This window comes from Denticeps clupeoides, chromosome 7 (genome assembly GCF_900700375.1).
Source record: "Denticeps clupeoides chromosome 7, fDenClu1.1, whole genome shotgun sequence".
NCBI classification, from domain to species: Eukaryota; Metazoa; Chordata; class Actinopteri; order Clupeiformes; family Denticipitidae; genus Denticeps; species Denticeps clupeoides.
This window is the reverse complement of record NC_041713.1, coordinates 5,856,635-5,974,707: the sequence shown is the minus strand read 5'-3', so window position 1 is coordinate 5,974,707 and position 118,073 is coordinate 5,856,635. Positions and strand designations below refer to the sequence as shown.

At 44.3% G+C, this 118,073-nt stretch overlaps 5 protein-coding genes across 11 annotated transcripts; 3 read left to right on the top strand and 2 right to left on the bottom strand.

Annotated features, from left to right (window-relative positions):
- Window positions 1-3,387: 3,387 nt before the first annotated feature.
- cnn1b (calponin 1, basic, smooth muscle, b) lies at window positions 3,388-10,512 on the top strand. Its single transcript, XM_028987650.1, has 7 exons — window positions 3,388-3,544; window positions 6,418-6,539; window positions 6,688-6,754; window positions 7,471-7,608; window positions 8,212-8,328; window positions 8,411-8,557; window positions 9,440-10,512. The coding sequence occupies exons 1-7, from the start codon at window positions 3,485-3,487 to the stop codon at window positions 9,671-9,673; spliced, it is 885 nt and encodes a 294-aa protein (XP_028843483.1). The 5' UTR covers window positions 3,388-3,484; the 3' UTR covers window positions 9,674-10,512.
- A 1,150-nt stretch (window positions 10,513-11,662) lies between these two features.
- On the bottom strand, window positions 11,663-13,168 carry elof1 (elongation factor 1). The gene is made up of 4 exons (XM_028987651.1): window positions 13,104-13,168; window positions 12,472-12,589; window positions 12,157-12,227; window positions 11,663-12,036 (listed from the first exon to the last, which is right to left on the bottom strand). Exons 2-4 carry the CDS (start codon window positions 12,585-12,587, stop codon window positions 11,972-11,974), a joined length of 252 nt encoding a protein of 83 aa, XP_028843484.1. The 5' UTR covers window positions 12,588-12,589; window positions 13,104-13,168; the 3' UTR covers window positions 11,663-11,971.
- Window positions 13,169-15,017: 1,849 nt separating this feature from the next.
- On the bottom strand, window positions 15,018-30,687 carry dnaaf5 (dynein axonemal assembly factor 5). Of its 2 annotated transcripts, XM_028985021.1 has the most exons (13): window positions 29,110-30,687; window positions 28,029-28,213; window positions 27,831-27,955; window positions 27,379-27,497; window positions 26,164-26,396; window positions 24,971-25,201; window positions 21,509-21,652; window positions 20,686-20,854; window positions 19,383-19,530; window positions 16,893-17,043; window positions 16,148-16,304; window positions 15,862-16,053; window positions 15,018-15,390 (listed from the first exon to the last, which is right to left on the bottom strand). In XM_028985021.1, exons 1-13 carry the CDS (start codon window positions 29,636-29,638, stop codon window positions 15,263-15,265), a joined length of 2,511 nt encoding a protein of 836 aa, XP_028840854.1. In that variant the 5' UTR covers window positions 29,639-30,687; the 3' UTR covers window positions 15,018-15,262. The 2 variants fall into 2 exon arrangements, with proteins under 2 accessions (XP_028840854.1, XP_028840855.1); XM_028985022.1 differs by lacking the exons at window positions 15,018-15,390; window positions 16,893-17,043 and having other exon boundaries at window positions 15,870-16,053.
- Window positions 30,564-66,262, top strand: prkar1b (protein kinase, cAMP-dependent, regulatory, type I, beta). Of its 3 annotated transcripts, XM_028985024.1 has the most exons (12): window positions 30,613-30,632; window positions 30,713-30,826; window positions 31,137-31,328; window positions 35,837-36,007; window positions 36,671-36,762; window positions 50,885-50,946; window positions 52,161-52,207; window positions 54,227-54,385; window positions 57,863-57,923; window positions 58,889-59,010; window positions 63,985-64,066; window positions 64,143-66,262. In XM_028985024.1, the coding sequence occupies exons 3-12, from the start codon at window positions 31,149-31,151 to the stop codon at window positions 64,313-64,315; spliced, it is 1,149 nt and encodes a 382-aa protein (XP_028840857.1). In that variant the 5' UTR covers window positions 30,613-30,632; window positions 30,713-30,826; window positions 31,137-31,148; the 3' UTR covers window positions 64,316-66,262. The 3 variants fall into 3 exon arrangements, with proteins under 3 accessions (XP_028840856.1, XP_028840857.1, XP_028840858.1); XM_028985023.1 differs by lacking the exon at window positions 30,713-30,826 and having other exon boundaries at window positions 30,564-30,632; XM_028985025.1 differs by lacking the exons at window positions 30,613-30,632; window positions 30,713-30,826; window positions 31,137-31,328 and adding an exon at window positions 32,884-33,130.
- Window positions 66,263-75,355: 9,093 nt separating this feature from the next.
- On the top strand, window positions 75,356-88,529 carry pdgfab (platelet-derived growth factor alpha polypeptide b). 4 transcript variants are annotated; one of them, XM_028987780.1, is made up of 7 exons: window positions 75,356-75,873; window positions 76,407-76,503; window positions 77,122-77,169; window positions 79,807-79,923; window positions 81,936-82,123; window positions 86,713-86,836; window positions 88,365-88,529. In XM_028987780.1, exons 1-7 carry the CDS (start codon window positions 75,808-75,810, stop codon window positions 88,376-88,378), a joined length of 654 nt encoding a protein of 217 aa, XP_028843613.1. In that variant the 5' UTR covers window positions 75,356-75,807; the 3' UTR covers window positions 88,379-88,529. The 4 variants fall into 4 exon arrangements, with proteins under 4 accessions (XP_028843613.1, XP_028843612.1, XP_028843615.1 ...); XM_028987779.1 differs by having other exon boundaries at window positions 79,801-79,923; XM_028987782.1 differs by lacking the exon at window positions 77,122-77,169.
- Window positions 88,530-118,073: the final 29,544 nt, after the last annotated feature.

The window sequence follows — 118,073 nt, the reverse complement described above, 5'->3', positions numbered from 1 at the left end:
GAGCGTGACTTCTACAAGGCTTCTGATGTCATGGGCAACCTTCAGGCCATTTAGAGAATTTGAACTTGAGGACGTTCCTAAAGCTTGAGCTCCATCCACGCTCATCTGGGCAGGCCCTGTGGTGCACGCCACCTGTGAAATGGACTGTACAGTAGTACGGCCTGCATTCTTCTGCTCCAAGGCCACATCCGCGTCGAGCCAGCAGCTCCGGCTGATGCCAGCTTAGGCTCTCTGATCCCATAGACTCAGTGGGCTGAGAGGGAGAGACCCTAGGGTGTTTAATGGGTCAAGAATGAGCGTTCGAGCCACTGTTTGGGCTTTGATTGAATCCAGCTCTCTTCTAGTGCTCCCTGGCTGAGGGGCTGGTTCAGACCAGTGTGCTATTACCAAACATGGTCACACAGTGTAAGAGAGCCTCAATGAAATCTCCCCTACACACACGTGGTCTTTTTTTTTTCTTTTTGCTGTGAATCTGTGAGGTCTGCATGGTGTTCCTAGTTTATATCAGTATGTCTTCTGTTTATTTTACTCTGTTCAATCCTTCAGATCTGCAGTCCAGTGCTGGGCATTAAAAAGTTGTAATTTATTAAACTCTGGTATGTCATGTCAACTGCTTTGCGAAGAATGACTAAGAAATAGGCACTGGACATTGTTCTTTAATACAAAGAGAGAAATAGTAGCTTTTGCTTTTCATAAGTGTGTGTGTGTGTGTGTTTCAGGTTACACACATGGCAACATTTTTAGTAGTACTGTACACACACACGCAGACAGCATAACAAGCTAAATCATAATGCTCTAAAGCCAGCCTCCTGAATTCTTCTCAGCTTTCGAGGTTGAGAAAGCCTTCTACCATAAATAGCCAAACGAACCGGACCAGGCTGTGGGGAAAAGAGGAGTGTGAAGAAGGGTGGGGGTCTGGGGAAATGGCCCTCTGTGATGCTGTCACAGGAGTCCTCCTTCACAGGAGACCTTCGCTGACTCTTTACTCTTTAGTCCCAGTCCTGTGATCTCAGACCTTCTCACTTAAACCACAATGTTATTGTTATAACAAATATATGTTAGCTAATGCTGTATTGTACACAGTGGAGTTTTTGGTAATTTGGTTAATTAAACTACAGTTTCCAAAAGCTTCAATATTACATCAAATGGGAAGAAGGATCATCTGAATACACTCACAATTTTTTTTAGAAACCGACTCTACGATGACGTACATTTTCAGACATATATTTCTTATATGTGGATCAATATGTTAAAAGGATGAATCCTAACTCTCAGTTGCAAATTTTGCGTTTATAAAAGGATGCACCACAAGATTTAGAGTTTTAGACTGTGAACTAGCAAGGTGGGTGTAGTCTGTCTATATATATATATATGTGTGTGTGTGTGTGTGTGTGTGTGTGTGTATTTATATATATATGGATGAAAGGCAGTAAATGTTGTACATGCTGCTAATCGTGCATTTCTCTATGGGTCGTTCCAGACATTGTTCAGAACAACAGCGAACCTTGATTGTGGAATGTAGTCCAGTCATCCTGGGCTGGAATACCTGTTTACAGGTGCCAGATGTTGGCTGACTTCATGCAATACAGATGTACAGCCGTTCTCAGAAAGTGGTTATACAACTAAATATTACTTCAGTCATTCAAAGGAAAGCAAATTATAAGGATTTTGAGCTTCATTCACTAAACACACTGCTTATTTAGCTTGTATCATATTAAAATTAAGTTAATAGAACCCCTGTCCAGCTGTACACCCCTGGAATCATTTCAACCTCTCCCTCCATCAGTGACGTCCAAGCCCTACATTTTCTGAACAATATCGCACAAAGATATTTCCCATCCTCCCTTTTATATTCATAAACAAATTCAACTCACATGGTTTTACATTTAAAAACTCACAACTGCGCAAGGCCTTACAACTGAGTTTTCAGCCAACTTCAACTATTCTCCGCGCTTCCACCATGCCCAAATAAAGTGTCCGAATTCCTCGGGCGTTCTGTGTCTGCGCTCATTTTGTTTACAGCAAGGCCGCTTTGTCGCTGCGCTGCGCAAAACTCAGTGCCGCAGTCATGCAGTTTAGCGGGCTGTTCTGGGCTTTTCTCTAGTGACGCAGCAAGGCAAGCTTGGCAAGATGATGTCCACAATCCATTTCTGCTGACTGTTATTTGAAGCAATGGGAGAAATTGATGTGATCATGTCAATGCAATTTATTGCAACTTCATGGAAAAATATGATATTATTGAATTTTCTGGATAAGATCAGTACTGAAGTTAAGAACTGCATTCCACCTACTGAAATGGCAGCCATCTACAGGCCTTTTTGAAAATAAAATATAGTAGTATAAAATAACTATATTACAATGGGACTGGAGCAGGGCTAGAGAAAACAGATAAGATGAAAACAGTCACACTTAGTGGACCTCTGGAGTCCCCTTTACATAATATTTCCATTCATATTTCACTCACTAATTACACGCTCAGTCACCAGAAACACTGGTATTCACACATTTGTGGGTTGGCAGGGTTCAGCGGCCACACTGGGCAAAAGTTGGTTCCGATACCAGATATTGAAATCAGACATTACACATTGATAGCAACTAATTGCAACTAAATTGGTCTTTAGCAACTAATTGGTCTAATTGGTCGATTTGTTCCCCTGTGAATTTCAGAGCTTATGTAGAAACTTCTAATATTGGCAAATGCCCAGTCCTTCCTGCTCACCAACATGTGTGTCCCTGATCAGGACAATCATTGACTCCAGGGCCCGACACAGCCCCCTGGCCCCGCATTCTCTTCCTTTGTCGTCTGTGTGTGTGTGTGTGTGTGTGTGTGTGTGTTTATGTCTGAATGTAGAATAAAAGAGGAAAACCAGATCCCTTTTCCCAGAAGTTTGTGACTGATGTCAAACAGGTCACCTGACCTTGATTTATCCATTCAAACCATCTCACTCTGTACGTTTAAGGCTGGAAACCACTCAGTCTGAATCAGACAGAAATGCATGGCAAATTTCATTCATGTCTGACATCTATCATCTGATTTAATGTATGAGAATGATACGATATTAATAATTTTTTCTGATTTTTTGAAACAACTTTGTTACAGTTACATTTTGTGCTGAAGCAAATGGTACATTTGTTTATTAAAAGTATTAATAGTATTATGAACAATGTTGACATTATATTTTTATAGTAAATATTGTAATAACATCGTATTAATAATGTTAAACACATTATTTTTATAATGCAGTCAGATGATTTTTAAAACGTGAAAGGCATCCTCAAATGGGCTTCAAAGGTGGAAAAAGTGACAGCGACGGAGCCTAATGCCACTCCGCTGACATCACCGCGAGGAAGGGGCGCGGCCGTGATTGGACGGCGGTCCCGGCCAACCGCTGCGCCGCGCCGACACGGGCTTAAAACGGACCGAGAGAAGCGGCGGCGCGCAGCATCAGCACCAGGCACGACGCTCGACGGGTCACGCATCACCATGACAACCCACTTCAGGAGCGGCCCGGCGTTCGGACTTTCTGCTGAGGTCAAAAGCAAGGTAAGGTGACCACGCACTGACCCGCACTGACGCCTGATGGGTGTTTATCTCAGACTGGCATCAAGCGACACCTAAATATATACAGGGAAGTGCTCGCCTAGAAAGTGTGGACACTGTGTGACAGCCTCTGATCGTTCGAAATGTATTCTGTTCCATCATCCCTTTTTTTGTACTAGCTTGGCAGTGATCCTTCTTTAAACCATGCACATAGTATCAGTATGTATGTATGTATGTATGAAGTACTAGCCGTGTGCAATTTACATGGGTACATATGCTGGGTATTAAGTTTTCAAATAATTTGGGAAATGTGCTGTACTACTGTAGTGAGCTGATAATAATAAGCTGATAGAAGTGAGGTCTGTATGTTAATAGTGCACCATTTATTTCACTAAATGTAAATCACAGTGCAGTACTTGCACTGTTTTATAAATGTCCCGTGTGGCGTTGAAAAAAACGCGTAACAACCCATGTGGAAGCAGTCAGGTGTCAAGATTCAGGATTTATTCGTCACGTGCATAGTTATACAGTGCAACAACATGCAGTGTCATCAGTCACACTGAGCCTCCTTCTGCATCCATGTTCTCTGCTGTTCCTCCTTCATTTTGCTTATTTATGATGATGCTGGTGTTCTCTCGGCACAGTGTAATGCACGGACGCTGGATATCTGGGAGCTTTCATGAGACTGCTGATCTTGTCGAGTGCATTGTGTGTGGAGGTGGTGACCTGGGCCAATAGCTTCCACACACCCAGAGATTCCCCATATAAGGAATAGTCGGTCTGTCAAGGAACCTTGAGAAGGGCCCTACTGTAAACTGTTAAGAATTTGGACGGGCGTAACCGAGCAGTGAGCAGTGGCTTTCATTCACCGACATTTTTACAAGCATTAAGCCTCGTTCCGGTTGGCTACAGTGTGGAGGATATGCAATCAGGTTTTAAATATGTTCAGCATATCCAAATGATCCACCTCATTCATGGACTCACAGGACTAAGGAATCATAGACTAATATGTAGATGAACCTGGTTTATCACTACAATTACAATTCATTTTTGTTACTTTAATGTGACATGAGACTCTTGACTGTTGTAGAATCCCTAATAATTGTAACAACTGATGTTTAAACATAAGTCAACATTTTTGTACAAGAGAACAGTAACATTTCGCATTGTTGTCTCGTCAGTATGTAAGAGTTACACTTGTGCTAAATAACAAATAACTACTTGATGATAAAAAATATTTAGTAAATATTCTAGTAAATAGTTACGTACACTCAAGTCTAGAGTTGCTACCAAAATCCTTAACTTAAACGCAGTGACAACAAAAAAAAGAAAATTATTTAAAACTTTTCTAGCTTTAACAGTTCATGAAACAGTTGTTGTTGAAGTGCAGAAAGGTGAAAAATTCCACTAGTGCAAATTCATGTTCATGTCTGGTGACCCCACAAAAAAAAAAAAAGCAACAAGACGCTATATTTCTGCAAGCAAATGCAGTTACTGTTTTAGGACGTATACAAACAGGCTACGTTTGAAATTCCTTCAGACTTTTTTTTGCAGATTGCGCTAGTGGTCATTTTTTCCTTTGCAGCTTGAACGACGCCTTTTTTTAATTACGTTTTATTGTATGAATACTTGTTTTAGAAAACGCGCCTCTTACGTGGCGATTTGAGTCTGCTTTAGCACGTAGTATCTGTAACCCCCCCCCTTTGGCCACAGCTTTATTTCTGCAAGCTCCGCAGACGGGTGACCGGTGGTCCTGGATTCCTCCTTTAGCTCCTGTTCACAAGCAGGAGACCTCAAGCGTTTCAACGGGACTAGTCTCGTTGTTGGTTGTCCCTCCTTCTCTTTCTGCCGTCATCTGTTCGGGGTGTTTTGTGGGTGTTTTACGGGTGTCTCTGGTTCCGGCTGATTTTGTTTTTTTTTTGTGGCTGTTCTTGGGGAAGTCTTGACGGTGGATTAACTGCAGCGTTTCAAACCGTGGCTAATTGTCAAACCGGTCAATCCCTGCTACCCTAGACCCCTAGACTCAAGACTAAATTATAATTTGTAACTGCGATCGATTAATCTTCCAATTGTTTCATTGGCCAATTTCAAATAGAAAAATTATGTTAAAGTTCATTGTCCTGCAAAGCTGTGAAGATCACATGGTGATATTTTCAATGGACATTTTCTTTATTTTATATGTACAATTTACTGCGAACGAGAACAGAGTTCTTTTCATCTATTATTAGTTGAAAAACAGTCAGGTAGTGAAGGCTTAGGGATCATCGTGATTCTGCAGAGCAACATTCCGAACACATTCCTGCTGTTCCACTGGGGGATCTCGTGAAAATAAAGATATATTTGCAGTGAATCGAAAATGAAATTCTTTGGCAGGACACAGTTCATGTCTTTCTTGGCGTGGGGAGAGACTTTGCGACTGTGACCGGGCGGCTGTAAAAGGACAGATTTCTGAGGTTTTCTGGGGGAGCAGGGTCCGGGATTTTCTCCCTAGTTTGGTGTGCCGGACTGGGAGCCGAGCATGGCCTGTGATTCCTTCTGAAGTACCTGTTTTTGTTGGCTCCCCACCACCATCACCTCTGGATGCTGGACGCTGAGTGGAGTGGGGGGTGCAAGGGGGTGCAAGGGAATGCGAGACACGGTCTGATCCCACATCAGAAAAAAGTTTCAGGTGCCGAGCCAGGGAGAGAACAATGATAACAGCACAATATGTGATGCCCCCGAGAATCTTTGACTTTCAAATAAATAACTAAACAAATAAATGGCTGAATTTAATAAGGAAACAAGAAACTATGATGATATTTGGAGTACATCGTTCTACTTGTTTGCTGAATCAGTGGAAAAATTTCTGTTTGATGTGTTTCAACTTTGACCCCCAGCTTGCCCAGAAATATGACCCCCAGAAGGAGGAGGAGCTTAGGCTCTGGATCAAGGAGGTGACCGGCCGCACGCTACCCGACAACTTCATGGAAGGCCTGAAGGACGGGGTCGTCCTCTGCGAGTGAGAACTGTTCGTCGAGAAAACACACCACAGCCTCATATGCGCCCATTATATTTATTGACATGGAACAAAACTTCACCTCCTTATATTCCTCTGTAAGCTAGCAGTCACATTCGAATCTAAATTCTGAACTCTGCTTTGTGTTCAGACTCATCAACAACTTGCAGCCTGGCGCCGTGAAAAAGATCAACAACCCCACCCAGAACTGGCACAAGGTGAGCCAGCCAAGTCCAGGTTATGTTTCAGCCTGGTGTTATTGTGTGGCTGTGTGAGACCTGGAGTGGAGGATAGTGTTTGCTCATGCCATGATGTCACCATGTCCAATGACTTCCGCCATGCACAAGGGGTGTTACGATCGAGAAAGCAAGAGGACGGAACCTTGTGTGACGTATTGACAGGACATTTGTATGCTTATTTCTGTGTCATATTACTCCGGTATATATACTTGATGTGACATTATTTGACACCACCCAACGTGTGGGCAGTGCTGGCCTAGCGGGTAAGGAAGTGGACCCTTAATCACATGTGACAACTAATCACTTCCACTTTCTTCTAATATAGAAACCAGGGCCCACTTGTTTAAACTCTGAATTGCTTTCTGACCAAATGCACAAGTGGCATGCTGTTAAAGTATGGCACGTTTGCGTTCCATTTAAATATAGAATTTTATATTTCCAATAGCCGAGTGTGTTACCCACTAGGCTACTACCACCCAAGAAATATGCATAGAGCTAGAGATGTTTTATTAATGTTTTTTTACTTCGTTTACCGCTTTGTGTGCTAATATTTTTTAAGCCATGGATGAAATTGGAATTATGACTTAATTGCCCTTAATATGTGTTATATTATAACATATATTATGCTGAATATGGCATCATTCCGGAATGTTTCAGGTTTGATTTCTTTATTTGACTGATTGCTTTATTTGCAGCTGGAAAACATTGGCCACTTTGTCCGTGCCATTACGGAATACGGGCTAAAGCCACACGACATCTTTGAGGCCAACGATCTTTTTGAGAATGTCAACCACACTCAAGTCCAGAGCACACTCATCACCCTCGCTGGCATGGTGAGATGTGTGAAGTGTGTTAAATTGACCTTAATATGTTTTAAATACATAGTTTCTATTTATGTGTTGGATAATATGAAACATTAAATATCGTAGCGGAGGTTTACTTCTCATATGTGCCAGACCAGTGCAAATTATTGTTCGTTTTGACCCTTAAATGTCGGATAAGGGGGCGGATAGGACACATTTCGTTGTGTGCACATGTGCTGTGCTGTAGTATTAATACTTACTTTACTTAGCAGACGCTTTTATCCAAAACGACTTACAAGAGGAAGACACCAGCAATTCTCATTCGGTTTCTATAGATTTTGAGTTTTCAAAACTAAGAGCCCTGATAAGGCCTAACTTGTCAGAAAAAGAACATGCTAGGGGATTGTTAAGTGCTAGACGAAAAAATATATATTTTTTTTGTGCAGTGTGTGTGTGCATGTGCGTGTGTTAGTGTTAGACTCGTCTGAAATACTTTTTGAACAAGTGGGTTTTCGACTGGTTCTTAAAGGTAGTAATAGTCTACCACCTTAGCCAGGGACAACAAAGGAGAATAATGATAGTTACTTCGCTTTCTTTTAATGGGGCCGTCTGATCTTTCCGTATTCTGTCCAGGCCAAGTCTAAAGGCTTCCACTGCAAATTTGACATTGGGGTGAAATACGCTGCAAAACAGCAGCGCAGATTTGCTCCCGAGAAACTGAAGGAGGGACGCAATGTCATTGGCCTGCAGGTGAGGAAACAAAAAGAACTATTCAGTGTTCATGTTTGACACATATAATAATATGCGTGCATTTTCAATGATTTGTGAACAGATGGGCACCAACAAATTTGCTAGCCAGAAGGGCATGACCTCGTACGGTACACGGCGCCACCTCTATGACCCCAAGACTGGCATGGAGAACCCTCTTGACCAATCTACCATCAGTCTACAGATGGGAACTAATAAAGGAGCTAACCAGGTACACGGTCTAGGTGGTTCTTCCATTCTGAAACTAGGAATACTTTGAAAACTGAGAATTAAAGGCCATATTTGAAGAACGCGCAGTAGTTTCATCTCCAAGAAGGTAGGTCGCAACCTACCTATCAATATGTATATCTATTACTAATGGCAACTGATTTGGCCTCCTGTTTATTGTGCTTTATTGAACAGATTTGGAAGACCAATAGAAACTCTAAGCCTTTTATACCAAGTTACTCAGCTATTTGCATATCGCTAGTCTGTTCTGAAAAAAAAAAAAATCTAATTTTACAAGAATGGCACATCTGTTCCCCACATGCATCTTTTTTTTAACGTCCCACCTTAGTAGCTTTTACTATTGTGTATACTGAAAGATATAACACAAAAACATACATAATGCATAACCGATAGCAGACATATGAAGTTAAAAATAATCCAAACGATATTACATTCATTCTATTATATTCGCTATATTTCTGTACTGATCACATCATAATTACTATGTACATAGTTGTACTTTCACAATTAATGGAGAACTTATCTGCGAAGTTATGGGGCAGCGATGGACTAGCAGGATGCGGTCTTGAATACCGAACTGCCAAGGTGCCACTGAGGTCCCCTTGAGCATGCACCGTCCCCACAAACTGATTCCCGGGAGCCTTTCAAGGCTGCTCACTGCTTACAAGATGATCAGTTAAATGCAAAGAACAAATTTCATTGTGTGCAACATGTGCTGTACTTCCTGTGCATCACAATTTTCATGTTGTGTTGGCTGATTTTGCGACTAATTGAGGCTTAGATGAAAAGACACTGAATATAATTAACTGTTGTAGCTTATGGATGGACCGGTTTAATGCAAATTCATTTCATCCTTTTCACTCAGTCTGGCATGACAGCCCCAGGCACCAAGAGGCAGATCTTTGACAAGAAGCTGGACATGGAGCTGTGTGACACTTCTGTCGTGTCACTGCAAATGGGCACCAACAAAGTGGCCTCACAGAAAGGCATGACAGTTTACGGGCTTCCCCGCCAGGTCTACGACAGCAAGTACTGCTCCAACCCAGACGACTACCTGAACAATGGCCAGGAGATCGATGGCTACCAGTATCCTGACTAGAACCCCCCCCCCCCAGACCAACTGAACTGACTAACAGCACTTATTCCCTCAAAATTAATACATATTTTACCCATTGGGAGTTATTTTTTTTCCTCTTCCATTATAATTACATTCAAATGTCCCAGTGGCATTGTGGGTTTTTAGAAATTCTAAAATATATTTGCCTTTTATATTTATAGGGTATTTATCTTTTTAACTTAAAATATTCCCATACCCTGAAGGTTGTGTATGAATGTTGGGGGATTTTTTATCGTTTGATGTAATTGATGTTTACACTGAATTCTTCTCACCTCATTGGACACCTAAGGAGACGTCTGCGTATGTCGGAATACAAGGCAGGAAGCTTTTTACCACTGGGATCCTCATCTAATGACTGCGCCTATATAAAGAGGGCCATGGAATCTGACCTCTCAGCTCTCGGATGGATTACACATTAAACGAATCCACTTATTTTTCTCTCCATTCCCAATAAGGCACTTCACCTCCTGATCTGAAAAGTAAATAAAAAGACACAATCCAAAACTGTAATTTAACGCAGCTCATGGATTCACACCAGCACTGGCCTCAGATCGCATGGTTTCCAGCACAGTTGTCCAGATTTCCAGTCTACACTTTGCAACACTCAGACATGTGGCACAGATGAAGCATATTTAATGTGTGTTTCTGTACATTCCACATTTTTGGCACAAGCCTCGTAAAAGAGAGATGGAGTCTCTCAAATATCTGCCGCAAGAATGAAAGCCAAACAAAAGAAAAGTTGAGAATCAAAAGGCACAGATGCAATAGTGTAATTTTGTCATGTAATTTGCACTGATTTAATAAAAAGTGCCATCCATTTATGTATTTTTTTTTCTTTAGAGCTTCTGAACAGATCCATAGGATTAAGTTAAGCTCTGACTGATCTGCATTTTGAGAAAAGAAAAATGAAAAATTGAAAAACACCGAATGCTAACATGCTAGTCAGTCTCATTCCTTGGTCAACGAGCTACTATTTATCAAGGAACTGTGGATCAAAATGTTTTGGTTGATCTGGGAAGGTCATGTTGCATTGCTAACATGAAATTTGTCTCTTCATTAATTGTGAATGTCAGAACTGTACTGAAGCATCCTTGAGGTTGTGCGCATTTGTAGAATAAATCAAATAAAACGCAATAACCATGACTGTGAAGTGTAAAAATGCTGACATTCACCGCTGTTTTTCACTGCGACCACACAGCCATCTAGTGTTCAGATGATGGAAAACATCTGTCCAAGAGTTTACTCGCTAGGTAGGGGGGTGCCAGAGGTTATCCCAGGGTCAACGGCGAAGGGCAGAGACTCGCCCTGGGAGTCAGGTACAAAAAAAGCATTCCTTTAGAAAATGTCTAATAATTATTACCATACCATATTTATTTATAAAGCACTTTAACACCTCAAAGGAGCTGAGCAAAGTGCTGTACATTAAAATTTGAAATTACAGGATCAGGACAGACATGGACATAAAGTTCATTAAAAAAAACAAAACAATCAAATTAAACAATAGAGAACATGCAGCAATTTGAATTAAACAAGGGGTCGAATAAAACAGAAAACCTTTAAGACAACATAGCAAAGGATTTAAGAAAGGACTGCATAAGAAACCACATAAAACACTGCATAGGAACACCGTATAAGAACCACGTCAGGCTGGGTTAAAAGCCAGGGTGAAAAGAGAGTTTTTAAACGAGACGTAAATACAGCGATTGACGCCGCCTGCCCTACGCTGATTGGTAGGTCATTACCATAGACAAGGGGCGGCCACTGCAAATGCGTCACCTCTGAGCTTGTGACTTAGGAACAGATAGTAGAATGGGGTGGAGTGTAAGAACGGAGTAGGTCTGACAAATAGGCTGGAGCTGAGCCATTCAGTGATTTAAAAGGAAATACAATCACACGACTACGACAGCTTAGTTATGTAATAAATAAATAAAAAAATTTAAAGTGATGCTAAAAATGACACAATGCCCACCCTTACCCAACGAATGGTTTAATGAAATACAAATCTATTGAAATTTAAGCTGGAGCTGCTTACATGATTTGCTTGGGCAAATTAAAAATTCTGCACAAAAGAAAATGTGATTCACATGTAAGAAATATTATAATAACAACATCATAATGACACATGCGATTAACAACAACTTACACAAATCAATGTAATAAGAGAGAAGGCTACGATTCCATCGTGAAAGCCCGAACATAAAAACTGATAATTTTGGTCACGGCAACAAAATTCAGGTGGTTCACAGGAATGTCTTGAGACATTTGGTCTGTCAGAAAAGGCTACTGATTGGCGGCTTCACAAGCATCTATCCAATCGCTGTACACGTCCACAGGTTCGGAAAGATCTGGAGCAGGCGAGTGAAGGGGCAGAACTCGGTTTTATCCAGACTGACGCCTGTGACCTCTGCTACATCTCAAATTTTTAGCTACAGTACACGGCTGACGATGCAAGTCGTAAAGGATACAGGTTATAGGCGTCTGGAACTCCTCCAGGCACACGGTGCACGAAATTATTCCCGTATTCCGACTCCGTTCCCTGCAAGGCAGACACGGGTCAGGAAAGGTGGCAGGCAGTGTACGTACATTTACATTTTACATTTACGGCATTTATCAGACGCCCTTATCCAGAGCGACTTACAATCAGTAGTTACAGGGACAGTCCCCCACCCTGGAGACGCTCAGGGTTAAGTGTCTTGCTCAGGGACACAATGGTAGTAAGCAGGATTTGAACCTGAGTCTTCTGGTTCACAGGCGAGTGTTTTACCCACTAGGCTACTCACATCTTGACGTCACACGACTTCTCGTGGTTGCAGAAGGGGCAGGTGAACTGGGTGTCCAGGTTCCCAGTCATTTTCTTCTTAGGAGGGGGCTTGCGCTTCGATTTCCGGCGCCCCATCTCTGCCGGAATTAAGAAAGTGACCAACAATGTTCATGGCACATTGTTGTTTAGTTTCATTTCTGTCCAGAGCCACGCGTCTCGGTCACCCCGGGCAACGCGTTTACGATTTCGGGCGGGAACTCGTCCGCATGTCACTTCGTGTCACTCCCGCTTTCTTCCGTCATTAAATGTCATTTCGTCCATCCCTCGCGACAATAACAGTACAATTTTTTCTTTTTACAAAAACCAAAAACAAAAATCGTTTGCATGCTGCGTTGTTAACATATGGCGTAGAAATCTCGGTGATGTTTGGCGTGGTCGGGTTTATTATGAACTAACCAAAATTCTGAACACATTTTCATAAAAAGTCGCCCGACTCGCTGTCTCCGCGACGCTGACCGATTTAACGACGCGTCAAATAAACAACGCGACAAGACGACGCGCGTAAAACGTCGCCATCGGTGTTCTAACTAAAAAAAAAAAAAGATACGTGATTTATTATTTTTTTTCTGAAATTAAAACGCAGTCTTTTACCTCGGCTCTGTTACGGTGCGTGTTGGGTTTCCCCGGAACTTCTGCTTTTCGCCTCTTTTTTTGTGTGCGAGCTTCAAAATAAAAGTCGCGACGTCCGTCAACTTTTAACCGGAGACGCCACGCGAATATCGCAGTGACCCATTTATAAATTAGTTTTAGAAAGGTTTTCAAATTAGAAAAATTTGAATTGCAGCGATTCATAGTAAATCAGAGAACCAAGCAGCAATTACATATACATCTAAGGCATTTGGCTGACGCTCAACGTGCTTCCATGTTACCATCGATGAAGAGATCAATTCAGGTTCACTAGGACTCCCCAACTAGGAAAACAATATTTTTATTCACTCTGTTGTAGTTTCTATACACAAATCAGACAATAAGAAAGTGCTCAGTGACTGAGCTGTTCTGACCTCGAGGGGAAGTTCATTCCACTTTCAGAGATGGGGGGACCAGGCGAGCAGTACTGGAGGCTCGGAGTATACGAGGTGCAGTGTGAGGTGTAATAAGGGCTGTGAGGTAGGATGGTGCTACTCCATGTTTGGCTTTGTAGGCCAGCATCAGTATTTTGAACCTGATGCGTGCAGCTACTGGGAGCCAGTGGAGCGAACGTAGCAGAGGGGCGGTGTGGGAGAACTTGGGAAGGTTGAAGATCAGTTGTGCTCCTGCATTTTGTATTCGTTGTAGAGCAATGTGTACCAAACAATCCATCTGACAAAAAGGAATACTGACATGGCTTATATATACAGCATTTATCAGACGTCCTTGAGTCTGATAAATAGGGCAGTGGTGACCTAGAGGTTAAGGAAGTTGCCGGTTGGAATCCCGAGCAGAAAAGGTGCCACTGAGGCGCCACTGAGCAAAGCACCTTCCCCACACACTGCTCCGTGGGCACCTGTCATGGCTGCCCAATGACTCCACCATGGCCTCAATCATCCATAAGTCCATAAGTAGTAGTAGCCTAGTGGGTAACACACTCGCCAGAAGACCCAGGTTCGAATCCCACTTACTACCATTTTGTCCCTGAGCAAGACACTTAACCCTAAGTTGCTCCTGCAGGGACGGTCGCTGTAACTACTGATTGTAAGTCACTCTGAATAAGGGCGTCTAATAAATGTTGTAAATGTAAATGGAAGAAGTTCAAAATGACCAGGACTCTTCCTAGAGCTGGCCGGCCACCTAAACTGAGCGATTCGGGGAGAAGGGCCTTATTCAGGGAGGTGACCAAGAACCTGATGGTCACTCTATTAGCACTCCAGAGTTGCTCTGAGAACATTCTAGAAGGACCACCATCTCCGTTCTGAGATTGAACTCCTTGGTGTGAATGCCCAGCATCTCATTCAGAGGAAACCAGGCACCGCTCATCACCAGGCCAATACCATTCCTACAGTGACGCATGGTGGTGGCAGAATCATGCAGTGGGGAAGTTTTTCAGCTGCAGGAACAGGGAAACTTGTCAGGATTTAGGCAGAGATGTCTGCAGCGATGTACAGAGACATCCTGGATGAAAACCTGCTCCAGAGAGCTCTTGAACTCCGAATGGGAGTTCAGCAGGACAACAACCGTAAACACACAGCCATGATATCAAAGAATTGGCTTAAGAACAACTCTGTGAATGTCCTTGAGTGGCCCAGCCAGAGCCTAGACTTGAATCCAATTGAACATCCCTAGAGAAATTTTTCATCCAACCTGATGGAGCTTGAGAGCTGCTGCAAAGAGGAATGGGCCAAACTGTTGGTATCATATTCAAAAAGACTTGAGGATGTAATTGCTGCAAAAGGAATACTTATGTCCATTTTGTATTAAAACATTTACCAAAACCTCAAGTAAATTTTCTCATGTTGTCAATGTGGGATGCTGTGTGAAGAATTCTGAGGAATATAAGTAAAGCTGTAACATAACAAAATTGATACTTTCCAGATGTCAAAAAGAGATTTAATTAAGGTATGCTAAACAATATTTGCCTTAAGACAACACATGAGCTACAAAAAATGTTTTTTTTTTATATTTTTTTAATAATATAATTTATGTGGCAGCTTCCATTCATATATTACACTTGACCCACAGATCTCCAATTATGTGTATTTTTTTTCAGGCAACATTTGTTAACTGTCAAATACAGTAAAAATACAAAAGCCATTTCTTAAAAGACACATTTTGTGTTAAGAGAGGGTCTTCAGATGCTCCAGCAGGTCATCACAGTAAACGGGGCTACGGTGTTTGTTCCTCGCTGCCTCCACTTCCAGCAGTAGCAGAGATGGGTAAACTACACTTCCAGTTTTTAAAACCTCTGTAGCATTGTGTGTGTGTGTGTGTGTGTGTGTGTGTGTGTGTGTGTGTGTGTGTGTGTGTGTGTGAGAGAGAGAGAGAGAGAGAGAGAGAGAGAGAGAGAGAGAGAGAGAGAGAGAGAGAGAGAGAAAAACAATACTTATATCAATGGCACGATCTGTTCAGACCACAATCATAATGCTGAAGCGGTCCATTACATTTCATTTTCAGAAATCAGAATCAGAAAACTTTATTAAATCACAATTTAAATTGCTTTATATTATGAGTTATGTTTTTATTATACCGAATGGTCTTGAAAACTGACTTAATCTCTCAGGTAATGAAGATATTTAAAACATAAACAGTCAGAGCAGCCACTTACTGCTTATTTTCATACAGGATTCTCCATTTGTGACTAGTTGCTTTCTATAACCAAACCATGGGTTTATCTCAAACCACTAAACCATGTTCGGCCCTTCCCAGTCTAACTTACCCAGCACTGCTTCCTGCACCTTGCTATCAGGATCATCCAGGTACAGCAAGAGCTGCTGGAACAGAAATTCCAGGTGTGGCAGGAAGTTCTGGGAATCATAGTTATTTCCCAGGCCAGAAAACCAGGCGCTCAGTCCTCTAAGCGCAACCGCTCTCACTTCATCACTACTGTCATCGACACGCTTGAGAAGCTCTATTGAGGGGGTAAAAAATTAAATTACACATGAGGCTACATATATACACAAGCTTTGTTAGCACTTAGTCAGGTATATTTTCTGTGTGTGGACCTGGGTAAATTTTGTTGAGCGTATCTGGCTGAAGATTCTGAGCTGTTTGTCTGAGGAGCACTGTAAGTGACTGACAGGCAAGTAAGCGGGACATTTTGGAGTCCTCTTCAAGGGCAGGGAGAAGCTGAGGAGACAGCTGGTTCTCAAGAGAAAGCACCTGTGTCACACAAACACAAAAAAGTCCTCAGTACACACCACTCATACACAAATGCTTACAGGAGGCCCTGAGACACAAGTACTGTCTGATCATTGATTTGCCATTATCTGTACTAAACCAAATGTCTAAAGGGGACTTTTTATCCATACGCTTACATCTGGACTTTGTCCTCAAATTCTAACTAAATTGAATGAACTTGAATTCTGTGTCTGTGGTCCAACCAGTTTCTTCTGCTTTGCCTGCTGTCTTTTCCATGTGTGACCAGCAAAAGGGGGAATTGAACACTGAACACTGTTTTATTTCCACTTTGGCCTCTGCATTTAGCCTTTCGCTTAGGAGTCCAATCCCTGACCTGCTAGGCCACCACTGCCTATTCAGTAGTGAAATTAAAACTGGCAATAATTTTATTTGATCTGAGAAAAAAAGGTTGATATCTAAAGCTGTGCTACAAGTAGTGGTAGGTAGGTGGTAGGTGGTAGTAGCCTAGCGGGTAACACACTCGCATATGAACCAGAAGACCCAGGTTCAAATCCCACTTAATACCATTGTGTCCCTGAGCAAGACACTTGTGTGTTTGTGTGTGTGTACCTGCTTTGCACTCAGTGCTCCTCCAGTTAACAGCGCCAACAAACAGCTCAGAGCTGCGGTCCTGACAGCTGCAGCAGTACGGCCGGCACACCAGACCAGGTTAGGTAGAATGCAATCATGCACAAACACCTCTGCATAACCTCCGAATTGCCTGTGAATCAGACAGACAGAGAATGTGCAAACAGACATTTAAGTCAAGTCAAGTCAAGTCAGCTTTATTGTCAATTCTGCCACATGTACAGGACATGCAGAGAATTGAAATTACGTTACTCTCTGACCCATACAAGTAACATTAAATACAAAAACAGTAACAGTAACATTGAATACAAAGTATAAATACAATTAAAAAAAAAAAAAAAACACAATATACAATTTTAAAAACACCATATACAAATAAGGGCACATGGTGGAAAGTGCAAAACCAGAAGAGTGCAAAACCAATAGTGCAACAGAGGTAAGTTTAAAGTGACAAAGTGACAAGTGAGGTAGTTGGCAGACCAGAGCTGCACAGAGTGACTGGTGCATGGTCAGTTTGTGTGATTTAGAGTTCAGAAAGTTTGTGGAGCTGAAGAGGGGAGTGAGGGGAGTGGGGGCAGAGCCGGGAGGGAGTTGAGTTTCCTGACAGCCTGATGGGTGAAGCTGTCCTTCAGTCTGCTGGTCCTGGCCTGGAGACTCCGCAGTCTCCTCCCTGATGGCAGCAGGCTGAAGAAGGTTTGCATTGGGTGGGTGGGATCAGCTGCTATGCCGAGGGCTTTCTTGGTGAGGTGTGTACTGTAGATGTCTTGGAGGGAGGGGAGAGGGACATCGATGATTCTCTCAGCTGCTCTGACTATGCGTTGGAGAGTTTTTGGCAGGACGCATTGCAGGCTCCAAACCACACAGTGATGCAGCTAGACAGGATGCTCTCGATGGTTCCTCAGTAGAATGTGTACATGATGGGGGCTGGTGCTCTTGCTCTTCTAAGTTTGCGGAGGAAGTAGAGACGCTGCTGTGCTTTCTTGGCCAGTGCAGTGGTGTTTTTTGTCCAGGAGAGATCCTCAGTAATGTGCACACCCAGGAACTTGGTGCTGCTCACTCTCTCCACAGATGCACCGTTGATGGTCAGAGGAGCATGCTGAGTGTTTCCTCTCCTGAAGTCAACAACAATCTCTTTCGTCTTCTCCACATTCAGAGAGAGATTTGTTGTCTCCGCACCATGTGGCCAGGCGGCTCACCTCGCTTCTGTAGTTAGACTCATCCCTGTTATTAATGAGTCCCACCACAGTCGTGTCATCCGCAAACTTGATGAAGAGGTTGGAGCAGTGTGACGGAGTGCAGTCGTGGGTCAGCAGAGTGAAGAGAAGGGGGCTCAGCACACTTACCTGAGGAGCCCCCGTGTTAAGGACGATGGTGCTGGATACATGATTAGTGAAATATACTTTACATTTACAGCATTTATCAGACGCCTTATCCAGAGCGACTTACAATCAGTAGTTACAGGGACAGTCTCCCTGGAGCAATTTAGGGATAAGTGTCTTGCTCAGGGACACAATGGTAGTAAGTGGGATTCGAACCCGGGTCTTCTGGTTCATAGGCGAGTGTGTTACCCACTAGGCTACCACCACTTTCAATACACCTTCTATTATTGTTTAGAAACAGTTCAGTAGTTACTAGACAACCCTGCTCCAACTAATCTAATCTAAAAGAGCCTCTCCCTCCTGTACTTCAAGATGTTGTGATTACACAGATTCAGCCATGAATTCTACTGAGCCCAAATTTAGTCTGCAATAAATCAATAAATCATTATTTACTGCCAATAAATCATTGCTGCTGCTACTACACATTTACACTACAAATTTAATCCAAATGATTCATTTCACATACATGTTAGTATACAAATCAGGAAGTGCCATAAACCAGACTGCACTGTATTCTTGTGTGACACAGTCTCTCACATTCATCATCAAAAATTCATGCTTAAGACGAAGGAGTTTAATTCGACTGAATAAGTTGCCATAGATTCTTAATGAATAATACTTCCAAAAATAAAACAAAGCCTACAAGACACACTTTATCCCACAATAACTACAAAATAGAAAGAAAATGTACTAAAATTATGCCACAATGATTCCCCATAAAGATCCCTGATGCCTGAGCTGCAGCACCACAGGAAAACAGCAGAGGGTGCTGTTCAACAACACATCAACAGCGTCTCCTCTTCTTTCATACTGAACGTGACAAATGCCCTGAGGCTTATTAAATCAGACTTGGCCCAACACACCACATCCATTTAAGAAGAGATACCAAACCTGGCTATTTAACGTACCACACGGTATCACCCTGCATTGCTGTATTTGTGTTGGTGGTTATTGCACCGTGTGGAGAGGTGTGTCATCCCCTCTGAATGAAAACGGATTCATTTATCCATGCACGCCAGACCATGCAGTTCTCTGCCAGACACTCAGGATTCCCTACAATGAGTGTGTGTGTGTGTGTGTGTGTGTATTTTACCGCTGTGAATCCAGTGTGTGTTCAGCATCCATCAGCAGTTCGGACAGTGTGCTGAGGAGCTGAAGTTTCATTTTGGGGTCTCGATCGGGTTGGAGAGAATTCTGGAACACAGGCACCAGCAAGGGCAGGAATTCTCCAACCACAGGACCTACACACCACACACAAACGTACACATCACAGCCATTACGCTATTGTCTGACTTAGACAATGAAACGATTGACAAAATCAGCCATATCAAGTACATCTAAACACTCACTGATCTCCTACGTGTCCAATTCCGTTCTACCTCAAAATGCACGACTCATGTCAAAAAATCTGTTGAAGAAACTTGAATTTGGAAGTCACATGACCTTCTAAAACACACAATGCCAACAGTAGGGCCTGTTAAAAGCCCACTGAGACATATTGCTTGTGATTTTGAACTAAATAAGAGATAAATGTTGTTGTTGTTGTTGATGATGATGATGATGATTATGTGGCATCTGGAGTGACCTGAAGAGACGTGTTTTTTTTCCCCACACAGCATCACTGAATGCAAACACAGTCATTTTGCCATTGTGTTTAATCGACATTTGAAAAACGATTGCTCCGCAATGGAGAAACAACTTATGCCAGATGCCCCACGAGCTGTGCCACAGGGGGTAGAGAGAGCGGGAGAACAGGAAGAGGGTGTTTTAAGAAAGCCTTTATTGAAGACGAAAGGTTGAAAGTGGCTTGGGTGCAGTCGGGGTGAAGAGCGGGGCGTGCGGCTCTGCCTACTCCTTTTGAAGTTTGGCCCTGGGGCATTCGGGGTCTCAGCCCAGGACCGGTCAGTTTAGCAGGGAGGGGAAGGGCCTCCATTAAAAAACAACGGGGGGATGGAAGGAGGGATGGATAAAAGGGTTGAAGGGGTGCTGAGAGAGGGATTATGAAGGAATGAAGCGTTAAATGATGACTCTTAGGCAGGACGTTGGACGTTCAAATACCAGAGTGTGTTTTACTGCTTTACAAATTGTGCATACAGTATGTGTTTGTGGCTTCTTGTGTGCACATATACACTACCAGTCAAAGGCTTGGAGACACTTATTCTATGGAAGTTATGGTGAGGGTCCAGAGGGACTGTTGGACACCATCCAAATTCACCAACTTAAGTTGGTAAAGAGAAGCCAAGAGTGTGAAATGCTGCAATCACAGCAAACGCTCCCTGATTTTGGAGAGCCTCATATATGAAACATTTTGCTTTTATTCTACAAATGTAAAAAAAAATAAAGACCAAGGTTCAAAACTTCACCTAGAGATTGAGCAAGTATAGGTGTTTTCTGACCTGAGCGCAGCAGGATAACCTGCAGCTGTGTGTTCTGGATGCTGTAGCTCGTCCAGCTGGGTAGTGTGTGTGTGAGCCACTGCAGCAGGTCCGGCATGTGCAGGCGATAGAGGTCAGACACCTCACACACTCCCTGTACCGCACACAGAGCCCGCACACACTCGTCCGCCTAAGAGAGAACCAGAGAGAGCTAGCATGAAAAAAAGAGAAAGGGAGCGAGAGAGACAGAAAGGAGGAAAAAATATTGCTTCCTTGAAAATTACCCTTGGGCTACATGGTTTAAGGTTTAACTGAAAGTCCCATATCACACACACACACACACACACCCTCGCTGACTGGACGCAATGAATGCGTTTCTGGGAAATCTGTGACTCGGTCCCCAAAGTGTAGCCCTCATCCGGGAAAAAGGCAAAATCCAGTATTTACTCATTTCTCTTTCTGCTTCTGTATCTGTCTTTTCATTACACTCCCTCTCTCTGACCCTCATACACACACACACACACACACACACACAAAAACACACACTCCAGGACTGTTATTTGTCCATGGATCAGGACTCGGACAACTCTGTTTAGACTACTGGTCATTACTGCATTTTCTATCTCAGTATGTCTACTGGTAGACCTTCATATAGGCTATAATAATCACAATTCATAACAAAATATGTATTTATATATGTATGTTGATTATAGCTGACTGGTCAAGAAAATCTTAAATTCAGTCTCAAGAATTATTAGAAAATAACCTAAAAAGTATCTACATTTATAGTCAGTACATGATCAGCTTTCCTTTTTTTTTTTTTGTTGTGACGCGTCTGTCCCACCTTGTCTCTGATTGGTTGTCCGTTGGCCAGGCTCTCAACTGAGATCAGGACTTTCAGTAGCTGGAGGCTGACGGTGCCGCAGTCGTGGTGACAAACACCCACCAGCACGTCCACGCAGCTCAGCAGCTGCTGCAGATACTCCGCCTGCGGGTGGAAGGGGGTAAAAGAGAGGCTCAGCAGCCTGTTTATGGCACGACGGCCCCCGCCTGCCGCTCATGTTTAGATTGGGTCTCTGGTCTGTTATTAGATGGAGGATAGAGGTGGGGGTGTGGGGGCTCCAGGTGTTTTCACTGACCTGCTGTATGCGAGCCAACACTATGTGGAGCAGACCATGAACAAGACAACCCATATCATGTCACATCACACACACATACATACATACATATGGTGAAAATGCTCTGTTGGTCACGGGCAGGAGTCCATCAGCAAATCAGGATCATCACATTTCAGGAAGCTTAAGATTCCATGTTGAGGACATGGGAACTGAGCGCGCACACGCACACACACACACACACACACACACACACACACACAATTGAACAAAAGCCTACAAACACACAGGTGGAAGGTTTGGGATGCAGAGCTGTAAACATTAATCCATCCACTGCCAAGATGCTTAACAATAAAAAATTTATACATGTAGATTTTTGCAGTTTTAATTGAATGGTTCCACTGGTTTACTGGGTTTAACCGAGTTAATTGGTTTAATTTAGCATGAGAGAAAAAAAACATACTAATTATTTTAATTATTTTTGGATTGCATTGATTTTCAGTTGCCGGACTGAAGGTTTAGTTCAGATGGGCAAAGTTCAGGTATGCATATTATATACATATACACACACGTTGTCATCCAGTCTCACTGAAACACAAGTTTGCTTCCTCCTCTCTCCCGAACACACCGAAACATGCATTCCCTCACATGCACACATCTGCACCGCCTTTCCATGCACATTTGGGGGAAAAAAAACATTTGATGTTTTGAAGATTAGAGAGTGTATGTATGTGTGTGTGTATGAGTGGTTGCATTTGGACAGAAAGCAGTTAAGGAATTAAATTAGAAATAATGTTAAGAGTGCAAAGAAGAGTTTAAACCTCAGACTTTTAACCCCCCATTACCAAATAAACTACGACATTTACATTTACATTTATGGCATTTGGCAGACCCCCTTATGCAGAGCTACTTACAACATGAGAGATGTGTGTGTGTGTGTGTGTGTGTGTGTGTACTGATGTTATTGGGACAGCTGGTCTCTCTTGGTTACTGGTTCAGCTGCAGCACAAAACAAGGCATGCACATACGTGTGTGTTGAGAAGCATTCCACAAAGACACACGGCAACAAGATGATGAAGACAACTGCTTCATTGTTGACTGTGTTGCTATGGATGGTGGGTGTTACCGTGGTGATGGGAGGAAAAGTTGTGACAATATATATATATATATATTTTGGCGCAAGTGCTCATATGAAGGACATTATTTACTGCCTACACTTAAAAGAGTTCTCTCTCTCTCACACACACCTATTAAATCCTAGGGGGAGAGAGCACATGTCAGTATCTTTAACTTAATGGGCACACAGTTTCTGTGTAAGTGTGTGTGATTACGGAGTTGGCTGTCACACTCCAGTTACGATCATGTTGAAAACAGAACATCCTTTTAAGTTTGGGTGCATCTGATGTGGTGGCTCTGTACATTTTAGGGAATCTGTGGTTTTCTGTGTGTGTGTGTAAGAGAGAGAGAGAGAGAGAGAGAGAGAAAGAGAGAGAGACTCCAGGTGCCCCTGGTCTCATGCAGAAGTTAATGTTTTTCTTTGCGAGTGTGCTGGGATCGCATTTACAGTACTGAGCAGAAGCCAGATGGCTGTGGTCTCGCACTTGGTTGCAGGTGCATGCGCTGAGCATTTAATGTTGCCTAAATGCCTGCAGTCGGGGTTTCTGATAAATTTAGCGCTGGCCTGGGGAGGTGAAGGCTTCAGAGAAAGCCAGGACGGCAGCTCAAACCGCCATCTCCTGCACTTGCAGTGGTGTCTTGAACTTGTTGCAGAGTTTCTTGGGAAGACTCCTCAAACCTCCCATAACCAACATTCCATTACTAGCCACAAATTTAAGGTGGAGGGGCTGGGTGACCCCACATGAAAAGCAGCTTGGGTTGTATGCAGCAAAAAAAAAAGAACCGTTAACATGCCAGAACATCTTGAAAAGAGATAAAAGATCTTTTTTTTTTTTTTTATTTTAAGAACAAATGACTTGACTGCCGCCTGTAATAGACATCTTTATACTCTCTGGTCGGAAAAACCAGAGAGTTCAGTCAGTGTTTGTGCTCTGAGCGCTGATTATCTATATCTGCATGTTTGGTTTTATAGTGGATGCAGTACTAATTAAAGGCCAGGCAGACACACTTCATAATGCATAATCATACACGCCCCATGCCTGTATAGCTCTTTGAAAACAGAGTCTAGTGACAAATATGTTTCAACTGTACTTTTCAAATTATGTCTACTCTGAACTTTATTTTGCTACATATATTAAATAAATATTGAATGAAATATTGACAAAAGGCTAATAGACTTAATGAGGTTAAAACAAGCTTTGAACAATGTCTGGATTTGGTTGAACTGCTGGTGTTTCCCTCTCTGACCAGGGAGCATCAGAGGTCCATGCACAGACTTCCCACATCTCTCAGCAGCCTCCAACAACGAACAGCATTTTGGGTAAACGGAGGGGTGAGGGAGTTCTTTATAAAGCTCAGCAGCGCTGACAGGCTCCATGACTGCTCTTAAAAACAAGCCAGGGGTCGTCATGGACATGCAGAGGTCAGGGCGTGTAGGGGCTTTATTACCGTCCCGAAGAGGAAATTCCTCTTGTCCCCTCAGGGGATTATGGGTAAGAATTGAGTCTAAGGCATGGTAGCCATATTCACATATCAAAGCAGGCCAAGAATCTGGGTCATGAGTAAAGGAAGTGGGACTGGTAGTGTTTTTACACACACACACACACACACACACACACAAAGAATAACACATTCTTTTTAGCCCAAAAGGGGTTTTGCATTACTGACTGCATGTTAATGAGGAACTTTGGGACATCAAACACTCAGGCTATTATTATATTGCACATATACTACACAGTGGACAGGTGGTAAATCAGGGTGAAGGGTGGTGGCTTTCATCACATGAACTGAAGCTCTAAAGGCTTTCTCTGGTCACTGTGAGATAGCGTTGAGTACTTAAACTTAAATTAGCATACATCAGCAGCAGACAGGCAAACACAAAAACGAATAAAACTTGTCCAATGGACGAGGGGGAAATATATACTTTATACAGGGCAGACGTAACCCCCCCTCCAAAAATGGGTGGTCTCGAATCTCTCTCCCCTTTTATACACGTAAAAAAAAAAAAACAACCTCTCGGGTCACAGGTCATGAGCGAGAGAGAGAAAGTGTGCATGAAACCTGCGGTGCCTCACCTGCTGCCGCTCCTGACACACGTGTGGCAGGGCGAGCGTGTCTGCGATCGGCTGCAGGTGTGGCTGAAGCCGGTCACGAGAGCAGCCCCCCAGCACCGCTCCCAAAACCATCAGCGGGGCCCATGGTGATGAAGCAGAGTGAGTGGAAGGGTTCTCCACATGCTCCAGCAGCAGCTTGAGGAAGGCCTCCGGACTGACAAACACCCCTAGGAGCTTCGCCGACTCCAGACACTGATGGGTATGCAGACAGAAACAGACAAAGAGACAGGACCTTAAAATACTTTATTCCCACGTCGAGCAATTCACTAGATTTATCCGACCCCGGCAGCATAGAACATGGGGTCAGTAGTCACGAATACAGCTGAATCCAAACGCAGGTGTGTCCTGCTGTTTATGCCACACTCCCGAGCACAGGAATTCGGCATCAGCACAATTATCACCATCATAAGCACAATTTCCTAAACAGACGAAAGGACCAGTCCACAGATGTTCAAAGGGCTGGCTGGTCTGATGTTTATATTCAGATGAAACGTTTATTACAATGAGCGACTGAACTTGGACAAATGACATTTTGCCTCATAAGAGAGTAATCATGTTTAATAAAGGTCATTTTCCTTGACTGCTTGGAAGTTACAAAATGTAGTTAGTTACCGACATTAGCCTTACTGTTTCATCAGTATGCTCTTAATTTGTGATATACACTACCAGTCAACAGTTTGGACGCAACTACTCTGTGATGGTTATGGAGACTAAGATAGAGAAGTTTTGAAGAATCCTAAGAAAGAAACATATTTAGTATTTATTGTATCATGAGAAAGTGAAGTATGTTTGATCTGTTTTTTCCAGAGTCGTCTCTTTTTACCTTCATGAGATGCTTATTAACAGAGGGAATGATAATAAAGTGTTCAGCATAAACCTTTACAGTTGCTGTTGTCTAAATTAAGGTGGTGTTATTTCATAGTCGTGTCTATAATGTAAAAAAATGCAAGGCCCTTAAAACGAGTAAGTGCGTACATAACAAAAACCACAAAATGGCATTTTTGGTATTTGTGCAAGTTCTGTGCATTTCCTTGTTCCTTATGACAGGGTTTCATACAAAATGTGCTTCCCATCTATTTGTATAAATTTGCCAGTAGGCAGATTCGCTAAACAAAGGACACAGACATTCACACACATCCCCTCATCCCACTCACCGGAGCATGTACTTCCCTCACGGAGTCAGTGCATCCGTGGTAGAGTGTGCTGAGCAGCGGTTGGAGGTGCTGGGTGCCGTGGTCCTCAGCGTGCAGCAGCAGGACCGTCAGCAGCTGGGCCATTTTCAGTCGGGTGCCTGCCTGCCAGTCCCCCATATCCCTGCTCACCGCAGGCATCAGCCGAGAGAGGTTCCGGACCACCAGCTCCCTGCAGCCCAGCCCTGGTCTCTCCACTGCAGCGATCATGCACACAAAGGCCATATAACATTAATTTGTTTAAAATGAGTGATTTAGTCATTATCTCTCACACTGCACAGCTTCGTCCCACTTATCTGGGACCTGTGAAACTGCAAGCTGCTCCCAGATCAGCGCGAAAAGGACAATGTGAAGCTATTTGAAGGACGTGCAGTGGGCCTGCCAGAACAGGTGAAGGAGAATGGGACTCGCCCCTCAACCTGTAATGAGACAGGATGTCAGGGGTCCGGGGCATGGGAAACAGGCAGGAGAGAACAGGCCCTCAGCCAGTGAAGACGGAGCAGGAGTCCACGCTGATTTATGCATGTGCACGCAGAAACACATGTATGAAAAGATAGCTTTTCACTTTGAAATCTAATCAATCATCCCTATAATGTTCAGTGTTATGGTTTAGGATTATAGTGGGACACGTTTGTGGGCAGTTCTGTAATGTGGGATGATAGTTTTGGTGTTGGTACATCGATGGTGGGCATGCCGCATTCTCAGAAATGTCTACAGTATTTTGAAATTGCTTTGAAAGTCAAACCTAGGTTCTGTGGCCCTGTGAGTGGCTCATAATGCCACGTTTGGCATTATTAGAAACTGGTAATTAAGCCTAACTACCATCCCCAGACACTGGACCCGCAAAAAGGGCCGGTCACCCACCCACAACAAACAGGTGTGGTGCTGACTCGTGATGTTCCCGGAGCTTCACACACAGTGAAAGTCATGAAATGTTCATCAGAGATTGGGGTCTTCAGAACAGAATGGTTTGAGATCAAAAGCAAATTTTGGGAGATTGCCCATTAAACTGTATGATGTAGCGCTATTAGCCTTCATCCAATGCAAGTCCACAGTGTCTTTCCTGAACCCATAGGCCACCTCCCACCATCGTGCAAGAGATCAACACTTGCTTTTCTTATTTGTGAGGCTCCTGATCAAAGGGTGCTTCTCGGTGGGGGAGACGGGTGTGTGACTCACCTTCAGGTGGATAGAGTGGGGGGGCAGTCAGCAGGAAGTCCAGCTTGTCCTTGAGGTCGTCCTCATTCTCTTTCTCCCACTGGGCCCCCACCTGCTTCCACAGATCTGCAGCCAGGCTCCTGCCATTAGACCAACAAAAAACTCTCAGCTTCCTAACTTCCTCGTGTATACCAGCAGGTGTCCTTATTTGGCCCCAAGAACTAAGAACAAAACCTCACATTGTTCCACAAGGATACTCTTATTGTAAAAAGCGAAAGTGGAGTGATTTTCATTGTGAAACAGGGTGCTTTGCTCAGTGGCACCTTGGCGGTTTGCAACCTTTCGATTACGGGTCCGTTTCCTTACTTGCTAGGCCACCACTGGTCTTATCAGCTTGTATAGGTCTTCAGTCGCATTTTTGATTAATTTTTTTTTTTTTTTTTTTTTGGGTGGAGAGTGTCTTAGAGTCTTACCTGATCTCTGGGATCTCATCGCTGAAGCTGCTGAGCAGGAGAGGGATGAGTTTATGGAAGTAAGAGTACCTGTCCTTCAGGTGAAGAAGCCAATCTCCAACTACCACAGTCACCGCCTTTCTCACCTGGCCAGGTACAGAACAAAATATTTTAGCACGTCTTGCTCATGTCTTAATATGCTTAGTTAATTTTTCTTACCTGTGGGGAGTCATCAAAAAGTCTCTGTGCCAGGTGAGACAGCACATCATCCATGGTCCTCCCGTTCCCGTGCTGAACGACCACACCCGTGGCCTGGATGACCGCTACCCTCACACGTGAGTGCTGGTGAGTGATGGTCTGCATAAGTGGCTTCACGAGGCTCTCGGCCTGCATGTGAAAGTGTTCTAACACACACACACACACACACACAAGCACACCTTCAGCCTATTCTTGCACAACATAATGCATTTGTGTTCAAAATGGGGGGTAGTAGTAGCCTAGTGGGTAACACACTTGCCCATGAACCAGAAGACTACAGAGTCACAGGTTCAAATCCCACTTATTACCATTGTGTCCCCCTGAGCAAGACACTTAACCCTAAATTGCTCCAGGGGGGGACTGTCCCTGTAACTACTTATTGTAAGTCGCTCTGGATAAGAGCGTCTGATCAATGCCATAAATGTAAATAAGACAAATATTGCATATTATTAAAACCTACCTAATTTCCACCCATTCAAAAAGTAGGTGTGGCTTCAAAAGGACCAATCCTGGGCACCCCTCTTTAAAACATTATGGCATTTATCAGACACCCTTATCCAGAGCAACTTACAATCAGTAGTTACAAGAACAGTCCCCCTAGAGACACTCAGGGTTAAGTGTCTTGCTCAGGGACACAATGGTATTAAGCGGGGTTTGAACCTGCAACTTTGTGGTCCTCTGGTTTGTTGACGAGCGCGTTGCACACTAGGCTACTACTCCCTTTTTTGCACGGATACCACCGAGGGGTCATTAGAACTGAATGGCAAATTACAAGTCTCACTGGTGGCACTCCTTTTAAAAATGTTGCAGATCGCAAGTCAAGAAACACATTTGTCATGATGACTGATGACTCCCCACAAAGCTCCTCAAAATAAGAGCCCTGAAAAGGTGACACTTGCGGTTCCCCTGAACATTTTGGATCACCCTTGAGTGCTCTCCTTCTAGGAAGCAAACTAGTTAAAAGTCAAGCAGTAGGCCAAATACTATGTTAGTGTACAGAGGTGAGGAACAGTGGCATTAAGCTCACGGTGGATGGTCATACCTGGAACACTCTGCGCGAATTCGATCGCACATTTACAGCTTTCCCTCTTCACGTCAGGAAAAGGGTCGACCACGGTCCGCTGTAAAATCCTCACGACCTCGTCCAGGTAGGGAGCCATGCGCTTTCCACAAAGCCCCACGGTGAGCGACAGCAGCTCCGTCAGGGCCAGGCGCAGCTCCTCCGCGGGCTCCACCGCCTCCTGCGAACCGAGTCTCTGGGCCAGGCAGGGCATGAGGTCTGCCAACGAGTCCTCCGGCCGTGGGACGCGTCGAACGAAGTCTCCGATCAGCTGAACGGCTGCTTCCCGGCACGAGTCCATGGGGTCAGCCAGGCAGGGCAGCAGCGCCCGGAGCAGGGAGGAGAAGACCCGTTGCAGCGCGGCCCCGGACAGGCTCTTGTCCACCGTCTCCCTCCGGACGGCCTCGAGTGCCCGCTTCCTGCTGGCCCTGCTGCCCTCGTTCAGGCAGTTCACGTGGCGGGCCACTGCTTTCAGAACCTCGGCCACCGCGCCGTCGTCTCCCGTCGCCATTGCTGCTCTTTCCGGTTGTTACGGCAACGGAAAACAAGCCACCAAGAGCGTCCGAGCTGTTTCAGACCAGCCGAGTTTCACTTATCCGACACTTTACAATTTGCACACAATCTATGGCGAAACACGCCGTCATTTCCCGTCAGAGTAGCTTCTGTGTTTCTGTGGCACCATGGCAACCACCGCTTTACGACAACGGACGTTCAAACCGATTCGAACTTTATTTAAACGCACAAACCACCGTCCAACAATCTAGTCGGGAGTTCTGCCGTTTATTTTGTATTATTGTTGTTTTTTAAATAGCCCGCGTGTAGCACCTCGGGCTTAAACGTCTTTAATTTAACGGTTGTAGCGTTGTTGCGGCAAGCGCCTTTCTTCTTCCTGAGTTGCTATGGCGACCGAATGCGCCACGACAAACAAATCAGTTTATGGTCGAGGCACTACAGCGTCCAGTCAAACTTTATTTAAACAATGACGGCACAGTGTTTTGAAACGCCACATTTTGCGCTTCATTCTTCACAAAAAATATTTTTAAGTAAAAATATTTTTTTTCGACTCCACTTCATTCATTAAATGTGAGGTGTACATTTCTTGCTCATGTTGTGTATGTATGTTTAATCTTTGTATTCCTTTAAGCACAGACACATTTCTCTTAACCTTTTAGCTCGAGAAAGGAAATATAACCCCCCCCATCCTGTGTCATAAATTGACCTCACCTGTCGCTTTTTTCATAGCTCCTGGATGTTTCAGATTTTTTGCTGCATTGCCATTTGCATCACTGTCACCAACGTCTTCGTTAAAACCTACCCGTTTACTTCACTCGGACATAAACACATAGCTCACACTACACGTGTGTTTGCACTCAACGCATTCTACTCACGCAAAAGTCAAATAACGCCAACGCGTGAACGTGCGCGCGCGACAGCGTGCACGAGCCTTGCTGACGTCACTGGGTACCGCACCGCGCCGCCTCCCTCCGCACCTCCGGCGCATCACGGTAAGCAGCACCGGTCCCGTCCGCCTCCGTCGGCCCGTCACAGTGCGTGTATAGATTTTTTTGTATATTTATTTATGTAGAACGGGGGTGGGGGGTCTGATTTCGGTGACGCATCGCGCGTAGGACGATGGGTAAACAGGTGCGGCGGCAGCATCGTCACCTCCAGCTCGGACGCCGCAGTAATTTAATGGCAGGTTGGTGTTTAGGATTCGGACGGGATGAATGCCCGGGTCATTAAACATCCTTCTATTCTTAAAATGGCCGCGTCACTGCTTTATTCTGTGCGTGCAAGTTTATTGTTGCTTTTGTTATTATTATTGTTATTATTTTTATTACATGTAACTTTGCTGCAAGGTTACAGCGGAGCTTTTCTGTTATTTGTGATGCTGATGCTTGTTCGCCGGCGACGTCATCTCATTTGCATGCAGATGCACTGAATTGTCGCAGACAGCCCATAAATAATGGACAAATGTAGATGATGCATCCCCCCCCCCCCCACCCCAGAGAGAAGATAAGATGGCCACCCCCTCCTCCTCCTCCAATCTGGAAGAAGAGGAGAGTCTGAAGGGCTGCGAGGTCTTCGTGCAGAAGCACAACATCCAGCAGATCCTGAAAGAGTGCATTGTCAATCTGTGCATCGCCAAGCCTGAGCGTCCTATGAAATTCCTTCGGGAACACTTTGAAAAACTGGAGAAGGTTGGTGAATTAAGGGGAGGGGGTGTAAATGTGGACTTCGTGGGGCGTTCGTAGTGTGTGGTGTCGGTGAGCATGACTGTCGTGTACAAAGACACATTTTTTTGTAATCAGCTTCAGTCATTTGGGTCTTACGAGATGGCGGTGACTGACAGTCTGTCACTCAACAGTCTGACAGTCAGCCCCCCTGAAGGTCTAATGTTGAAAATAGATCAAAATATAACAATTGCACATTCTTCCTATGCTTTTTTACAGTTCGATTTTTAAATGCATGCTTTATAACATTTATAACTTAAGAAATGTGTTTAATATCATTGACTTGTTCCTTGGTTGTGTGTTTTTTATGCACTGGTCACTCTCCATACTGGCAAAATGGTTTATTTCGGTATATTGTCATATTGTTCAAATTGAAAATGACATGGAAACAGGAAAAAAAAAGCATTAAAATCTAACACTTTTTCTAGAACTTTCCCTTTGTTATTCAAGACTTTATGTACATGTTCAGTACTTTTCAGTAGGGCATCTAATTGTAAAAAAAATTGTAAGAAATTTGTATGAATTTCAAATGATTTTTCGAAATTATTGTTTATGTTTATGTGTGATGCTACACTTTATTTCATCGAATGAGGGAGCTGAAGGGATTTCTAAAGGCAGCCAGCACAACTGTGTTCTGCTGTGGTTTGAGCTTTTGGGCTCAGATGTGTTTAAAGGACAAAGGTATGGAAGCCAGACGTTGGGGAGAACGAGCTTCTGTGTTCCTTCTGAGGACGTCCTGACCCTAAGGGACAGATGCCGCCTTCCCTGCGGCCCGAGTCTGTTATCGTGTGCGGCTTTTAGATTCGGCCACGCTCCCGATCGCACTCAGGCGTTAAAGAGCCAAATGAAAGAGTGTGGCTCATCATGCGCTCCCTTGCGAACAACAGGCCCCTCTCATCCCACCGTCACGGCGGCGTCACCAGCCTGGTGCCTGTCCTGCAGCCACGGCAGGTCAGGAGGTGCCGACGCGTGATGGCGCCTTCCATTTATTCATCACAACATCACAGCCACTTCAAAGAAGGCAGAAGGCCTTATACTTTTACCATGGTTACCAATATGATGAAATTATTTCACCCTTGAAGTGGAAATGGAGGGGATTGTACCTAATTCACACGCCACCATGCGCCTGCATCCCTCCTCTGTCTTATTAGTGTTCAGTAGCTTTAGCTCCGCCGTATGGTTTAATGTAGGTTTTCTCTTACCTTACTTTACTCTTACTTTACACCATACTGAACCCTATGGCCTGTTACGGCTATAAAGTTAGGGTTAGCTGAGGTCACTCGCCACCCTGGGTGTTTATATCATGTGCAAGACCTGATTTTATGTTACGGCTGGAAAATAGGGCACCTTGTGCCGATTGATGGATTAAATAAACATAGACAAACTATCCACCTGATTTGTGGAATTTATTGGATGTCACTGGATGAAAACGATTGGGCGTTGCCGGGCCAATACCAGCACTCACTGTGAGAGGTCAAATCCTCCCACGGGTTGCGGAGCTCATCACGGCATTCACGCGAACGTCTCTATTGAAACCACTTTGTTCAGTGGAACGTTCCGGACGATTCTCGAACCTGGCGCGTTCGCAGCTGCAAGCGGCTTTGGCGTCAGCTGTTTTTTGTTGCCCGTGGGTTTGTTTGCCCCCCGTGCTCGTGGATTTGCGGCCATGGATTATGGGTGCGGACGTGGGATTATAACACGGCCATTCCATTCAGATACCAGATTATAATCTCTCCAGCCGGATGCTTCTTTTGAGTGCGGGAGGGATGGTAATGACGTTTTATCATTTGATTGCTTGCTTTTTTAGGGCTTCAGATGATTTGTGCATCTTTTTTAATGACAATTGTTTTAATCAATACTGTAAAACCTTGTCATGAATCCTGTACGGACACAGGTATTTCCTGTCTTTGAGTATTATATAAAGATATATATATATCTTTGAGTATTTTTAACATTTCTGTTATGTGGTTGCATGACTTACTAAATTTAAAAAATGATCGGAATATCATGAAGATCCACATCTCAGTTTCCCTGTCTGCGTCTCACTTTTCCTCTTTTGTCATCGCTGTGTGACGTTTGTGTTATTAATTTTTTTTTTCCAACTTCTGTTCATATCATGGAGCAGTAACCAAGGAAACAGGACAGGATGACCTCCAATTCGGTGCTGAATGTAGTCTTTCTTTTCTCCCTCTCCGTTTTGCATCTTTTTCTGTCCGCCTCCCTGAGTTTTTGTCTTTTTTTTTGTCTTTTTCCGAATCCGAAGATTGTGGGAAAAAAGAAATTAAAGTTTTATTCAATGTTTTATTACTTTCTGTCTCACACACACACTCCTCCTCCTCAGCCTGTGCCACCAAATGATCAGCCTGTGTGTGTGTGTACCTTTCCTAGGCCTGTAGGATTGACTGACAGGTTAGTTCACAGTTCAGCAGAGGCTTTGCCTTTAAGCTGTGAGTGTGTTGATGTGTGTGTGTCCGTGTGTGTGTCTGGGTGGGTGTAATTCTCTGTAAGGTTTTACAAAGTATGTAAGCTTCTGGAGCAATATGGGGCCTTTTAAACCTCAAAAGGAAATTGAGTGAAATATTTGACTCCAACACACACACACACACACACACACAGATGTTTCAGTGTCAGGTTCATCACTGGGACATTTCAAAATATGGTTACCTGGTCATCAAAGACCTGTGACTGACACTTTGTCATTTGTGTGTGTGTGTGTGTGTGTGTGTACACTTTAGATGAAGGTTAACCCCTGCAACCCCACACGGAGAGCTTTTAGCTAAGTATCAGGATCGACTGCCTCTGTCTCTGCATGTGTCTGTAGGTTCTTCTGTGTGAGTGACATGACAGCAGAAGAGTGTGTTCTTGTGTGTGAACTGGCTGACCCTACCAACACACACAGAGCTCAGCGGTGGTCCTCTCCTACAGCTGTCATCCCACTGCGAGTGATGTGCCTGGGGGTGTAGGGTGCGATCATCAGGGACACGGCCACTGGGACTGTGACATATCTGCAGTGCATCCTGGGATGCTGGAAATAGATCCATGTAAATGCTGTAGCTTCCGCAGGTCAAACCGATGGGGTCAACCTGCCTGTGTTTAATTGCAGTTTTTGATGTGCATCTGCCGGCCACTTTATTAGAGACCAGGGGTACACAGGGGAACGGCGTCCTCCAACGTCTTCCGGCATAATTTAAATACATGAATAAATTGTGGGAGCGTGCAGTAGTCTATGTGACCACCAGTGACAACATTTTGTTTAAAGATAAATCTGCGCATGGCCTTGAAGGGATAGTTGTTGACTATTTTGGGCACATTTATTTGTACAGTCATGTGACGCTGATTCTCAGTCCAGTTACTGAGTGGGGCTTTCCCAGGGTTGGGACAATATTTTCGTAGTCACCTGGGCTCTGCTGGGACAAGAGTTGGAACAGCCTTGCTGTTCCCTGTCCACTTTGTTCTAGAAAATAGCCTTCTAGCCTACTTGTGTCCCTGAGCAAGACAATTAACCCTGAGTGTCTCCAGGGGGGGACTGTCCCTGTAACTACTGATTGTTAGTCGCTCTGGATAAGGATGTCTGATAAATGCCAGAAATGTACAAATGTACTAGTGCCGTTGCATGAACATCACTGTTTAAAGTGTGAAAGAACATCTCTCCATCTCTCTATTTCTCATTTTATCCCTCCATGTGTGAATCTGTCAGAAGCCCTACCTTACTTCCTACATCACCATGACAACAGGGCATCCTCATGTCTCACTGTGAGAGCTGGGGACCAAAACCATACAATTACTCAGAACATCTATATTTTGGAAGGCCAATAAATCTGTATAACAAATTGCCTCTTTCTTTTTTCTTTAAAAGCCTCTACACAATATTGTTTTGCTGTTTTTGTTTTACTTGAAGCAAAACTGGTAGCGTTGAGTGGAAGTCTGTTGGGACTAGTATAGTATGTGTTTGTTCAGCCCAGAGACCTGTAGGAATTTATTTGGGTTTAAATATTTTCAAATGCTGCTGAGAACAGCTGTTTCTTTACTTGGCCCTTTGTATTTAAGAGTGTCCGATTGTGTGTGTGTGTATGTGTGTGTGTGTGTATCTATGAATGTGTGCTCATCAGGGTCTAAACCTGGACTGTAGTTCCAACAGCCCACAGTTTAGGTGCTGCCGGTGTCTCTGGGACATACACATGCACAGACACACACACACACACACACACACACACACATTCTCTGTTTAGTTACATGCATCGGCTCCAATATATGAAGCATCCCTCATCCTATTCCAAAAATTGCATTTTTGGTGCAATTGTAAATTGCTTTATCAAAAGTAATAGTCAAAAAAAAATAGTGCAGTTACTCAAGATTAAATTTCATACCTGAAGCTGCTTTTAAATCCACCGTCCTCTTTCTTTAATATAAACACACCTGCCGTGAGACGTCTGGCCGGTTAACATCGGGGGTTTATTTAACCTTCTCTCTTTCAGGAGGAGTGCAAGCAAGTTCTTCTCCGTCAGAAGTCCAGCTCTCAGTCGGACTCTCACGATGACGAGGTTTCCCCACCGCCCCCAAACCCTGTGGTCAAAGCCCGTCGACGCCGGGGAGGGGTGAGCGCCGAAGTCTACACCGAGGAGGATGCCGTCAGCTACGTCAGGAAGGTTAGACACACATTTTTGAATATTGTGATAAAGGTAATTCGTTCCACACCAACAACCACCATGTTTTTTTGCACTCTTTTTGATTGATTGTACGCAGAATTCTATTAATTTGAGATATTAGTCAAACCAATTTCCTCACTGTCCTTCTGTCTGGTGAACCTAATTGGATGAATATTATTGATGACGGAACTTATTGATGAGGCCCCCTGCCCATCTCACCCATCCCTTTTTCCATTTGTTTGGCTGTCAGTAATTTCACTGCATGTGTGTGTTGCTGTTCGCCCATCTGTTTGCAGCCTGAGTGGGTGGGACCAAGGAGTTTGTGTCCAAAAAAGTTGATTAGGGCTTAAAACACATAGACACACATAAACACACACAGACACAGTTCCAAATCAGTGGTGTCCTAGTGGTTAAGGAAGCGGCCCCGTAATCAGAAGGTTGCCGGTTCGAATCCCGATCTGCCAAGGTACCACTGAGGTGCCACTGAGCACCGTCCCCACACCGTCCCCGGGCGTCTGTCATGGCTGCCCACTGCTCACCAAGGGTGATGGGTTAATTGCAGAGGACAAATTTCACTGTGTGCACTGTGTGCTGTGCTGCTGTGTATCACGTGTGACAATCACTTCACTTTAAATCAGATGTACACATTTTCCTGTCCTACAGGTGATTCCGAAGGACTACAAGACGATGACCGCCCTGGCCAGGGCCATCTCAAAGAATGTGCTGTTTGCCCACCTGGACGACAACGAGCGCAGGTGAGGGTCTCACACTCACCTTTACGCACACTGCACCACAAGCTTCTCGATTTGTGTTCAGAATGGACACAGTGTTTACACTCATCTCCATGGCAGCCGAAACATGAGGCGCCATGTTACTGGCAGCGCTGTTGGTCAAGATTGGGTGGGGGCAGAGTTTTGTTAAGCGTCCACAAAGCTGCGATTAGGTACGGTCTGACCAACCTCCGTGACACACACGCCAGAGGAGCGTAGTTTTCTCCAGCTGACGAACAGCAGTCAAGTGTGACAGCAGGTCGGCGTGAGAAAAAAAAACACACACACACCCTACAACACTCATCCTACTTCACCGCTCCCCAATTAAACATCCTCAACAAGCATCCTCACACACTCTAACTTCCTACTTACAACTTCCAGCAGCTTCCTACAGTCCACATCTTTTAACGATTCTCCTCCTAGACCACAGCATTTCTCAGTCACTACCTGGCGAGGGATAAAAATCGATTCAAACTAGAGACGCATGTAAAAACCTGTTAATTAACCGATCTTCTCAGAGTAACACATCCAGACACATTTTTTCTCCACTGATGTTTTTTCCTGCCCTGAAATGACTTCTTAATGAGGTCACATGCATGTGTTGTCATTCATCACATGGACAAACACCCGTTAGATAACGTACAAAATCTAAGATAATTGCATTGCAATTAAAGTAGTTAATTGTAATAATTGGACAAGAGGGCCTAATCGAGCTAGAGCCGTAGCATGAATCAACTGTGCATGGAAACCTACTGAGTGTCAAATACATAGTTTTTATTATTTTGGGAAAATCGCAGAGGGGCTGATTGTTTAGCATCGATGTGTTAGAACCAGGCATCTGGACTGAGAATCAGCGTCACATCACTGAACAAATAAATGTGCCCACTTATGCTCTGTCGGTGCTGGATTGGGTCAAGGCCACGTTGTGATTGACATGTTTTGCCTAAATCCTAAATTCGCAAGGTGCTGTATTTATAACAATAGGCCGACAATAGGTTGTGTATGGCCGGGGCTCCTGTGATTGGTCAGTATTGACTTGCACTCCCCCCACCCACACACACACACACACGTGCGCATTTTGTTTGCATGATTGGCCAATGACTGAGAGGTGCTGAGCTGTGTGCAGGGATTGGCCAGTGCCGCGGGCCGCGCTGTGAGGGCTGCTGGCAGGGGTCCGTGAGCTGGCAGAGTGCTCCGTGTGAAGGGAACATCACGACTCATTACTCACTCAGCAGTTATGCAAGCGCAACTGCGCTGATTTCTTCTTCCATTACAGCCTTTTTATCTTTTCAGCGTTTTAATAACCGCAGGCAGGCCCTCGGTGTTCCGAATGGCCCCATGGGGCGTTCTGCCCACTCACACGGCGCCTCTGCCCATCAACATGCCTGCACAGACACACATGCGCCTCCATTAAAATGCACATGCACGCTGGTACCGACGCAGAGAAATGCAGATGTTTACAATGCAGATGCATTGTGAGCCACCACCCCTCCCTCACACCCCACTGGGAAGTGTTTTTGCTCCCACCCTCGCATTGTTAAGACAACCGTGTGGAAAGCTCCACAAGTTCTGATTATTCGGTGACAGCAGCAGTGCGTGGCCGCTTTCATTTATTCTGGCACTTTCCTGGTCCCAATGATGACAAGAAAAAGATAATTGGCCATGTCTTTTCTCACTTTTCTGCTTTGATCATTGTTCATTGTTTGTGGCCCTTGTTGTGTTGTGTTTGTCTCTAGGACACAAGACAGGGGTTAGGGGGCTCTGTCTTTTGAAGAGGTTTGGGAATTCCCACAAAGGGACTTAAAAAACGGTTTTCTATGAATGTTAAACCTGAGTACCTGCTTGTGAGGTGTGTGTGTGTGTGTGTGTGTGTGTGTGTGTATGTGTGTTCATGCACCCTGCTGACTGCTGTTGAAGGAGATCATCTCTTGCAGCTGTGTGTGTTCCACTACATGTTGAACATTTAGTGATACAGGTTTCAGAGCTTGTCAAGTGATGGAGAACAATCCACTTCTGTATGTGTAGTGTGTGTAGTTCAGGTGAGGTCAATTCAGTACACATCACAATTAGAACACATCACAATAAAAGTAAAAATCTTTGGAAGCTTTCCATTTTCTACAGTTTAAAAGGAAATTCTTTAACTTGACGGAAGGTACTAATGAGCAGCCAAAATAATAGCAGTAATGAATGAGGGTTTGTAAGGTTTCTTTGAGGCCATGGTGCCCATGGCTCACCACGTGGCACCACATCATGACGTGTGACTGTCCTAATTGCCCATAGTTGTATGAGTTTTGTGGTGGTAATTAAATCTCTTATTTAATTTTGCCCTCTCACTCCCAGTGTCATTAGTTAGCTTTTCAATAATTAAAATAACTTCACTTTAAGATGTTGCGTGCCTGTGCCTTTTTCACTAAACCAGGCATGACAGTTTCGGTTGCTGTTCATGTTAGTTGCTGTTTTGTTCTTTCTTAAGGATTAATTGTAATGAATAGATCACAAAATCAGCAGAAGCATTTAAATGCAACTTTTGCATACATACATTATTGTTTTTGCTTGACAGGACTAATTCAACTTTGACAGGACTAATTTAACTCTCCATATCTCATAAAGTGGCCAGTGAATGTATTCTAGAATTTTAATCCATTATGAAAATAACTATTAAATATTATTATTTGTGTTGGAAACATACATATTATACATAGTTTTACAGTGATGCATGGTTCAGCCAATCAGATTTCGGGATTAATTGTTTTGTAACATTAACATTGAAATTGTAACAGTTGCTTTGTGACAATCGTTTTCATTGTTTTAATGTTTATCAAACTCTGCATATTTAAAAAAAGAAAGTGAAATAATCTAGGACTTTTGGTCATGCCTTTTTGCTGTATGTTGAGAGTGTATGTGTGTGTAAGGGGAATGATGGGGTCAGACGTGGCACCAGCCTCACCCAACGCTGGCTGGATGCCCACGTGGCACCTGTTCTGAGGACAGCAGCCCATTGTCTTCTTTGTTTTCTTAGTTCTTTTTTTCCCGCATTTCCCCCTCTGTTAAATAATGTTCAGATCCTGTTCCAAGGCCAGGGGTGTCTGGTGTACAGTATATGTGTGTGTGTGTGTGTTGCTCATTTTCGCCCACACTAAATAATATAGTCAGTGGCCACTTTATTAGGTACATTTGATCATCACCACAAACAGCAGTTCACAAGTTGGCAGTTTAGTCCATAATGTGCAAAGACATGCTGAAGAGGATGAAGATATTTTACACTGTCCTTACAGACAAGCACCTCTGGTCTGTGTGTGGGCTGCTGACACTAGGTAAGTATTCTCAGTACATGAGCAGTGTGTGTTTGTGTGTGTGTGTGTGCGGGTGTAAGGAGTTCCATGCATCAAAGGCCTCCACCACTCGCTGTGGGCAGGGTGACCTCAGTGCCCTGGTGTGGGCACAGGTGGGGTTGGCACCATGCCAGAAAACTAGGTGCATGCACCTGTGTGTGTGTGCGGGCACGTTATCTCTGGTCTTGGGCCATTTGTTTCATTAATCTGCCTGTTATGAGATTGGGTCATTTTGTTTAATTGTGCAATTAAAGCTGGTGGGTTTTGATAAGAGGGCAGGTAATGGGTCGTTTTGGGGAACGGGGGCAAATGTACATGCGTGTGAGCATCTACGTGTGTATGTGTGTGCTCAGCTGTGCAGTGATTTCTAAGTTTCATTGAAACCGAGTACATTGATAAAGTGCCTGCGTGTTATCTTGGTGTGTGCTTTAGCATTAGCGAGGCCGCTATCGCGCTTCCTGCTGATGTTTCTGCTGTGATAGGCAGCAGTCCAAGCCTAGATTTGACAGGATAAGAATCCGATACACACACCTCTAGAGCTGTGGTTTCAGATGTAAAAGTTCAAATGTGAAAAGTTGCTCTGATCTCGTACTTCAAGGCGCGTAAGTCAAATTTCATCCTGTTGCAAATGTGCCGAAAGGCACCGTGCCCGTCGGCTGGGTATTTATAATACATCCTTTTTCATTTGTTAATTCTCTGGCTACTGGCCAGTTTGTGTTGGCTGCGTCAACTCTACCAAGCAGTGACCCCTGACCCATACCAAACAAAACAGGGGCACAGAAACTGATTAATGAGGTAATGCAGATGAAATAGGTTGCTCTACCTAATGAAATGACCAGTGAAGGTATACTGTAATCCTAATTGGTATAATTGCTTCGGCAATATTTGCATATTATTTTTCATGCCGGTGATGGACTGTTGAGAAACCGTTTCTCCGGGGAGAGAGAGAGAGGTGCAGATGTATGGCCACAAAATGGGAAAGATAGACTTTCAGACGGGAACGGGACGGAGTGGGGGGAGATCGGCAGCCTCGTAGGGCTGCAGATGGGTGGAGGACGCTGGGTAATTTGTCAGCACCCTTTAATACTGTGGCGTGTCTGTCCCTGCAGAGCTGAGAGAGGGCCAACCCGTCCGCTTCTTCCTTTCATCCCGTCTTTCATCTCTCCGTTCCCACTGCCACAGGCCAGCACCGGCCTCCGGTCCCACGCACACTCTCGCTGCGAAAACACACACTCCATTAGAAAAACACACACGGACGCCTGAATGATTTTTGAAACATGAATGAGGGCTGTGTTTAACATTGGTCAAAGTGTTAGGCTGTGATTCTCTGTGGGTTTGAAGGCCCAAACAGACCATTTTTAGAGCTGCTTACTGGTGATGTGCAGTTATTCTTAACATTAGAAGAACCCAAAAACCATAAAAAATGCAAAATTGCATTTCCCCCTTTTTTTGTTGTTGTAATGTTTCATTTAGTTCAGTGGCCTTATTCATAGACCCCCCAGAAATTACAGTACCTCATGACATTGTGATTACACTGACTCAGCAGTATATATGTGTGTGTGTATTTTTTGCAGGATACTGTGATGCCACAGCAGTCATGGCCTAGCCAGGTGCTGCACATCACACACACACTCAAACACACACACACACACACACACACACACACACACACAAGGGTTCTGATCACTCCCCAGCTCCCCAACTCGTTTAGATCCCTTTATATGTTCCTCTTCTCCCTCGCTCCCTTGTCCTGTATTGCCGACCTTGTGCTGCTGTTTTGTTTTTGTGTTTCAGGACATCGCGCCGGTGCTTTTGTTTTTCTGCTTATTAAAATTCTCTTTGTTGTCGAGTGATTGCACGTCCATTTCACCATGTGGCATGACAGATACGTCCACGATAAAATGAAAAAGAAAAATATTCAGTTTCAAAACACATAAGATTTATGCATTTAATTTTTTTTTATTATAAAAAACCTGTTAAGCTTTCAAATTCAACATATTCATATATTTAAAGTAAAGCAGCATAATTACAGAATCATAAAAAAGAAGCATTAACTTATAACACAGTATTTTTTTTATATTGTCAATGTTTCATAATGTATTAATAATATAATACTGTAGCATTTGATTGTTTAGAGAATTTTTTATTCTTCCACACAAGCCTACAGTCTTTCTAAAGTAGGGTCAGTGTGTGTGTGCAGGTTTTTGGGATTAGCTCTTGGTATAGACAGTAATTAAACCAGCGGTATTTAACCCTGGTCCTGCACACACACAAACCCCCGCGTTCTGAATGAAGGCATTTAAAACCGGGGGGGCAAATTACCTCTTCATCCCAGCAGATCCCTTAATTAGTAAAGTGATTAGGCTGCCATAAACTGGGTCCGCGGCGGCCCTTCGGTGGACTGTGTTGAAAGTAAAACTGTAACGTGAGACCGTTCCGCTGTGTTTCCATTTAGGGGTACGTTGACAGGGTTTGTTCTGGCCCCAAATGAGACTGGGTTGCTGGGACTGTACAGACCTCACATTGTTAGCGAGGTGAATTATGACCGCGCTGCAATGCTAAGCTGATTAGCCTAGAGCATGTTGTGTCATGGAAAGACTACTGATGTTAATTAAGCTGTAGTGTAGGGAGAGCTTTTGTTCCAATACCCACAAGTGCTCTAGTTCCAAAGAAAATGTGCCCTCTTTGATGGTGGCCGATCTCATTGTGCACAAAGCCGCTTTGGCAGCGTCCTATTTAGTGCAACATTAGAGTAATTCCAGTCAAGTTTCTGAATTGAGTTGGATGGAGTTGCTATCGGATTCTTTCGAGTCGGCGTGCGGTTTGAAAGCGCGCCTCGGCTTTGAACCCTTGGTGGAAGGAGAGGGCCTGGACGAGGCCGGTTGGATGAGGCCAAGTGTCCCCTTTGGCTTTGACTGAGCTGTGCATGGCCTTTGTTTTGCCTGATGGTCCGCATCGACTCGCCGAAGGGCATGTGCATCCGTGCATGTGCTCATGGGCATAGGTCTGAGTACGTGCGCACATACATGAGATGAGGGTCCGCCATGTATGTGTGTTTTTGTGCCGTTCACACCACTGCTCTAATCCCCCAATTAAGTGCAGCGGTAATGAGTTGATAAAAGCTGCCACTGCTGAGACCTTTGACCTCTCCTCTCCACCTTCTCACCTCTGGCCTGTGACCTTCTGACCCCTGCTGACAGCTATCTTCCACCTTGTGAGATCTGTTCAGGGCTGAACGGTGGAACGTTTATGGGCATGGGTCTCATTTGGCTGGTTTGTGTGTATAATGAAGGTTAATGATGGGATGTTGGGGGAGGGGCTATGTTACATGTATGTACATTAATTACCACTATATGCATTTCTTTCCCATTCACAAGTTACAGCATCTACTGTCTGAGTGAGTCTTGACCACTCGGCTGCTACGACATCTAAATACAAAATATTCCTAGAAACTGGAATTGGTTCTCATTCTACTTTAAGCAGCTCTAGTTTCCTCCTTGCATATCTACATGCATGTACAGTGGAAATACACTATTGGTCAAAAGTTTGTGGAGGTTGTGGACACTGTGACAGAGGCTATTCTGAAGACTGCAAACAGTATTTTTGTGGATGCGATTCTTCAGAGTTATTCATTTATCGTCAGATGTGAGGCCATATGAAACATTTGAATTTAGTTGTTTACTACACAACCTCATGTGTGTGAAATGAATGCAAAATGGACCGCAAAACAAATAAAGTTCTTAATAAAATGAATAATCTTCTGTAGATGACATTTTTGTGATATCCTGGTTCAGGAGATGATTCATTCTTACGCTGTGCCTTTGGTGTTTGCTACAAAAGGAAGAGGAAGGTGCAGATCACAGTCTCACCATCACTGTTCCTGTTGTGTCTATATATTTATGTGTGTGTGTCTTTGTGTGTATGTAAAAGAGGGAGAGAGTCAGGGTGAGAGAATGCAGTCGTTGTGTTGTTTCACCTCTAGGGGGTGCAGTTCTCTCAAAAGCATTGAGAGGGATTAATGGGGATTAAAACTCACTCGGCCAATTACAGTTGAGCAGGAAACGACCCAGTATTCATCAGTGGACATCTGGAGACCATTTCTGGGCAGAAGCACTGTTTAAAAATCAAGCCATGCTTAGAGGCAGTGTGTCTCTGGAGAGGTTCCACAACATTTAGATTTTAAAAAAAAATCTAAAATCACCCAGTTTTTGAGGATGTGTGCCTCAAGGACGATCAGGAAAGGGCTGTAGACCTTCAGTAGTAAAAAGGGGAAAGATGGGTGACTGGGAGGTCCGGTGGCTGTGGCTGGGCCAAATGCGATGTTAACATACCGATTTTCATGCTATTTATGGTTTGGAAGTAGAGTTGGTAAAAAATACTATGACAGATTGCTATTATCAGCAAACCGAGGAGGAAATGAGGAGACAGGACCGTGTGCGCCACGTTGCCAGATTTGAATTAAATATATCCGGAAAAGAATGTGGTAGGTGAGGGTATTAAAGAACTTAATTCTCATTCAAGTATGTTAAGCATTCATGGCAGTTTTGGCAGCTGTGTGTGATTGGTGCATTTTTGATCGATTGTAGACCAAAACAGCCATGTAGCTTGCAATACTGCTCACAGTTTGCTTTGCATGTATGGCATAGACAGGAGGGTGTTTAAATTGTCCAGAATGAGAAAGAGCTGTCAGTTGTCATTACTGGCCCCTCCCATTTTGAATGTTTTTCTTAAAAACATGAAAGTTTGTCTTCTGAGTGACAGAAATAATGACAGAAATAAAGCGAAAAGGGCTGGCTGGGTTGAGCAGTTCATTCCTCTGCAGCAAAATACGGATAGCTAGCCTTTTGCATCTGTATCTGTTTACTTGTCCTGAATGTCCTGAAGACATTCTTGACGTGGCATTAGTGAACGTGCCTCATGAACTACGTCTGTTGTAGAGCTCTGAAAACACGGCTCACTGGGATCTGCCAGGTGTGTGCCTGGGTGGGTGTTTCTGTCCAGAGTACAAAGGTACCACAGAATCAAAACCATTCAACCATCCGTCCACTTTGTAAGCGCACTTATCCATGTCAGGGTTACTGGAGCCTGTCCCAGCAATCTTCCAGCAACCCGCGGAACAACATTTCCAACGTGCCCCCCAGATCTGTACAAATACTCTGTAATTCACACATTCAAACGCATAAACACTCTGTGGGTGTCTGTGTGTCTTTGGGGTGCAAACTGACATGAGACTGACAGAGAAATGTGAGAACCTTACAAAGGCGGCTTAATTAAATCTTTCTCTCACACACACACACACACACACACACACACACACATGCAAACTGACATTCCCTCTATGTCCTCCTCTCTGTTGTGTAAATAGTTTAACCTGTGCTGTAATGTGGAAAGATTGAGAGAGAGGAAAGGAAATGATGAGCCTGTAGGGGGACAGCCGTGTGTGTGTGTGTGTGTGTGTGTGTGTGTGTGTGAGAGAGAGAGAGAGAGAGAGAGAGAGAGAGAAAGAGAGAGAGAGTGTGTTTTAAACAAGAACCTCAGACTGTTCAGTGCATCATTTTTTTTTTGTCTCAATGTTTTGACTAAAGCCGGCGTCATCTCCAAGGCCATCTCTCACTCACACACAGACATTCTGCACTCACTAAAGTCTGTTTTTTCAATTCTGCTGTGCTTGCTGTCTCAAGTGTGCGACAAGCCGATGTTGGGCTGCATTAACACATCCGGAGACAGTGATAAGACCACACACACACACACACACACACAATACTGCACAGCATGGCACAGAGGGAATGCTGGCACACACAATCGTGCCAAGATGCACACCAGGATATCCTCACCACACACACGCATACACACAGACACATGGTTACAGTCATTCGTTCTTTTCTTCCTCTCTGCTGTCAAGCAGTTGTTCAGCTCAGCATCATTCCCTTTCTGTTTCTCCTGCCGCTCATGCAGCTCTGCTGTCCGGTCGGCTGCCCTTCCTCTGTCTGTGTGTGAACAGTGCATGTGTGTGTTTGTGTGAGCAGGGTTTTCGGTGAGAAAGGTGTGTAGCGTGTATTGTAGAAGGTGCAGGACCTATGTGAATGCAAACTGTAGTCCGAAGTACGTGTGGTAGTAGCCTGGTGGGTAAAACACTCGCCTACGAACCAGTTATAGGTTTAAACCCCACTTAACCCTGTACTGTCCCTGTACTACTGCTTTATAAACGTATTGGGATGCCAAACTGGGTTACTGCACACCAATCCTATTTTTAATTCAGGTAGTATCAGAATCCTGGCAGTGAATTAGCAGGCTACTAGGCACCAGGTGTACCCTGACCTTTAACCCCGCTGTGAACAACCCTCACACACACTCACCCTGTCCACATCTCCGCCCGTTTCCTCTGTGTGCAGAATTCACCAACTATCTCCAGAATCAGTAGCTACAGACCTGCACACTTCATGTGGCGGGCAGATTAGCTCAAGAACAATGATTAGGGGCTTCAAGGATTTTTTTTTTTTTATGGCCGAGCAGCTGCATCCAAGTCTTACATCACCAAGCATAACGCCGCCAGACCTGTCTGACAGCCGGCCTGGGATTGGTGGATGCCAGGACAGCGGTGTTGGGGGGGGGATTGGTGTGCGGCTGTTTTTCAGAGGTTGGGCTATTTCATGCTCCTGAAATTTTGTGGGCACACTTTGGGCATTGCCCCCTCCTGTTCCAACATGACTGCATACCAGTCAACACAGCAAGGTCAATGAAGACCTTGATGAGCAAGTTTGGTGTGGAAAAATTTCACTGACCTGCATGGAATCTATAGAACACCTTTTGGGATGAATTAGAGACTTCTCATTTACATTTACATTTACAGCATTTATCAGACGCCCTTATCCAGAGCGACTTACAATCAGTAGTTACAGGGACAGTCTCCCTGGAGCAACTTAGGGTTAAGTGTCTTGCTCAGGGACACAATGGTAGTAAGCGTCCAACATCAGTGTCTGATATCACAAATGGTCTTCTGAAAGAATGGTCAGATATTCCCATAAACACACTCCTAAACCCTTCCCAGAGTTAAAAGTTAAAGCTGCTATATCTGCTAAGGGGGGTTTCATGTGTTCATAATTTATCTGTTGCTTGCATGTATTTGTATGTATGTGTATTGTGTTTGTGCTTTATTGAATGAAATGTTTGTTATGCAGCATGGAGGATGCGTGGTGCGTGCTGCTGAGTGTGAAGTATGCTGCGTGTACAGTAGCCCATCAGCAGGCTCATCAGAGTTACCATCCGCCCATCTGACCGTGCCATTAACCGGAGCTGGAAAAGCTGTAAAAAGCATTTTAACAAGAGGGTTTTATACTGTGTGTGTGTCTGTGTGTGTGTGCGCGCATGTGATTAAGCGGGAGCAGTGACTGTATTAGTCTGGTATTCTCTATTGTAAAGGCCCTGGCTGGCTCCCGATTGGGCAGGATGTGCCGACAGCGGAATTCTCTCCTTGAGTAGAGTCCTACGGAGCACCAGTTCATTAGCCAATCGCAAAAAGGTATTCCCGTCCAGGAGGTATTCCCGTTGTCATGCCAACCACCCCTCAGCAAGGGAATAACAGTGGTGTGTGTGATAAGAGCGGCAAAAACGTGTGTGTGTGTGTGTGTGTGTGTGTGCAATAGTTTTATCAGGTGTGTGCAGGTTTGACTTTGTCCTCTGGGTAATTTAGAGCTGTGACAAGGCAGAAAAGGTCACCTGTGCGTGTGTGTTGGTTTTGTGTTAATATAATGGTCATTGTGTTCATCTATACACATAGTTAAGGAGTGTGTGGTCTCTTGTGTATATGGGAGGATTCTGTGGATAAACCAGTGTCGGTCTAAAACAGGTGTGAACAACCACATGTTGGACCTCCACCCAACAGACCCCACCCTGCCATATCCACCCTTACATCCTCTATAAAGAGTTGCAGGTGTGCAGGCAGCCTACATTAATGTTCTATAAACATTTAAAAAACATTTAAAAATTTTTTTAACAATTAACAATTTCCGAGCATGTTCTTTTTCTAACAAGTTAGGCCTTATCAGGGCTCTTAGTTTTGTTAACTCAAAATCTATAGAAATCGAACGAGAATTGCTGGTGTCTTCCTCCTGTAGGTCGCTTTGGATAAAAGTGTCTGCAAAAAAAAAATTAAGTAAAGTAAAGATGCTAAAATGTTAGCATGCTAATGTCAAAGTCTAGAAAGCCCAGGAGCCCTTTTTACGGCTGCCTGGCCGTCCAGCACCACCACCGCCTCATTCTTCTTTCCTGACCACTGTAGTGCAATGCCAGTGCTGAGTGCTGAGCCACTGTCTCTATCCACGGAATGCCACCCAGCCTTGCTCACCCTGCACACAAGGTGATCCTAGGCTGTCTAGGCTGATGTCATATGCACTTGTGCCCTGATGGTCGATAAAGCTGCCAGCCGCCATCAGAGCAGTTCTATCGCTCTCTATTTCTGAGAAGACTAATTTCTTCCAAGAGCATTTCATGTCTTAAACTTGTTCATGCTCACGCTTACTTTTCACTCTTCTATAACATCACACATTTCAAATATCGTAAATCTTTCACGTGCTGAAACTTGAGTGGTATTCATCATCTGAGTAATTCTGAATTGGGCCATTTGGACCCTATTTAGTTGAGGAACTGATTCAACTTAAATCTGTCCTTTGTCCGTAAAGGCTATTATACTACAAATGATTTTTAATGATCAGAACCCATTTTTTATTATAGTTGTATCAGAAACATCCCTAATCCTAAAGCTACTAGGCACCAGGTCTACCCTGACCTTTAACCCCATTGTGGCTCAGAAATCCCAAGTAAACAACCCTCACACACACACTCACCCTGTCTACATCTCTGCCTGTTTGCTCACCGTGGGGTGGGCGGGGCTACGTTGGCATGGCGACCCTACATCAGCAAGGGATGCAGTGTGCACCATAAACCCCCCCCAATCACCCTGTACACCAACTACTGCGCTAAACATTGCACAAACACTTAAAGAGTTTCCACATGCTGCCAAAGTGTGTCTGTGTGCTTTGTGTGTATGGATGCACACATAATTGCAGTACGTGCAGGTATTTATATGTGTTTATGGCTTTGTATGTGTGAACAGAGGTGTGTGTGTGTTGCGTGTCAGTTCAGAGTTTATACTGCAGCTTGTAAAAGTGTTTTCCACTGAAGTGTTGTAATGCCTGATGACTCATACACACACACACATCTGTTGCGAGTGTGTGTTTGGAGTTTTATGCTGGACATTTGTAGTTTTGGGTGTATTGTCTTTTGTTTTCAGCTCTCTGTGAAGCTTTGATCCTGAACAGATTATTGTCGGGAAGGAAGAATGATAATCTGTTATATTGTCATTTACTAATCTGTTAGTAATGAACTAACTATTGGTTCATTACTAATAGTGAACACTATTCGATCCGCTGTTCGGCAAATGCACACTTGATCTCAAACACATTGTGAAGGTAACCAGAGGAGAAAAAGTGCTTTGAGTCTTTTAGGCAAAAAAAATATGAAAAACCACTGCACATGACAGCTACAATACAATAACATCAGAATCACACATCAGTTAATCGCAATAGAATAAAAATTTGCTTTCAAATTTCATGCAAAGATGCAGTCAAATGTACAATAGAATATTGTTATTGTAATTGCATTCAAAACTGCTATATGCTATATTCATTGGATGGAGAGTGAAATATATGATGTTCTGAATGTTGATGATAATGGTCCAGTATCTCAAATTATTATTATTAAATTACAATTTTAGTATTTTATTGGATTATATTGAGTCAAAATAATATTATATTGAGTCAAAAAAATGTCATCTTACATTCATGGTCTAGAATAAGTGCTGTACCTGTAGATGGCGCCAAATTGGATATTTTTTAATGAGTGTTTTAATGATGTACCTTCTAATGACCATTGCATTTAGTATTACCTTCAAAGAATCAAAGATTGAAGAGATGTCCAAGTTCTGAATAGTATCTTCATATATGCAGTTAATATATGGGTGGGACTGAATGGCTGGATGCAATATTGGTATCACATGGACTGTAACCAAACACACACACTTGCACACTATACACTGCTTAATAGTGCTGTCAGGCTTAGACACGTCGAGCACTCACTGAACAAATCAGATCTCTTGGTGTGTGTGTGTGTGTGTGTGTGTGTGTGTCTGTGTTTGGTTATAGGCCTGATGGTATGCAGGAGGTTAAATAGAAAGACGGAGGGCACTTGGGTTAAGATGGAGAGAAATAGACAGATGGGGGCAAAAGATTCCAGACTTCTGTTGACGTGGGAAACAAAGTGACATCATTGATCATATGAACATTTCACTTCCCCCTCTTTCCTTCCACTGAAGGGGTGTGTGCAAAAAGTGGAAATTATGTCCAGGAAGGATGTGTCTGGGTGTGTGTGTGGCTTGGTGTGTGATGTGATGTTGATGACAGGACAAATTTAGAAAAATGTGTGTGACCTTGTGATATTTTGGTGGTGGTGAAGGCGGTATGCATGCATTCATGTGTTTGAAAGAAACAGGGGGAGTTCATTTGAGGTTCTCTCTCAGTTCAGCATCTTTTATGGGGTTGTGTGTTCATGTTCATACGTGTGTGTGTGTCTGAGTCTAAAATAACAGGATCAGTTTGGTGATAAAAACATACACACACACACACAGTAGCCCCAGAACACCCCCGCACTGTTTGAGAAAAGGAAGGAAGGAGATACATTTTTATTAACATCTGTTCTCTGTCTGTTTCTCTGTTTCTCAGTGATATTTTTGATGCCATGTTTCCTGTCACACACATAGCAGGAGAGACAGTCATCCAGCAAGGTGAGTGTGTGTGCGTGTGTATGTCTATGCGGCGTGAAAATGTCTCTGCAACTCAAGGACACAGGTGGCACACACACACACACACACACACACACACACAGTCACACATTAGAGCTCTCATTACCTCATTAATTACACCATTAACACTCCAAATACGTGCCAGCATATGCAGCTGGATAAATGGCCTCCGATAATGTGTGTGTGTGTGTGTGTGTCCTTGGTAAATATTTGCCTGCACTCTCAGTGCACGCTGGGCTGGAAAACAAAGAGGCGAGAGCGGAGGTGGCAACAGACAGGAAGAAAGGAAGAGAGGGAGGGAGGTGAGCGACGGACTGATAGAAGCAGAGCTGGAGAATGAGAGATGGACGAGATGAAAGAAGGAGAAACAGAGTAATGATGTTTCCTCTCAGTGCCGCTGGGTCGCATCGCTGGAAACACCCCTGCGTCCGTGTGTGTGTGTGTGTGTGTGTGTGTGTGTGTGTGTGTGTGTGTGTGTGTGTGTGATTTACGAGCCATCTTCTCACAGTATTAATTAGGCGTGTGAACTTCAGTGAACTTTCAGTGCCCTGGATCACCAAGCCTTTCAACATCTTTAAACACACCGCATGCCTAACACACACACACACACACACACACACACACACACACACACTCACACACACACACACACAGCAGACAGTGGTAATGTCTTCCCTGTTTACAGATGCTTTAATTAAAGTGATTAAAGACGAGTTTAGACCACGATGCACAGCAGAACCGCACACACACGCCGTCACTGGCCTGTGGATGTGTGTATACATGTTCTCAACTTGTGTGTGTATGTTCGTCTGTACATTTTTGTGTTAATGAGAGTGCCTTGTTCCACTGATGGCGGTGCCTTTTAACAAGTCGGCGGAGCATTTGAAAGGTGTGTGTGTGTGTGTGTGTTTTGTGAGCCGCTCTAACTGGGCCACCGTGAGGCTGTGCCACTTTTTTTCAGAATGAGAGAAAATTCCATTGAGAAAAGCTGGAGGGGGAGGGGTTAACTGCAGACAAGAGGCATGCCTTTGGTTTAACCCCCTCTTTCTTTCTTTCTTTCTTTCTTTTTTCTCTCTCACTCTTCATCTTTTGAGCTTGAGCTTTGCTGCTTGATAGTGGCTTTGTAAAAAAACAAAATTGTTCTGTCAGAGGTGATCTTTAAACCTCTCTCTTCTCTCTCGTTTCTTTCTCTCCAGGCGACGAGGGCGATAATTTCTACGTGATTGACCAGGGGGAGGTGGACGTGAGTCTTCTGTCTTTATGGCCTCTACCACACAGAGAAATGTTGTGTCCTGTCGTGTGATCAAACGAGCACCTCTGATTGGATCACACTGTTTTTGAGGTCAGATTGGGCCACCGATCAGTTTCCTCAGATGTAAAAGTGGGAAAAGAGGCAGTTTTTCGTTTAAAAATCCTCAAAAAAAAAAAATCCTGCATACGGACCTGGCAACGCTCCTGGGCCACCAGCAGACACGGCGCAGAGGATTAGTGTTCCTGCGGCTGGCCACCTGAGGCAGATGAAGAAGCCACACTCCATTTGATCTGTCAGCTGGATCAGAGTGTCCGGGAAGGGGGGACGGGGGGGTGCACAGGGGTCCTTCCCCTGCCTGCCCGTGCAGATACGTGCTTGGGACAGGGCCGTCGTACAACAATGCAGACTGTGTTGACGCGGCCTTGCTTTTTTAAAGAAGGAGGCAGTCGGATGATAATCGGGACACGCCGGTGGCGTTTACAGGGCGAGAATTGAGAGAGAGGCTTTGTTTCTAAAAGGAAAAAAAAAAAGAGTTAAGTGGAAGCGATAAGAAAAGGGACAGAAAGTTAAACAGGAAGCGGCCTTATCGTTCTATAGTAGAAGATTTGAGAGAAGGAGACATGGAGATGGTGAGATGGAAGACCAGTTACAGCAGTGACTGACGCCTGGCCTTCAGGATGGGGCTGATTCTGAGTCTGATGGTGGCATGAGAGATGGAGAGAGAGAGGGATGGATGTTTACATTACTTCTACTCTGGATGCTTTTCTCTTCTTTGTTTTTTTGTTTTAAAGAGGTGATAAGGAGACAAGTGGGCCATTCATGCGCTCTCCTCCCACTCGCTTTCTCTCTTTCTGGGAGTGCTGGGAGAATGCGCCACTTCGTCAGTTGATGTCTCTAATTATCAGATAATAAATCTGCTGGTGGCAGTCTCAGCATTGCCTGTACACACACACGCATGTGTGGACACACACACCCCAGCCAAGTGTTCTCTGGAAAAACCCAGGCCGATGGACGACGAAACACACAAACCCAAAATAGTTTCAAAGAATTCCTAATGGTGAAAAAATAACATTAACAATCACTTTACTTTATTTGGCAGACGCTTTTATCCAAAGCGACTTACAATGGGAAGACACCAGCAATTCTCGTTCGATTTCTATAGAATATCGAGTATACAAACTAAGAGCCCTGATAAGGCTTAGACTTGTCATTGAAGAGCATGCTCGGAGAGTGTTGGGTGCTAGACTAAGAAAAATTATAATGTATTTATACATTTTGTATTTGTTTGTTCAATGTGTATGCATGTGTATGTGTTAAATTTGTCTGTAATATTTTTGGAATAAGAGGGTTTTCACCTTCTTCTTAAAAGTGGTGATAGTCTCGGCTAGTCGTGTGGAGGAGGGCAGGTTGTTCCACCAGCCAGGGACAACAACGGAGAACAGAGATGATTGGAATCGGAGACCCCGTGAAGAAGGAATTTTTAGTCTCCTTTCGTTTGCCGATCTGAGAGAGCGTGCAGGAGTGTATCTAGGTAGTAGTGTGTTGATGTAGGAGGGCGCAGTTCCATTTACAGCCCTGTAGGCAAGCATCAAGGATTTGAACTCAATGCGAGCAGCTACCGGGAGCCAGTGGAGGGAGGTAAGAAGAGGTGTAACATGGGTGTATTTTGGCTGATTGAAAATGAGACGGGCTGCCATATTTTGGATCATCTGGAGTGGTTTTATGGTGACTGCAGAGGCTCCAGCCAGGAGAGAGTTACAGTAGTCGAGTTGGAGATCACTTAATATTTTATTTTTCTGTGAAGAGGATTATGGGTCTAGCAGTTTTAAACAAATTAATTCTGCTTACAGGAATGAAAGGAATGTACAGCGCTGATAAAAAAATTTGACCACATGCTTTGATAAAAATCAACCTAGTCAACATAAAGCCCAGATCAGATTAAATAATGTTAATTTCTTTTTGAGGTTGCTGACAAAAATTGGGTTAATTTGGTCACTCTTCTTTCTGCAGGTGTATGTGAATGGGGAGTGGGTGACCAGCATTGGGGAGGGCGGCAGTTTTGGTGAGCTGGCGTTGATCTACGGGACCCCTCGTGCCGCTACGGTCAAAGCCAAGACTGACCTCAAGCTATGGGGCATCGACCGTGACAGTTACCGCCGTATCCTCATGGTACGTGTCTTCATGCTAACACTGCACTGGGCCCCTGCCAAAGACAGTCGGGATGCGTTCACCTTCCCTTTCATATACCCATGAGCTGAAAATTTCACAGTGTCACAATCATGACTTTTTTTCAGCCAACTCTCATTAATTCTGCAAATTTGTCCAGGACCTGCAACTTTTCTACAAATTTAAACAATAAGCAGCACCAATCAAATCCCCCAGAAACCTCAGAAGCTCCTGGAAGGACCTGTTTCTAGAGCTCTGTGATGTGTTGGACTTCACTGATGCTGAAACTAAGGATCACGTTGACCAGCCAACCTGCACACCTGTTCAGATGGACCATAAAAATAATTTTACAAAACCTTCTAGTATAAAGAAACAAGGAAGGAATAACTGTTGATCATTCACTAGCATAATTCAGCTATTAACCAGTAGACCAATCAGCTTCAACCATAAACCATGTGTGTGTGAGAGTATGTGTGTGTGTGTGTATTTGTCTGACCGCTATTTGCTTTTTCCTATAGTTTCTATGGGAGTGGAAGGAGAGACAATCGCACACACACATACATAGATACATACACACACAGCGTCCAGCTTCTTATCTATAGGAATGTTTCACTGTTTAAAGAAGAAACGCAATATTGTACAAGAGAGACAAATGTCGGGGTGTGTGTTTCATACCTAAGCCGCAGTGGCCTACTTCCCATCAATGCATCAGTTAATGGGACACCCCAAAAACACACACACACTCACGCGCTTTACACTGAGCGCATTCCGAAAACAAACACTTCATTAGCTTCAGTGTGTGTGCTTTTACTTCCACGGGAGAACCGTTCAGCTAGTGCCCCATTTAACATCATTAACACACGTTACACACACTCAAACTTTTATTTTCATTCATATGCATGCAAACTCATTTATACACACACACATGAATGTGTTTGCTGGGCTGTATGAATGAGTTTTGGGGGTTCATGAATTTCCCCCCACGGAAATCGGAACACACAGCATGCACACGTGTGAGCTTACTAACCTGATATAGACTCACATTAGGGCTGAACAATATATCGAAATTGACCCAAAATCAATATTTGAATAAATGCAGTTTTACAAATCGTAAAGACTGCAATTATTTTGTAACCCCTAACTCTGCTCCATCGGTTAATGTCAGGGTTGCGCCGTTTAATGTCAGGGTTCACAAACATGCTGGCTTGGCTGGAGACAGTCAGTGAGCGAGAGGCTGGAGTGTTGATGACCCCCCCAAGCACCCCACCCACCACCCCGGGGCGGTGCAGGCGGATGAGAGGCAGCTGCAGCGACGCAGCAGTGGGGACAACGGGACCAGGCGAATGCAGCCGAATGGGCAGAGCGTGAATCAGGCCATTCGAGCGGAAGTGCAGGAGAGTAAACTTAGTTCAAGCAGTCAAAGAAAGTTCTGTCCTCTTCACGGTTCTTCATGTCAGCCCTGCAGGTGCAAGGGCACCCATGGGTGGGGTAGTCCAATCACATTGCGCTGATGTCCCTGTGTGATAAACAATCATGCCCACCAATCAGATGAGTCCCAATTTAAAGCCAAACCCACTTAAACATGAGCTAGTTACAGCACAGTATAGCGTAATCCATATAATGTTCAACTATGCTATACACATAGTATAGTGAATACTGAACAGACTTAGCAAAAAATCACATTCAGTCGCGATATGTGTCACCTGAGTAACTTTCGATTCAATTCTTTTTATTAAAACCGTACCACTCACCACTCACATGTTCAAACACACACACATAACTCGGATGTTCTCGATGGCCAGGCTGCTGGGCTCCGGCTCTGTCCTGACTGCATGCCTTCTCCAGGGGGGAGCTGCTTCCTTGGTTACTATTCTCCTGCGAGAGAAAGAGCGGCCACCCCACCCCCGGTCCCTCATTCGCTCGATTTCTCTCTCTCTCTCTCTCTCTCTCTCTCTCTGTACACACACATACACACACACGGGCCAAGGGTGAGAGTGACGGGCCTGCGGTTAATGCCTCCGTCTGTGATTAGTGGCTTTATAAATGCTGCTGTTCTTGCTGCTGTGGGCTTGTAAACTGCAGCGCTGATGCAGAGGGGGTGTGTGGCTGGGAGTGTGTGGTTCTGTGGTCTGTTTCCTCTTCCATTTGTGTTTTCAGTAAACGTAACCCGTAGCATTTATTAAGTTGTAATCATATTTTATTGTATTGTATGGAACTGTATGGAACATACAGCACACACAAAATAAATTAACAAAAAAAAAACAATATATTATTAAAAGTGGCAAAAATTATGCTTCAATAAACCAGGTTAGGTAATATAGGCTGGAAGCAACTTACCATTCACTTGTAGTGACCTTAGAACCTTGTTGTTTTTTCCTGACAAAAGAAAAACCAGCTCTTCTACTACCATTATAGGCCCATGAAAATTGGGCCCTTAGGTGACCGCTGCTGGATTCATACTGCAGACTTCAAAACCGCATGAATGTCAGCGTGAATGTCTTTATATGACCGAAAAATAAATGAATAAAAATCCCATGCATGTAGACGGCCAAACACACTCACACTCCCAGTTCTGGAGCAAGTCCAGGCTCCTTTAATCAGGCAGTTCACAGGCGCTGTTTGGGGTTAGAGGAGCTCCTCTCTCCTCTAGGTGTGGAAAAAGAGAAATTGCGTTAAATTAGAGGCAGGAACTGTGCAGTTAAAGACCACCTTTCACGGCTGCCATTTCATAACTATCATTTCCATAGACAATCTGAGGAGGCAGGCTTCAAAGCATTTGCTCACTTTCTTTCCTTTGTGTGGCGCGCGTCTTTTAACTTGCCCGTTTTCTTGCGCCTTGTCCCACATCCCTCTTCTCAGGTTCCTCCTCTTTATCTCCTCCCGTGTCCCTCATCCTGCTTTCTTCTCTTTCTCCTCTCATCCCCTCACTTGCCCGGCATGGAGAAGTGCAGATGAAAGGACGGAGTGTGTGTTTGTGTGTGTGTCTGGGCTTGCCAAAGAGCACCTGCTCTTCACAGCCCTGTAGAAGGAAAGTCCCCCTCGCTGTGGGTGGGGTGGGCCACACACACACACAAAATATAGATATATGTATTTAACAAAACCTTCTATGTTTCACACATTTACATGCACGGTGGCCACACACGCTCATACAGTGGCTCCTCCCATTTCTAATTCTTGCTACATAATTCGATATTCAGAACTATGGAAATACTCTAATAATCAATAAATGGTTTATTGTCATTTGTTTATTGAGTAATATAACGGTTTTACCAGTACTTCATTTATGGTCTAGGGTTGCCTAGCAACAAATAAGCACCTACAACATAAAAGCACCTGTTTCCCATAGCATTTGCGGTTACAGTTGTGTTTTACAGCAGCTTTGTACCTGGCTCAGCTAATCAGATTTTAGAGTTTTGCAATGTTGGTGATGATAATGATGATGATCAAGATGATGGTCATGACATCTCTGTGTGTCTGTAGGGGAGCACACTGAGGAAGAGGAAGATGTATGAAGAGTTCCTGAGTAAGGTGTCCATCCTTGGTGAGTGTGTCTATGTTCATGCATTCATATGTGTGTGTGCGTGTGCGTGTGTGTGTGTGTGTGTGTGTGTGTGTGATTAATGAGACAGCTCTTTTTGACAGTGTGAGTTGTTAGGGTTCTCGCTTTTTTGTTCCTGATCACCTTTCATTCTGGCCAGGTTGAGAGGGCTAGACACTCTCTCTCTTTCTCTCTCTCACTAACATACACACACACACCTTTGTTCAAGGGGAGCTTTTCTGTTTGTCTTTGATTTTAGCGATAGCCACGAAATTGGTTACAAGCCCTTGATGTCGTTTGGTCAGGAGGACCAAGGTAGGGGCGACACACACACGCACACACACACCCACATTAAAGCCCATCATACCTTTTGTAAGGTGTGTGTGTGTGTGTGGTGTGGCGGAGCGTGAAATGCAGGATCATGTTTCACCTCCGGAGGGGCTAGGAATGCCCCTCAGTCTGGGGCATGCAGACACTGCGGCCCCACTGGGGGGTGCAGAAGGTCCCCTCAACGTGGTGGCGACCCCACATGACCCCACACCTCTACACCTCCAACCTGCTTCTGCTACTGTGGGCTCACCTGAGTTACTTCAAACATTTCATACTGATAAAAGAAAAAGAAAAATCACATGTTGCGGGTAGGAAGAATAAGACAAGGGTGTATCAAAAAGTAGTTTTCACAAGACTGTGGTGAAAAAAAGAAAATGGCACTGATTATAGTAGAAAATTTTCTAATTTTCTTTTTGAAATTATTACAAGATGTGCTTTTTTTAGACTTTCTGCTTTCAAAAAATGAAGAGATGCAGTGTATCAAGCATGGCCGAATCAACAGTATTGTGCTGTTGTGTTTCATGGACAATGTGATTTTTATGTGTTATGCCATAACATTGTTATGCCTGATATCTTTTTATGAGCAAAAAAAAACATAAAAAGGACATGTAAATTCCCTCTGTCGCTCTCTTCCTCAGAGTCCTTGGAAAAGTGGGAACGTTTGACGGTTGCTGATGCTCTCGAGCCAGTGCAATTTGAGGATGGGGAGAAGATTGTGGTGCAGGGCGAGCCAGGGGATGATTTCTTCATCATCACAGAGGTGTGTGTTTATGTGTGTGAGTGAATTTATAAAAGACGAAGAAGGGGAGATGTTCTCATCCCATAATAGAGGTGCACTGGTTGACTTTGTTGACTCATCTAAAGTATATTTTGACAAACTCCCATCAGTGGCCATGTCGTCAGGCTTTCTCATTTTCCTGTTTTTGTATGTTTCGGCCTCAGCCCGGCATCAGCATTTTGGAGGAGTGGGTAGGGCTGATGTGTTGAGTTTGTGTTGGTGTGAACTAGACGTTTGTGGATATAATAAGGGTGTTAAGGGTGGAGATTGTTGGAGTGGTGAATGTTTATTGTTGAGTTGGTATTGGTTCTATTGGGTCCTGGAGCAAAGATGTGGATATTTCCACATGAATGGTGTGAGTTCAGCATGGTTTCAGGTGGTAGTAACCGCTTATGAACCAGAAGACCCCGGTTCAAACCCCACCTACTACTATTGTGTCCCTGAGCAAGACACTTAACCCTGAGTAGCTCCAGGGGGACTGTACTGATTGTAAGGATAAGGGCATCTGATAAATGGCATAAATTAAAATGTTTAACCAGACAGGGGGTGGATTTGCATGATTAATGGTTGATATACATGTTGTTTCCTGCTGTAAGGATGTTGATTTGCTGTTGATGTAATGCATGTGTTGACATAATGATGTTGAGCTGAACTTCAGCTCACGGCCTTCAAGGTGTGGGTACTGTCGAATTTCTAGCCTTCGTTTATCTCATGAAGTTTGGCCTAATATTGGTGGTGTTGATTTAATATTTTGCGTTGGTACATGAAGGTGGCGTTGAGTTGGTTGTGGTGTAATGTTGTTGATGTAATAATGCTGAATTAGTGTAATGGTGTGTAGTGGCCATGTTGATTTAATGGTTGATTTGGTGGTGTTGGAATGATATTGAGTTGGTATGTTGGTATGTTTATCTCATGATGTTGATTCAGTGGTTGGCCTAGGGCAAGTGGTTCAAGTCCAGAAGGTGCCACTGAGTAAAGCACCGTCCCCACACGCTGCTCCTTGGGCGCCTTTCACGGCTGCCCACTGCTAACCAAGGGTGATGGTTAAAAGCAGAGAGAACATTTCACTGTGTGCACTGTGTTCTGTGCTGTGGTGTGTAACCTGACAACTAATCACTTCACATGTTCACTGGTTGTGCTGGTGTAATGAATTTACTGGCAGTTCAGTGGTAGTGTTGATGTAATCATTCGATCACACTTCATAATTTTATCCTTACATTCTTCATCTTTACTTGAGCTCACTCGCTCATTTGGTGCATCTCCTTCTCCCTCTGCCCTCTCTGTCTGTCTTTCTGTTTCCCATGACAGCTCTCCACTAGAGGAATGTATTCTGAGAGTTTCACATGGGGTCAGCAGCCCCGTCCTCCAGGGAGCGACAGAGGGAGGGAGGGAGGGCCTGGTCTGGGTTCCAAAAAGAGAGGAAAAAGGCCACAGTGCAGTTGGGTAGTTGAGGGTTCTGTCTATCTCACTCAGACAAGATCTCATACACACAGACACACACACACACTGTGATTATTATTATTATTTCTTTTCTTCCTCACTTCCTCTTATCATGTGGTTTTGTGAGTCAGCCAGAAATCAGCCCTCCATCACTAATTACGCTCTGTGGACAGGCATTAAAATCACATATGAAGACATCAGAGGCCTAATGACCGCTGACATGTTTACATTTTTTTTTTCTCACACTGCACAAACAAGTGTTTCAGCATTCATCCCTCCATTCTGAGCGGGGAGAGAGTGAAAAGAGGCTTTTATTCATCCTTTCAGGATAAGCAGGCAGAAAATGAAACAGAAATAAATGGGCGATGAGGCACAGATCAGAGGAGTGTTTTCCAGGGCAGTTATGACACTGAAACCCCCATGGATTTGGCACAGCGTGGCAACGGCACTGTCACGCACAGCATGGCAAGCACCATCTCATCGTCACTGGTGCCAGGGAGCATTGTTCTGCTCTGAAAAAAATACTCCTCATACGGCCAGTCCTGACATGTTTTCCAATATTTTACATGCATTATCATCTTCCCCACCGAATAACATGAAACCCACCTGCCTAAAACCCATCAGACATGGACCCTACAAGATGTTGTGAGGGAGGACCTTCATGGATCAACTTTTCAATGGGAGCGAGATCTTTAACCACCTTAAAATGTATATAACGTTCCTCAAACCATACTATTACCATTGGCCGTAAGTGGTCTGCATCAGTCTGTAGTTAGGTTCGCATGGATGCAGACTTTGACCAGAACATCACACTGCCGCCAGCTACTTCCCATAGTGCATCTGGTGCCAGTGGACACCCATCCACTGTAAGCCCGGGTTGTGACGTAGATCATTATCCTCTGGTCCCAAATCAAATCTGGTGGTTACGGAGGTTCAAGCATTTTGTCCATTACTTGGTGTGCTAAACTTAAAACCCTTAATTATTTTACTGATTCAGTTTCTGGGGTTCAGTTTGCAGATCTTTAGTTCATTATACAGTTGTTATATATTTATTACTATATGTCCCCACAATTTATAGGTCCTCACAAACTGCTAAACACAACCTTGTTGGGTAGTATTTAGCGGGGATGTATTCCCCTTTGTCTTTCTCGGTTTATGTGTGTCGGACACAAGGGTCTGCTGAAAACCAGCTACCATGAGGATCACCTTTCTCTCCCTCTGTCTCTCTCTCCCTCTTCCCTTTGTGCCTCTGATGTTTGTTCAGCGCTCTTCCTGCTTCCGAGCTGCAGCGTTTTCACCTCAAAACTGACCCCGTTCTGCTTTTGTTTGCATTGTGTGTGTGCATAATATGCACTCTTTAATGCACACCGCAGCTCAGTGATGGATTTGTGTGTTAGTGTTGTCTAAGTTCGGAAGTTTGTTTGCACGAGTGCCGAGGCAGAGATGTGTGAGCTTCTATTGGCTGACCGGTAGAAGATGTGAGAGCACAGCTGAGTATGTATTTGTCTCTCTATGTATGTGTGTGTTCTTTGACCTATGAGCGTGGGTATGTGACAGTGAGGAGCTGAGACGATGTGTGTTTGTGTGTGTGTGTGTGTGTGTGTGACAGGAGACGGGATCAGATGTCTGTGTTTCCCACAGAAGCGCAGGCTGTTTGGCTGCAGTGCAGTAATATGTGACTAATTTCATTCTGGCAACCGGGGACAGCCCAGTGATGTCATCCTTCCCCAGACAGGGTCGTGAGCCCCACCTGAGAGCTGCTGCTGTATTGTTGTGTGTGCATATAACTCTGTACATGTGTGTCTTTAGAACCCTGTTTGGTCCCAGCTGCAAAGTTGGTTAGCCTGTCCAGATGACAAATCCAAATGCTGTATTCGGAAACCGGCGTGAGGAACCCGAGAAGAACCCAGGCTGTTGTAACAGCAAGATCACAAGACTGTGGAACTTATTCAGGCAACAGGTTTTCAACGATGAAGCAGTGAAGGGCTCCACTGACATAGAAATACATTGATTAGAGCTCAGTGTGGTAGAGCAGCATGTTGACTGAGTTAGCTCTATGTGTTTGTACAAATAGGCATGTACATTGATGTTAGTACACAAAGACACACACTGACTTATTCCATCAGACACATTCAAACAGATACAAATGTGCACAACCTACACTCGCTCTTCTAATGCAGAGTCCAGATTTCTTGTCTGATCAAAAAGCATGTGTTTTACTCTGCTGACCTCTCCCACTCACTGGATACAACCTACTCATGGCAGAAAACAGGCCATATTATGTGATTTTTTTTATTTATCGGTCTCCCAGGCACACTTACAAACACACACGCAAATCCATGCAAAGAACATAACAGGCTGCTGTGCACGTTACTGATAAATCATTGAGATTTTTTTCCCCCAATTCGTCACAGAGAAGTTTGGGCCTGTGGCCCGGCTGAACACACTCACATACAGACAGCAGAGTTGTAACTGGTCACAGGGTTCATTAAGATCCAGCAGATCTCAGCTGTTGATTTCTGATCGTCTGTCTGTCTTTCTCTCTCTCTCTCTCTCTCTCTCTCTCTCTTTCTCTCTCTCTCTGCTCAGTTTGCTGTTTTGTATGTATTTGATAAATATATTGCATTACGTATTTTAAAGATTGCTAATTTTACTTTATTTTTAGGTTACATATTGTATGTGTGTGTGTGTGTGTGTGTGCATACATGCATATGTGTCTTATTTATGATGTGACTAAATCCTGTGCACCTGCACTTTTCCGAAGCAAGAAAAAACTGCTCTGTTAATCCTCCTGTTCTGCAGTTGCTTGGGAAACACTGCCATCCATCGCCCTCCTTCCATCTCTTTCCATCACTCACTCTTCCTTTCCATCTCCCTGTCCCGACCCCCCCCCCACACACACTCTCTCTCTTCCTGTTTTCCATCCTTCTTCTACTCTCTCATCACACTTTTTTCTGTCCCGTGTTGCACCTGCTTTTTCCCTCCAGATTCCCATTCCATCAGACTTTCCATCTCTCCTGTTTCTCGCACTCTGTCAGGAATGATGTACATGCCATGTTTTTGTCCAGATTTACAATGGTTGCTTTTCAGCCTTATAGTTTTTCAGTACGTATAGTTTATGGTGTGTTCATAATGGTAATGCCAGTGAAGGATTGTCAGATTGTCAGTTTAATGGTAATTGCCAGTGAAGGATTGTTTTAGTCAGTAGGTATTTCATCTTCCAAGCAGTAACTGTCAGTTTGTTGAGGAAGGGAAGTGAAAAGCACCAAATAATAATTATTAAAAAGGGAAATTGACAATTTCGTTTGATTTGAGAAATGTTGATATATAGAGATCTGAGCTGGGGGTTGGCCTCTCCCAACCCTGCCAGGAGAGTGAGCTGTATTATATGTCGTAGAGTTACGTTTTTGGTTTTTCTATTGAGCTATTGTTCACGTGCAGTACAGGTCGAATATCTAATGATAGAATATAACGTTCCGTAAGATTTCTGTATATGTCTCTCTCTTTTGGCCTCAGGGTACAGCCTCTGTCCTGCAGCGGCGCTCTGACAATGAGGAGTACGTGGAAGTCGGTCGCCTTGGACCGTCAGACTACTTTGGTGAGAAAAAAGTTCAGTCTCTGCTTCCATCCACTTAAAGACTGAGACGTTGAAACGCGTCGCGTCTCGTCCGCAGGTGAGATCGCTCTGCTGCTGAACAGGCCTCGCGCCGCGACGGTGGTGGCCCGCGGGCCGCTGAAGTGCGTGAAGCTGGACCGGCCGCGGTTCGAGCGCGTCCTGGGCCCGTGCTCCGAGATCCTAAAGAGGAACATCCAGAGATACAACAGCTTCATCTCACTCACCGTGTGACCGGGACTAGTGCGGGTGGGGCAGCGGGGCCAGACAATGTGTGTGTACGGTGGGGCGTGTGTTTTGGGTGGTGTGCAAGGCGCTTGCTTTTTTTTTCCCCTTCCTTTATAGTTTAGTGTGCTTTTTCCTCTCTTGTGCACTTTGCCTTTTGACCTGTGCCGTTGTGTGGCTTTATTTACCCAGAGAGTGGTGGCTCTGCAAGGAACAGCATGACAGGGGGTGAACTGGGTGTGTAAGTTGTGGTGTTGGACTCGGCAGAGATCTCACTGCCGTCTGATCAGGTCTGTGAGACAGAATCAGGGCTGGTCTGTGGGTCCGGCTGTGCAAATTGTCCATAAAACATTAAAGTGTCATTTTTCGATATATTGTAACCCCAGTTAATGAATCTGGCTCTGACACATTGACATATTTTTGCTGACATAATATTTTACAGAAAAAAATCAGAAACTATGTCTTTTTCCCGTTGATTTCTATCCAGGATTCTTTAAGTCTCTTTCCCTGTAATCTCTCTGGTGAAATTAAAAACTTCAATTCCATCACTTGCTGTATAATTATCATAATTGTCATGTCCACAAGATCTTTTCCAAACACAAATGGGACATCCACTGGATATTTGTGATGTTCCCTCCACAATGTCTGTCAGACAGTACCATCGTTTGGCTAGTGTTCCCGACAACTTCTCAAAGAACGTCCCTGGGATTAACAGGGAAAGTCGAGGGGAAGCTATCTTTTTGTTGGGTTGCTGTGTTCACCTTTGTTCAAAATTGCCATGGCATAATTTGAAATTACTTAAATTCCTACTTCAGCGACCTTAAAATACGAAGTTGACGGGGCGAAAAAAACACATAGCGGCTGCCAAAGCAACTGTCAAACATAAGCACACCAAGCTAGCTAGCTACTGTTACCGCTACGAGCGCTAGCGTTAGCATTCATGAATTAGCTGCTAAAAACAATACGGTGCATATAAGGTTAATGGATTTATTCAATTACTGTCTCAATTTGTCAAATACCATGAAAAATCTCATACACCCAACTTTGCCATGATGTTGGAGTTTCGAGAGTTGACTATGCCACCTGTTTTTATGCATTTTCTTAACTTCATAATATATGAATGTTTCATTTTAGGAATGAAATGTAATCAGAGCTGGACTTATGAAACGTAAGAAAAGTACAGAGTTTGAGTTATTTTTTCCTTGAACTGGACGGAAGTTAATGAAGTAGATCAGAGTAGAGTTTTGTTTTTGTGTTTTTACCAGATGAAGGATGTGGGGTGTAATTGCACACCGTGCAATGTCTGTTAAATGCCTCATCTTGAACCTGCAAGCTGTTCTTTTCCAAAGGCTCATTAGTGTTACGACTTCACACACACACACGGACACATCACAGGGCAAAATATACGCGTGTGCACACTCCACACACACAAAGCAGGGCTTTTGGAAGCTCTGTCTGGACTCTTTTAAGTGAAGGTTTTTGTTGAGGAGAAGAAAAGCCCTTGTGCTCTGATGTTCTGCTTAAAGAGAATAAAGTACTTTATATATTACACCTTATCCTTTAAATGAACCAGAAATGTTTTGAGTTTGAAGTGTTCTGTTTAGGTTTCTGTGTTAGGTTTGTTCGGTTTTTGAATCAAAATCTACTCTTTTTCATTTGAAATTTTCATCTGACGTCCACTCAGTACCAGCATTTCCAACATAAATGTCTTTATTTTATTTTAAGAAAACGTTTCTCATTTCTTTTTGGAGGAATGTTTGGGGAGTCAGAATTTGTGTGGAATGTTCATTGTTGGTGACTGTTTTCAAAAAATGTTTTCAAAAAGATTTTTGAAGAAATTACATACCCACAAGCTTATATCTTTACACACACACACATACACAATCTTTACACACACAAAGTTATGTAGTTAGCATCTTTTTCTCTAAGCAAATAAAGAAGCTTTAGAACAACTCAGTGTTGACATTTATTCTTCTGTCTGTCTATTTAATAGTTTTTCTTGTATGAAGCCAATTTTATTCACATTTGTTGCTTTATTTAAATTTACCAAGGACAATCACACTTGGCTAGGTTATGGTAGTCAGAAATAATGCTGCTAACTTGCAAAAATTGAGTAAATATTAAGCGTTCTGTAGCAGACTGAGAGGACTGAGCTTGTTGTCTGGCAAATCATCAGGCTCTGGAGGTCCAGGCATCTATAACTGCACCAGTCAAAAGGATCTATCAGATGGAGCGTCACTTTTTCAGGTTGTAGATGTGATTGACACTCGAGAAAAGGGGTGCGGTTTTAGCACCTTCAGTGGACACCCCCCTAGCATTTCAGGGCAAAGAACATGCTAGTTTTTAATGTTTTTTAGTTTGGCTGAATCCTTAATAGCACATTTTCTTATGGTCTGATGAAATCAGAACACAATATTATTTTACCATGTTAAATTTTTTTTTGTTATTTTTTTATAAACACTTCAGGGCTTTATTAGAGTGTGTTTGTATGTTTCTCTCTCATCCATATTCCCTCTTTGCTGTCTCTTCTCCCAAAGAGGTGTCACCCTGGACTGCCATGTCACCCCTGACCCGAGGATGACCTCTCTGGAAGACGACTGCACAACAAAAAACCCTCGACATAACACACACTTAACTTGAGTGGCACTGCATATAGCAGCCAATTCACACGATCACACTGCCATAGAACTGAACAGAACACATCATACATGTAAATCTTACTAACAATTTTAAAATAAATATGAAACATTTTGAAAAAAGTAACTCCAATAAAAAATTATTATTATCCTCCTAGAAATCTTTACCGAATTTTACAACATGGCTAAACATAAACTAATCAGCTAATTAGGATCTCACTATGCAACTGCAGTGAACACACACTCAGCATGACCACAATACAACAATTCTAGAAGTGTGTTTACCATATGTGCATTCTGCCTCAGCACACCACGGCAGGATGGCAAACGTTGGACAGAATCTCTGTTTATGGTGAAGGGCATTAAACCGCTCTGTAACCATTATCTCAGGTTATGTGCAAGCGCTGTGATGCCGTCAGCCCCCACATCCCGATCAGCATGTGAAAGGGCCGCACAATGAAAGAGAAGTAATGGAATGAGAGATGGAGGGAGGGACGGTCATAAAAAAAAAAAAAAACAAATGCCGCACTATCGACTCGCTCTCATTCGCCCTCGACCCTATCTCTCCTCCTCTCCATCTCCCGCTCCACCGCTATCCACCTCCCACTCCCCTCTCTCCCTTTCTAACCCTCTCCTCCGATGTTTATCTCACTCTCACAGTCGCTCACTTTGCTCTCGCTGTTTCTTTATCGCTCTCCTCTCTCCGCCGCTCTGCTGGTTTTTGCAGTCTGCCAGCAGTAGGAGTCTCTGCTCTTTGTTGAGTCTTTTGTGGTGTTTTGCACTCAGCTGTGTTACAACGGGTTTCCCACGCTTTGCTGTCTATGTGTTGTGTGTGTGTGTGTGTGTGTGTGTGTGAGAACACACACATGCGGCTCCACCGAGGGGGGAAGAGAGGAGTGTATCCTCATCTCTGATTAAAGGCCCCAGCGCTTTTTTATACATTTATGAGCTGAGTAACTTTAAGAGATGTCGACAGATCAAAACTTTCTCAGAAAAAAGAGGCCAGTAGACACCTTATTGGCTCCTCTGATTCCTCAGGGGGGTTGCAGTGGTATAGTTAGACTTCCATCAATCGCTCTTTCTATCAGAGCATCTCAGGTTTCCATTCCCAGCCCCTGTAAACAATAATGAATCATTATGAATGTATTTATTACACAAAACACACTTTATATTATACGTAGCACAACTGGTGTTTTCTCCAGTCAGAAGCGCAGATAATCTATCTGCATGTCTGGCTTATCAGTCACATATTGACACGCATGTCCAGAAGGCGAAAGTAGGGAACATCAGAGCTGTCAATATCAATGGGCTCAATCTATTTTATACTTTTTTTAAAAATAAAAACATCCTCTTTTAAAATAAAAACATAGTTTCTCATATCCAAGATAACTAGCAAACTGGCAGTTTTTTTTTTGTGTGTTTGTTTCTGTGAATTCAGAAGATATGTTTGATTTGACGGTATGCGTGACAGTATTGAACATGCCACACGGTCTATGTCTTATTTAGTGCTGGGAAAATATGGCCCATTGTGTGCAGAAAATAATTCAAAAGTTCAGAATTTTGTTTTCGTTAAATCTAAGTTGTTTTCGTTAAATCTAAGTTGCATCTGTGTGTGAGACTGGTTGCATGGTTTCTTCAGATCATGGTCTTCAACCAAATATTAATCTGGAAAAACATTTCTGGAGCCTCTGTTGCAACACTGTTCTGGTGAAGCGAACATTTCCACCCACCAAGAGAATGTCATAATGTGGAAGATCTGCTTTAACACACCCACTCTGAAAGCATTTTATGTGAAATCCCAGCACAACCATGTGGGGCTGACGTTCCTGCAAATCCCTGCATCTCACAAGGACAACAGTTTTGTTTCCATTAACTCTCAAATTGTACAAATTGAAATTGCAAACAGAAATTACGCCAAATGGACAGACATCAACTCACAAAAATGTTTATAGTCTCATATAAGGTGATATATTTTTTATGAACGTTTTGAAAAAAAAGTTGTGATTTCCTTCCACTTCCTTTCTCCTCATTTTACTATCACCACATATGAATTGAGTGTGTGTGTGTGTTTCTGGGAGGCTGTGTTGATTCCTTTTTTTAACTCTGGATTTCCAGACTTTTCCCACAGGATCCAAGACCCACACCACCTCTTTTCTCCTCTTTCTTTCGTTTCTTCCATCCTCTTCTTGACCTGCCCATCAGCTTCCTCACTTATGTGTATGTGAGATTCAGTGTGTGGGTGTGTGTGTGTGTGTGTGTGAAGGGCGGGGGTTAGAGGTAGTTAGGCTCACGGCGTCACTGAACAGCTAATTAAAAACCCAATTAATTGCCCCATCTTCTGAACACAAGGATTTTGTGGGTTTCAGCTGCATCGGGATTGGTGCAGCACTGCACCCCTCCCCTCAGTGACAAATTAGCCCCAGTCGTTAGCTCTAACGAGCGAGGCTCCAGGCCATATGTTCGTTTAAACCGTCGGGTGTGGGTTTTAAATAGTTGAGGTTAGGGTGGAGCGACCATAGCCGCCGCTAAGCCCTCTGACCCTGCCTGCTTTTTCCTCGTGCCTAATCCTGACCCCTTCGAGGTCAAAGTTGATCTCCCATGTGATGGTCACAGGTGAGTGGGAAACAAAAAGGATGGGAATGATGAGGGCTTTATAGTCAAGAATGTTGGTGAGATGCTCCAAATGCTTGAAATATGTTTTCATTTATCTCAAAATTTTTAATATTGTGGAAAACATCATTTGTTAGCACAATTTAGTGAACTAAATGTGCTCTAGTAATTGCATCTAAAGTGCTCTTAGTTTCATGGTGGTCTATTGGCTTTTGAAACTCTGGTATCTTAGATTATTAGAATATACAGTGTATCCTAATTTCTGACTTCATCTGAAATTCGATTGGTTGTGCCATATTTTCAATAAGCTATGATAGACTTATATATTAATTTACCAAGCTGTTACCAATTTAACAGCATTACTTTTGGAAGCATAGTTCAACCATTGCAACTGTGTATTACGTATTTGAGAACTAATTATTCTAACAATATTACTTAGTAGTTTTATTGTCACCTTAGGTCCTTGTATCTGTCAAACACAGACAATATTGCTCCCAGTGTTAGATAAGACCAAGCATATGGAGCGTGTTCACTCATGCCATATCAAGTATGTCCTGGAGAGAAGGAACTACTGACCCCTCCAGTCCTTTTTGTGTGAGTTTCATTTTTTTTTCTGTCAGGCAGAAGATGATTTTATAAAAGTTTAAAATGGGAGGAGCCCATAGTGATGACTGACAGCTCTCGCACAACATGCTTCCTCATCCCCCCCCCCCCCCCCCCCCCCCCCCCCCTTCTGTCAATATGTGGGGACCATGACCATTACCAAGACAAACATACAGGTTATCAGTGCAGTTCATGAATTCTGATGGGTGAACTAGTTAAGACGCCACACCATCCATGTCAAATATAGCACCGGGAAAAGTCTTCTTTTTTCCCGTCCCTTCTATTTTTGTCCCTGGCAGTCATTTCGCTGAAGGTGCAAATACAAAGGCTACATCCTAGTCTGCAATGCAGCTCCAGGGGTAGGGGGGGGGGTCAAAGGTCAACTCCCTCTTCAGCATAAGTGGACACCTTGGCGTTGAGTGATACTGCCCCGTTTCAGCTCCTACTTAAGCACCCAGCCATTCTCCACAAACATCTGTAGATGCTTTAGAAGCACTTCAGATGACACCACAAAGGGCTCATCGGCGCAGGCGACATTTCGTCAGAGGAGAAGTCACCACTCTGAATTTTTCTGTCCTCGCACATAAGGGTGTTTGCTTTTCTATCCCAGGCTGCCGTTTGTTAGTTCTCCACATTTCCTGCCACAGGAGCGAGTAAATAATCCACACGTGAATCAGCCTTCTTCTGTTTACACGTCATCGAGCCCAGAGGGCAGATATAAAGGAGGATTCTCCAATCAGGCTGAAAGTAGGACAGCATCCCCGTCCAAGCTACACCCGAACCTACAGGTCCATCGAGGCGGCTCCAGCCAATTTACGACCCCCCCCCCTGCCATACGCGTGTGCAGCTAACAATGCAGCATAACATCAAACCTGCACTGTGTTGTGACCGTTTCTGAAAAACGTCCGACTGCTTTCTTCTGATCTCGTTCCCAGACACACACATACCTGGCAGGAGGAACCTCTGAATAAGAAAGAGCAGCCAATCACAATACCACCCATCCTTCTGGGGTAAAAATGTTCCACAGTCACACTCTGGGATGGAGACTGATTGGGATTGGGGATTGCCTGGGTGGATCCTGACTGGTTCAGAGGACCAGGAGGCGGAGCTGTGCAGGAGCTCCCATGTTCCTCAGCAGATCTTGGTGTGTGGATTATAAACCCCCCACGGCCCATGACAGACACGGACTCACAGGTGTGTGATGTCACCGATGCCCCACCCTCCGGGCACTTCAGGGGCTTTACAGAGGAATTCTGGGGATGAGACCGGAGTCTGTCGGCTTTCCTTAAAAGCTCAGGATATGTCAAATCCCTGCGTGTGTGTGTGTGTGTGTGTGTGTGTGTCATCGGGATTGTGAAGCTCTGAGTGTCTGCCCCAGTATCTGTGTAAATTGAGAGGTGATTCTTTAAGCCCTTAATGGATCTAACTTCCTTTTGTTAATCAGTTTGTTTTTATTCCCTCCTACCTTTCACGCTTCTGCGATAACCCTGAGTCAAATTACACACACCCTGTCCTGATGCATGTTTCTTAAACATGTTCACACATGGACTTCTCGCCTGAACCCCTGAAACCAACTCATTTCTCCACATCTCACGCGCATCTGTACAGTGGACGGCAGTGTTTTGGCCCCCCATGTTAATAATGGCTGTTACTGTGAATAGTTCACGCAGGAGATGAAGAATGGTGAAATGTCTTTTCCACCGGCGTAGATTAAACGGTGTTATCTTTCAGCCTTGTCTTTCTCAGAATGTTTCCTCATGATGAAGGGAATGAGTTAAAGCTCGACAAGCCGACTGACATCGGGAGAGCTCAGTTGTATCGGGTGCTTAAGCTATTGCATGGTGTCCCTTTCAATTCTTACCCCTATAGACAAAACTACACATTCTAGTTTTGTCTATATTGCACACATTCTGAAAAAAACCCTTTTGTGACCAGTTTGTGTTCTGCTCACTTAGCTATTGACAGTAATAGACATTTTAAGCCATTGTGCCCAGACTTTTGCATCCCACGTCCCATTTTAATCATGTGCATGCGTTTCAATATTTTTTCAGTAATTCACCTGCTCAATGAATCACAGCGCAATTTTAAATTGACGTTTTTCTTCATCACATGCTTTGTAATTCTATACACAGGAAACATCTAGACGACAGGCCATAACCTATTTTAATATTCTGAGCAATATATTTTTTTTAACTATAGGGTGGTCCCAAACTATCTAGATTGTGGCATATCTGATATAAAATAATTTGACTGATTAGAGCAGTGTGGGTGCTGAGATGTTTTGCACAGGACGCCCGTTGCCCTCGGTTCAGTCTGGAGAACTGAACTGCATTTCTCACAGCTGCAGATCCAGATGTTGCCTCGGTGTAAACCGCTGTAGAGATTTAAAGGGGTAGGTCTTAAACCCGGCCTGTAAACACACGTGCCGTCTCCCACAATGCCTTGCGCTGCCAGCCTGGAGCGGAGAGCCTCTCTAATCCCCCCCGAGTCCCGCAGAGAGAGGAGGCAGAGAGTGAAGGCGGGGAGGAGAGGAGGAGGAGGAGGAGGAGGAGAAGAAGAAAGGAGCGAAAGCTCCCACCTGACGTGGCAGCAGAAGTCATTATGGGCTTATAGGATCTAATGCATATCTGAAGACAAGCCTGTTGGCCATAAACACTCACACACACACATACACACACACACACAGGTAGACCCCTGCTTCTCTTAGGCACGTCTTTGATTGTGGGTCCCCATGCTGTTAGGCACAGTGCTCACGCTTTTCAGGGCTAACAGGATTCTGAATGATGCTTGGATTTTCTTTTCAGTTTCACTCCTCTTTTGCTTCTCAGTCTATTGTGTGTACATATACTCACACACACACACACATACACACATGCACACACTTCTCTCTGTCGCTGCAGAGATTTACGTCTCCGTCACGCTGAAGCGTTGGACCTACCAGCACGTGGGCATCTTCCTCTGCTCCACTTCCCAGCGTGCATTGCTGTGTGCAATTGTAATGGAACATGACAGAGAGGAGGAGAGTGAAGTAAATTACACACAAGCACAGTTGGAAGTAACACTGTGCGCGAGTTGCAACAAGCACTCAACTGATTTCCCCCCAAACTCAGCTTATATTGTGCACTACAGTCCTGTGTGTGTGTTTCCACCAGTTTTTTCCCCCGTTTCTCCCCATTCTGACTGGTCGGTTTCCTGGTTTATTGATCTCGCAATACCAAGTTGCAAGTAACATTCTACGAATCTAGACCATAATTTAATTTCAACTGTGGGGAAAAAAAAGAACAGGACACAGTGGCTCCTTACGTTCTCAATATTAGATAAGAAAATCCCTGTACCATGTTTTAAAATTTGGAGCTCATGCCGGGGCAGTAGAAACAAGCATCAACGTCAGTTGCAGGTTCCACAGCCAGTCCCCTTCAACAAAAGATTTAAATCATTCAGTTCCTGAGCGTAACTTAGGGTGCAAACAGACCAATGGAGATGAATGGGAATGTATAGCTGTCCAAGGAAATAACATTTGTTGGATCCTGGGTAAATTTAATATTAATTAACATGATTTTTTTTACCATCTTTAACATATAACACATTAATAGTTACATGCATGCATATTATTTCCCTTTAGTTAGTGGTACTATTAAAGAGATGCAAAAGAAGTGACTAAAGAGACAATACTTAATGGCTGGCGGTTGGGTTTTTCTCACAACTTAAAAACAACTGAGCAATGAAAACGTGGTACATCATCTTAATATATTCTTCTTACAAAATGCAAGAAAAACAAATAGTATTTTGAAAAAAAAAAAAAAAAAACGACGTTCTGCTGCCAGCCAGCAGGGGCACTAGACCACCGGTGGCTTCACTGAAGGGGTGCAATGCAAGGCCTCAACCAACCTGGTGAGTTATGAGTGGATCTTACATGGTCCGGATCATTTCTTCTATTTCTGCATGCCAAGCACACACACACACACACACACACAGGTAAGGCCAGGTGAGGTACGTGGGACGGTGTCCTCAGCCCATCTGCTCGGATTCGCTGAGTCAGCTTTGAGAAATGTTTTATTGAGGCTGCTGTTGTCACTCTGCTCAAGCCACAGCCTGCACTCGCCGTTTGCCACACTTTTTTTTTTTCACTACCTCTTTCCTCAGCCCGAACTGAGAAAACTGTCGTTTTATGTGCTCGTAATGTCTCACTGGGGGATTTGAATAGGCAAACCTGTTCCAGGATCAGAATCAAAAGAGGCGCTTTTATCCTCGCCACCCATTCGCAGCCCGACACAGTGGCAGCTTTGTTCCATTTGCTTTTTTTAGGCCAGAGTATGTCCCTACCTCGCCAACCTCCTACCTCTCAGCGTCCCTGTTTTCATTTCCAAAATGATTTCTTCCCCCCCTCTTTTTTTTCCCCTCCGCTTGTTCGGTCTTTCCTTGATGGGTGATTTAATGGCTGTGACAGCGTTACCACACACAAGCCCCGTCCCCGAGCAGCAGCTAAGACTGAGCGGGCAAAAAAAAACAGTCAAACCCAAAAGCAGAGTCTCCGGCCACTGTATTAGAGACACCCTCCCTCTACAAGCCCCCTTTCTGATCAGTGGTCAGTGTCCGACCTCTGGGCATTTTTGGATGGAGAACACGCTCCCAACACTGATGCATTTAGAATAAAATCACACCAGCGCTGCCGAAAATAGTTCACTTAGCGCCATCCCACCATCGTGTGAATGTGGAGACTGGTCACTCCGGCCAGGAACTGACCTCCCATGAGTGTCTGATAACTGGACACCTTCAATTAAGCGCATTTTCTCAACCTTTCAGTACAAAACAAGTCAAGGCAGCGCTGGCCCAGGGGTCAGCGGACCCCTCTAATTTGTTAGTGTGAACCCGACAGATCCTGTCGCACCACAGTGTCTCCTGACGGGGACCTGAACCGGGAATTAGCGAGTGGAAGTCACCCGGGATAAGCGTGCAGATAAATGCCGTGAAAGGTTTAAGTACAAAGACCGGAGTGAAATTGCTCTCAAGGCGTCCTCACGGGCCCCGGAGTAGAGTGGAGTCTGGAAGAATCACGGTCTGGGAGGTGTGTGTGTGTGTGTGTGTGTGTGTGTGTGCTGGGGGGGGGGATCTTACATGCTGCTCCCTGTTGGACAGCAGCGAGACTCCCGCAGCACGGGGGGCGGCGCATAGGAGGCGCGGAGCGGGTATATCCAGCGCCCCAGACGCGCTCCGCGCCGCACTCAGCGCGGTCCCGGGACCTGGAGGGTCCATCAGTACCCAAAAAAACGGACGATAATCGGATTGTACAGGTTCTGGAAGAAGAGGGAAGATCTGAAGTTGCGCTTGGATACAAAGGATCACATTTGGAGAACTTTTGAAATAATCTGGGGACTCCTTTGGACACCCTCGTTTCCTCTCTCTCTCTCTATCTCTCTCACTCTCTTTCTGGATTGCGCGTCGGGTTCCGAGCTGGAACCATGTCGCACTGCGATCGGAGCCCCGGACGCGAACCGACCCGAGGCTGAAGACCCGCTCCGCTCCGCCCCGGCCGGGATCAGAGAGTCCTTCCCTCCGAGGGATGGTGCAGGAGTCCTGGCGCTCGGGAGCAACTCGGCGGCTCCTCCATCAGACGCGTGTCTTAACCTGGGGGGCAAGAGAACTTAGGAGGAGATGAGGAGCGCACAGGTCTACTTCCTGCTGTGTACTTCGTACCTGCTGCTGTTCCTCACTGCTGAGGTAACGAGCGTGTGTGTGTGTGTGTGTGTGTGTGTGTGCGTGTGAATCTAAAATTAGTGATGGCGTGATCAGTGGGTTCGTGTCTAAAGTGTCCAGCCGGCAACGCGAGTGCGTGTCCGCATGCGTAAAGCGTGCGTGACAGGTCGAGTGTTGCGCGCAGCGTGGAGGTGGGTTTTTTGGGGCGGTTTCGACCCAATCTTAAGTGTTTTTTGCGACAGGCGCACACCACGCTGAGTCGCGTCCGGCGTCACGTCGCCAGGAGTATGACCCGGCACCTGCCTGGGTCCGTCTGCGCCATTATTCGTGGCCCAGATTGCGCGGCCTTCGTCTTCACCCCCCTCCCGCTGTCCCATGACGGCGCCACAAGCGCACGTCGCGGAGCAGGTTTTGGGTCGAAACCCCCTCAAAAGCATTTTCTTTTAAATGTCCTGGCACTTTGTGCGCAGAGTGTGGATATATATATATATATATATATGTATATATTTCTGGTGCAAATGTAAGCTTGTAACTGTGCGTCCCGCCCGCCTGTGAAGGAGCTGGGGATCCCGCAGGAGCTGATCGAGCGCCTGTCCCACAGCGAGATCAACAGCATCAGCGACCTCCAGCGGCTGCTGGACATTGACGCCGTAGGTAAATCCAGCTCTCTGAACTTTTTTACCCAAGCCTCATCCAAAGGAACCCGGCATGCAATAAAAACCAATTTCCCGTTTTCCTTAAAACGTGGTGTATGAGAGATGCTACAATGGACGTAGGAAGCTTGGTTTGAAACCACCATGTGCCATGACTGAGGAAATTGATAGACTCCCTAGGAATTTGGGGGAAAGCAAGTCATTACTTCGGTGTATCAATAGATATTTCAGTCCTTCCGTGGCGGCTGTACAGTTTATGCAATGGGCCCCCTCGATAAGATCGTTCCTTGAGTTTCCTTCAGCTTGCAGCATTTCCCTTATTCAGCAACGTTAGCTCTGCCTTAATCATTTTTTTTTTTTCAAATGAAATATATAAGGAGCGGTTGTCTGCAGGTTAATGGGTGTAGTGTAAGTGGGCATTCGGCCGTTCTCGGGGGTCACCTTTCAACCCCGGGGCCCTTGGTGCTCCACTGCTTTGCTTTCTCGAATGCAGGGCCCTGGCTGTCCAATTTGGGTTTTTTACGTTCTGCAGTTTTTGAGCTGTGTCTTTTGGTTACTAGACTGAACGACTGGTGTGGGATGTTTCCAGGGCAACTGACTCACTGAAACTCTTTTAAAGGAAAAGGAAGTGATCCTGTGGTCAGCCCCGGATGGTCAGCCCGAAGAGGTCAGGATGCCGTGGAAGTGAAAGGATTTGAATGCTCTGAAAGAAAGTGTTGTTTTTGTGTTGTGGGGTGTAATTTGCATGGTGTTTATATATATATATATATATATATATATATATATATATATATATATATATATATATATATGTGTGTGTGTGTGTATGGGATGCGAGCAGGGCTGGTGGAAGGAGCGGAGGGCTGGGTCGGCTGCAGCAGACGGGCGCAGCCCCGCAGCTGAGATAAGAGGCGATAAGTGCAGCTGCGCACACAGGGCTGGTCTGGAACCAGTTGCTAGTCGGGCTGCGGTGGGCTGGGTGTTTGGCTGGGTTCCTCCAGCAGGATTCACAGCCATGGGTTTCCTTCATGAACTCACCCGGAAAGGAGAATGAGAGACATTAGGACGAAGGGCCTTTCTTGTGAGCTGCTGGAAACTTCAGAAACCCTCAAAATGCTAAGCATGTGTGACAATAAAAGCCAGAAAGTACATTTTAAAGAATATAATTCAGCTCATATTATACGATCTGCTGTTCTTTTGACTTGTGAAGCACTTTTTGACACACATCTGAGGTGCATTACATCAGGTCCTCGGTCCGGTGTGTGTATAAAAGTGTGTATAAAATTGACACGAAATGTTCCTGTCAGTTCAGACCTCGAGAATTAGGCTTAGTTATGATAGGGCTGGTTACCTGTCTACCATGCTTCACTTTTCATGTGTAAACTGGTACAGTGCATGTGAGTGTAATGCATTTGTGCAGTAACATATATATTGTGCAGAAATATATATTCAGCACTGAGTCAAAATTCCAACTGTCATCAAAAACTTTTACTAACATAAAAATAATTAAACATACATATATATATATATATATATATATATATATATATATATATATATATATATATATATATATATATATATATATATATATATATATATATATATATATATATATATATATATATATATATATATATATATATATTTGGATGGGGGGTTCCACAAAAAAGGGTTCAACAGTGAATTTTTTTTCCAGAGCTGTGTATGCAGTATTGGACCTAGAACAGAAAAGACCTTACAAAGACCTCTACCAGTATTATATTGTTTTTTTATCTAGACCTAGAATGTAAGTTGACAATTTGCACAAACATGTCTACCAAATTAATAATAATTAATCCATTTCAGATTTAGCGCTCGTTTGTGTGCGGTGTGTCTCGGTACACTCTGTACAGAGAAATGTTAAATTGGTTGAACAGGAAATAAAATGTTTAGCCAGAAGCAATAAATTCAATGGCATGTTTAGCCATGTCTAATTAAAATCATCCTTTTCTTACGTTGACTGGAGAGCTTGACTCACGTCGCAGTTCAGTTGTCCAACCCCACAATGCATTTCTATGAGCAGTAAAGGCCCCGTGTGGCAAAAGTGACCATAAGTGTTGGCTGATTGTAGGACTGAGGGAGTGTTGATGGCTCGAGTGGTGAGAGTAAGGGACACTGGAACGTCTTATGGCAGGACAGTGTTAGGCAGTGTTGGTGGTTCCGTGGGTTCGCGGAGGCCTGGTTCTAGGTTTTTGCGCCACGCCGCTTGGTTCTGATTCACACCTACGGCAAGATCACAGCGACTGGACTGGCACACAGCCGGGCCCTTATTGCCGCGCTGAGAGCAGATAGCACCTGTTCCCCTGTCCTCCCCACGGAGAGGGAGTGAGGGAGGATGGGATGGCGCAATGCTAATGGGGGTAATTGAGGGGGCGGCAGTGCGACGCTGGTCCATCGCTGTAGAGCCTCTTTCAGCGCGGGCCGCTGGCCTGTCGCCATTCCCAATCACCTGTATCTCGGGCCGAGCCGCTTTCCCTCCGTGCTCCCTCCCCATCTCTCCGTTTTTTCTCTTCTGTGGTGAAAGGAGCGAGGGAGTATAAAAGAGGCCTTTATGTCTGAGCTCCATTCAGCCACCAGCATCACGCTCTGCTCAGCCCCAGGGCGGCGGGAAGGAGGTCAGGGGTATGGGGGGGGGGTGGCAGTTGATGGAATAAGGGAGACAGACAGACTTAAAACACACTTGTATGACTTCTGTGTGTGTGTGTGTGTGTGTTTGTTTGTGATCCACATCTCTTCTGCTGCTCACACATGCTGCATATAGCGATCCTGTCTGTGGGGGTTGAGTACATGCACATGTGTGTCACGGTGTGTGGTGTGCCTGTAATCATGGCCATTGTGGGGTCGTGTCTGTGTGTGTGGTCGTGTGTGTGTGTGTGTGTGTGTGTGCCCTCCTGCCACAGCAGCAGAGTTCCTTCTGTCTGTGCTTGATGATGTCATCACCCCGTGTCTCGCGCTCATTAAGCAGCCGAGTTCCCCCATTAGCCCTGCTGACTAACCTGCGCCATTGTTTGCTGTGGCAGCCAAAGGAAATGATCCAGTCCCTCAGTTAGCAACACCCAAACCGCTGCAGCGCTGCGGCCCCACTGCTAGGCTTGGGGTGGGTGGTTAAGGGGGGTACGGGGGTTCGGTGGCGAGGTGAATTTCAATAGACTCATTGTGCCAGCGTGCAGGGCTAAATTAGCGCCTGTGAAAAGTGATATATACCCTCCCCATTTCATGTGTGACATGGAAATAACGTGGCTGCCTTGTGTTTGAGGTACAGGAAATGAGGTCATCGAGGAGCCCAAGCAGAGGCATCACAAGAACTATTCCCACGGTTACCACGGTTACTCGGACCTGAAGAGCTCACAGGTCCACCGCAGACGCAAGAGGAGTGTGGGTAAGACACACACACACACACACACACACACACACAGGCTCAGCTTTGTGTTGTCTCTGCCAGTAACTGATCCTAAGCTCCTCTTCTCACTCACTTGTCGGCTGATCCAGCATGGATCAGACTAAAATATCTGTGTTGAACCGGGCGAGCGTCACCGCCTGTGCTTCCTAAATGATGTCACTGATCCAGGATCACACTCTAAACTGTATAATACTGATTTAAGGCAATAAAGCTGATCCCAGGTTACTAGTTTCAATACTAATGCAATCCTCACAACCTCCTGGTTCCAGTGCCAGTGTTGGTCAGTGGGATGAGAGACACGTCAGTCCAGAATTTGAAAGGATAACGCAATAAAGAAAAACAAAAACGGAAGCTCATTCTGGAAAATGTTTATGGCTCCGCCCCCTGTGTCGGTCACATGGGACAATGAGCATTCAGCAAGATCAAGTCTGTTTACAATGACTCACTTTTAATGCTCTATTTCTCTTTCCCTGACCGGCAATTTCGAACCTTTTTGTTTTTCCAGCCGCTCAGGTAAAATCCTGAACCACAAGTGGTTTTTCGGTGAACGTCTGGGTATTTTCCCTTATTGAACCAAAACACTCATCGGTGGAGACAGACAGATTACCACAATTGAGCGGTTAAAAAACAATCCCTTGAGGGAACTTTGAATGAGCAAATACAAGAACAAAGAACAAAGAAAATATTACTATTTAATAGCAAATTCAATATGGATGGCACAGGATCACAATAGTATTGGTATGGTTCTGTTATGGAATCTCAGCGTATTTGATTATTATATACTTGGTGAGTATTATTAAAATTAAGCTAAAAGTCCCATTCAGTCAATAAAAATATTTATCATTTGGCGGTGGGCACAATGACACCGGGCAGGATCGATTCCATCCACAGCCCCTGGCCGCGACCGCTTCCGGCAGAGTGCTGTGATTGACGCCATGCCTGAATCTGGCACCGGGCGAAAAATATATCCCTGAGCGAGGAAATTCCAGACATTCAGATTTCCATGTCGCCGCTTGTTCGGGCTCAGAGCTGGGCTGACTGCTGAGGTCTGGCTGTGACTGGGTTATAGGGTGCAGGAGATTAGCACGGTGGTGTGTACAAGTTTAGCGCACAGTAGATCAGCATGTAGCATGTTTGTCCATTCTTTCCATTGTGCATGGTCTGTGCAGCAGGGTGCAGTTGTGGCCAGTATGTCGTCTTGCAACACCATACACACTCAGCCCTGTGTGACATACTCAGTGCATTCCCAGGGATAGCATGTTGTATTCTCCCCTTCATTTCTATGTCCGATGCGAAACACGCCCCACGTCAGATCTAATAATAGCTCCCTTTTTAAGTTCAATTTGACTCGTCCAGAGGCCGTAACCTGTGCAGAGAGCATGTTCAGAGCTTCTTTTCAAGTGACTGGCCCCAGGAGGAAACACACACACATCTTCGTCTTTCTTTTTCGTCTTTTAAAGCCAGGCCACTTTTGTTGGTGCAAGATACAGGAAAGGATTTGGACAAAGAGGCCATTTGTTCGGGCACTTAGTGCAACACTGTGTTCTCAAGAGTTCAAGAGTGAAGGACAAAACACGTTGATAGATTTCCTTCATTCTGTCCGTTGGGCCTCATTAACACCTTGCTTTACCGTTTGATCTGTATCTGCATATGCAAACATGGGCAACCTTGTAAACATACATAGGCATGAATCTGTAGATACTATGAAATAATTATAGTAAAATTATCAATTACATGACATGTTTCTGACAGGCAACTTTTTCCAAAAATCCTTCATTTTAGTAGAGCTTCATGGCAATTCTGAATGAAATACAAAGTAAATATGCAATGAAAATTATGATATTAGGAATCTCAATGTATTCCACAGAATATACAGTGCATTTGCTGCATATTTACTGAACATAATCGTATGTAAATGTGATCCCGGTCTTCAGCAGCATGTCTTACAATATTTTTTTCCTGCTGTGCCCTTGTCGGGGTCTCCGTTCCAGAGGAGGCAGTTCCAGCCGTGTGTAAGACGCGGACGGTGATCTACGAGATCCCGCGCAGCCAGGTGGACCCGACGGCCGCCAACTTCCTGATCTGGCCTCCGTGTGTGGAGGTGAAGCGCTGCACGGGATGCTGCAACACCAGCAACATGCGCTGCCACGCCTCCCGCAAGCACCACCGCATCGTCAAGGTTCGTGGAGAAAACACCCTGTCGGTAGGAAACAGATGTACAGATGAGTAATAATCCTGGACTGGGCTCTTAAACAAACACGCAGAGACACACAGTAGCCTTCTGAGATACACCGATATTGCTGTTTGCTTAACACTTTACCGGCATGATGAGTACTTTTTCTGCGTAAAATGGGAATAAAGGTTGTGAAGAGTATCTAAAATCATATTTTTAAAGGTGATAAAAGGTTATGATTGATGGTTTCTGGATGCCTACATGCATTTCACTGTGTCCATATTCAGCCAATTAGGCACAACCTTGCAATCTAGCCCAATCATGCAATGCAATTTAGTCCAATCACTGCAACCTCTCTACAAAATTTGCTTTACGATTACCAACCGCAATGTTCATTTTACTGAAATGAACACAACTGGTGAAACACCTCAACATGCACTGCAACATTCTGCATTCTTTCCCCCAGTAGTGTCCATGTATTCATGTGTGTCTGTGCTGCAGCCCTCACAGGGTTTATAAGTCACTGCTTTATCTATTTATTTACAGTCCTTCTTTTTCCCTTTCCCCTCCATCCATCTTTTTTTTTTCCCCTCCCTTTAATCGTCCCTTTAAAAAACACAGGCCCAGACAAGCCCACGCTGTTCACACCACATGCAGTAAAAACCCTTTAAATAGCGCCAATCTGGCTGCTCTGCCTCTGTATCTGTGTGCACTTTGCTCTGTACGGAGCTGAGTGTATGGGGGGGGGGGGGGGGGGGGGGGGGGGGGGTGTCGGGTGTTGGGTGTGGTCACTGCACAGGCTGGAATTTGCCGGTTGATGGATGGACGGAGCAGATAAAGCCGCCGCAGATGAGGGAGGGAAGTCGGGAGGTTCGGGTGAAGTGTTTTCCTTTTGATGGGTCTTTACGGGACTTTGGGCATGTTGGTACTTTACACCCCCCCACCCCACACACACACCCCTCCTCTACTCATTCTCATGGGTCATTAGGTGCAGTGGATTTGACAGCCTGTTTGAAGTTGTTTGTTTTACAGTCCTAAGTGTGTATCTGTGGGTGTAGAGTTCACTACAGAGATAATACTGACCCTCTTACCATGGCTCTTTATTCTTCATCTGTGTGGCATATTCTTTGTGTGTGTGTGTGTGTGTGCGCGCGTGCTGTCGGTGGGAGTGGGGCCCGTGTGAAATGTGTGTGAGGGTGACGTACATACAGTGTGAATGATGTATGAGTGGCATCCTGCAGGTTGGAGAGAAAGAGCAGGAGAGGCCGAGGGGCAGAGCGGTGCTGATGAATGGGCAGGTCAGCGGGTGGTGGATGTGGGCTCTGCTCCGTCATTTCTCTTTATTTTTGTCTCATCAGTCTTTTCTTCACTGTTTGTGTTGAACTGGCCACTCCCACTGTTGCACGTTAATGCAATATATATTATCCTCTGTGTAAGCATTATTAATATGCTGGTGTATAATTGATTAGTCATGGATGAAGTTTAATACTGTTAATACCCTTTAATACTGTTTTTTAAGTGGGAAAATTTAGAGCAGTACATTTTTCTTTTTTTTTATTAAATTCAGAATCAGTGAATCAACAGTGTCAAGATAGTGTTATATTCCCATTCCTACTATCAATTTGTGAACAAGTTCTTGAGACCTCATAACCCATAGATTTTCTGTTGGTTAATAAAATTTAGAGGATTTTTTTATTATTATTCAGGGGCTTTTGACACATGTACAAAAAATGTTTTTATTCTTGACAGCTGATGAGCATGTGTGCATGTGCACAGCCAATTTAATTAAAATTATTCTCTTTCGTTAAGTAAAGTAACAGCACTCTAAATACATAACCGTGTGTGTGTGTGTGTGTGTGTGTGTGTGTGTGTGTGTAACTGCTCATTACTCTCTGTGTTGACAGACTCTATAGTCTATCACATAAAACCCTATTTACCTGCTGTAATCACAGCTAGTTTTCTCTTCAGCTATACACACACTTCCCCTCTCACACTTTGAAGCACACCCCTCAGGGTGAATAATTTCACTCCTCGGTTGTCTGAGATGATGGCTGGTCCCCACGAGGATGAAACCGGTGTGTGTTGTATTAAACTGTTCCCTCAGTCAGGGCACCGCGTTGCCTCATCGTCTCGTTCACTGGTTTTCGGCTCCCGCCGCCACCCCCAAAATCCTCTGTTACTACGGCAACCAGCCAGGCGGAGAATGTCAGGTCCTGGTTTGTTCTTCTCGGAGGTTCGGGGCCCACCCCCCCACCCCTGTTCGTCCGCGCTGGACCTGGATCAGACCTGCATCTGGGTGGCTAATTTGGCCGCTGACGAACGAGCGGGAAATCCACCTTGTCTGTTTATTTTGTTTGATTGTGATTGGCCGTTCCTGACAGAAATTGACTGTGCTGTGAATCCTGCACTTGTCTGGCTTGGAAAAGCCCCCCCCCCCTCAGGGGAATTCCCAATCCCAGTTATCCCGACTGGGACAATGGGCTCCACAGTGCAGGGACTGGTGTGGGGGGTGGTTCCGATTCCCAGAACCCCACAGGTTAGCAGTCGAGCTCTGGGCCGGATCGGGTGTCGCTCCCGTATCCTTTCCCAGGATGCATTTCTGTGTTGTCTAGAGGTTGCATGGGCCCCTCTGGCTGAGTGTGTGTCTGTGTGAGCATGTGAAAGTGTGTTTCTGCGTGTGTTTACACAGTAGGACGCTGAAGCTGAATGCGAATTAGAAAAGGAAAATAAGCAGTGATTGGTCGGAAGAAGCCACATGGGGCTTCAGACGGAACGCAGCTCTGCTCTGACCCCATCATGACCTTTAACCTCCAAAGCCTCCCACTCTACACGTGACTACAAACACAGCGGAACCGGGTAATTTCCCGGGGACTAAAGCTGAATGAGAGCGAGGGAGTTGTGATTGTATAGAGTGTGACACACTATACCTGCCAGCAGAAATGTGGAGCTCTGTGCATTCAAGAGTGTTTGTTTTTGTGTAGTTGTGTGCTAAAATTGCCACTCGCACACACTCACTAGAAGCACTTGTTTTTGTGTCGGGGTTCATATATGAACATGGTTAAAGATGCTTGCTGCAGATTAGAGAGCATTGTTTTGAAGAACCAATAGACGTATCAGGGGTGAAAGATTGTGTATCGTGTGACCCCCCCCAGATTGCCATCAGTAGCATACACTGTTACGACCCACTCGTGAGTCAGAAAGTTGTGTAGCGTGAACTGTAGAGCAATCCAGCAAATCTGGCCTAACTACACATTGCTTAACTTTAATGTGAGTATATCTCTCTGGAGACACTCTCTTGTCCATGCAGGTTAAACTGGTCCCATTTTGACTTTGATAAGTAACACATGAACTTATCTTCTCTCTCTCTCTCTCTCTCTCGTTCTCTCACGCTCTCTCTGTTAGAGGAGGAGTGAATGAGGAATGTGCCCTGAATGCACACGCAAACACAGAGACAAACACACCGAGACAAAACACACAAGTCATCAGACTGAGACATGTCACTCATTCACACATGCGTGGGCACATCCAGACAGTCAGAGTCCACACACACACACACACACCACTGAGCTGTTTACACATATACCACCTGCTATCTGCCTATCTCTCAGTCTAGCACACGCTTTCCCTCTTTTCCCTCGCTTTCTTGTAAAAGCCATGACGTGGAGAGACACGGTGTGTGTGTGCGTATGCATGATTGGTACAGTGGAATAATGGTTCCTCGACTTGGTGCTAGCTTCTTGGGTGTGAGTCTGTGTCCGCGTGTCTCTGAGTAGGATGTAGAACAGCGTATGTGGGACTGTAGGAGGAGGCGGGACGTCGCTGCTGGGAGGGGCTCTTTTTACTGGGAGGCTGTGAGAGGGATGAGACGGTTTACTTTACTTTACTTTACTTTACCTTACTTTATTTAGCAAACGCTTTTATCCAATGCAACTTACAAGAGGAAGACACCAGCAATTCTCGTTCGATTTCTATCAAATAGAAAAAGTGGTTTGCTCACCAAACCACTTTTACATACAAAGCTGACTGTAGCTCAACGTGTGTGTGTGTGTGTGTGTGTGTGTGTGTGTGTGTGTGTGTGTGTGTGTGTGTGTCTGTGTGTGTGTGTGTGTCTACACAGAGGCATAACACAGCTGTCACACATAAAACCAGCAGCAGTCAAGAGAACAGGGCGACTGAGTTCAGAGCTTTTTATGAGCAAACTCGTGCAACACACACTTAGACAAATATATTCATTTTTTATACTATATTCAATACACACATACACAATATTGCTTACATATGTCTTTGTGAGAACCTAGGTTAATCATTATGTATCATTAAAGTAAGGATTTCTGTTTTAATTTTTATGGACAAGCACTTTTCCATGTGGGGACCAGAACACATACAGCATAATCATACACACAGCACACGTATCTAATGTCAGATATTATGAACACACAGTTCACGCACACGTTCTACAAACACACACATGCACACGCATTCCACAGTGAGGTTTAAGACAGGCCTGGTGATTACACACACAGTCTGTGCCCTCTGCGATTAACATCCCTCTCTCTCTCTCTCTCTCTCTCTCTCTCTCCCTCCCTCTCTCTCAGGTGGCGAAGGTTGAGTATGTGCGGCGGAAGCCTCGGTTGAAGGAGGTGCTGGTGCGGTTGGAAGACCACCTGGAGTGTGAGTGCACCTCTCATCATGTGACGGAGCATTCGGACACAGACTCAGGTGGGCGCAGGGTCCTTCGCACCACAGTTGTGCTGTGGTGGTTTCTGTTGTCCTGTGGACCAAGTGATCGACGAGTGTGCCGCCACACCCATCGACCTGCTGGTGTTGCACAACCCTAAACCCATTGTGTGTCCATTTTGTTGAGGTGTGCATGTGTATTTCCGAGTTAGTTAGTGTGTGTGTGTGTGTGTGTGTGTGTGTAAAGGGAGGGAGCTTGCTGGCTCGTCACTGCACTCTGTGTTCAGGTCACTGATAACGCTGCTAAAGTATTTATAGTGTGTAATTATAAACTGCTCTGCCCCCTCCCCTCTCTGGGGGCTGTTTTTGCCTCTTTCTACTCTCTGTTCATTAACCCCCTCAACTACCACCCCCCCGCCCCAACTAACCCACGCTTGTGTTGCAGGCCGCCGTGGGGGGAGGGGCAGGAAGGGCAGGCTCAGAAAGCTCAGGCTTCAGCAGACGTAGAAAAAAAAAAAAGAAACTTAAAGTAAACGCAGCCGGAGCACTCACCTGGACAGGTAGGACTTTGGTCACATGTTGACTCCGCCTGCCGCCATGAGCCAATCGGGGTGCAGGAGAATGCCACTGGCCGATTGTGGGGGACACGCACTGCCACCAGCCGACTGCCTTAATCTGAAGCCTTGCCTGATGCGTGCGTGTGTGTGTGTTTTTTTTAAATGTTCTCCACTATCTCGCATTGACGATGTCACTGTCCTGTCACTGTCCAAAAATCCGTCACTGTTTCACGGCCTCGCATGCTTTAGCCGCTTAATCACAGACGGTCACTGACCCGGGGGCTGGACATGCTGTGAAGACGATTCTTGGAAGGAGTTCCACATCAGAGCTGCTCTGAACTCTACATGGCACTGTCACTATGGCAACAGCAACAATCATAATCTGTATCTACTATAAACAAGTGTGGCTGAGCTGAATGAGGCTTTGTCAAATTCTCACACACACACGCAGTGTTTATTGCAGCTGAATGTACAGCAGAGTTCAAAGGTCAAGTCTGAGACCTTTCATACAAAGGACTTTAAATTTGACTAGCGTGCTAGAAATAGTACAGAATCTTACAAATTACAACTTACATTGTATACAAATTTTAATTATATATATATATATATATATATATATATATATAAGATTATATATATTATCTTATTTGGCCTATCTTGACAGTCAAATAATCTGATGGGTTATTTTTTTTATCAAGTAGTTTCCACATAACATTTCCACCATGATAGTGCTGTTTACCACATGATCAATAACAGAATAACTAATCGGCAACTATTTTAATTATCTGTTCAATAGTAGTTGCAGCCTGAAGTCACATACATAATATTTGATTTGATCAGTGACCTTTTTACATAATATATTTCAAATCTAATTAGAACTTACATATTTCCCTTTAACGGTTTATCATTCTGGATCTTTGGTTCTTGCAGCTCTCATGCAGACTCCCTCAAAGAACGTTTCTACACTTTAAATTAATATGATCATAACCTCCGGCTTGTCTCTTTTTTTTCAGTGGACGTCAGGTGAGACAAGGTGGCAGCTGACACTTCGCAGAGGGGAGGAGCCAGAGACAGGAACTCACCTAGCTTGGACAGCTCACTGACCCTTGAACCTTGACCCCACACCACAGCCTTTTGCAAAAAAAAAAAACAAACAACAATAATAAAATGACAGAATATTGTAAAATGTGACTGAAGAGACCGAAACGCCAAAGCCACGCCCCTGAGCAGAACCGTATTCCACTTTCACTTTAATGATGAGAGTGAGGAGGAAGAAGAGGATTGATTCGTGTTTGGGAAGGGGGCAGAGGAACGGGACGGGCACGCGCCTTTATTTCTGTGATTTCCAAACAGGAAAAGACTTAAAAAGGACAGATGAGAGAAGCCCGCACTCCGGACAGATGGGAGGGGAGAGGATGATGGGAACGCCATGGACTCTTCAATTGAAAGAGGCACAGATTGCGGCTACAGGCCATCCCTCCTTGTCTCTTGACTCCTGCGGGACAGACGCTCCACCGCCGGCTCCGGAGGCCGTTTTAGCTGCTGGTGAAACGAGGGGCTTTTCTTTTGCTGTTGTTGTTGATTATTACTCCACTGCGTATATATAAGCGTCTCAGAGCAAGGGACTCCACTGCTGTGTGATGAGCCGACAGGCGAACAGTAAACAGAAGAAGCTTTATTTTTGTTAAAATATATTATTATGCTCTCTTATATTCAAACAGGATGTGTGTTGTTTCTTCCCTGTCCCTGTGATGAAGTGTGAGTGTGACTGAGTGTAAAAATTACGGAATGAGTTGGTTAAGACAATTACACACACACACACACACACACACACTCTTCAGCTATCTCTGACGGTGCTGCCAGTGGCTCTGCATACGTCAACACATAGCCGCTCAGTACAGCCTGTCAATCATCTTACTTTCATAACATTTAAACCTGTCAATCAGCCAATCATCTCCATCATAACATTTAGCACTATCTCCTCATCAGAACACAACGCCCCGCTGACAACCTAGTTTCACCTCAATAACATTTCTATCAGCTGATTCGCCCATCAAAATGTTACAGTAAAGCGATCAGCTGACCTTCCCGTCCTCACATTACAATGCGCAGTACAATGTCCACTCGTCATGTAATTACCGGATGACAGTGATGCTGCATCCCTGTTGTCACAGTCCAGCACTCCACTGGCAGCCTGGGGCCATTAGGGTGACAGGCTATAGGTGCTGGATAGACAAAGGCTGTAATTGGTGCTATGTTATATTATATTATTTATACATGCATTTGCTTCCTGTTTCCACTGCTCTCATGCACACACACTGAAGACCAGGGACCACAGCTTTATGAAATATAATACATCACTAAGCTTTGTTCTTGATGTTTTTGTTTTTTTTTTTACTTTTTATTTTCTTTATTTGCCTCCATTGGAAAAACAACATTGATTATAATTTATATATTTATGGTTCCAATAATGAATATATTTCAGCTCATTAAACTTTGAAACAGAAATTGTGGCTGTGTTCTTGCTGGGATCCCCAAAATTATCTGAATATTCCCTGAAAATGTTGTTGACCAGCATGGGAAGGCTACCACCCAATGGCCACCCATTTTATTCCTTCTAACGTTGGTGCCTTTTCAAGGCAAAGTGTCGTACCGCTCGTGCGAACAGAAAAGTCAAGCACATTGTTGTCATTTTTTGGCATCATTTGCCGATCGTTAAAGATTCTTTATCATCATAATATGACACCTAGCATGGTGATAAAACGGTCTGGCACAGATTTTACTGCGCTCGTCTTGGACAATGTTGCATGCAATAAACCTGTGCGAGTTGCATGGTTCAGGCAATAAAGTTTGGTTTAGTTTTTGGTTTGGGCAGCAAAAAGTATGGAAATTGTCTACTTTCTGACAATCAGACATGACACAAAGCTGGCCGAAGACAACAGAAGAGAAAAACGAGTGAAAAAGACACTAAGGAGAGAGAAGAAAGGAGGTGGAGGCCAATGGAAGCTGCAGGAGAGCTTTCAGCAGCCAGGGGACGGAGAGAGGGAGAGAGACATTTCGGTCATGTCCTCTTTATTGTGATTAACAAAAGTGGGGGTCAAGGCTTGGGGTGTGTTTTGTGTGTGTCTTTTGTGTGCCTGTGTGTGGCATTGTGTGTAGTGAGTATGCTTGTGTGTGTGAAAGAGAAAAGAGTGTGTGTGTTTTTGACATAGTGTGTATGCATGTATATTAGCCCGTTGAATGTGTGTGTAAGTACGTATGTCGACACGTAAGTGCTCATAAGTGTGTGTGTGTTGCTGGATGTGTATGTGTGAATGTGGATGTGGATGTGAGCTTGCGAATGTGGGTAAATGGCTGCTGGAATTCCCTTTGGAAGCTCCTGAGGAACACAAGCTGTCATCTGACAGGTTGACAATGTGTAGGTCAGGGGTCCGGGGTCGGGGGTCAGACTGACGGGGAAGTTGTTGAATGCTCTGTAAATCATTGGCTCTTTCCTTTTCTGCTCGGCTCTCTTTGACCTGCAGTCATAAAACGCCCCAGCTCTGCAGCCGTTTGTAGATGTGAGACGAGTGTGTGTAGTTTAGGTGCCCCCAAAACCCAACCCCACCCCGCCCCACCCCCCTGTGATGCATTAGTGGCAGGTTTGATTGGCAGGTGAGGTTTGCCCTTGAGTCTTGCCCCTGCATGTTGGCCTTGACGACTTCCTTCCCCAAATTACTCCCGCTCTTTAATCTGGGTTCCTTGAGACCCCAAAACCCCCCAGAGGGGCCGTGGTGCAACCTGGCCTTCAGGCAAAGTGTGTTTGAAGATACCCAGTGAATGCCAGTCTTTGTGTCTGGACATAGCTGTCCTGAACACAGCCTCCTTCTCTCTGTCCCTCTCAGCTAATTATGTATTTAAGGTATTTGACTCCTGTGAAAACAGATTTGGGCCTGCAGAGTGAAGAGCAGTGCGGGAGAGTGGTGTATGTGTGTCTTTGTGTGTATAAATTGTGCTTTAAAAGTTCTTCACAGAGTATCTCGCCATTATGCACCATTATGTAAATTAATATGGCATTTTGTGCCATTGACTATGCGCTTCAGTCGTGAGAAAGATTCTTAGCCAAGCACTGACCATCTTTTCGAAATGGAAGGAATTCTTAAGAACCGACAGCATGATCATGACATTTTTCTTTAGGGCACCAGGTTTAAGTATTGCACTTCGATCCATACTCATTTAGATGAGTGGATAAGGTTTAATACTTGATTGGATGTTGCTAAATCTACATTAAGGCTGTTTAAAATCACTATATAAGAATTTAAATTCATAATCAGTATGTATGTATGTGTTTTTTTTTATTATTATTTCATTTCATCAGGTACTAGCAGGCAATGGGTATTTCAATAAGTACAATATTTTATCATGTCTTTTGTGGGAAACTGAGCTCAGCTGCAGGTGAACTGAACAATCTTTCATTTTTACTGTCCCAAACACAGATGTGGAACCAATCCCTCTCTGATGCTGATGGATTCTACAGGTGCTTGATGCAGCTTCACTGATTTATAAAAGCCCCCACTGCTAAACATTAGTACAGTGCTATGGAAGACCATTCTACATCTGTTCCACTTCCAAACCTGTATCTTCATGTGAGACAGAGGTGGCAGGAGCATGCTGAGGTGTCGCAAAAACTCAACTCATCAGCTTATTATCACTGAGCTCTGTGTGCGAAGTGTGAACTGGGCTTTTCACGGTAACGGCATCCCCGCTCCACGTCTGGATTCTGGACTGCGGGCATGTGGGCACGATCAAAAGATTGTTACATTGCAATGGACCAAAGTTTATCATCTTGCACTCACTGATAACGGGGACGTCCCACCGGCTTTGCGTCTTGCTAAGGGATGTGCTGGCAGTAAGAGGGATTTGAACCTGTGACCTCCCACTGTGAGGCTAATACCGGCATTATCATGTGAACGTATTGCCTTCACCCCTGTCACGGCAATGCACAGTGGTCATCTTTGGGTCTCTTCTGTCTTTGCTCTTGTGTTCTTCATTATGTGCAGAAACACCGCCTCAGCCAACCAGGCCCTTTCAGAAGGGCTTTAATAATACCGCAGTGACTGCAGACATTTTTCTAAATTCCTGAGCAGAAACACCTGCTTCGGTTTGTCTTGTGTGCATGTGTGTGTGTGTGTGTGTGTGTGTGGTACTGAAGCAGGGTGGAGTTCTGTCTGTTGTCCAGAGAACCGTCTGTCCTCAACGGGCTGAAGTTGCTCCTGTCTCCTCTCCAGAATTCCATCTGCTGTTCCACCGCCTGTGCTCAGGGTTCCGTCTGTCTGCATTCCGCTGGTTCTGGCCTTCAGACGGCGGACCGTGTTCTGTCTGTCTCTCAGAAAGCGAGACTCTTTGTCGGTCACAGAGGCCAAATTTTATGGCCCCTGTTTTTTTTTTTTTTCTTCAGGTGCTGCGCTGTGCTTACCTGCAAGCAAACACACACACACACACACACACACACACTCACATATGTATCTTTCTATGCTGGTCCAGCCTCTAGTCTCCCTTAGTCCCAGTTGCAGCTAGCAGGGCTAGGTCTCAGCTTAGCCTGTGTGCTAATGTCTGCGTCGAAAAAACACAACTGAGCTGCAAGGCTGATAGCTGATCATGAATAGAAGCATGAATAGAAATGACAAATGTAAGTAAATCGGCTCAGAGATAGAGAACCAAATCAGCCAAAAACAATTATAAAAACATGTTCGAAAATTTCAAAAATGGACATGGGCAATTCAAGGTGTGGGATGTCGAAATGCACTTGAGAGCGCGTGGAATACTGTGTCCAGTGCGGTCTTTTTTCACGTTGGCGTTACCTTCGCAGATATTGCTGCCTTTCCCAGCTAAATTAAAGCCTTGTCTCTGGCATCAGAAATCCTTGACCCCATACTGTGTTAAGCACTCAGACAAACTGCTAATTAAATCCATGTAGCATATAAATAATGGCTGTCAGGAATAAGCCATACAGCCATACACGAGTGAGATTTGGAACAAAGAGGTAACGTCTAATTCTGTTTTTTTTTTTTTCCCCGCCACGTATACAACACAAGGACCTTGTGACCCTTTGGTAAAATTTTCCCAGATTACTGCAAGGCAAAAGCCATGCAACAAAGCAGAACATTTTCAGAATTGGGTTTAACTATTAGCAGTACAGTAATAATGTAAAAATGCATCGGGTCAGTCCTGTTGCTTAAGGCTTTTGTAATACAGAAGTAATGCAGGCATTTATTGTTAATAAATGACTTCAGAGAAATTATGGGTATATGAAGGAAAAGGAGGAATAAGGAAGTTCAGTTTAATTCGTTACACATTTTTTTCCAAGAATATCTCATATAACCCAAACTTGTAAAGCATCTTAGACAGTTACGCACCATTAGAGCACTATAAGCACCCGAGCGAGAGTGGGAAAGGGAATGTTATTCTTTAATTACTGGACGAAATTAAGGCATCAGTTTATGCAGTGTGACCTGACTTGTCAGGAAAGAGTAAATCTCTGAGAGGGAACTGGGACCACAGATCAAAGTTGGCTTGGGAGTAACATTATTATCTCTTTCTGATGGTTCTTGGTTGGTCCAGACACCCAGAGTCCGAACACCTGCAACGCGGAGGCAGTCAATTTTCAGGGCTTAATTTCGCATGCCACATGATGAAACATGCATGCTCTCTGCAATACAGGTCCCACAGGTCTAGAAGTATAGGTTATGCAAGACAAAATGCATATAGCCATCCAGTACATATGTACACACATGCATACAAGGCAATGCTCTTCAAAAAGTGGGGTCAAGGGTTGTACAAAAAACACAAATCACACAGTAGGCGCCTAGTTTGACAGTAGAAACCAATGTTACAGTAAATCCATGTAATTTGACGGTAAAAACCAGTGTTACCATAAATTTCTTAGTATTTGTCTCTCTGTGACAACCAGTGTTACCGTAAATCTTACATTAGGCGCCTAGTCTGCTCTGTCAGACCTTTGGCCTTCAGCAGAACTGTGTGTTGGGGAACGGCAGTGTTCATCGCAGACATGTAACCATAGCAATAGCCATAACCCTGGCATCTCACAGGGCTCCAGATAGCATCAGGGGGCTGGACTGGGTATCGTCATGGAGATCAGCCAAGCGGCTCTGGTCTGCTGCTAATTCTAGCAGGCTTTGTTCCTCGCCGTGCTGCTTCGTGGTGTTTACGTTGCTGCTTTATTTCCTCACTCTTTCAAGTGGACTGACACACTCTGACAAAATGCTCACCCAGACACGTACAGGCCTGATGGCCATGAATATTTAGCAAAAATGTAAGTAGCAGTTTAGGAGGAGCCATGCAGAGCACGAACTGAGCTTTGTGGCTATTGGTGACCTGCTGTGCAGTGTGGAAGCCTGGCATCTCGGTGACAACTGATAGGATTAAGCACAGCATCTCTCTGAGCCAATAATTCAAATTCAAATTCAAATGTTATTTGTCACATACACAGTCATACACGGTATGACGTGCAGTGAAATGCTTTCTGCAACTGCTACAGACCACAGTATTGCAAATGTTGCAAGTAAACTATGAACCAATATGCAAATATTGCAAACATAACCAAGTATTACACTTTTACGTCTTTAACATAAAATATGTGTAACTGGTAGGGTGAAGGTGTGCAAATGAGTTACAGTTTTTACAATGTTTAAAGAAAGAGAGAAAGAGCCATAAAAGAAAGAGCAGTAAGGACCTAAAAAGCGCAGAGTCATTTTGTGCAAAGTGGTTTTGTGCAAAGTGGTTTTGTGCAAAGTGGTTTTGTGCAAAATCAAATAATTAACCGACAGTGGGACAGTCAGGTAGGGAACAAAGTTAACCGGGAACATTAGACACCGGCAGTGTTTAGATGCTATTTTGAAGCAGCCTAACATTTAAGAGGCACAAATTGCACTCAGGAATCAAATCTATTGCTAGATCAAACATACGTTCATAATTCATCACAAGTGTCAGTGGAGACTGTGGCATAACCTTGTTGAGCATCTCAGACGTCATAACTTCATGAGGAAGAGGAATCCTGAAAATCAAAAAATTTTTGGTATGTGTGTGGCATGTGGTGAACAGGTCTGGGGTCTTGGGCTCTTTCTGCAGAACACGAGAGACAAAAAGGAATGCGTTTGCGGCGCAGAAATCCTAAATGCTTTTCTCTCCTCCCTCTCGCCTCAGTCCAGGCTGTTAGTCAGCATCGCCGCAAATGAAAACAGACTCCGTAAATCACCGAGCAAGAGCGTCTGCGCAGGAAAACCTGCAAGGTTCAGCGCAGAGACAGCCAGCGGGCTGCGAATGCATCTGCAACAGCAGCCAAAGGGTGTGGGTCCAGAGTATATGGCCTGGAGCGGGGTAAGACATATCAGCACTCTAGAGTCCACACACACACACACACACACACACACACACACACATGCACACACACTCGGCAGCATTAGATTATAAACTACAGCAAGCAGCACGATGAAGGGACTGGCTCAGCATTCCTGGAAACACCTGCAGTACAGCTGTCACACACACACACACACACACACACACACACACACACAGTATCAGTACCTGAGTTGTCTTGCTTGCTCTGAGACACTCACACACACACTCTAAGAACTGCTGCTCACACGTATCACCTTGTCACACTCATGCATACAAATAAAGGCTTTTGGATGAATAGTTTCAAATTAATGTAACTGTGTGTGTGTGTGTGTGTGTGTGTGTGTGTGTGTGTGTGTGTGGAGCAGGAGTAAACCGGACACCGAACACACACATAAAAGCCACAATGATAGTGTTCCTGCTGGAGAGAATAGAAATGTAATTACTTTTGAGGACAGAGCACAGAAGATGAAGGTTAATAGGGGCCAGAGTTTAAAATCTAAGATGCACAATGTGCTGAGCTTTGGGGGCGGAGTTTGTTTTTGTTTACCTGTACCAGGCACCGGATAACATCAAAAAGATGGAGCTTTGGACTCACGCACAGGCCACCATCGCTCGTCTTCAAAGGCGCTCTGCTGCGTGACATCAGTGTTTTGCGCATCAGCCGCAGCATCAAACGGCCTGCAGGCGGTGGCGAATTCGGCTGTATTGCAGCTCTGTGGGCGAACCTGAGGGTGGCCCGGTGGGTGATTTCAGGAAGCAACCTACACCGACAACAAAACCGCGACACCTGCACTGAGTTACTGTGGCCCGGGGGTCGGAATATTCCGATTCCTCGGCCGCGGCCGCGTGCTTGAGGGTGACAGGTGGCATATGGCACATGTCTATTCCGTGCATTGTTCTGTAATGTGTCCCCCTGCCCGCCTGCCGTCCTCTCTCTCTCTCTCTCTCTCTCTCTCTATTAATGGTGCTGTAATGATTATCTCTTGGCTGGGCCGGGGCTTGGCAGCAGCGGGAGTTGCAGTAAAGGCTGTTTTTCTTTCCCCTCTCCCCCCCCCCTCCTCACATTCTGTCTCCCTCTCTCACTCTCTCATGGACTAGAGAAAGGAGTTTAAGTGCTGAATGAGACAGGAGGAAGTCTTTTCATGCAGAAAACTGTTTTTTCTTTTTCACATGGGAGGAGGTTTTCACAGGATTTAATGTTTTAGGGGTGTGGGATCGGTGGGATCCTCAGAATAAACGTGCAGAAAGTTCATGTCGCTCATCCTATCCGTGCAGTCATGCTGACCATGTTACTGCGTGGAATATGCATGAAAATGTATTCCTTTGGTTGCATGTCATTTCACCAATAAATCACTGATGGTTTTCAGCCACAGTTTAATACAAATTTCTGAAACATAACGTTAATACAGTGTACGCGAGGGTCAGAGGGTTCTCGTCTGTGTTTCTGCAAAGCGGGGGGGCAGCATTTGGGCAGAGCGAGAGTCTGGCTTGATGCCCAGAGGCATGAATACATCACATTCCTGCTGTCCCACTTCACGAACTGCCGGGCCCTCGTCACCGAGATATCAAACAGAAAAAGCCCCTCGAAGCCGCGGGGTGCCCTGTCTCGACAGGTTCGACTCTGCGGCTGGAACTGGAGCATTTACCAACTCCTGTTCCAGTCATGGAAAAAGAAGAAGAAAAAAGTTCAAAGTGTAATGCGTGGAGTGAAAGTTAATATGGCTCCGGGTTTTTCCCCTTTTCACAAGTTCAGAATGGGCGGGAAGAGGTTTTATGAGAAGAAAAGTTCAATAAGGTGCATTGTGTGGTGTGAGCTACCATTCAGACGCTTTAGGGGTTTATTTAAAAAAAAAGAAAAAAAAGAAAAGAAAATCAAGGCGCAGCAGATTAATCACAAGCGCACACAGGCACTATGCTGCACTGGAAAAATCTTCTCTCTGGAGCTATTTCAACAGGCCTGTCCGCGTCACACGCATTAATACAAACACAAATACAAATTTATATCAAATTACACAGCGGCCTCGCCGCCTGCTCAATATGAAAGGGGCTTTGTGAGGGGTACTTATGTTCAAGCATAAACACACATTTGCATACACAAGGTTTTGGGAGGTCAGGCTCACAAATTTATGCGGCATATCATGTCACTCTTGTGTACTACGGTGCTGGGCTACAGTAAATGTTAACAGAGATGTCTCTCCTGTCTGGTCCTGGCCGATGTTCCTCGTCCTTCTGGGTGTGTGTGTGTATAAGTGTATGGTATTACAGTGTGAGTATGGTGTGTGTGTGTGTGTGTGTGTTTGCTGGCTGTCGTGTAGCGTAAATCAAATCACATCCAATCTCTTTCTCGCTTTCTCTCTGCCGCCCCCTCAGACCCCCATCAGCAGTTCCAGAAATAACCAACCAACCAATAACCAACCTACTTCATCATACATCTACCACACACTACACCTCTGATACCATCATAGACACTCCTAATATGTGCAATAAATGGATTATACAACCAATTCCATTATACAATAATATATAATGCAATTTTACATAGAGACTACACCACAAATTACACCACCTCACCTCCCCATTCATGGTATAAATCTTATGCAAACTATACCATTCAAAATAAACCACTTACAGATTGTCATGTTTAGTTGTTCGTGTTTATTCATAGGTATCTGTGTGTAAATGTGATGGGTATGTTTAAAGCTCCCTGTCCTGAGAGTGTAAACCATTAAAACAGACAGCTGCCATCACCCCGATTCTGTAACTTTACTGGAGAGGAGTCAGGCGACGCGGCAAGGCGTGGGGGGTCTTTTAAAGAGTAACACAAACCGTGTACAGTGATGCACATAGTGAAAATAAAATATGTTTGTGGAGCCAGGCAGACGTAGACCCGTCACCCCCAGGTCAAAATCCCTGGGTGACTGTGAATGCCACGATGGACAGAGACACTGTTAAACTTCGGATAAGGTGTCTTTCACACATTCCTATTAAGTATTATAGCAGAGAATATTAATGCCACGCATATCCAGTCACAAAGGTAAATAATTCAGTAAATATACAGACACACTAACACACATGTTAGCGACATGGCACCCTCACACACACTCACCTCCAGATCACCTCGGTCCCCGGGGTCCCACAATTCTGTCTGGCTGGCAGAATTCCAATCCCTCGTTAAACACAACACTGTGGCGTTAAATCACTCCTGAACAGTCTTACACACACAGACACACACACACACACACACACCTGTTGTCATGTGTTACCCTGTAGAAAATGCCTGCCATGTTTATTAATAGACCAGAGCAAAACCCATGCATTGGCCTTGGTCTCAATGCCCTCGTTTTGCAGTTTTGTCAGGATCAGTTCATGTGTTAACTGTGTTGCTGAATTCTCTGTGTTGGGATAATTTTGGGTGTTAATTGGGTTTTGCCGTTTCAGTTGCATAATTTTTTTTCCAGTCTACACCTGTTCATATGGGATGACTTCCTCAATCGTCCCGGCCTTCTCTCCCTTGCCAGATCCACTCAGCAGAAGACAGTATATCATGTCACATCAGAGCGCTTTAGGTTACATTCAGACACCTTTGGCAACACCTGTAAGCGTGCCGCTTTGTTTTCCGTGCAGCAGCTCCGGGCCCTGCATTCATTTATCCCAACAGACGCGCCTGGCGCTGTGTTCAGTAACATTCGTGTTTCAGGCGCAGCGCTCTGCAGGAGAAGGTTCTGTGTTTGTTCGTCTCTCGTGTGTTTGACCAGCTGGAGCACATGCAATGTGTTTTAATGTTACTAAGAGAGATTTAGCCCACACTTGCTACCATTTTCTATCAAGTAAAGGCAAGCTTGCTAACTAGCTGGAAAGTCTACATGGTATTCCTGTCAGAATCAGTGTGGCACCAACTCGATTTTGGAAGCTGAGTGATTGGGGTCCAGACAATCACTCTTTTTAGCCCTTTGTCACGCACTCCCACCACACACCTCACGCGGAAAAAAAATTGTATACTGATATGCCGGCCCGCCCTACTAGCGTAGGGTGGTAGTTGCCTAGTGGATAACACACTCGCCTATGAACCAGAAGACCCAGGTTCAAATCCCACTTACTACCATTGTGTCCCTGAGCAAGACACTTAACCCTAAGTTGCTCCAGGGGGACTGTCGCTCTGGATAAGGGCGTCTGATAAATGCTGTAAATGTAAATACATAGAAAGATATGTACCTGAGATAGATATGTATGTTCATATATATGGAACAACTATATAACATTTACATTTACGCCCTTATCCAGAGCGACTTACAATCAGTAGTTACAGGGACAGTCCCCCTGCACAATTTAGGGTTAAGTGTCTTGCTCAGGGACACAATGGTAGTAAGTGGGATTTCAACCTGGGTCTTCTGGTTCATAGGCGAGTGAGTTACACACTTGGCTACTACCACCCTATGAAACAACCATGTTCCCTGCTGGGGTCCTAGAGACAATAAAAAAGAAAAGAAAAGGTCTACTCAATAGCCAATCAGAAAATAGCGGTATTGTATCTGGGAAAAATGCAACACACCAACCAATGAAAAGGAATCCTTGAATTCTTCGAGTTTTTCTTTTCTTCGAGTCAATGAATGTTTCAATGTCACAGCAAATTCACAACTTGTTTGACACAAACAATGACACTTTGACTGCTGTTGGAGAATGTTGTCCAGATCATTTGCATCGGTTTTTCAATCCTGAGTGTCTGTAGCCTAAAGTTTTACAGCCTCTTTACTGACAATTTTGTTACCACAAGTCTTCAAAACCTGAGAGCCCTTGTTTCCACATGCCCTAGTTTAATTTGTCTAACCCATGTGATGCTACACGTGAGTTTATCTGTTTTTCATGTTCATTTTGTTCATTAAAAACCTGACAACTTTAACAATGTCGTGCGCCTGCGCTTCACACACTTTCTGACGTGGCATGACGGTTCCTGTCCTTCCAGAATGTGCACAACAGTCTGGATACATTGCTTTATTCGAGTTAGCTGGTCAGATGCTAATAAGAGACTAATCTAGATCAATCTGGATGGATATTACCTCAGTGACCTGAATATAAAACAAACCAGAACATAAGAAAATATTATATTTGGCACCATCCACCAGTAATGGGTTTTTGGTCTAGACTTTAAATGCAAGATGGCACCAATATGGTGAAATGTTTAGAAACATTTATCAATATGAAAAAAATATTATTTTCCTCCATGTTTCTACCTGCATGATGTCAATTACTACATCATAATCTAGATTATCACACTGGAAATGTTTCCAATGGTAATGTTACATTTATCCTACTTTTTCATAGTATAACGTCACCCCAATTAAAAGAAATGTTACTGAAACAATTTAATTGTTTGGGGTTTTTTTTTTTAACGTGTCAAATGCATCCCATTCTAGAATGCCTCAGCAGTTCGAGCTGCAGGGACTTGCAGCTTCAGAAGCTGCTGTCTGAACGTAGCCTCTGGCTACAGGGTTGTCGGTGATTTCCACAGGAGAAATGACTGTGTGCCGCTCACCCTGGAACGGTCACTGTAGACGGAACTGATCAGAGATCAGGGTCTAGTGTGTCAGTAAAAGGTTAAAAGTGAAAGGTTGGGGATGGGATTTCCTTCCAGACCAACAGCTCGGTTGGTGGCCGGATGAGTGCAATGGGGTGACGGAGGGTGAAGTGAGGGCAGCTCTGCCGCTTCTGGCACAAGTGGGACTCCTGCAGATTAGTACTTGCTTACATTTGCATACATACATTCAAACACACATACAGTATCTCTTTTATGCATTTTCACAGATTCAACTCAGTTCAATTCGGCTAAAAGGGGAGAGAAGAGATTTCTCAAAAGCTTGTCCTCCATCCCATTTTTCCTGTCCTCAGACCCTGTAGTGTGTGTGTCTGTACTGTAACAGTATCTCTGTGAAAGCTCAGTGTGTTTGGCTTTGGTGGACATGTCCCCTATGTAACACAATCTATGGCATTTTCCCACTGAAAACTCCCAGAACTGTACATATGCACACATACATGTACACATATATAACATGAACACACACACACATGTAACTGTAGACCTGTAGGGGCTCCACTTACTGCCAGTGTTTCTTCTTACAGTACAGAACATGACAGGCGAGACTCAGTGTGTGTGTGTGTGTGTGTGTGTGAGCTGCTGGAGGGTCAGTGACAGATCCTTCGGCCCCCCAGTGCAGCCCAGTTGGGATCCCCAGCTCAGGTTTTGTTGGGAGGCCGCATCAATCTCCCCTGTATGTCACTTTTCCATGAGACCTTTGACCCTCCCTCACCATCTTCAGCAGGGTTCTGGGTCTCCTCATTGGCTGCCCTGAAAGCAGGGTGCATCACAGTAACTTGCCAGCTCACCTGGCTCCGCCCGTTTACTCTTCCATTTTCAGCCCTACGCTGCTATGTGTGCTGCTCATTAATATTCCAGCATAAATATAAAATTGGTCGATGGGTGCAGAACATTTAAATGGGTGTTGGGTCCTCACAGCTAAGTGGCCATTTAAGTGCCTACAAAGATTTGATCTTCTAAATATCTCAATAGTTGATCTCCTAGACAACAAGAGCAAGAATTAACTATGACTTTTCTTATGATTTCTTTATAATGAAGCAGTAGATTCTAACTGGTTCTGACTGGTAAATTGACCTTTAAGGACATTATAACATTATAGTTATATATATTTTTAATGTTAACTTAAACCTTACATTCCTCTGCTTAATCTTCATCTTATATTGCCCTTTAGCTGTTGTGCTGTTTAGAATTTAAATACAGGTGTCTATTTGTGGAAAATGTTTTAATACTTTTATAAGTTACATTCTGTCCAAATTATTATGGTGTTATAAATGTAGCATTATGATTGGTGACTTGTATTTTCTTCTCTTTTTTTATAAAATGAAAAAGATGTCTGATTTCACTTGAAGGGTTATGTATTATACTTTAAAATGAGTACAATTAAAGAATTATTTTTATTATTATTATTATTATTAGAGGGTTATTTTAGAGTATGGACACATTCTGTATTTCCAGGTGGGTTTTTTCCACTTACAGAACTTCTTCCATTCACCAACTACAGGTTCACCTTGAACCAGGCAGTTGATAATGAGACCTGGATTTCAGTAGAATTTGTAAGATGGGGATCATAGTGGTAATACTTTATATGTGTTTTGCCATAAGGCCTCATTCGGCATTTTTGTCACAGTCATATAATGTGAGCTGTTTGAATCTTTATTGTGTCTCTGTGAAAAGGTTGAGGATGCCCACTATGTAAAACAAGCATGTCACTTGGTCTTTCTGTGTGAGTGAGTGTGTGTGTGTCTGTGTGGTACTGCCGGGGTCATTACTGGGGTCAGGAATGACACATGACAAGTGAGTGCAAGAATTTGCCTTGGAGAATCATTAATGACCGTCGGCTGGTGTCCACAGCACTGTCTGTCAGTAGAACAGAAGGGTCAGAGGTCAGAGGGAAGAGAGGATTTCATGGTGCATCCCTCACCCTGTCCTTCATCCATCCATCCATTTATCCATCTATCTCTTATTCACACACACAGATGCACACACACACACACACACACAAAGATAGATAGATATATAGATATTTGATTGTTTAGCTCTTAGGCAGCGCAGCTGCAGGAACCCCAACCTCCCCAAGTCACTCTCTTGTTCCTCATCTTTCATCACACTCACCCGCTTTTTTCCCTCCCTCCCTTGCTCCCTCTCTCAATGCTGCTGATTTCAGAGTGTTTAGTGCTGCAATGTGTCCTGTGTGTTGAAAAGGCCTTTTCCAGGCCCTTCTGGAATATTCCCAAGCAGTGGCTGGGAACTGATGCCATTTTCAAGGAATTCCAGGTTGCTGTGCACACAGGGCACTCAGCACTTCATGTGAGTGATGCTGAGAGACAGAGATTCCTGTATGTCTGTGTGTGTATGTGCAGACTGAGCCTTTATTGCTCAGATATTTTTATGTGCTTAATTTTTTGGGAGACACCCGTTCGCTGAGCTCACTGTGCACAAATCTTCCCTATTAATACACACAAGCTATCATATATGTGAAGGTTCGGCCTGTTGGTACCACTGTTGGTACCACAAATTTTTACCTAGTACTGTCTTGATGGAGGCACACACACAAATAAAAAAATAATGTCTCCATCTATCTTTTATTTCATGCAGTGATGCTGAATTTCCTCATGCAGCAACAACAGGGTATGAGAAATCCAGGAACACATGCAAATACAGCAAAATAAATTTCAAATATGTTTAATGCTAAATAATGAAATAAGTGATTTAAATGATTTACTTGCCCATACATCACACATTTAAACTATTTTTAATTATTCAGCACTTACTTTTCCTGTATAATATAAAGTAATGACACAATTTAGAACATTTTCCAGAGAATTGGCTATGTATGATGCTGCACTTTTCATAACCTTATCTTTAAGCAAAAGTTTGAAGTAGTATTTAAAATATTGGCTTTTTAATGAACAAATAATAAGACTGCAATTGATTAATTTGAAGTAAAAAAAAAACAGTTATTAGTTAAATGAGTTAAATTTTTTGATCTGAAAAAATAATTAAAAATTCGTTTCTTTTTTCGGTTTTTGTGCATTTGACTATTTGCATCCAGTCTGTGCTTAAGAAATGATTCCAGTAACACACACACACATACATCAGGAGAAGTCACAGCAGTATCTGATATGGTCTGAGTTTGATTTGGCGCACGATGTTCTAGGCAGGAAATGATAACACAGGCACTGCTGACTTTTTGGTCTTTCTGAAAATAGAGAAAGAGGTGAGGAGAGGAAAAGAGAGAGGGGGCAACTGAGGGTTGGCATTGTGCACTGGGCTCTTTGATCCTCTGTTGCCCCCGGCAGTGGTTGCCGGGTGTTAGCCGTGCCCTCTGTGGTTTCTGGGTTTGGCTGCTGTCCCCTGCCCATCTTTAGCACAGGTCAATATTAGCTGATGGGTATTTTGGGCAGTCGGAACGCAGGCCAGGAACTGCAGCAAATAATGAAGAAGAATCCATGGAATCAGGAGGCTGTGGCCACCGATGAATATTTATTTTCTGTGAAATAACCGGGGGGATTTAGGCATTCTGCGGGCTGCTAAATTTGGGGTGAACACGGGGTCCTGCAAAACCCAGATCCCAGAATAGTCAATGGGGGATAGGGTAGCTTTTACAGCAGGTAGAGAGGTTGGTGAGTCACTCTGAGGACCCACACACAAACAGACACACTCACACACTGTAGTCTAGACACCACTGGGGCAGTGGTGGCCTAGCGGGTAAGGAAGCGAACCCTTAATCGGAAGGTTGCCGGTTCAAATCCCGAACCGCCAAGGCACCACTGAGGTACCAATGAGCAAAGCAGTGCCCCCACACCGTCCCCACATACGTCCCCGGACACCACTGCTCACTAAGGGTGATGCTTGATGTGCTTCACAATCACCTTCACTTAGGAGTTGTGATTAGCATGATAGCCAGTTATGTAGCGCAAAAGTGGACAACCAAGCCATAACTGATCTAGTGGAAAAACCATGACACAGACATCACACATACATGCTAGGTGCTGTAAAGGTCAGAAAGGTAGAAGACAACTAAAGGATGAGTGTACCAACTTATATTAACACAAAGCTGTATCATAGAAGTGTCGAGCAGTGACCGTTCACAAGATCAGGATAATGTATGGGTGAAACTCCAGAGAAGAACGTTAATTTGTCTTCTTCACCAATCAGTGCAAGTGAAGAAGAAAAGTATTTGTTGCTCAGCAGCATTCACACAGACGACATACAATGGCGTCCATCAATGGGGCAGTTCAACTGAGCCTTTTAAAGTATACAAAGCAGATTCACAATTTGTTCCAGGGCATCTGGTGGGCATTTGGGCATGAGGTGGGACCATTAAGAGTGTTGAGTCTGTTGCCATGACAACATGGCCAGGTAATAAGATAGCCGGCTAATCTGTTAAAGCTGTTTCTCACACATTCATGCACAGATACCTTGAAAAGTCACAGTTAGGCTCATGCACCAACACACACCCCTCACAAATACACACATCTTGACAGTGTCAAGATAGGCGAGGGGCAGAGGGCCATGAAACTCAACCCTGGTGAAGGACTCAGCGATGGGTTCTGCTGTCTGGGTGGGCTGAGGTGTTTATGCACAGATACACACCTGTCATATATTCTCTCTGTCCTGTCGTACACTCTCTCTAGACGCCATGCATACACACCCACAGACAGACACTCCAAGTCACATTTGTGGCGAATGGGAACATGCGTGACTGCTGATTGGACACGCTGTGTCTCGTATTACATAAGTAACTGCAGATTGAGTTCATTTTCCCGTCTTTCTTTTCCTGCTTCGGGCAGCTCTGTGCCTGGTTTAGAAGTAACACCAACAATGCTTTGTTACCGTAACATTGTGTAGTGTATGTGTTTTTGATGTGTATGATGAGAGCTCCAGGATGTTGGCACATTTTTACTGCGCTCAGCGATCACCAATTGCTTAACGATGATCTAAAGACAATGCCAGTGCAGGGCATGGAACAACAAAAAGAGGTGAAAAGCTCCAGCTAATCCACTTATTGATACAATCTTTTTTCATTTTCTTGGGTGGTTTATGAGAACTGATCTTTGCACTCATGGTACTTTTTTTTCACAAGAGGGTCCCATTATTCCTGTGTCACTTTTTGCTCTTTACTTATCTTTTGGAGACCCAATAGACCATTTGGGGTTGAAAAGTCATGTCCATACACACACAGTGACTACAGGACAGATATCTTTCAAACGGGTTTAAGAAAAAGGATGGAAGAAAGAGTAAAGAAAGGCTTCACTCTTCACCCACACCCCACCCCCTTCCTTTCCCCCAGCATGCTTCGACACGACCACTCCTCGTAGCGTGTTCCATCACTCAATCTGAGAAAAAAAGGGACTGTAGCTCCACGGTCTGAGGGACAGAGGAGAGAAAGAAAGGAAAAAAAAGAATGAAACTAGAGAGAGGGAGTCTGGTAGGGAGGGGGCATTTCTAAAAAAGAGACATTTCTCATCCCCAACACACATCAGCACGGCAGGGCACAGAGTATCTAAACATTTCCGTCTCGCATTTACCCTCTGGAGTTTTTTCTGGTCGTATCTCACTGAGCCTGGCCTTCTGGCCGACAAGATAAATGTTGTTCTTCCCATCTACATGTCTAAAAATACTTATCTCTCTATCTATCAATCTACCTGCATCTTTTATAATCATTAAAGAAAGACATTATTCAGGACAGGTGTCGTAATGATCCATTACGGGAGCGAGCAGGGGTGATTTCCTTCAGAGACTGGACGTATGAAAAGATCTCCGGGAGGTGATAGGACGGCTTTAAAGTCTGTTTGAGGCGTGGAGAAAGACGGGGAGAAATGTTTGCTAGTTGCCATGTGATGAGAGGCTGTTCAGATGTCTCTCTGATTGATAACCCTGTGCTCTGTGAGGGTCATATGTAACAGTCTTACTGGTAGGTGCCATTTTGCTGAAATGTTGACCTGCAGGTGATACATGAAAGGAGTCATTATCATACCAAACAAGTGAGAACAGTAAAAGAAAGCAAGAAAGAAAGAACATTCTGACTGAAAGTACATACATATTAAAGATGCTTCATGACCTCGGGTTTCCTAGAAAAAAAGAAGCAGCTTAACTCCAGTGTAGCTTCAGGTCGAACTCAGGTGCTTTAGAAACAAGCTGCAGAAGGAAGCAGGACATGTGCGCACAGTTCCATCCTGGAAGTCGTCCAATACCAAAACCCCCTGTACTGCAGCCTACAATATCTTCTTCTATGAAGCTTCGACAGACCAAAACTCACCTGAGATGAGTCCAACTCAGTTTGTTAACTGGAATAGGTCTACTATTTGCTATAGGCCTACCTTCAGAGTGCATGGTATGGTCAGGTGGTAGTAGCCTAGTGGGTAACACACTCGCCTATGAACCAGAAGACCCATTTTGTCCCTGAGCAAGACACTTAACCCTAAGTTGCTCCAGGGGGGACTGTCCGTGTAACTACAGATTGTCGCTCACTATAAGGGTGTCTGATAAATGGCATAAATGTAAATGGTATATTCCTTACTCAGTTTTGGCCTGCGGTGTTGTGGCAAAATGTTCACAAAACAACTTTAAAAAACACAAAACTGGGAGAAGGTCAAGTGCATTTTTTCACTGTCACAATGCAGCCATGCCATGACACAACTTGCAAGAGGTCACACCAATGTATGCAAGAGGTCATAAGTGGTCCAACTAGAAAATAGCAGAAATATCTACATGTGAACACCCAACAAGCAATTCTGTACACTGCTCTTCAAACCATAAATCACTGTAAGTGACTTCTTGCCAAGGAAAACAAACTGGTGATACAATGCTTATTACACTGTTGAGTGACAGAAAACCCTCATGACACTCACCAAAGGCCAGTTAAGACAAAGGTCTGCACTGCATTAAGGCCTATCTTTGCTGTCAACAACTCTGAAAACAAAGTCCAGATGATCCCAATGACCAGTGGACTGAAGGTGGTCAACGTTACCTAATAATGAATAAATTGGTTTTTGAGAGTTACCCAGGTTCTGAAAGTTGGAACACATGCACAAACTAACTGAGATTTTCACAGCCAGAACCAATGAAATAAGGCTTTGTTTAAAAAAAAATTGCTCAGTACACAGCTTTCTTGGCCCTTTAAGCAAGCTATTGAAGAGCAAGTCTCCAACACAAAGACCTCCAACACAAACCTGCTCCACAGGAAAGCCTCCAGAGAGGAAAGAGGAAAGGCCACTACACATACTTCAAAGCTTCCCAATGGCAACTTCAGACGAGGCTACAAGAATCAGAGGTACAAAGAGCAAACGGAACATGAGGCCCTCCACAATGGCTGCTACTGTCGTCAATCTCCTAGACTGATGGTGGGTTTCTGAAACACACCACCAAATACTACATAGAGGGCCACTGTGGCCAAAAGCACAATGGTTACTGTGCAACAAGTGGTGACTAAGAACATTTCAAGGAAGCTTCTTCTATGCTGTCAATCACCCTTGGAGGTTTACCCTACCATTCAGTGAAGTGGTCTCCTTTAGGCCCAAAGTGGCAATTGGCAAAAAAAACACTACAGATCATCTCCAGAATTGTAGGGAACTACAGATTGTCTCCAAAATTGTGACAAACAAGTTTACCATAGAAATCGCTGAAGAAATCGCACTGGTGCAGGAGCCTAGCAGGTAACACACTCGCCTATATGAAAGCAGAAGACCACAAAGTCACAGGTTCAAATCCCACTGTCAAGGACACACAGTAGAGGACACACAGTCCACTGTCAAGGACACTACAGTCCCCTGTCAAGGACACACAAGGACACACTGGTATCCCACCCAAAGTGGCAATTGGCAAAAAAAAAAACACTACACATCATCTCCAGAATTGTAGGGAACTACAAATTGTCTCCAAAATTGTGACAAACAAGTTTACCATAGAAATCGCTGAAGAAATCGCACTGGTGTAGGAGCCTAGCAGGTAACACACTCGCCTATATGAAAGCAGAAGACCGTAAAGTCACAGGTTCAACCCACACAGTAGACTGTTCCTGACTCTACTGATAAATGCCTCTAATAAGGACGTCTGATAAATGCCATGAATGTAGATATAATGGTGGAGGGAGTGATCATATATACTTCAGTAAGCCTTCAGAAAGACATTTTAAGATCATTCTCCACAGTTCCGTGCTGACTTGCTATGCTGGACTCTTTTGCTCTGAAATGCTAAAACTGGATCTTGCTTTGGTTTGTGTGTTTGTGGAGGTGTTAATGTTCCTGACCATTCCAAAAATACCACTGTTTTAACAGAATCAGAAATAAAGTGGTTGAGACACACACACACACACATGCACTCACACACACACCCTCTGTTGGTGTAGCACTGTGGGCTGAGATGATGTCTCAGTCAGAAAGTTCCATTTGTTCCTGTGGCGCCTCTGGCACATTAGATGTGGTATGTGTGTTTGTACGTTAGTGAGAGAGAGAGAGAGAGAGAGAGAGAGAAAGAGAGAGAGAGAGAGAGAGAGAGAGAGAGAGAGAGAGAGAGTGGTCATGTTCAACTGGTCATGTTCAATTGTATAGACAGAACACTTCCACCTTACAGTTTCTGTGAGAGATTCTGTTCACCTCTGGACGTAACCACAGAGGCCTGAATTACACATTCCTGCACAAAGCCACTCTAAAAAGCTGCCCATACTAGCCTGACAATATCACTCAGTGCCAACCCAGTGCTGACCAGAAGAGAATTGCTTCCCCTGCATGAGTCTGGGTTCCTCCCAAGGTTTCTTTCTGCTGTAGAGATTTCCGATGGCCTGCACTGTACCTCGTTTGTAAAAAGAAAAAAGTGAACATTGATTGGTATTTTGTGGTAGATTTGTGTGGTGTGTTTTTGTGAATGAGTTTACTCTTGACAACACATATAGCACATTCTGGTCAAGAGAATGTTCAATGTAATGTTTATTTTGAATCACATTGTGCTTGAGATATGAGCCTGAGTATGACAGGTTTCTTCCACCAAGGGGCAGTTTCCTGCCACTTTCAAACTGGGCTCTATAAAAATCTAATGTACGAACTCAAATACAAAATAATAATTGATGGCTTTGTAGTTAACACACATAAATTCTGAATCTGAGCAGTGCACATTGTACTTTGTACCTAGGTCACTGTTGACTCTGAGTATCATAGGATTTTCCATTGTGTGTGTCTGTGAGTGTGAGTATGTGTGTATGCATGAGAGCAAGAAAGAGAGTCTGTAAACAAAAACAGGTCAATGAGTCAAATACCCACAGACAGTGGGTATCTGTCTGCCCTTTTCATTGGCACACTTCCCGTCCATGCCACCCACATTCAACAAATACCTAAACACAATCTGAAATATACCTACACTTTCACACTTAATCACTGACATATCCACATACACATATAAACACATGTGCATGAATGCACAAGCGCACGGACATACACCCACAAAGTCAGCTCAAATGCTGTTACACAAACTCAGACAAATGGACATACCTACTCACACTTCTGACTTGTAATTTTCCCTTACAGATGATGTCACTTACTCCAAAGATTCCTTTCTATCTCCTACACACACACACACACACACACCATCAGGAAGCTGGCAGTGCAATGTAATGACTAGCTCAGTGTTGACCTGTGTCTGGAAGTCAGTGTGTTTGCCCTGAGTTTGCAGCTCCCCCTGTGGACAGTCTTGGTACTACCAATTCTATTCCAGCGCAGCAGAAGACTAATGGGAGAGATATATTTGACCATATGCTGTTTTACACACATGCACAAGCACACTCAAAGGAAGAACAGTCAACCATATTAACATACTGCATATCTGCACATACAATAGAATGCTCTTTAAGTCCGGCAAAATGTATTGTGCTCCAGGTTGCCCAACAGACCCCTACAATCCTGCCCATCTGTTAAGGTTCTCTGGTTCCACCTAATTCATGGTCCCCGGATTTAAAGTGTCAGGTTTGTCAGTGTTGGACGCCCAAACTCTGCAAATCACTCCTTCTTGCCCTCTATATCACACTTTTTGCCATTCTGCCACTTCCTCTACATTTAGCGTTAATAAGCAGTGTCTTTTCCTATCAAATAACTCAAATATTTGTGGCCCATTCCTCTTTTTTGTGTGACATGATGTGTAACTTTATGACGTGACGCTGTTGAGAATGTTTTTAATATACTGCATAAATAATCACAATAAACCAAAACCAAATAGCTAAGTAATATTCTATCTGTATCAGCGTAGATGTTCACACAAACACACACACACACACACACATACCAGCTGAAAAGAGGTTCCCCTGTCTGGTGGGTTTGGGAGAGCCCACTTTGGGCCCAGGAGTCTCCATAACCTTCTAGCCAAAGGGAGTGTCTTCATCCTGCCGGTGTTTCCAAAAACAGGCAGCAGGTTGGAAAGTTTTAAATGGAAAGGAGGGGGGGGGGGTGAATTAAAGTTAAAGCTGGGGACGGGTTGGACCGGGCCAGCAGGGTGGACTGGGACTCCATTATTCTGTACTGTAAAGTTCCATAAACCTGCGTTTATGTGTTTGCCTCTTATAAATTATGTGAGGGCTGTTTTTTCTGTTCTAATATTAACGATGGGAGGGAGGAAAAGACAGAGCGGAGAAAGGTCATGGAATGAATGGACTCCTTGCTTCGGTGCCGGGTCTCTCTCCGCTGCACTCAGACGCCTCCCCCCTGTCCCACAGCGTCTCCTCAGAACTGCTGTCCTGGGAGATTAAACTGAATGCCGCTGTTTCAAAAATACTCCGCCTGTCCTCCTCTCCACTCGGTGCGTGACATGGGTTTGCCGAAATCTGACATGAGGGAGGTTTTTCATTGCAAAGATGACTCATCACCCACTATACACACACACACACACACACACACACACGGAGCAATATTAGGTAGTGCACGCATCATACTGTCCACACTGACAATGATAAAGGAGCATTGTAAAGCCCAAATTCGGACAAAATGGGAAAACTTAACTGTGTCCAAATGAAGTATTCCCACGGCTAGCTGTTGCATCACTTTCTGCCTGATTGGACACACACATGCACAGAGAGAGAGGGTGGTGTCGGACGGCGGGATTCAATGTTTTGACCTCAGCTTGACCTCTGAGTGCAGAGTGGATTTAAATCTGTCAGCAGAGGCCACAAGCCACATCTGTCTGGATGGTGAGGATGGGGCGTGTTTGCGGTATAATGGTGCGGGTCTTAGGTTAAAGAGGTTAGTTGAAGTGATGTAGGAGTGTAATTTTATCTGTTAACGAGTCGCCCTGGAGGCAGCACTGCTGAGGGATGACGGGCTGTGTGTGCTTATAATGGATATGTGTGTGTGTGTGTATATAAATACATATGTGTGTGTGTGTGTGTGTGTGTGTGTGTGTGTGTGTGTGTGTGTGTGTGTGTGTGTGTGTGTGTGTGTGTGTGTGTGTGTGTGTGAAAGTGTCTTTTATGTGTTTCACTGGTGAGAGTTTTGAGTGACCTGGAGATGACAGGTGTGTGTGGTCAGGAAGTGGTACAGGAGGGGCTTTTAAACTCCAGCTACACGCTGGCCCAACAGACAAAAGTCAGAAGTGATTGTCATTGTGAAACACTGCAGCACAGCACACGGTGACACAACGAAATGTGTCCTCTGCTTTTAACCATCACCCTTGGTGAGCAGTGGGCAGCCATGACAGGCGCCCGGGGAGCAGTGTGTGGGGACGGTGCTTTGCTCAGCGGCACCCTATTGGCACCTTGTCGGATCGGGATTCAAACCATCAACCTTCTGATTACGGGGCCGCATCCTTAACCACTAGGCCACCACTGCCCCTCAAGAGGAGATAGCAACACATCAACTGAGAAAGAGAGACAGAGAGAGAACTATAACCGATAAATCTTAAGCCAAAATAGATTACCTTACTTTACCTGGACAGAGACACATATGCTTTATTTCCATTCCGTCCATTGACAGACTGGTGTGAAAGAACTACTTACAGCCACGATGTTACCCCAAAAGTACCAGAGATGCAAGCAATGCAATTAATGAGTCACAGTAGGGGCAGCAGTGGCCTGGTGGTCAAGGAAGTAGCCCCGTAATCAGAAGCCATCCGTTGTCTCGGACCTCAGACTATCGTTCATTTGTTCATTTGTGTGCGAATCAGAGACGGTATAACAGCGCCACAAATGCGACATGTTGTTGTGTTGTGAATATAAATCCAGTGATGTGCGCATGCAGAATAGCGGCCTTTCGGATTTGCAAAACCGCATTGCATTTGTGTAAAAGCTACATTTTGTATCTGTTCAGCATGGTCCGCATATTTTCAAATCAAGTTTCATTTGTGGATGCCATTCAGTTTATTTGCAAATCATGGACGTTTGTGGAAAGCGCTCAGTGTATTTGTGGAGTTCTGGCAGGGTTCTAACTCCATAGGTTCTGTGATGGCTGCCTGATATATATGTATTTGCAGTGCTTTTCAGTTTATAGTGCTGTGCGATTTGGTAAAATGTAATAAATAGGTTTGGTTTTTAGAATTAAAAAAAATTTTTTGATTCAAGTAATGAAAAACTGGACCACGGTTTGTAAATCTCATAAACTGAACCGCTCCTGCAGTCATTGCGAGCTCCTGGTTAAAACTGGCCCTGATCTCACTACCGTCACCTAGTGTTTATTACATTACTCATCCATACAATCCAGGTTAACTAAAACAGCACATTTCCCATCAGCTTCATATGAACAGTCCTGCTGATGTCTCCCACAGGCCACAAACACACGCATATATACACAGACCGTCTGTTTACAGTGTAGGCTCTGCTCGCCGTTCTAACATACCTCAGGTAGCGTCTTTCATCCCCCCTCTCCGCCTCCATTCTGAGTGCCGCGGTGAGCAGAGCTCCGAGGGCCACATGCCCACTGATGCTTCCCAGAGGTGCCCTGTGTCCACGAGGACGTGTAAATATTTAGTCCAGCGTGTGTATGTGTGTGCATGCGTGAATGTGTGAATGCGTGTGTGCAGCTCAGGCTGAAAAGGGATGATGGTAGGCAGATGAGGTAGATCGGGTCTGGCATGGGTTGCCAAGCAAGAGGCTGTTTCTTTTGCAATGAAAAACAGAGAGGTGGGTGAATGAGTGAGTGAGTGAGTGAGTGAGTGAGTGAGTGAGTGAGCGAGCTATGATGGGGTATGTTTGTTTTTTTTACACACATGTGGCATAATCACATGATGGTTAACTGAATAATATTTCAATAAAAGCTTCTGACAAACAGCAAATGTTTCATATTACAGAGTCTGAAATGTGTGCGTGTAAATGATAAGTGGCTTTGTGCACACGTGGGGTGGGACAGTTCAGGAGAATGCTTTTTCTCTTCATCCTCCCTCTCGCTCATGCACTCCTGCAGCCTGCCCTTTTATGGCTGAGAATGGGTATCAGGGTCTCTGTCTCTTTCCGAAGTGGTCCCCTCTTTTATTTTATGGGATGTTTTGTGTGGAAGTGCGAGCATGTGTGCATATCTGGTCACCAGGTTACGGGCAAACACAGTCGGAGCAGCACAGGATGCGGACGCTGTGGTGGGGAGGTGTGGAAGGGTTGCTGTGGCGGAGACGCTGTCTCCTGTCTTTTCACCTCCTCAGCATCACTGTCATCTTGCCCACTTTGGGCTCCTGTACACACGGTTCAACAGCAGGAGCAATTGAAGTCTCTCTGCTGGGTGAAAGAAGGGAAACTCCAAGAGTTAAAGTGGAATAAGAGGAGGTCTGGCTGTCCCAGGGAACAACTGGAAATGTTACAGTTTTTTACAATCACTTTTGCACTAATAACAGAAACTTCATGTTATTTTTCAAAACTTTAGACACATAAATCACAACCAATGATCAAAATGCACATTTTTCAAAACACTTAACTCTTTTTTTCAAATGCTTGGATACAATACATATAAGCCAAAGATCATTTGTTCATTGAACTAAGATACTTAACATCAAAGTATTACTATTTCAAAATGCAAATCACACATCACATCTGAGTTTGGTGTCTATTCATTTCATTATAAAGATCCAACTATCAATTGATACAACTGCTTAAAATGATAAGTAACTGTTGCCTTACTCTTGAAGCATAGCTTTTATGAAAATGTATTAATAATAGTGTATGTTTAGATTATGACAGTTTCAGGAACTATCATTTGATACCAATTAGCACAGAATATGACCCCAGGTGGACTTTCTTTCTTTACCAGATATAGTGTCTATGGTCCCATGTACCACTTTTATGGAACACATTTTCATATTCAACATTACTGTATGCAATGGTTCGGGTCAGAAATTATATTCGCCTTAGAGATATCCAGCAGCACATCTTGGACAATGATGACTTATTCAGCAATGTGAATGCCACAAGTTTGCCCACTATTGCACGGGTGCTGAAAAGACATCAGGTGTCTTTAAAACAACTATAGCATGTGCCTTTTCAAAGAAATACAGATTGAGTGAAGCAACTGAGGTCTGAGTATGTTCAGGTATGATCAATTTGCCTGTTTTATGGGGAGAAAAAATCTCCAAACATTCTGTCATTGTAATCAGTAATTGTTTTTGTATTTTAGAGGGTGATGGAGGTTGACGCTGATGAAAACCATCACAAATTCTTGTTTTTGGATGAGGCAGGCTTCAACCTAGCTAAGACAAGGAGGAGAGGTCGGAATTTAATTGGCCAGCGGGCAACCGTTGAAGTTCCTGGTCAACGTGGAGCCAATATAACCATGTGTGCAGCTATATCAGAAGATGGAGTGGTTGGACGCAGACCTTGTGTTGGGTCATATAATGCAGCTCTCATCATAGCCTTCCTTGATTAGCTAAATCAGGTCTGTAGAGCTGATGGTGTGATCTATGTAATAGTTTGGGATAATGTTTCATCGTTCTCAAATGGTCCAAGCATGGTTTCAGGCCCATCCACAGTTTCTCGCCCTGCACATACCTCCATACTCCCATTTCCTTAACCCTATTGAGGAGTTTTTCTCCACATGGAGGTGGACGGTCTATGATGGGCACCCTCACGAACAAGTCACTCTTCTCCAGGCCATGGATGATGCTTGCAATGACACCACAGCAGATCAGTGTCTGGCCTGGATTCGCCATGCCAGAAGATTCTTTCCCAGATGTTTGGCGAATGAAAACATCCATTGTGATGTAGATGAGAACCTCTGGCCAAATCCACAAGACCGGGTTGATGGAAACATAGATCCATAGTGCAGTGAAGAACACTTCCGTTTACAATATACAGTATTGTTTTCTGTTATTTTTGGTTTTTTAAGTAATCTACAAATCTTATGTTGTGATTTGATTTGATCAGTAAATTCCACGTTGCAGGAATTCATATTTTGTACACCTATATTTAATGATTGTACTAACAAATACACAATGAAGCTATGGGTATCTTGTGTATGGGTGATCTAAAGTAATGTTCCTATGATATTTCATAATAAATGTGATTTTTAGAAACAAAGCTTCTGCAAAAGCAAGGCTTCTCTAAAGATATTAATGCAATATGCCAAGTTTTGAACACTGGACAGCCTGTGTTAAGAATAATGAATTTTGTGTCTAGAATTTTGAAAAATGACATGAAGGTTCTGTTATTAGTGCAAAATTGATTGTAAATGTCACATTGTCACATAAATAAACAGGAATGACTTTTCAATGTTGTGACATGTTGGTAGTCCTACAAGTAACGTGTTCAGAATACCTGTAGAATTTGCCAGTTACAGGTTACTTATTATTATTTACTTATTATTGACCATTATCCTTATGAGGATGGGGCAGTGGTGGCCTAGCGCTAAAAGGAAGCGGCCCCATAATCAGGAGGTTGCCGGGTCGAATCCCGATCCGCCAAGTTGCCACTGAGGTGCCACCGAGCAAAGCACCGTCCCCACACACTGCTCCCCGGGCACCTGTCATGGCTGCCCACTGCTCACTCAGAGCTGTGGTTAAAAGCAGAGGACACATTTCGTTGTGTCACCATGTGCTGTGCAGCAGTGTTTCACACTCACTTCACTTTTCACTTTCCGTTTCAACACCGGAATCATTAATTTAACATAAACAAATAATTGTAAATAAATAATCAACATATTGCCAACATATTGTCATATTGCCATGTGCGTGTGTGTGCATGTGTGCTTGTGTGTGTGGGTGTGTGCGTGTGTGTTTTTGTGCTTGTGCTTGCTTGGTTAGACCAGTGCACCGTCCTTTGGGCCTGGCAGAGGAAGTGCCTGGGTTACACAAACACACACAAACACAAACATACACATACAGACCAAGAGCAAACACAGGTGCTGCTGATGCAAAACACCGTGGCCAGAGGTTCTTGTTTGAAGTGCGTAGCGTTTCCGCGTGTCACCTCTGCATGCCCCTCGCTCTGGACGTGGTGGCAGCCCAACGGTCAGCAAACTCAGGATGTCGTGGTTCCTCGCCGAAACACACTGGACCTTGCTTTGTGAGGGGAATTCAGAGATTTGTAGATAACAGAGAGTTATTGCTGGAAATGTGTGCAAAGACCGCCAACGCTATAAAACGGTGGACCAGTTATACGGTCACACTTTGTGTTCAGGACTTTTTTGGGTTGATGGGGCCATGGATTAGCATGACCCCACCATTTTCTATACAAAATACTAATTAACATAGATCATTTCGGCATCGGTGGTTCTCCTGATCCATTGTGAGTTGCTACACCTGCTATTGCATTAGAATTTCTAGTCATCCCTCCATCCACCCATCT

What these genes read in the sequence shown, in the direction of transcription:
- cnn1b (XM_028987650.1), top strand. Translation starts at nt 3,485, where the DNA reads ATGACAACCCACTTCAGGAGCGGCCCGGCGTTCGGACTTTCTGCTGAG. An exon ending in CCACCCAGAACTGGCACAAG is followed by an intron (nt 6,755 to 7,470) that starts GTGAGCCAGCCA and finishes CTTTATTTGCAG; the next exon opens with CTGGAAAACATTGGCCACTT. An exon ending in TCATCACCCTCGCTGGCATG is followed by an intron (nt 7,609 to 8,211) that starts GTGAGATGTGTG and finishes TATTCTGTCCAG; the next exon opens with GCCAAGTCTAAAGGCTTCCA.
- elof1 (XM_028987651.1), bottom strand. Translation starts at nt 12,587, where the DNA reads ATGGGGCGCCGGAAATCGAAGCGCAAGCCCCCTCCTAAGAAGAAAATG. An exon ending in AAGTCGTGTGACGTCAAGAT is followed by an intron (nt 12,228 to 12,471) that starts GTGAGTAGCCTA and finishes TCTGCCTTGCAG; the next exon opens with GGAACGGAGTCGGAATACGG. An exon ending in GTTCCAGACGCCTATAACCT is followed by an intron (nt 12,037 to 12,156) that starts GTATCCTTTACG and finishes CGCCTGCTCCAG; the next exon opens with ATCTTTCCGAACCTGTGGAC.
- dnaaf5 (XM_028985021.1), bottom strand. Translation starts at nt 29,638, where the DNA reads ATGGCGACGGGAGACGACGGCGCGGTGGCCGAGGTTCTGAAAGCAGTG. An exon ending in GACAACCAATCAGAGACAAG is followed by an intron (nt 20,855 to 21,508) that starts GTGGGACAGACG and finishes GTTCTCTCTTAG; the next exon opens with GCGGACGAGTGTGTGCGGGC. An exon ending in CACACACTGGATTCACAGCG is followed by an intron (nt 17,044 to 19,382) that starts GTAAAATACACA and finishes TCTGATTCACAG; the next exon opens with GCAATTCGGAGGTTATGCAG.
- prkar1b (XM_028985023.1), top strand. Translation starts at nt 31,149, where the DNA reads ATGGCCACCCCCTCCTCCTCCTCCAATCTGGAAGAAGAGGAGAGTCTG. An exon ending in CTGGACGACAACGAGCGCAG is followed by an intron (nt 36,763 to 50,884) that starts GTGAGGGTCTCA and finishes TCTGTTTCTCAG; the next exon opens with TGATATTTTTGATGCCATGT. An exon ending in GAGTAAGGTGTCCATCCTTG is followed by an intron (nt 57,924 to 58,888) that starts GTGAGTGTGTCT and finishes TCTCTTCCTCAG; the next exon opens with AGTCCTTGGAAAAGTGGGAA.
- pdgfab (XM_028987779.1), top strand. Translation starts at nt 75,808, where the DNA reads ATGAGGAGCGCACAGGTCTACTTCCTGCTGTGTACTTCGTACCTGCTG. An exon ending in TGCTGTTCCTCACTGCTGAG is followed by an intron (nt 75,874 to 76,406) that starts GTAACGAGCGTG and finishes CCGCCTGTGAAG; the next exon opens with GAGCTGGGGATCCCGCAGGA. An exon ending in CAGACGCAAGAGGAGTGTGG is followed by an intron (nt 79,924 to 81,935) that starts GTAAGACACACA and finishes TCTCCGTTCCAG; the next exon opens with AGGAGGCAGTTCCAGCCGTG.